The following is a 144179-nucleotide window of genomic DNA, read 5'->3' as shown; positions in this document are numbered from 1 at the left end:
CCAGACTACCTGCTACCGCATGGAGCTAACAACTGTGCAAGACAAAACAACTGCACAACTACACCTCTAGCCATCAACAAAGTTCCTGACAAGCTGTTAATGTCAAAGGTGCATCTGTTTGAAAGTCCAAACAACTCCTCTGCCGCTATAGCGGCAGGAGCCTCCTCCATCTCCGCCTTTGTATGCACCCTGGTGTCTCTTTATTTGTAAGTTTATTCCCATGTGGGGGTTGTTTGCAGTGCCCCCTGCATATTATTTATCACGCTGTTGTTTTTCTGTGCTGGTTTGCTATGTTGAAGCAGCAGGGAGCCTCCCAAAAAGTGGAACCATACTGCCATGTCAGATTGTGTTGATGTCTGTATTTGCAACATAGCACAGGTGTACCTGACAGGTAAAAATACTGTAGCCATATGTCATGATCATAAAGGTTATCTCTCTAAAATTAGAAATAAAAGCTGAGATGCAAGGTTCATGGGCAAAAGTAGAATCATCATTTCTGATCGTTTTAAAGGGTAGTGAATATTTTATAAAGTGATGTAATAGTTTTATAGTTCTATAGCTGCCAGCAGCTTGTTCTAAAGGCTTGATCTCCCTTGATTTTTAGTCTTGACCTAGGAATTAATAACAGTCCTCTGCCGCAGGATCTCAAGCTCGTTGGTTGTTGGTAAGTACATGTTATAATCAGCCACCCAGCATGCTTTTAAAGTAATCATTGAAATGTTACAATCATTTTCTAAAACGTACAGAAAATCTACAGTGATTCTAATATAGGCGTCATGTGGACTCGACATGCCTGCACTTATTTCTTTGTGGATAGGATGAAGGATGATAGGCCAACAAAGTGGCACATGTGGGTGCTTATGCTCAAGTTCTCATGTCAAGGTCAAAACACACACATACAAAAAATACATAGTTTAGTCACATTCACACTAGTGAAACAGAGTTAACATTTACAGAAGATCAAATTTTGATATTTACCACTGTTGAAGGTTAGCAGGGACTACATTCAAAATAATCTTTTTGACTTTTATTCAGCCTGAAGCAAGGTAAAATCTGCTCTGCCTCCAACTATCAACTATGAGAGAAAGGTTCCTGTTAGTACATAACCTAATTTTTTAGATTGTAAACACTTGTTAACAAACAATAAGCCATCTATTCAGCTTTGCACAGTATCAGTCTGGTGTCCTTGAGCATGATTTCAGCTAAAGGTGGGAACAAACAACAACGCCACTTCATTTATTGCTAATTTCTCTTGCTTGATAAGAATTGCAATCTCTTACTATGGATTCAAGTACACTAAATAGCAATGTTAATATTTCCTATTTAATAAAACGTGCACCAATTTTGCACACTGAATGATTCAGCTGAATTAAGAAAGGCAGCGGCATTGTATTTTAATTAATTCTAGCCAGCAGGGACACATTCACTTACTTGTTTATGATTGTGCCATAATTCTCAAAGGCCCTGTTCAACCCCCTCAATATGTCATGTTTAATCAGCAGTTCACGCCATGAAAAAGATGTAGGCTGGTGCTTACCTAAGACAAATGGTTCCTCTTTACATCCTTAACTTACATCCTCACAAGTTAGGCATATGTGGCTGCTGTTCCATGCTATTCCATGTTTTTCACTGCCGTAAACAAAATTATCCTAAGGCATTTGTTCCCTGCCATAAAGTGTCTGACAATCTGTCCGATATCATGTTTCACACAAACAGCAATTTCTTGACAGTGCTTGCTTACAATGACAGCCACGCCGCATAAAGATCGAAGCTACTGTCAGAATTTCAGTCCAAGGTAACTGTTCATGCTCCCTGCACAGCAGGGAAGAGAAAACAGCTTTTCATGTTGCGTGTTTCATTCAGAGTTGTTCATTACTTTTCAATGATAGAAAACAAATTGGAGCTTTATGACGACAACAAACCCGTCTCAAAGTATTGAGTTCAATAACTCACCAGCGTTGTTACTTGTCACAGCTCCATTGTAAATACTAGCTACTGTAAGTGTAATGCAGTTTAATGGAATCCAGTGAGTCAAGTGGGCTTAGATTTCAAGTCAAAAACTCTCTGGTTGTCCTTTTATTCCCTGTAGACAATTATCCCCAGCAGGACGACTTCAGGAACATTGGTTGAGTCCCTCCAGACAAATGTTTCATTGGTTCATCAAATCTGTCTCCTCTGCTAAACAGCTGCGTCATCCATATGCTGTGCAGGCAAACAGTATATTTTATAGATGCATTTAAGATGTAGACTGACTTTCAAAGATGCACATGTAGTGTTTTCATAATTTTTCTTTTATTAATATTTATGCCTATGTATGAAACAGATTTCTACAGATTGTCCATCCAGGTGACTAGGTCACAACCCCATTCTGCAGTTTCTCTAATTTCTCCATATGACTTCCTGTGATACGACTTTCTGATCTTGAAAGTCTCCCAGCAGGAAGAAAAGAGCCATGTGGCTCTCAGGTCACATTTATTTATATAGCACCTTTTATGAGCAGACATCAAAAAGTGCTATATCATTTTTTTTTAAAACAGAGTGAATAAAACAGATATGAGTGCCATGTGGCTCATCGCCATCCAAGCAATATTATACCTAAATTTATGGTCAAATTAATCTTCCTTGATATTGTCTCAATCTCACATCAGAGGTGGAAGAAGTATTAAAATCATTTACTTACATAAAGCTAGCAATGCCACAGTATAAAGGCACTTCATTACAAGAAAAAGTCAATTCAAAACACATGAGTAAAATTACATAAGCAGCAAAAAAAGGACTGCAGAGGGGCTACTGTCAGTGTTATACTATTTTATTACTGGCAATATTATTGATGTATTAATATGTAAGCAGAAGTTTAATGTTATGGTGAAGGTGAACCTAAACTTTTGCTTGTTTAATTTGTTTCATCTTTTAGAAACTGAAAATATTTAAACTAATAAAAGTAATTAGTAGAGGTCAGAGTTCTTCTCCAGCTCTGCTCCCACTTGGCCATGCCCCCAGCTCTTCTCCTGAGAGCTGCCAGCTGCAGTTCCAGCAGGCCCAAAGAACTTCAACTTCAACTCCACAAAGCAGCGTTGCAAGGTTCTGCTAGTGTTCTAGCTCAGTTACCACCAGTAGCTGCGACGCAAAGCTTGCCAGCTAACGCCACAATCCAAGGAACACGAAGCACATAAGCACCGAGCTGCTATCCCTTAAAAGGAAAGGAGCGACCAGTTTCCTCCATCCGCTTTCTTTCATCGGACAATGCACAGCAAGAACAGCACTGTTCAACATTGGGATTACAGTGTTCTCCAGCTTGGCTCATCAGCTAAGGAACCACCAGCACCTTTTCTTCAAAGACTGGTGACTTTGAACTGGGCCTAGATAGCACACAGCATAGCATAGCACAGCTAAGCACAGGACTTTTTAACTCCGGTTGATGTAATGCACATATGTTCAATCTATGTGTTTGTTCACTGTTTGGGTGTTATTCTGATCTCTGTGTAGTCAGGTTATTGGTTGTCTGCTTTGCTACATGGCTAATTTGATGTTAGTTGAATTATGCTTCATACAGACTCAGGGTCTTTGTATGCAACTAACCATCTTCTCTAGCCTGGTACCATGTCATACACACACACTCCTTCAGCCTGGACCATATCACACCTACGTGTGATATCAGTGAGCTAATGGTATGAGCACCAACATTTTTTGGTTGTTTCTTCCCTATCAAAGAAACAAGTAGTGATCCACCATCTTGGACCTCCAACCCTCGTCAGCCATCTTGTAGTCCCCTTTGGTCAGCCATTTTGTTTGTATTCTTTCTTTGTCCATGCAATGGAGGCGTGGCACTTTGAACCCCTGTTTTTGTTCTTCCAGACACACACACACACACACACACACACACACACACCTGTATATAATACATGTTAGTGTGTCTTCATTTTGTTATAAATAAAAGACTTTTTAACCTACATGCAGTCTATTTAATATTGTACAAGAGTGAATGTTGCCAAACTCTAATGTGACAATGACTCCAAAATCCTTCGACCATTACGAGCTGTTATGGTTATTTTGGTTGTAGTTATTAAGTTAATTATTAATCACAATTACAAACTGACAGTGTTGTACCTTTTTATGAGACTGAATTATTGAATTGGCTATCTTTTCCCTTCTTTAAGCGTGGTGCTCCCAAAGGTGATCTAATGTAAATTGGATCTTATTATTTATCATAATTAATAATTATCCCTGATAATCATCAATTATCATTGATAGACAAATTTATCCCAAATTCCCAATTAATGTTGCATGAAGCACATTTCAGTTGGCCGTGAACTCATACCAAAACAGGAAATGCACGCTTGAAGTTGTCAGTTGGATGGGCTTCAACTGAAGTGAACAGCAGGGAACAGGAGGAAGATTATTGTGACCATAGGTTTATGTGTAATATCGCTCTATATTTGCATGGTTCTGTCCAAATAATAATATTGTTTTCTTTTTAACCACAATGCATGACCTGTGTCTCTTAAAAATACTGTTTTTCTCTAGTGTATGAATGATTCTGAAGTGACAGAAAAAAAAATCCTAATTGTAAAATATAACACAGACTCATTGTAACAAGTGGTCATTAAGTAGTCTGCACAATTTTGTGCTTCGGGCAAACGAAGTTCACAATGAGATGATGCAATAAAGAGTAACAATGTTTTCATTATCAGTAACTGCTGATTTCTAATCTTCCGTATGAAGGTACTGTGATTTCCTCCATATAGTTTCCACACAAGAGTGCCTAATTAGTAATCAGTACAAGTGCTCAGTGCTGATAAAATACAAAACGATGATCTGCAAAATACCTTTCATTCTTTCTGGGTTTTTTTCATCCCACTTGCTGAAGCCGGGGCTTTCAACAAAGTGCTGCTATTTAAATCAATACATCCCTCATTACAGAATGATGAATATTTCATCACCAAGACTATTACTTCAAATGAATAATTTAACTGTGTTATATCAGTCAGGGTTGGGGGTTCAGTGGTACCGTGGTCCCTCAGCTTTTAAACCCAACCACTCATCATGAAGCTCTTTAAAACACTGCACAACCCTACCAAAAAGGTCCAGGATCAAGTTCAGAGATTGTTCTCTCTGAAAATGCCAGGGTCGCAGTTCAGACCACTGACAGTGAAGGTATCTTCAACTCCAATTAGCCAAGATATATACATTGTATTGAGAGCATTTTTCTTTATTATAATGAGCTCCATGAATGTCTAAATCCCACATGGATGTATGGCTTTTGTGCTCATTATAAGTAACCCCCCACCCCCACCCCCCGATGACATTAAACAGTAATCTATCTATCTAATATTCAAAGGACTGAAAGGAGAAAATGCGGGTAGCAGCGAAACCATTTCTGTGCAGGCGTAATGACTGTATAATGACTTTTTGTAATACCTTTTTCCTCCTGAAGATTTTTGTTCTTCATATATTTGTTGTTCAAGACAAGCAGACATTTTGTTAGGACTTTTGTGTAAACAGATTTAAAAAAAATGTTTTTTTGACTTGCTAATGAAACATACAGTGACTGTAACAAAGGTTGGTAGGTTATTCCAGAAGCATTTTTGTTATATTTGTGGAAAATCTCTTAACATCCTGACAGCTATCAATAAATCAAATGTTCTGACCAACTAGAATGGATCTCAGTAGAGTACCTCCACCAAGGCCCAACAATCCCCTTTTAATTCACTCAAGTCTAATCCAATATCAAATAAAACATATTTAGATCCAGCAGATCTGGATTTTTATTTGGATCTGCATTAAACCACCTAAATATGTTTTCAGTATCTGTGGCTGTTGCATGCCTCCTGTAAGCCCATTAAATTGTCACATTCTGCCCGTAAGGAAAGATTGGACAAGCTACCTGTCTGTCTACCTACATACCTGCCTGCCTGCTTGTACTCTGCCCCTGACTGAAGTCTTCCACAAGGCTAGGTGGATAATTTGCTAAAGCTATTAGCGAGCTAATGCCACAAGAATGGAAGAGAAAGTGCAGCTAAAATGTCCCAATGCTGACATACTAGCTTGACAGTAGTGCACACTAACAATAGTCATGGTGGTTATTCATATTCATTGTGATAATATTCAGTGTTCTCTTACATGTAAATGAGACAAGAGGTAGTTGGATACAGTAAGTGATGACAACAATGCAGTGCACTCACAGTACACAGTGTATAAGCTTGTTGGTCAACAGCTAGCTAACTCAGTAGCACAAAGCACACAGCCCCTGAGCCAAAAAACAAGTTAGCAGTGGCAGTGACAGACTGCTGTTCAGCTGCTAACTGAGTAGCATAAAGCCCACAGACCTGGAGACAAGACCCACAGCAGCACCAATAGACTTTTTCAGTGGCTAATCCAGTTAGCACAAAACACACAGTCCCTGAAGTCCATTCATTACAGCTATTTTGCTTGTGTTTATATGATTTTGGCAATTAACAGAGTTGTTTATTTATGGTTAATTAGACTAAAAAAGGCTAAGAGAGAACTACGGGGCTGCCATACCTGTGTCGTTGGGCAGTGCATGTTCACATTTAGATTATAATGAGACTTATTAGTCAAGTTATCAGATGAGTGTCAACCAGACAATATATACCTGTTTAGTTTAATCAAAGATGATTGGTTTCATTGTGAATAACAAATAATAAAATGTAAGTTTGCAGTTTGAAGTTGCAAAAGCCTTCTGGGGAGGAGAGGGATTTGAGGAGGTGGATGGTTCAACAAAATGTGTGACTTTGATACACTTTGTCTTTGAGGCGGCTGTTAGCATCCATTTCCCTCCCAGTCAACATTGTTTTCTTTTAATCATGACCACAATTGTTCCCTAACCATAGCTGTGGCGGATCAGCAAACAGTCAGATTAAATATTTTGCTTGTACCGTACATTTTGGAAAACACTGACAAATGATGCCCATGCGGCACCACATCAAAACAAAATGTGCATAAGGGTTGTTTTTGAAAGCAATAACAACCAAATGTGTCACTTAGACTTGTCGGTCAATGCTGTTCTACAGGCATAATGAAATTTATAAATGGCAAGGCACTCATGTTTCGCTGACAGAAGCACCAGCGCCACAGCCGCTTTCAAAACAAAATGCACCCAAGATTTGAAGATTGCCATGTGTTTTTTAATTTCTACTGGCTGTCTTTTCCTTTCACGCCTCCCCTTTTCACCCTCTCTCAATTTACAGCTTAGACAGTCACTACACTGTCAGCTCATGTGCTGTTGAACCGCTCCATGGTGGAATGAAGGTTTAAAGCAGTGAATTTAAATAGAAGATTTAAAATAAAATCGTTTGAGTAATCGTTTAAGCCCTGAAATATAATACCAATGTGGTACTGATGCAACACATTCTGGTACCCTAAACATGGTTCTACAAAAAGGATATACCTTTATTATCAGTGACATCAAATTCACTATCATACATTAAATATATCAAGTGAGTAGATTTTAACCTTATGGATTTCCACAGGGAAAAGGGATGAATCCACTTCTCCCCCTCTGAACTTCATCAAAATGGAGATAAGAGTTCTTTCAAGTGCTGAGCTGTGCTGGGTATTAAGTAACACAAGGTCAGATTCAGTGTTCATGTAAGATTATGGAAATGTCAGTCTTCTCCTTTCCCCTCAACTCTGTAGTTAAGAACACTGACACGAAGAGCATGGTGGTTAAGTATGTCATACACAGATAGACGTGTTGATTGTATGAGAAGCACCTATTTCAGTCACATGCCTGCTCATTTATAGTCTTTCACTCAGACAGGTTGTAATTTCTGTGTAATTACTTCCATTAGCATGAATTGCTCTTGTGAAGCTTGAGTATGTAATGACATATTGTGAACGCAGATAGTGGAGCATGGGCAGCGTAAGCTCTGCAATCTTCTCCTTCAAAAGGCTGCACTGCCTCTCTGCAAAATAAGGCATTTATCAAGTTAATTCGTCAGTATCATCGCACAAAAATCGAATATATCTGCAGATATGACTTAATCCTTTTGGGCGAAATGTCAGCTGAGGTGGATAAAACAGCTTCCTCTTCTACCAGCATGAAAAGACTCACATGCATGCCACATTTTAATCACTGATAAACAGCAGTGGCCATTTTATCTGCCCAGTGTCTGAACGCCGTTGGAGCTCACTCTATGCGTGGTTCCTCCTGAGGTTGGCCCTGTTTTTTGCCCTTGAGCGAGGATTTCCATGAGAAGGATTAAAACTTAAAGGTGCCATTCTGCTTTCTTTTATTTATTTATTTTTTTACATTACACTGAATTTTAAAGCAGCATTATGCAACTTATTTACCTTAAAATAACAAATTCAAATATCATTGTGATGCTACAGTGTCTTGTAATAACGTGAATGGTGTCTCTGTCTCAGCCACTCTGCCCCCATCACTTGTTTCTGCACTATAACTACAGTGAGAGGGTAGGATCATAGCGTTACATATATGTTTACTTCAGATTACAAGTTTTCAACACATAACAGGTTTTGTTTGTAGTCAGCACCTACATACATTACATCTGACATCGGACATCCGGGGGGCGCCAAATCACACAAAATGGCCATTTCTAATTCTCTAAACTTGACCTTTTTCTAAACCTAACCAAGTCATTTTGGTGGCAACTGTTTCACAAAATTCATGACAGTCCAGAAGTTATATTATAACATGATATGTGAAATCTTTGTCAGCAAGCATTATAGCGAAAGTCTAACTAGACATTGCATATTTAGTATTGCTAATTTGACCACAGAGCTTAGGGGCACTTACCAAGCTGTCGAGTGGGAGTGAAAACATGTTGGGTAAGGTGACAGTGTAGATGAATAGGGTGAAAATTTTAACTTATGGTTTTTCTGAAATTGTATTTTCAAATATGCAAATGAGGCATCATCTAATTAAAAATGCACTACTTTGCATAGATTTCCAGAAGCCATGGTATAATGCTCGGTTCAAAATTCTTGTTAACATATTAGAGTCAAAGGTTTTTTAACAGCCATAAAATAAAAAAACAAACATTTTTTGACATGTTTTTAGGAATAAAAAGTTATATAAATCGGGCTATGAATGATATGTAAAAACACTCTGTAAAAATCTTCTGAATATAGATAGTTTGGTGTAAAAAAAAATTACAATCTTGAGAAAACACAGTTGTGTTGAAAAAAAACATACATTTAAGACCAAAAATGGTAAATGGGGTCAAAAGTTTAACCAACAGATATCACCATGCCATCCCCTGTTAATTACCTATATTAAGACAAGTTTTGTGATATTTTATATTTAAATATGCAAATGGAGTATCTAATTAAAGATGCTGCAAACATTGTTTTGTTATCGTAATTTACGCTAACTTCCTGTCCATTTTGCAGTTAGCTGCCTCCTCTCTACGTCACCACATATAGGGGTAGCGGTATTCGCCCGACATAGCAGCAAACAGGAGGATCCTGCTCTCTGCGCGTTCACGAGCAGACAGGACCGCCTCTTTATGGAGTCCTCTCTCCTGATTGGATAAAGTGGGCAGGGATATTAGAACATGTCTTTTCTCATTTACTGCATGAGCAGGGCGAGGAGAGACATGGGTTACTGACCAAACACTCTATAACAGTGATTACAGTTACAGGAATATAAAGCTATTTAGCACGTATTTAAATAAAAACAAGATAAATTATTACAGCAGCTTTAAATGTGCACTTACAGAAATGAAATTATTGTGTATTTTGAACCTTATCTTTGCACTAGTCGGAAAAAAAACATTTTCTGGAAGTGAACTTGACCAGTTTTCACCTGTAGTATCTCAAAGCTGAAACAAATGTTTCTTTCTCAACAAATACGGACTTTAAAGGCTCAGAAGGTGGCTATAGAAAGTCAGTTGTTTCCACATTGTAAAGAACATTAACTGCGCTGAATAGATTTCTAAGTTTTCACTGTGGACGAAAAGTATCAAAAGGTCAGAGAAACATCTCAAACGTCCCCTGCAGCATTGTTCAGTCCTCTACTGTCCATCTGTACTTTCAGTATGTTTCAAACAACCGTGATCTCCCCAAGTGTGGCCCCTGTTGGCTGATATACAGTAAAGTGTTTCACATCAAACAAAATGTTCTCATATCTTTTAACAAAGTCGTTGTGATGACACAACTCTTTAATATTCATGGCTAAATAATCGTTAGTTCAGCAAGTGTGCAGAGGAGACTTTGAAATGACTTCATCTACATAACTAGTGAGCTTCAAAAGCTTCTCATAAAATTTACATCAGAAACATTTTCGTAATGCAACAGAGCTCCATAACATCTGATCCTCCAAGTCTGGTGCACGCATGTGAGAAAAAAAAATCGACCCAGTTTTTAAACATCCTAAATCGAGACAAATAAAAGTGCTTACAATAAAAAAAATAAAAAATAAATAAATAAATACTCGCGTCCCACACTGACCTCTGAGCATCTAAAGCAATGTACTTAGCATGGCTGGTAAATCTTTTTAGCAGCAAGCCATTCATATCCTCCCTAACAGTATCTCCTTCCAGACAGCGCTGATAGCGATGGCGGAAGTAACTTATCTGGATGTATCTCTCTCCCCGGACTCTCCCCTATCTCTGCATCCTCTGTCCGAGAGACCCACTGAATGACAAACTGTACTGTTCTCTGCGGATCAATGGCTCATAAGTATAAACCAATTTCCTTTACAAACTGCACCCTGGGAAATAAACAGACACGCTGCCTGAGGAGGCTGACACTGTGTGAGCTCCAACAGCCGATTAGTCATTTTAATGTTGTGGAACTTTGGCAGATACGCCAAACTTCAGAGATTAGGTTAAAAAGTAAATCTCGCAAAAGTAAAACTCAAGTCAAAATAATGTTTCATAACTCTGGGACATTAAATATTTTTAGGACAACTGCGTTTTACAGATTTACTCTCAAGACAATAGCCGTGGTTTTACAGTTTTACAGTTTCAATATTGATTAAGAATCACAGAATTTTTTTTCCCGCCCATTGAGCTCCATTCATTTCATTACAGCATGAAACTGAAGATTCGGAGATTTTTGTGATTTAGATGGGTGTTTTATTATTATTATTATTATTATTATTATTATTATTATTACCAGTTACAATAAACACAAAACGGGTTTTTTGTTAACTGAAAGTTGTATTATAATTTAAAAAAATGTTATGTCCTGACAGACATAAAACTTGAATTAAACTTAATATATATATATATATATATTGAAGAACACTAACACTATAGAATTCAATGCCCTAGATAAGCAAATGTACACAATACGTTAACCATCAATGTTCATATTGTGGTATATTGAAACCAGTATACCGCTGCAACCCTAGTCAGCTGCCGAACATAAATCTTCTACATATTGTGCCACTACAGTTTGCCTGGTCAGCCTTCTGAGTTGGGCTCTCTGAGACAATGACTCATCAGTGCAACGCTCTTCTGCTGTCAACAACTTGTTCAGGAGCACTGAAGGGACCTTGAATGCACTGCCAAAGAGAGTTTTGAGAAAAATAATTTAAAAAGTTGATCTTGATTGTTTTAGAAAAAGGAGATGACTCGTTGCTTTACGTAACACAATGTAGATGAAAAAAATGTGTTGGGTGCTCTTAAAAAAAAGGAAACAAACAAGTATCTCAAAAACCAGAGGCAATGCAGGCACTCCAAACAAGAAAAAAGTATCAAAACAAGGTAGGAAATATTAAAAAGTTTTATTCAAGTGGCTAAAACATAACAAAAAGCTTCATCAGGGCTCCAAACGATCTGACCGATCTGACTGGTATACATGTGTCAAAATATTGCTGGTATAGATATTTTGCTATGTCCCTGTTCCGAGAACCTTTTGAATCAATTGCAGCCCAATAACAAACACTGTTTAACAGCCATCTCTAACACTATAATATAGATTCAGCATTTCCCATTAACACTGAAAAGCTTAAGATTTACTAATGGTCTGGTAGGTATGGAAAAGCCTGGAAAAACAAGAAGATTGTCAGGTCTGCCTACAATAGAGTACTTACTGTATTTGACAATGAGATGGATTCATGAATAATTTCCTGTAAGTGGACACATACGATTAGCTGTACTGAATGGAAATATGTTCAGTGGCTATCGCTAATTGCTTTAAATGCAGGAGAGGAAAATGATCAGCTTTGGTAGTTCTTAAGCCAAAAAGATTTAGGATTGTACACTTTCTGATTAAAACATAAAAATCAAATAGACTTTCAAGCAGCATTATGTAGAAAATGACAATTTCTGAATGCAACAACACAAAAAAAAAATACAAATACAAATCCCAGGTCAGACGTAAGGGACTGAATACAAACAAAACTCATTATGTCATAACAATGTTGTGTGTTGAAAGCTTGTATGTTGAAGTAAACATGTATGTAGCGCTGTGATCCTCCCCTCTCACTGAAGTTACATAGTGCAGAAACAAGTGATAGGCTGAGACAGAGACACCATTCACCCTGTTACAAGACACTGTAGCATCAGAATGATTTTGAAGCTGTTAAGGTAAAAGAAATTGTTATGTAACATTACTTTAAATGTTGGCTGGTATAAAAAAAAGCTATTCAACACCTTTTGTCTTGTATATGGCATTGTTCTTTTTCTGAAATTGCCTCCACACTAATTAACACGAGCTCCGCGGTCTTCAACATCTACCCACGCACATCTTTTCTCTTCTTGAAGTTTTTCAGTGTTTCCTCTTCAGTGTGTTTTACAGCTTCTGTCAAACTTTCCTTTTTTGCTGATAATCAATACTGCAGCTGCTGATGCCAACTTTGGATGATTAAAACACAAGTACGCATTGAATAAATCTCTGATCTTTTACACTATGGATTTCTGGTAAGTGAATTGTGTGTGAGCGACGGAGGTTTTACCCCATTGATTGAAGTGACTCTTGATGGAGTTGCAGTTATGCACCGCATTGATCTCAAATGTTTGCCCTTCTTCCTGCTCATTTTAAAGTTCTCGTCTGAGTAATTGGGCTCATTGAATAATGAGAAAATGTTCGGTTGATGTCAACGGCCCTTAAAACTAAGAGTCAGATCAAGTCCCATATTTTAAAAATGTGTCTATCTTGATTTTTGTAATGATTTCATGCAGGAGTTTATGAATCTCAGCGCCTTTTTATTTACTAATAGCTGTATTATACCATCATCATTCAAAGGTCTTTAACAGTGGTGCCATTTGGACTCAGCACAGTTATTGTTGAACTCAAAGGACTATGTGTATCTGACCATATGGTCACTGGTTACTCTCTCAGTGCACCTGCCTGCTTCTATAGTTTTAACTCTGCGTCTGCCAGCTGAAGCTTTTCAAACCTTTTTTCTCTTCCAACACTTCTTCACTAATTCCACTCTGTTCTGAAGAGTTTGTTGATTGCTTTAACGACACTTGCTCGAGTTCTCTTGATGCTGTTGCTCCTTCCAACAGACAAAATTATCAACAACAAAAATCCCTGCCTTGACTAAATGAAACCACTTGAGCCATGTAAAGGAGGATGGCTCGATGTTATACTTTGAGGTGGCGTAATGTTTTCAATTACTCGTGAATGCTCATCTACAGCAGGCATTATTTTTAATGTCCCTTGAGTTCAAAATCATTCTGCGTATTTAACTTATACAGTACAATCACTGTCACTGTCGGGCACGGTTGCAGCTGCTTTTCCACAATTTTGACATAAATCAGAAAAACACTTCTTTTCATTTATCCAATGTTTCTACGAAAAACGGATGAGTAACTGAAACTGAAAACGCAAACCAAGCAGCAAAAATCATCCACATCACCCATTTTATACTAGTTACCTGCTCGAGAATCTTTTTTTTTTACCGATTTCATAGATTTGTATCATAACTCTACGATCACAAGGTGAGCCCTGTGGTGAAAATCTCCTCCTGAGCTCCTAAAAGTATGAAGAACTGAAATGACTCAGGACTTTAGCAACTCATCCCTGCATCTCCACAGTAAAGATTCTCTGTCTCACAGATCACAGGGTGTTCAAAGGATCAAAAAGTCTGCAGCAACTGGACTTTCAAGTCTGTTCGCTATCATTAAAAAAGGTTTTTTTTATTTCTACACCACTGGTTCCTGTAACTGACTGTCCAAACTGGGACAGCATGGGCAACAACATCATTTTTTATTAAAATTGCCACAACAAAAGACATGAAACCATAAGAAGCCACGTCGATATACTCCATGAAAGGATCAATTCTCCTTTAAATTAAACTTCTGTTGTTATCTGCTCGCTGATGGAAAGTCAGGTGAAGTTTCGAAGCTCCATAAAACATTTCTGGAGCTTCACGGCAAAACAACTTCGCAGCATTCTCCTAAACAACTGAAGTAGATGGATACTTGTTTTAAAACCGTCAAAAGATAACCAAAATAAATAATAAAATGGCTTACCTTCTGGTGTAATCCAAGTCTCTGGAAGCCCTGAACTACCAAACTGATGAAATTTTTATCCACTTGTCAGCAACCGTCTTTTTGAGACAGGTATTTACAGTACTGATGTATTTTATGTTGTAGAACAAAACATAAAAATATCTTAAGTTTGTCTTAACCACAGACCTTATTTGGCATTCAACCAAAAACCCATCGACTTAGAGACAAGGGAACCAGAAGTGCAAAAATGCTAACTTATTTCTGAGTTTTAAGACTCAATTCTGCAGCACTCTATTAGCCTTGTGTTCACAGCTTTTTCCATTTCCCCCAAAGTTGCCAAACATTTGTTATTGCAGATTTAAACATTTACATATATAAAAATAACATTAGGTAATATTTTTTAGCTGTAGTACACATTTTAATGTCATCCTCATAAAGCTACCATATCATGTTGTGGGTGTAAATGCTAGCTTACCAAACTATACTTTATTTTTCATAAATCCTGAAAGTACTGCCTGCATTCTTGTTTGCTTGATGTTGTTGTTTGTTGCAGTGAGTGACTCATACTAGTCATTAGATGGAAGGAAAAGAGGAAAAAAGTCAGATAAAAATAAAAAAAAATTAAAAAAACTCGGCACAAACTGTATTTTTATGAACAACATTTTCTAGGTTACAAAATGCATTTCTAGACTGCGACAGAGACATCAGGGGAAACCAATTCGCACAGAACACTGAAAGGTTTTGATCTCCTGCAAGAGCCATTTTCTCTGAACCTCCTACTTAATGTTTTGACACTGTTATCCATGTAAATGCTCAGCGCAGTGCTTATGAATACTGAAGGCTCTCTTTTGCACATGAATTGTCAGAGTGGTTGGAGATCATTTAATTCTTAGGAGACGGTGATTAACACATGCATTCATTTCAGGTTATGCACCTCTTTGATGCCAGCGGAGAGAGAGCGGGAGAGAGACCAGAGGAGGAAGCAGGGAAAGATGGAGTGGGAGCGAGATGAGGAGGAGGAGGAGAGAGGAAGAGAGGGAAAGGGAGGGAAAGACGAAAGAATGAAACACAAAGAGACAGACAGAAAGCCAGGCAGGGATGGGAGAGGCAAATCCCTCATAACCGTTTACTACTGATGTGTGGCAATGTGCAGGCAAGAGTCTTCATTAACACTGTTGATACTAAGCACAGCCTCATTCAGAAGCACAAAGAGCACTTTGCACTGGCAGACATTTATCAACATTGCTCTTAGCTCAACAAAGGCCAAAATGAAAAGAGGCCACCATGTATTGTACAATAAAAGCTGCCAGTAATTGTGTTCCAATTTCCTCTTTAGCAACAATGTCCTTCAATGACATCAAGTTCAATTAAAAGCGAAACATTTCTGCACATTTAATGCGTGCAGTGAAAAAGGTATTTGTGGCGGTGGTGGGTGTCTGTCTGAGTGGGGGAGGGTTTGTTTCTGAAAACTGAATAAACATAGCTGAATAAATTATGTGCTTATATACATCTGAGAGTGAGGGTACAGTGTCGTGCAATATGGGACGTTTGGACGAAGGATTAAAAAACAGGCAGATGAGACGTTTGATGGTGGCTTTGAAGTATAATTATAAGATTTAACCATTTAAAGGAGACGGTCATTATCCCTCCTCGTAATGCTTCCAGCCAATCTGAGACTGTACAGAGATATTTTCATCGCCTCACCACTCATAATATGCCAACACCTTCCTTTGGGTAAATACCTCATTGTTTTTAAAGGTCATGTCCCAAATACTGATTCATAGCTCATGCAAAAGGGCAGATGTTCTTGAATGAAACCTCAGCTAAGGTCATTTGCACGCAGTAATATCCATCTATATCTGTTATCTGTAATACCATCCATGCATCTTATCTGTTATCCATCCATACGTCATCATCTCTGTGGATCAGCGGTTAGGTCATGCTCTGATTCCAGTGAAGCCCTTGGAGTTATATTTTCACAGTAACGGCAACAGACAGAATATATATATATATATATATATATATATATATATATATATATATATATATATATATATATATATATATATATATATATATATATATATATATTCATTCTTCAGTTTCTTTCTCAAGATCTCTGCTGGTTGAATCCCATTTATTATGCCAGGGCATAATCCACGTCGAGGAAAATTACAGGAAATGTGTTTTTGTTTACTTCTCGATGTAAATTTAGAGCTCCAAAGCCTGTCATTCCACCATAGTGCGAAATCATCTGCAGCTCTGCCTAAAACCAACACAACTGAGACAACACAGGAAGGACTGACAGGGCTCCACTCAGACTGTCAAAACTCCAACTTCAATAGTGCCATTACTTCAAGTCAGTGCTGTCTCTGGTTGTGCCTTTGAAATGACACTTTGTGGGTGGCTCACATTCAGACTTCACAATTAGTCATTAGTTTATGTAAAAGGTCTGTGGGGGAGTTTTTAAAAAAAACTTGTTTATGAATAATGCAAAGATAAAAAGTAAGGCAGCAAGAGAGCAGTACTGTGTCACCTCAGTATAGATGCTCTTTTGATATTACACAGCAAATGATTTCGTCTTACAGTCTTGAAAAGTATTCATCATTACTTAATCACGAAAATGTAATTATTGGTGTGACTGTCAGTTCAACAGCTAAAATAACAGCTAGTTATCTCAGGGTTGCCATGAGGTTCAATTTGATGTTTCTAGGGACATTTTTTACTTTTTTAAATAAATCCTTACACTGTTTATGCCATTTTATTTTGTAAGAGCAAAAATGCTCTTTAAATATGTTGTGTACGGTGTGTGATGTGTCATTCTGCCTGTGTTCGTTTTGGTTTCCTGTTGATTTTGCCCTACCTGTTTCCCCCCTCCATTTCCCTCGCCTGCAGGGAACGTCTTTGTTGAACGCTGTTTGTGCTTGCCTCGTGTGCAGGTTTCTCCGGCGTCTCGCTGCTCAGCCTTCAGCTCCGTTGTCCTCTCCAGCTCACCTGTGAGCTGCCTGCTACGTCCCCGTAACCCAGTGAGACCACTCAACCCCGCAACTTGTCTCCTCCTGCTCACCTGCCCTCGTTTTCTGTCATTCCCCTTTATTGTTATAATAATAATAATAATAATAATACATTTTATTTGTACAGCGCTTTTAAAAACTCTCAAAGACACTTTACAAATATAAAGTATACCGCCAGTACCAAAAAATATGTAGGATAATTATTTATTATTTTTCGTAATCAGAGCATGACAGGAGGAGTGAAGCATCTTAACGGTAATATTCAATACAATTAATTAAGTTTCGGTTTTTGCTCTTTAAGGGAAGGGTTTGTGCACCCCTGCTAGCTGTCACAAGCTAGCCGACTGAGGCAATTTTTTGAAGATAAATAATAAGTGAATAAAAAATAAGGTTAGTAATGCGCAGGTAGCAAGCTAATCAGCAGGACATAAAAATTGCAGTTCACATTGTTAGAGCAAATTAACATATCATATCATTCAAATGACTCTCATTATAGCCCCATGCAAACAAATTCATATTGTTAGGAAATCCAAAGTTTGACAGGCAAGCTGTGCATAGTTACGATTGCTAAGCTATAATTGGACAATCACTGTTGCAGATCAAATAGTGCTGCTTCTAATGACTATTAAGATTACTGCATTATTATAAACAGAAGCCCTGTAAACGTTTATATCATAAGAAAATGACTTATTACTGGATGTTTGCTACTACATAGAATATTTAGTCGCAGTAAATTAAGTTCAAAGACTGAATGAATCGAAAATTGATTAGCTTCATTATCTTGAAGCATTTCAACAATGATTTAAACCAAAGGGTTAAAATCACACGACTACCGTAGTCGTAGTTCTCTACAGTAAAATTGTTTTCAAAGTTTGCTTATAAAAGTCCAAAAGAAGCAGGAATACAAAACTATAAGGGGCATCATAAAACCATGAAGCAGACACTGACTGTATAGACTCTGTGGTAGACCTATATTCTGTGGGTATACATGTTCTCCTCCTCCTTGTTGTGGGTGTTACGGCTCAGACTGCCAGTTCACAAAGTCAGCCTCACACGCCATAAAATGTTGTTTTATCATGACTTCAAAAAAGCTGCCCCTGGTCTTGTTTGGATTTTGGCTCTTGCAGCACAGCTTTTTGCCTTGAGTGAGTCACATAAAATAATTTACATTTATATATATTTTTGCTCATAGTTTTGCTGTCACAGTGGGAGCTTGGACAAATGATACTGTGAGTATTACTATAAAGCTCGGGCAGAGCCATGGCCAATTTCATGAGAAAAGTAAATAAAGGAAGGTATTCAACCTAGCATAGCACTTCCAACCTCGTCCGTTTTTGATTTGGATCAAGGATGAAATTGAGATATTTGTTCTGTTGATAAAATATTTTGGTTCTTGTCACATAAAGTTATTACCAATTGCTCAAATATTTCACATTCTCTGCTTTCTGTGTCCTCTCCCCCGTGTCTCCTGTCTGTCTGTCTCTCTGTGTGTGTGTGTCTGTCTGTCCGGAGTGTGGGCGTGTCCCTCTCCGACTCTCCAGGCTCCTGGCTCCCTGCTGCTTATGCACACCTGCTGAACCTTGCCCACCTGCTGTCTCCTCATCAACCCAGCGGTATTTCTACCACGGCTCTGCACCCACTTGGGGCCAGATCGTTTGCTCTGCTTCAGAAGTAGTCAGTGCTTGTATTTCTAGTGCAGTGTTCTTCTGAGTCATCGTGTTGATTACTTGTTTATATCTGTTGTCTTGCGTGTGCCATAGTGGATCATCTCCTGCCTGCTTACCAACGTGCCTGGGTGCAGATCCCGGTCAGGTCAGAGGGGACGGTTCCCTTCCAACTATAGATATACTGTACATGAATCATATAAAAGTCGTATAAACATAGGGAATCTGACAAATTGTTATCATTTTACTCATGTCTTTTGATTGATCGGCAACTGAGAAGATGATAATGGTGAGTGCAGTACTGCAGGAATGGCAGCACACACAAATTGGTTCCTGGATTCATCCGTAGAACAAGATACCGGATCCAAACATCAGTGCCTTTTCAGTTCAATGAGAACTGCTCGTCAGGTGCATACGCCAACAGTTTTCTAGCTTCCAGGTTTGCTTCCTGGCCCATTGGATACAGCCAGTCGTGTTTTGCATGTGGCCACTGGGCAAAATTGGAAGCAAGGCTGAGCGTCACCGGTGGTGGTCTAAATAATACATCCATGCGTCCAAATTCTGAAAAACATGAAGTTGTCGCCGTGCACCCCCAGCCTGCCCTCAGTCTCAGCTACAGTGGCTCATCTCATGCCTGCCTGCCTCCCTGCTTGTCCGCCTGCCTTTCTGTCTGCTAACCTCCGAGATAACTCCAACCTTCGCACGCCACTCACCCTCATCTGTTAGTCCAGCCTTGCCCGGCTCTGCCATCCACCATCGCCCCTCTGCCCTCTGTTTCTGCCAGCCAACTTCTCCTCGCCTCTCCACCTCCATTCCCCCATTTTGCTATAATAAATCTTCCTCTGCTCTCCTTACACCCATGTCTGAGCCCTGCGCATGGGTCCACTATAACATATCTCTACTCCAAGGGTACATTTACAGAAAAATTAATTCTAGTGCACCTTTTAGTGGGAAACATCTTTATATTTTACAAGAGCACTTGAACCAGCAGCGGTCTTTATAAAACGAATTACCAAATGTCCTTGAGTGTTGATAGTAGCTTTTACAGGGAGGGAGGAATGTTAAATAAATGCAAAAACTGCCAGCGTGTGTTAAGAGTGTAGCACTCATTTATGTGTTTGTTTTGCAAAACAAATCCACGCTGACTGTTATTACTTTTAGAAAAGAGAAAATACAATTTCCTTTCATCGGTTGCACTCTGCTGTGTCTGCATGGGGAGGTGTATGGAGGAAATAAGATCGTGATTGGGGATTTGGGGAGCAGGAGAAGGAGAAGGAGGTGATGCTACTAGTATCATCACGACTGGCCTGTCACTACGTGTGGACAAACTGCGCGGGGATGATGGGGGACAAAGGAGGCGATTAGTTGGACAGAGCACTCGTAATACACTCTCGGGGGACCAGTAAGTCAGGCAGCTCAATGCTGCAGCCAGGTTCACTGAGCAATTAAGAGAGCCGAGAGAGTCAAAGTGGCTTAGCCTGATGCTCCGCAGCTCTGTGCCAGTGCTGAGAGCAGAGGGTCACTTTCAACCCCTATCAGTCCACCTGTGTCTTAATGCACCCATCCACACTGGCTAGATGAGCCGAGAACAGAGCCAAAGGGACAAGTGGGGCCACAGCAGTACATGGGAGGAATTATTCTCCCCTTTCCCCATAATTGTGCCTGACATATCCTTTGGCTTCTCTCCCAGATCACTCGCAATACATATATTTTTTCTTTATACCCTTGTTATCCCTGGCTCCTTAATGAATTATTTATAGTAGGGAGAGTGAAAGGGGTAGAGAGCATTTCCCTCGGAGTAAACATACCAATAAAAGGAGAGATGACTGCAATAAAATTATATGGAAGGCATCATTTGCCCTTTTGCCAAAATGGGTTTCAAAGTATTATGGGCCACGCACCATTTTTGAACTTAGAAAAACAGCGAGAGTCTTTAGCAACCGGATTATCTGGAAAAACATTGAGGTCTGGGTGAAATTGTGCAAATTAGTATTGCAGGGGCCCTTCATTGTAATTCATTCTTGATGCGCAAACAATTGATCTTAACTGTAATAATCCTGGCTGCTGCATAAACGGAATCGATTAAATCCTCCTAAATATGGCATTTTCAAAGGCTGTCTGACGTCCATTTGAGAGTAAGTGCAAACATAGCAATCCAATTGCTACTCTCGTTGCAGGTGCCTCCCAATTTTAGAGTGTGTGTCAGATATTACCCATGACTACCTGGCAATCAGAAACACCAATAAAAAAAACCTTACTGTACCTTACTGGAAGCATTTTTAACACTAACGCCCCAGGACAATCATCAAAAGGTGTTTCTTTGATTTGCTTTTCTCTCTCTCTCCCCTACTCTCTGCAATACAAGCAGGATTACACGAATGAAGGCAGTGATGCCTTGAGGGGAACAATTTCCAACTTACCGGCAGCACATTCATGAGCACTCTCTCACCTAAAGGTCCTCGGAGAAATCTGTGCTTCAATTTACAGCTTCCACAAGAATGTGAGAAATAACTGTGCCGAAATGAGGAAATCAAGCTCTTTGTTACGTTTCATCGGAGGAGTAGCTGTCAGCTCTCAGGGTCGAAATTGAACAGCACTCCATGGCTCTCCCTCTCCCTCACCGTGCGTATGTTCTGAAGTCTTAATTTGCAGCAAGTCTCATTTATTCTTAAGTCCTTTCAATGATTTTTGACACATGTGAAAGTGAATTATTCTCCCACGTATGAGTCCATGTTGAAGATTTTGCTCAGTGAGTCATACTTGCCTGAAGAGTAGCAGTCTTTCAGAATTGCAGGAAAGGTCAGTGATAGGTCAAAGCAGAGAGCCAGTTAATTGAAGTTGTATATAATAAAAGAAGGGGGGGCAGTCTGTTCATTAAAAATTGATCAAAGAGCCGTTAAATTGAAATGTGTTTGCATCAATTAATCATACCCCCAGATGCCACTAATCAGCCTTTTCCATTGCAGCATCATAGCAGCCATGCAGACGACACCAGTTGTGCTGCAGCCGAGCCATCGTTCATCATGTCTTACTGTGCTCTTAAAGCTGGCCTCAAGTCTGTGACAGAGTGATTAAAACACTATTGCCATTGAGCGCTGCGGGCTTTACTCACAATCTCCTCTGAAAATTGGCTGCATTCTGTTCTGTGTACAGTGTGAAACTTGATTACCATGTTTCTACGAGATATTGATATTCTTTGAACTTTAGCAGGGCGGTGAGGCGTTCAGCTACAGTCTGCAGCGACAGTTTGAGTCCTTAAAATGTTCAGTTCAATCACTGTCAGGCCGTACAAAGTGCCTGTAGAGGGGGTGGACGCCCAGTTTGAGATCAGCACAAAACAGAATTTGAAACAACGACTTTAAGGATGACTTAATCATAGCTCATGGTTACAGTTTCTCAGCACAGGTAAAAAAAAAAAAAAGGGTAACATTAACTTAATTAATCTAAAATGCATCATCTGAAGAGCATGCTAGGTTATCCAGATCGAACGCACCCACAGTTGGATTTTTAACCTAACAGGGTTGTCTGATGTACAGAGAGTGACAGTCAACAGTGGGTCTATTTGACATCACCGTGTTGTTCCAGGACCATCATTTCAACTTGTCTAAGTAAAGTAGCAACAGAAACCATATTTGTAGCAAGCCATTTAGGTTGAGTGGCCTATTTATAGGCCTCTTAGTTTAGAGATTGGGGACCAAATCCAGCTTTGAATATATAATACAGTTCACTTTCGTGCCTTTAAAGTTTTCTGTTGCTGTTTTGTTAGGTCTAGGGAACAAAAATTCTTGGTTAGATTTAGGCAACTAAAACTCTTGGTTAGGTTTAGGGAACAAAAATTATTGGTTACATAAAGGCAACAAAAAATCTTGGTTAGGTTTAGGGAACTAAAATTATTGGTTAGGTTTAGGGAACTAAAATACTTGGATAGGTCTAGGGAACAAAAATTCTTGGTTAGATTTAGGCAACAAAAATTCTTGGTTAGATTTAGGGAACTAAAAATCTTGGTTAGGTTTAGGGAACTAAAACTCTTGGTTAGGTTTAGGGAACTAAAATTATTGGTTAGGTTTAGGCACCAAAAATACTTTATTTAGGGTTAAAATTCACAACTTTCACAATGTTAAACACATGCTTGAAAGGACAACTTCTCTTATGTACATATTTTTCCAGTACTAAGCATTAAGTAATGACATTACGAAGACATGATTGGTGAGTTCTGATGGTCCTTGAACAACAACAATACGATAATAGATCATGCATAAACAGTGAGGCTGCTATCAGTGAGGTAAAGTATTAGTTACTTTTTAACTGTTGATATTTAATGCAGTATCAATAGCAGGCATTTAGTCAGTGAAGGTTTCTGTTTCTCCAAATCAAATTAGTCCAAACTCAAGCAGTTCTGCTCAGTGGCCATGGTCACCTCTCCAAATCTGCACCTGCTGCCTTTTTCGATTGGCCCGTTTGCGATCTGATAGCCTTATTGGCCACAAAAATGCAGATGAAAGGTTTAGATATTAATTCAAATTGTACTCAGGACTTAATTAGTTGCCTCTACACCTGCTTTTCTGTGAATTTGTGCATGTAAAGGAAATTTTAATCCATTTCTGGAACAATACATAATTTGTGCAGTAATTACTGGATGTAAATGCCAACTAAAAATAGTGTACAAAAGTGCTTTGATTCAGTTTGAGGTTTTTAAGTTTATGACCTTACAGTGAAGGCCTCATCTGGCAAGCCTGCTAGCATGAATGTCTCAATGTACATGTAGTTTGAATAAAGACAGAAGTTGTACTCTGGGCAAACAGTGGAGACTTAGAGCTTTGTGGAGTGTGAGGCTCAAAAACCACTCATAAAATACTGTATGTGTATCTCCTACAGTTTACATTTCCTTGTCAGTGATGGGCTGCAGCCCACTCTTCATGAGAGAGCATCAACAGTCATTGCATTGTGTAGCAACAGAGCATTATGTGTACTACAAGCTGTGCAAAGAATGTGTGTGTTTGTAATCTGCACCTGCAGTGGTGTTCATGCTGTTGTCTGTCTTGGTGAAGCTCTTTATTGTTGTTTTGATCCATGTTGGGCAGGTTACCTGAAAACTGTAATCAATCTTGTAATATTACTAATTACTCAGCCATAAAAGTAAAGCGTTACATTGCACGTTACTTTATTTGGTTACTCAGTCTAGCTACACACACTGTGATTTAACTGGCAGCCCTGTATTTTGGAAGTATTTACTGCAGCTAGCTTCGCCCTGCTAACAGCTCTCCATAGAGCTATAAACAAAACTATAAGCCTGGATGTAGGCGTACCAATGCCTAACATTATCAAACCAGCTGAGAACACAAAACCCTGCAGGTGAATGTTTTAAATGTGAAGAAGCAGCAGGAGGAAATGTACTGTTTGTATCAGCGGTCACTTAATATGGCTCTAATGTAAAGAGAGTGACGGCACACAGTGAGGAAAAATATCATGCCTGAGCATTATGCTGCTTGTTTCCTGTGAATCCTTTGTGCACATGAAGGCCATTTGAATCCACTTCGGGAATGGCGGACTCCGCCACTAACAATGAAAACTACTAAATAGAGAGGTCATTACTGAATATAATGTCTGCTGCAAAAAAAGAAATGCAGACCACACAATATGTTTTTAAAAAAAGGGGCTTTGTTACGAGCAAATTTTAAGAATAACCTTCAGAGCGTTTCATTGCACAATACTTATGTGGTTACTCACACACATTGTGATTTAACTGCCAGCCCTGCAATTTGGAGGAATTTACTGCAGCTAGCTTAGCCCTGCATAAAGCTCTCCAGTAGAGCTATAAACAAAACTCATGGCTAACATTAGCAAGCCAGCTACAGTAATCCCTTACACCACTTGTTGCTGACAAAAGTATACACATTACTGTGACAATTGACCGCCCAATGCTGTTTTTGAATGTGTGTTATTTGATTAATGTAATAATGCATTTCAGACCCACTGCGGTGTCCATGGCCTCTTTTTGATTCAATGTAGTGAGGTTATATTGAAGTTGTTTGTAATAATTGTAAGTCTGTTGCATGCAGCTGCAAGGCGCCCATCTATGTAAAACAATGTATTATTCGGTTTGGGAAAATAGCCCTGTGGTGCAGTTATGTAAAAAATATTGTTCCACATAAAGAGAGACAAACACATCAAACAGCAGCAGCTATTGTTGTTTTTATTACGCAGGTATTTTTTATTATAAATACATTACATACACTCAATGCTGGTGATTGCTGTGTCTTAGTTTAGTCATCGGAGGATGATGTCATGACAAATGCCATGTGTCCCAAAGAGTCACCTCCATCTAATCGGTCTGAAATCAGAGCCCCCATCTTTAATTAAGATGAAAGCACAAACTGATGCCTTTTCATATTTACTACATCAGTGAACATCCAGGTTAATCCAAGAAGGGATTATCTGTGCTGACTGAGACTGACCACTCATGTAATAAACTCACAGGAAAGGTGACTCAGTGGAGCTCCAGAGTGGCCCGACCACAAGTCATGACAGTCGGTCCCACTAAGCCATGTTAGGAAACGTCCACATCATCTTTATTTAAAGTTTAATATCTCCGGGCTGTGTCTCTGGCCGATGCTGTTGACATGAACATGATCAATGACAGAAGATCAACCCCATGGGAAGTGCAAGATACACATCACATGATTAATGGCTTTGCCAGCTGTCATGAACTATAGTGGACCAATACAGTGAAGGCTTCATAAATCATAAGTGTTTTGACACAAGAAGTTTTTGTACACTTTATATAAAGCCAACATTTGGTGTGTTTTCGTTTTTCCTTTTTTATTTTATTTTTTATTTTTTTGCTGTTCTCTCAGGAATATAACACGATCAATTTTGCTTCCAATTTGGTGTTTAGAGTTAGTGTATTCCGTTGACAGTGGTGCTATGGCGTACTGCCTCCAGTCTAACGATGAATTAAACATGAAATTTAAGAGCACAAATAAGATGTCCCGCAGGAAAGTCTGTCATGCGCTGTCATGCGCTAATGAATGTCTCTTAAACATGCATTAAGTGTTTACCACTAGAGAGAAGAAAGCAAAGAAAATTCAAAGCAACAGAGCAACCTGATATACCACCATCTTATCAAGTGCTCAGGGCTCAAGTCTTAGTAGAAAATCGACTGCTTACACTTCCAACACACACGGAGCAACATGGCCATCGTATTGGAGTATTCTTTTTCCGCTTCTACCTGTCAGATGTGAGCCTGATATTCAACATTTCAGCCCTTGTTTGGACCGTGACAGCTTGAGGAAAATATCACCGGATTGCTTTGGTTTCCTAGACGCTTAGACGTGAATCAACTGCAGGCAACAGAGAGCTGCAAAGTAGTAAATAACATCAATAATCACTGCAACCGTGATCTCATTTCATTCCGCACATGGAGCGAGTAGTTTTCCACACAACGTCAGTGCACAGTAAAGTTGGTTACCTTGCTGAGGAGTCGGAGGCGTGCAGCTTGTCGCCTGCAGCTCTTCATCTTAAAGCTCACTGTGGCTGCTGCAACATGTTTCATTACTCCCTGCAACATTTTTGCAAGAAAACGGCCAAAAATGCCTGTTATCTATAGTTTTGGAGACACATTTATGATGAACAGTTGTGGTTAGTGCTTCCCCGCTGCTTCACCATAAGTTAGGGCCATTGCAGGTGAAGTTTTTTAATGTGCAACAGCTGCAGTAGAAAATGTACCGTTTGTATTAGCAGTGACTTAATAAAGCTTTAATGTAAAGAGAGTGAGAAAACACAGCTGTTGTGCAACTAACTGAATACTCCTCGTCTCTCCCAAGTGGTAACCTGTGGGGCTAAGAAAAGAAGCCAACAGGGAAGTACCAAAAACTGCTGTTCCTCAAACTGCCACTTGAGGCAATCCTCATAAGAGCCCATGTTAAAATGCCCAACTATACAGCAGAAATAAACATGTTTACAGCCTGGTACAGCAAACGGCTTTGCTCTCTGTCCCTCTTCACGGGAGGTGGATTTTTATATAACTCACTCATTGAATTATATTAAGGCTTAAAGTTATGCATAATTAGGGGCATAGCCGCTTTGAGTGACAGCTAGCCCTGAGCTGTCTGCTACGCTTTACCTCAGCTAATACTAGACTCTGATCTTCACTTCTCGGCCGTGTTTGTGGTGTTGATGCCTTGTGATGCCCCCGTGGTGTCATCTTAGAGCTGTCTCACTCCTGTTGTGTCATGTTGGAGGTGTGTCTCATCTAATCTGTGCTGCTCCCTTGCAGGTAGCTTAATTGCAGCAACTCAGTGCACCTGGTGTGCTGAAGTTACTTAAACTCCCGCAGATGACTCTCACTGTCTCTCTCTGCTCGCGTTCTTGTTTTGGTGATGTCATACTAAGTTCACCGTGTCCACACACATTCTTCACTCATGCACATCATACACAACTGACTTTACTGATTTCCACATGTTGTAGATATTCATTTGATCATTTAATGGTTTGAATTGGTTGGTTTGAAATGTGCCTCTCTTTATGTTTGACCACGGGAAGCTTGTTTGCTTTGGCTAGCTTGATAGCTTCCAGGTAGGTGTGTGTGCTTAAGTAACTAGGTTTGCTTCATCTCCACCAACGCTTCACCTATTTGCCCATTTTTGATGAGCCAGAAGTTTGGCGGAGTCGGGCTCTGCCAAGATGGGGAAGGTCTGACCCTCCCTCTCCTACGGTGGTCACAAAAAAAATGCTAAAAACATGAATGGCCCGCTCTAGTGCCAGTGTTTGGTTTGTCCATTCAGGGCTACGGCGGCGAAAAGGCTCATTCTAAAGTAACAAAAACACAACTGTCATTACAGCCAGGTGATTATCCACAAATGAAAATATAATTATGCATATTATATTCCATTTCTGCCTTTAAATCCGACACACTAGAGCTTTAAATGGTCTATAACATTTCATCAGCCATTATCTGTATTCCTTTAATGTGCATGGTGTTAATCGCCCAAATTTCACTGGCGATTATGAGTTTCTGCATTCAAACTTTCTGCAATTTTTCTGTTTATGGGAAACGATCTCATTCTCATTATAACAATAATAAACGTGAGATGCTTTTCTATGCAATTTTTCTGCATATGCATTCCACGCGAATCATTACGCTGCCATGTGGTCACAGTAACTCTCCTTAATGGCCGTATTAGTAAGACAGGTCACCAGGGGTACAACTTGGGAATGATTACATATCCACCCTCCATCCGCCCACACATATGTATGCACCAGTTCATTACTCAAACATGCACGTGTGCGCGCAAACTGCACAGACACCGCAGGGACGACAACAGAAGCAGTTGATGTAGAGAGAGGGAATGAGAGAGAGACGGAGAGAGATAGAGGTCAGAATTAATAGAACGCTGAACCTTTACTAACACTGTACAGTAGTGAGGACATTACAATTATAATTATACTCATTAGCCTAATATCTCCTCCTCCATCCTGTCCAGGATGATATGCAACTCTGCTGAGATCCATCAGCTTCATACCCGTTGGGACTCTGTGAACATATGGTGCGTTTAACGATGTGGGGAAATAATAAAATAAATTAAAAATAACCTCACATGAATCCAAAATAATTGTTTATCTGACCATGCCTTCGGGAATGCATGCCATTTCCATTAGCACCGAGAAATATTAAGTGAAAAGTTACTTTTCTTGTTTTTAATTGCTCGCATTTCTGCACAAGTCAGCAAGTCAACTTATCCCTTTCTTGTGTCTTAATTAAGCACATTAAATCCGTAGGTTATTGAATCAGAACGTTTCTTTATTAGCATCATGATAAAGAAACCTGTGGGTAATCGGATGTTTTCTTGGTTTTAGCCTTTAAATCCAAATTTGCCAATGTCTTAGCAGTGCAGAGTTACTGCTCAAACCACCTCTTCCACTCTCTACTCAGTCCAACAAACAGTTTGTGTGAATTTGCCAGGTCATTTTAATATAACATGGCAAGGTCAGCACACAGTGTAGAGCTGCTACAATCGCTGAGTGGATCTGCGGAAATATTTGCCAATGCCAAGAGGCAAAACAAAACAACATTGGAAATACATCACAACTTAAAAACAAGCATGTCAAAAGCTATAAATGCAGTTCTCTATGACCGGGTAAATCGAATGGGATATCTAAAAATCTCCATGTTTTAACATCAATGATCCGTGACTAAGATCCATGTTTCGTAACTTCATGCTTTCCCCTTTATATTTTTAGATCCTTGTGATTGTTTTGGGACCTGTCCGGGGGTATATGCGACTCTCTCGACCAGTGCATGCTGGGATAGGATCCAGCCCTACTGGGACCGTAAACAGGGTAAGCTGGTATACAAGAAGGATGGATGACTGGATGCAGTGGAGTCTCCCTGGAGAGAAGATGTATGTGTTATAAGAATGACAGGCAATCTGTTCTTACTAGTGTGTGAGGCACTAGTGAACTCAGGTGGGGGCACAGCCTCCACTTGGTCCCCGCATGTTTGAAAAAATGCTGAAGGAGATCCCTCATGGATGCCTCTATGGATAAAACATGATAAAGCCGCTTTAATGGTGCCCTTCCAAAGGTACAAATGTGATGCAGTGCACTAATGGCTGCATTTAAAATGGAGAACACTTGTTGCCCTTGTGGATTCCCTTATGGTAAATAAAATTATAATAATGCAATCTACTGTGGCTTTTTGTGCCCTTCCAGTTGAGAAAACACGATGCAGCGCCATTAAGCTGCTTTACATATCAGAACATTAGTTGGCCTCTTTGTGCCTCTTAATGGTAGAATAGTTAATTACTCCCTCAGTGTTAAGACATAGGTTTAAGAGTTATACTTTAAATTTAAGTCACACTATAAAACAACGTTAATCTTAAAGGTGCAATATGTAAGAATTGACCACCTTTCCAAATCAAAACAAAGTTGTTGTTAGCTCAGTTAGCTGTGCAGCTAGTGGTCAAGACTTGGAGTTCCCGTAAAACTGGGGCGAGTGTTGGTATTTACACCATCAGCACAGGAGCATTAAAACAGGATAGTTTGGGGCTAGTTGGTTAGCATGCTAACTTTAGTTTGTATCTTTGCAACACAATACAGAGAGCCGCACAATTAAATTATTTTATCCATATTCAAGTTAGGAACTAGGAATGCTAATGCTATAATGTTATGATATGGCCCAGTGTCCATCCGTATTTTCAATATTCATCATCTTTTTAGCCGCTGACCAATCAGGAAGTGGTTAAATTATAACGTTCTTTTCACTTACATGACTTGCAACCTGGAACACAGCAGCATTTGAGCTTACCACCCTGAGCACAATTTTTTGCCAGCAGACACATCGCCCAGGAGCACATCTATATATAACACACAGTTAGCAGAGTCACAGCCTTGTAGGTTCCTCCGTTTGCCATGAACACAAACATTACAACAGAGCCAAGACAATGACACGTGCCTGTTAGCACAACCAGGAAACAGTTTGGTGTTGCTAGTGTGCTTGCTGAATTGAAGCGGTGATCCCTGGCATCCCAGCAGAAAACAATGTGGTAGTTGCATTGACCTCAAATTGCCACAGTACACAGAGGCGAAACTGTCTTCTGGCTTGGAGGCTGAGAGCTCATATAAAGAACAACCAACAAATTGAGTCGAGGAACTCCGTTCCTCAGCGACGGCAAGCGATGTGCAAGCACAATTATCTCGCCCACAAAGCCTCTCTAAAGTGAACTGATTAGACTCTTAGCAGGTAAGTTTCCCTATGAAAAGCAAGATGAGCAGCAGTGGTAGCAGCAAGTCTTACAGCAGACGTAGCTAATGAGCAGGGCAGCAGCTGATAGCTTACAGAGACCACACTGTAGCAAAGGGTGCATTAATGTATATTTCAGCCAGCAGAGTACTTCATGTGGGAGTGTAGCAGTGCAATTTAAGTTGCCTGCCTGAACTTGCTCGCAGGCTTCTCTGCTGATATAAAAAAAAAACAGAAAAAGAAACGGTTCCAATTTGGAAAAAGACCAATTTGCTGCGGCTATAGGCATATTTATTCCCCATGAGTCACAGCCATGTCTTGCGTTCTGTTAGTTACTGTAGCTTTCATCTGTCAACATCCACGAAACATACTCCTAACAGGAAACGGATATATCAATGATTCTGAATGACTTTTATTGCTAAAATTATCAGTTTATCCATCATAAGGTTGATATTTTGGATGTTGATTTTACTCTTGTGCTCGAGTAACAATAATTTGGAAATGCCGGCTCCTCACTGTGAGGAATAACCAGGTATTTAGACTATGAAGACTGAAAATAAAATGCTATAATCAGCCCTCTTATGTGTCTAGTGGCCGACACTGTTAGTGTGACTGAGAGAGCCAGGACACAACATCCTCGTTAAATGTCGCTTCTCGGGCTGCAAACAGCGAGGCCTGACCCTTTGATTACACCAGAGCCGGGGACAAAGGCAATCCAAAAGGAGACCTACCTCACCACTATGATTAATACTGCAGGAGCCGAGGCTTCCCCGTGCTTTTTTGATCCTATCAGATCATTTCTGTCAGAGTGGCTACCAAAATAAATAAATCAATAAGACTGAAAATGAAAATAGAAAAACACTGCAAGCACCATTAGGCAACACGGGGGGGCGGAGAGACCACAATCTGGTGAGATGAAACAACTCTCATTGGACACTCGACTTTGTGGCATGTGTAGGCAATTGCCTTACAATATAACACTGACTCAATGAACATATTTCCTGTCATTAATTTATGCTAGAGGGGCCATGAATGTTCATCCATTCCATCAGGTATGTGTCAAAATGCCCTCAAAAATTCAGCATACTGCAAACATTACATTCATGTGTGTCATGTGCGCATACATCATCCATGGTTCGTTGATGGTACGAACTGCGGTGATGGAAGATAGTAAGCAAAAATGAACAGTACAAAAACACTAAAACTATTGCTCTCAGCGTGAACTATCAGGAAGAGAAGTGCGGAGCAGGAAAGGGACATTTCGAGTAGCAAAGTTTAAAGGTGCATTACGTAAGAATCAGCCATCTTGAATTTATACTCCCAACAAATAGGAGCAGCATATCACCAGAATAACTGCTAAGAGCTGCCAACTGTATTCTTTTTATACATCCATGACTGTTCTACTGTTAGCTTGTTAGCTCAGTTAGCTGTGCAGCTAGCTGGACTACCAGGGGAGGGTTGGTATTTGCACCGTTAGCACAGGAGCCTTTGGAGCGCTGGGAGAAAGAAGTTTTCAGCCCCGGGGCTGTAAATAATGTAATAATGACGGATCTGTGCGTCTTTGGGACCACAGAAAATTGCAGACATGTGAATCAACTGCTCCTTTCTCAGACTACACTTGAAAATCCAGATCAATTATTGAATATAGCAAAGAAAATCTAGTTATTCACAATATTATTAGAGTCATATATTCAAAGGGCGCAGATAGAGCAGCCCATGCTACTGTGTTTTCACAATGGTCATCATGGCAGTACTTGTAGATACAGATATTTTTTGAGGCGGTACACTGTGGAGAAAGTTTGAGAAAAACTGATCTAGATTTCTTTGACACGTCCCAAAAAATATATTATTCATGAATTGAATATTAGCTTCCGGAAAGCCACTGTTGGATTTGTTCTTGAAGGTACCTTTTTTTTTTTTTTTTTTGTCCCTGCATGACTCGGTTGCAAGGCAGATGAATGAATAAATTGATTTTCTCCACAAAAGAAAAGTAGGGATGGAGGTTCAGCTATGGGCAGAGATGAAAGCAGGCCGCGCTGCCTCTTCCTAAATTAAACACAGAAGACGAGATAACAGATGTCATAGGGGAACAACCATGAGCTGAATGCATTGTGAAGGAATGCACAAAATGGATGTTTTTAGGTATAACCGCAAGCAATAGAAAATATACAGTATAATGTGAAGTATACATGGATATATGGTATGATAAACAGCTGAGGAGCTCTCAGAATTACTCAAAGATATGTACCGCTCACATTTTCTCACAAATCCATAATTAAAAACTAAATGTATGCATAATTTCCCCCTTGGTTTATGTGCTCATGCTTGCTTTTTAGCTATAAATTATTGGCTTAATCCATTAAAAGCATAGGCTGATGTCATGAAGCCTGGCAGTTTAAGCTCTTCCTCATATTTTACAGCTCAATGCTAGAAAGCAAGTGACCAGAGCAGCCTATTGCAGAGATTATGAGCACTCAGTCAAGAGATAATGCTGGAGTGAGATGAGATTTGTGATTTTATTGAAAGAAGGGTTCTGGTGTATCAAGTGATATTGAGGAATGATTACATACGGTCCCTCAGGCCATTAAGAAACTCACAATAAAGTGAAGGATTCGGGTTGAAAACAAAACGGAAAACACTTCTGTCAGCAGAGTTTCATTTGTTTCTTGCATCCTGAGTTTTGTCCATAACATCTGAAGAAAAGGAACGAAAATGTCCAAAGAAACGAAAGTTAGTTATAAATAGTAAAAGCTTATGTTCAAGCACCTTCAGTCGGATGAAAATGTCTGTATAAGAACAGCCTCTTAGGCCTGAGGAGCCAGACATCAGAGAAAATTGTGGACCGTAATACTCCTCGAGACATAATGGTACCTGATCAGCAATCACATACAATTCACTTATCAATGTAATTCAAGTTTTTTCATCATTTTCCTCTGGGTAAAAGAAATATTTATTCAATATACACAGATATAAATGGCCACTCAGAGACAGAAAATTCTTTATTCTAAGTGACATTTACTACTAAATGTACATTTTCCACATTTCATGTGGTTTTCCTACCGAGCATAACATTTCAAGAGGACATCAATTCAGTGTCATTTCAGTGAAATCTTGTTCAACTTCAATTACAGACATCTAATGGACAGCTTCTCGTGGTTCAAAGTTTATATGATGTCTTTCTTGGACTCACGATGTCTAGATGTCGACAATGGCACCCCAATTTTACTCACATGTGGTGTATAGGGCTGCTTTCAGACATCTTCTCCACAAAAGGTGACATAACAGGATGCACAGCCATGAAAAGTGCAAGAAAGTACAGTATTGTTTTTGATTTTTTTGTGCCTAATTGCTATACTTAAATACTCATTCAAAAAATAATACACTAAAGGCCCTATTAGTAGTTCTATAAATATTAAATAAAGTAATAATGATGGATCTGTGGGACCACAGAAAATTGCAGACATGTGATTCAACTGCTCCTTTCTCAAACTACACATCAATTATTGAATATAACAAAGAACATATAGTTATTCCCAATATTATTAGAGTTTAATAACAGAGTAGCCAAGCCCGAAAACAAACCCTGCTTCATCATATATTTAACTTTAAATGGAACCAAAATGTACAACATGAACATCATGCCTGACACTAGTGATTGAGACCATAAACTCATAAGGAAACAAGAGTTAGGGTCATTTTCTCATAAGCTTGTATAAAATCAAGCTTCTTTGTGAAACCAGAAGAGTTGCCCCCTGCTGGCTGTTTAAGGCACTTCCATATTTTTCACTTTCTTGCCTCTGAAGCTCCATCCATATTTTATGCAGATAATGGTTGTTTATTTTGTGCATAAAGACAGAACATTAATTCTCGATTGGATTATTTGTATTTAATCATGAATTGGACTGCAGCAGTTGTCAGCATAATTGAAAAAGTTTTGAGTTTCTCGAAGATGTTTCACCTCTCGTTCAAGAAGTTCCTTCAGTTCTGATTAGAAAAAAAAACGTTGTAGGAGAATTTTAAATTATGTTCCTATAGGCTCTTATATTCAGTTCTGAGCTTTCACCATTGTTTGTGAAATGAGTGCAACTCTTTCATCATAATCTCAAATACAACAGCCTCAACACTTACCCCACTGTTGCCATTGATTAATGCTTTGCTGTCATGTGGTCAGACCACGTTGCATCCATACCTCCTTGATTATTCCATTTGTTGTCATCTCCGCTGTAAGGGGAGGCTAAATTGTGTTTGTCTGGTCTAGTCACCGCTGACTTACTGTGCAAAGTACAACCACAGGCACAGAGTACATGCGGGCAGCCCTGTGCGGATATGGTCCGGTAATTTGCGTCCACAGAGAGCGAGCCGCAGGAATGAAAAATTATCTGCAATCGTTCTCCTGAAAGCAGACAAACAAAGTGATGGAAAAGGTGTCGAGGCTAATGCTCGAGGTTGTTAACACTGCTGATTTTGGTGACCAGACTCTGCCCCCTGGTGCACATGTGGCTCTGATTACGGGAGGCCTTGTGGTTTTGAGGAGAAATGACCCTAAAATCTGTTCTGAATCAGGGACGAATGAAACATCTTTCCCAGAATGTTTGTTTTGCCTTTTTCTGTGCTGTCTGCTCTGAAATATGTTAATATGGTCATCAAGATGCTCTGAAAACCACACAGCAAATACAATTACTGAATACATTAGCGCACGACATCTGGAATCATTAAATTTAACTTTTTTCGGGGGCTGTAGTGAAAGAATCGTTAAAGTAACCGGTGCGGCATAAAACTTGAGATAAGTTGGCAGGCGGATGTGACATGATATGTATGCTAATCTCTCTTCCACTGCGAAACATGAATGAATGTGAAATATGAATATGGAGGAGTGCCACCCGCACCTGCTGTTTCAGGACACCTGGCCATTACGCTGCCACGTAGGCGCTACTTAGACAAGTTTCCTCAAGGTTGGGTCTGTGTTATACCTGCACATCTTCATTTGACAGTTATTATCCCTAAGGCTTTTATCTTATATGGTAAAGTACAGCCTGTCACCTACCTTCTAGGATGAAACGTAATGGTGAATGTTTCAACTCTAAAGAACATATCGTTCTCCGCGATCCATTTTCGGAGGTAAGTTCATTAGACAGGACATAAAGAAATGCACCTTCTTTCTTTGTGCATTGAAGCACAGAAGCCAGTAGCTGAAAATAATAATAATTATAGAAGGGGGAGAAAGAAAGACTTTTTATACTTTTGTGTTTGATTAGGAATCATCCCAGGGGAGCTGTGCAGCTTCTCACCGCCCATCATTAAACAGGCGCACAGTGAGAGGATCAGAAGAGATCCCATGAAAGCTAAAATCTCATCATTCTGTAACTTTAAAGTTTCCACAGCGGAGGCTCACACTTATCAGCATCTCTCCACACAAGGGCAGGTTAGTACGGAGGAAACAGCTGTACTGTGTACGACGCACACTATGGCCGCTTTGTTTCTTAATCGCTGTCTAAATACTCGAGGAGCGGGAGGAGGAGGAAAAAAATGTTTTCGATGATGTGCATTATTAAAGGGCCAGTTCATCCTAAAATCAAAAATACATATTTTCCTCTTACCTGTAGTGCTGTTAATCCATCTGGATTGTGTTGGTGTGACTTGCAGAGTGTTGGAGAGATGTCAGCCGTGTCGTGAATATAATGGGAATAGATGGCACTCGGTTTGTGGTGCTCAAAGCGCCCAAAAAATAGGCTACATTTGAAAAACTCAACATCAATGTCTCTTTACAGAATTCGTGACCCAGTTACTCAAGATAATCCACAGACTTTGTTGTGAGCGGTTTCACATAGGAACTATTTTTGTTCAGCCAAACTACGCCAGTGTTTCCCACACATAGACTTTACGTGTGCAGGTTCAAATCAAATCAAATCCGTTTTAGTGATATGGCCCAAAATCACAATCACATTGCCTCAGTGGGCTTTACAGACCGGACAGTGAACGACATCCTCTGTCCTTAGACCCTCGATTCGAGTGAGGAAAAACTTGCCATATTGAGAAAAAAATAAACTTTTAACAGGGGGAGAAAAGATGGAAGAAACCTCAGGAAGAGCCACAGAGGAGGGATCCCTCTCCCAGGACGGACAGACATGCTATAGATGTCGCATCGCAACAAAATCACAATATACAGAATGCACTGACAGAATATCTGATCCAGGAGGATGACTGAGCAGGCCGAGGCATCGCCAAGCGGTGCCCGAGCCACACGACCTCCTCTCCACCGTGGTGACCTGGAAGAGGGAAGGCCACACAAGATAATTAGCAATAAAAAAAATTAAAAAAGAAAGAAAACATCAGAATGAAGAGACATCAAATTTGACAGAAATACAGATATAAGGAGATAGTAAAACAGCGGAGAGCAATGATCCAGCGGTGAGGCAGCAGGAGCCAGGAGAGGTAGATGTGGTCCATCGATAGAGAAATGTGATGTTAATCAGAATAAACACATTGTTTCTTGTCGGCAGGACAATGTGAATTCTAACACTACTGGTAAGAGACTCACTGAGACTGAGACCGACCCACTGGAGAAGCAATCGAAGTCAAGGACTATTTAAAAGGTTAAGTCAAAAAAGTAAGTTTTGAGTTTAGATTTAAAGGCATCAATAGAGCCAGATTATCTGATGTCAGTTGGGAGGTTATTCCAGAGGAAGGGGGCACGATGGGAAAATGCCCTGCAGCCAGCTGACTCCTTTTTAACCCTGGGAACTGTCAGGAGCCCTGAATTCTGAGAGCATAATGCACGAGGTGGAATATATGGTATAATGAGATCTGACATGTACGACGGGGCAAGGCCGTGCAGTTTTGTATGTCATCAGCAGCACCTTAAATCTGATTTTATGTGAATTGGGAGCCAGTGCAGTGAGGCTAGGATTGGTGTAAATATGATCGAATTTTCTTGTATGTGTTAAGACTCTAGCTGCAGCATTCTGAACCATTTGGAGACTTTTAGTAATCTCACGCGGCAGACCTTCCCATTTACCGACATTCAATAGAGATAGAAAGACGTTCACTGTTATGACGTCCCTCCTCTAAACTCACTGATTGTGATGCGACCTCTCCTATTTATTGCAGGACTACTTATGCTGTTGTTTTGTGCAAGCTTGTAGGTGCACCTGGTTGTCGTGATGTCATTCGGTGTTGGTTTGTGTGGATAGGCTACATAATTAAGCAAGCTTCCTCCGCATGTGGCTCACCTGCTGTTGTGAAAGTTGAATCAGGGGTGAGAAAATCCAAAACATTAGGTGGCAACAGAAGAAGGTCAACAGAGCAGACACATACTGGGAGAAAGACAGAGAAAGGCTAGTTAACTAAGCTTACTATCTTAGCTGAGGAGGAAGCATGCCTTCGTCTGTGAGTGAATGCATGCTACCTGCGTTCTTCTTCCCTTTAATCTGTTGTGGGTGGCATTGTTCTCTCTGATGAAAAAAAAAATAAGTTAAAAAAAAGTTTTGAAAATACTAAAAACTCTGCTAAAATGAGTCGACCACCCTCCACAAGTAGAGTCTTGTGGGAAACACTGGTGTAGTTGAGTTGAACGAAAACAATTCCGACACAAAACAGCTTACAACAAGGTCTGTTTATTATCTTGAGGAACTGGGTCATGATTTCTGGAGAGTTTCAGTTTTATATATGTATTTTTTTGGCAGTTTAAGCACCACAAGCCAGGCGCCATCTAGTTCCATAATAATCCAGACATATAAGGCAGACATCTCTGTGACTGACATCTAGCACATATTGGCAACATACACCAAAACAATCTACATGGAATAAAAAAAAAAATGTATTTTGTATTTTGGGGTGACCTGGCCCTTTAATGTAGAAACGTACCATAGAAAAATAAAACTCTTTGGCTCTGGGTTTAGACAGAATTCACAGTCCCCTGGCCAGGATAATAAAAAGCACAGATGCACATGAATGCATTCAAAACAAATACCCAGATGCAGGAAACAAGGACCGTGAATGTGTCCAAACACCCCCCCCCCCTCTAATCCTGGTGGGATATTTTGTCATTACTGGCTCTTGTGTTTGAGCGAGGATGCAGGAATGCAGCATCCGGTGCCCTGAAGCCAGCGCTTGGAGAGCTAGCAAGAGATGTGTTCTGCTAGCAATCACAGCCCACTGAGTCACAGGCCAGTGGAAAATGTCAGATAAACATCACAGTGAGAACAGGGTTCCTCCCCCTCTCCCTCTCCCTCTCTGGCAGTATAAGTGGTTTAAGAATAGCACTAGAGATGGAGCTGCTTATTTTAAGTGACACCATGAGAGTCAAAAGGTCAAATGAAATATACAAGGTTAGAACAGGCCAATGCAGCGCTGAGTGGATCAGATGACCGAGGCAAATGCCAGGGTGTGTTGTGGGTTTTGCTCTAATTCAAACGCTATGCCGCATGTTATTCTGTCCCACCAACATCTCTGCTGTCATCCCCTATTATGTCCTGCGCAATAAAGGAGGAAAGTCTGTAAGGAAACGAGGAGGAACTGAAATCTGAGTCAGTGCTGAGAGCTGTGCTGCAGAAGCACCGCATTAGGACTAAGCCGAGAGCCTGCTTTACCAGCAACCGTCTCAATTCACACCTTCGCACAAGCATTCACAAAAGCTTGTCGTAATTTCCTGCGAGACCTTAAAAAACACAGCAAGGAACAGCTCTCACTGCAGGCTGCTATTGTAAATCACATGAGGGCAGCTCTGATATTTCATTTTCACTGAACATTTCTCTGCTCATCGACCGGTGGGGGGAAAGTAGCCTGGGAAACATCTCCTCCAGTTTCATGACGTATTACACAAACTCTGTGCTCGGCCTCAAGTGAGGCTCGCACTATGAAACATTTTTGTCAGATATAACAGCTTTTTACTTATTAAAGTCCTGGACACAAAGAAGAACACTGCATTTCATGAGGGAATACTTTAATATATTACGTATATTGTATACACACAAAAGCAATATCAGCTTATTGAATAAGATGCACTGCTGTAGAATAAACTGCCAAAAGTATATAAGGAAATTTAAAGCAGCATCACCTCAACCATCTACAACGTTGTAGTAATAATAATTAAGTGTTAACTAGAATGGCACTCAGTCCCCTTTTGTACTCACTCATAGATACCAGCTGCCTCAAGATCCATGCATTATTCCCTGAGAAATTAACAAAATCGTCGGGGGAAAAAAAGGCCTATCTCACATTCTTTAAGAAAGCGAGAAAATATTCCTGGATCCGTCCCTTTATCCAGATCCGCACCAAGAGTTACGGGGGTCTATTCTGAGCCGAGACCCATCCTCCATCCAAGTTTCGTGGAAATCGGTTCAGTAGTTTTTGTGTAATCCTGCTGACAAACCAACCAACCGACCGACAAACAAAAAAACAGGCACAGGTGAAAACACACCCTCCTCGGCGGAGGTAATGATACAGTTATAATGATTTATCGATAAGATATATATAATATAACACTCGTGCGAGGCGTATATCCTCTGTCTGGTTTCATCAACTTCAAATCTACTGCTAACAGGGCTGCTGGAGGTGCAGCTAGGGGCGACTGCACAATCCCACTTAAAAAACTGCTTTTAGCCAAACAGTCTTCTCCTCCAGAGGAGTTTAATTTGAGAGGCCCCATCATATTATCCATTTAAGTGTAATGCCAAGCGATGGCTTGTTGACGTCCCAAAATCTGAGGACTGTTTTTTTTATTTTATTATTGTACATGTTTTATACTGTATATATTTTTAATCAACTAGCCCTTCAGCTATCCCCGGTGCCTTAACATTTGTTTGAATGTTGATGAATATGCACCATCCCTTTTCAAAATAAAAGAATTCAAGTTTTAAACATATAATATGTCACATTTCTGCTTTAAAATATCTAAAAACAACTAGACCTTTGTTATATATTTTGTTGAGCTGTGTAGTTATATTATCCTAAATGTTTCCGACAATGTTCAAGCCTGTAATTTTGTTTCTAATGGTACGTTTCATTTGGTCACGTCTTAGCGAGGAAGTAAGCAAGTTGGCGAACAAGAATAAACATAATAAAACTTTAAAACACAACCTTCACAGTGAACATTTCTGCCTGAGTCATGTGGACAGATCTTCATTAGTAATGGTGGTTGTTCAACGATGCAGAAACTCCCATGATCCCCCGCTACTTACAACTTTTGCTTTGTTTGATTGAGAGATCCCTAGTGGCACAAGTTAAATTATGTTTGTTTAATACTTTACTGTTTTTGTGTGTTATTTTCTTTACAGTATATATTCTGTATCACCCTAAACAAATAGGGGGCAATAAATCACCAGAGTAACCGCTAACTAGCTCAGTTAGCCGCACAGCTAGCGGTTTGGACTGGGAGCTTTAGGATGAGGTGGGTGCCAGTGTTTACAACGCCTGCACAGGAGCCTTGGGACGGGGATGGGCTAGCTGGTTAGCATGCTAACCTCATCAGATATCTTTGCAACACAATACACAGACCTCACAATGTCGAAACTGCTACGTATTCACATTCGGTTGATTCAGGCTGACATATTTGGTCATAAAATAAATGACTGTGGGTTTGGATAAGGTGTGGCGAGGTTCTGTTCATTTAACTTGGCCCCCTTTCCTAAAGTTTAAAACACTTGGCGAAGTTACAATATAGGTTCCTCAACCCCCATTCTGCCTTAAATCATTCTTTTCCGGTCTAAGAAGTAAAAGCAAAGTTTTCGCTCCATTTCCTCACGACTCCCTCATTGCTGTGCAGACTGAGTGCTGCCCAGCCGTCTACTTTATAGCGGCTGCACAGAGCAGGGGATGAGCTATAGGTGCCGTCCAGTTCCTCCTCCTCCTCCAACCTCCTCTTCCTCCCTGGCATTTGCTTGCTGTGGCAGCCGGTGATCATGGCAACGGCGGGTCTTTGGCGGGGGCCAGTCAGGTCTAGACTGGTCCAAGCTGCAGTAGTCTGCTGGCTGCAGTGCTGAGGCGCTGTGTTTAATTAGCCCCATCCTGCTGAGCTGCTGCTGTTTATTTCCCCTGTGACACTCGGCTGATCTCCGCTGAGCAGCCAGAGAGAGGAAGAGAATCATTATGCATACGCTTCTGCACAAAAGCACCTATAGTCTAACTGCTATACTGTACAGGCACATAAAGTTGCTCTCGAATACACACTCACATCCAAACACAGCCTGTTCTTTCTACTTTGCTTTCCTGTGCTGGTAAATTTCATTCTCTGCACACACACAACCACTTTTGAGAGAGACAGTATAGCAGCTCATAGTGCTCAGCCAGTGATCCTCTGGTCTTAGCCTGCACTCCCACATTATTACACTGCAGCAATCTCACATATCTCTAAAAAAAAAAGCACTTCAAGAGTCCTGGAAGCTTAGCTGAAGTGTGTACTTGATATTAGCTTTGTCATGATTTGGACAGGTGATCAAATGTCAATTGAATCAGCTGTTTGTCATGCTGAAAGAGCAGCTCAACATTTTGGGAAATTGGCGTCCTCTCTTTCGTGCCGAGTTAGTTGAGAAGATCAATACCACTCTCATGGCTGTACGGTAAATATGTAATATACCCAGCTGCCGTTTCGTTAAGCTTAGCACAAACGAAGGGATAACAGCCAGCCTGGCTCCATCCGAAGGTAACTGTTGGATGTAACTGCCACAAGACCAAGAAACTGTCCAGCAGAGAACCTCGAAGTAAAACCCACAATTTTATTTATTGATTAATTAAACAAGTTATAAATGTGTTAGTTATTGGGTATTAAACTACATTTACATCATAGAATGCTGTGTTCGTGTGAGTAAACGTTTCCATGACGTCTTGGTAAAAAAACTGCACTACTTAACTTTTCTTCCTCACCTTCCTATCACAGTTAACCACATCAGACTGGGGGGGATAAAGGAGTGGTGCGTTTGTGAGCAGGGCCCACAAATATACCAGAATGAATAGCCATGATTTATGGAGGAACTAATAGTGAATGCCTGCATACAGGGTCCAGACTTTGTGCTACGCCCATGCAGCTAACATCTGGGAAAGAGTTGGACAGACTGACCAAATCATTATTTCATGGTTGCCTGGCAAATACACATAAACACAGCTTAATGTGGATGTATTCTTAGAGGTGTTGGTCTGCAGATTTAGTTACCTCTGGACGGAGCCACGCTAGGCCGTTTCCAGCCTTGTGGCAACAGCATCCAGTAGCTGGTTCGAACTTTTTTCGTCCCTGGCTTTCTTGCTGAATAAGTATTACCTACTACAGAAATACATTCATCAGCATTGCAGGAGAAAGCATGGGGTTTTTTTTTCAACCATCCGTCCTGACCGGCAGGACCGCACCAGGAAGGAGAGGAAGTGAGCCGAGATAAGAATCATTGACTTAAGGCTGCTCCTGGTTAACATCAGGTCGCCGGAAAATGAAATGGACAAATGGGGATCAGGCTGCCCGAGCACCAGAAAATCAGAGACTGTTGGTCCGACATCTTTACTCCACCACAACATCCCAGATCAAGCTGTTGCACCGGACAAGGCGGACCGTGTTCTGTTCAGGAGAGGCGGACTCTGTGTTTACGACATTGATGCTTCATGTTCACACGCAGCCAGAGTTGATGTACAGTGTCGAACTGAAGATGCCGACCATAATATCATCACCATGTTGTTGCTGCTGTTCACGTTCGCATGCACTATGTGTTTTTTATATATATGTACACAAACAACTGTGAAAGAGTTGAAAGAGTTGACCTCACCTAAGCATAGAGTCTTTCTCCATCGCCGCGTAGCTACATGAGTACATTGTGTGAGTGTAAGGAACATGGTATGAATGGGGAGATGTTTTTGTCGCTGTAAAAGTGAGAAACATTAACACACACACACACACACACATACCACTGTCCATCTCTCACACACTGCTTTAAAATAGACCACATGTGAAATGGGGGAGAGGGCAGCAGCCATGTCTCCCTGGTCCAAAAATCAATGCAACGAAAAAACAAAAAAAGGAAAGGCTCTGACAGAAGTTAAGTTGTGCCTGTGAGTCTCTCAGGATCCCTGCAGGGCAGAAACAACTTTAAAACATTAGCTGTTTAATTTGAGTGCAGGTCCAGTGAACTGGAGGAGAATTACTGTTCATCTCTGCCGGGTTCCCTATGCGGCGGAGGAGAAGCATCAGGTCAGCACAACGCTGCAGCCAGAATGGACAGAGATGGATGGATTGTCAGAAAAGCTCGCCACCAAACAGCTCATAATATAGGACACGTTTTCCCTATGTGCAACTTAAGCCGCTTAGCTAACAAATCTGGAGTGGAGCGAAGATAGACGAACAGGATAATGTGCTGTCCTCACATTTTTTCCCCACCTTTTTACTTTCCTCGTTGTGTTTCCGTGGCTGCAAATTGAGAACAATTGGAACACATGGCATGTTAGAAATCAGTTTGACTACTCTGGCACCTCCCAAACTGTGAAAGTAGGACTGGCAGAGCAACCATATGCTGTGTGCCAGATCCTTCTTGCTGCACAAACACTTACTCACACGCACACACACCATAATGCCGGGGAAATATGATTGATTTCCTGCTTTTAAATATCCACTGATTTAAACCTGCAGCTTAATGTGGAATCAAAAACATATAGATAATAGCGTCGAGGTTGCTTTTCTCTCAGTTATAGCGGCGTAATGTCAGTATCAAGGTCGTTTAATAGATGTTTATGTTCAAATGAGTAGCTTGCGAATCTATATTCCAGCTCCAGGTGTTCATTTTTTGTTTTATGGTCTCTCGCAGGCTCCCTCGCCTCGTAAGATAAGGAGGGGAATATTTTCCTTGTTAAATGGAACAATTTCTCCTCTTTAGGCAAAATATATGTGGAGAATAATTCATGAGACATACTTCTTTAGTATCCGCCTTGGCTTGTAATTCATTGGCCACATGGTGTCATTGTGTCTGGATGATAAAGTGAGTGAAAGCAGCGAAAAGGACATCCAGGAATTCTTTTGAAGTGCACAGCTGTGCTCGTATCAGTTGTGTATGAAGTATAATGAGGGACCTCCTTGTCACTGTCACCTGTGATAGACTCATCAGACTCCGAATCACAGGGCTAATGGAGAGATGGCCCAGTGGGATACGAAGGAGTAGATATTGTTGCGCGAGGTTACGGTGACACCTTTGCATTGAAATCGCAAATTTATTTATGGTGTTAATGTATCTGAGAGGCGCTCATTTGTCTGTCAGCGTGTATACTTGACTGGAGAGGATGGAGATTAGCCGTGGAGTCAATGTGACCTTTCTGTCTGTCAATCCTCTGTCCTCCTCGCTGTCTGTTGCGCCGAGCTTTGGTACGTTTTCTCTCAAAGGAAGTGACCGTGAACCCGTATTATGGAGGGTCCTTGGCAGAGGCGGCGTTTTTTTTTTTTTTTTCGGTGCGATGACAAAGAGCAATCTCCAAAGAGAGAGTGTTTCTTGATCCGGCGCCTTGGACTAGAACATTTCGCAGAGCGCTTCTAGGAAGGAGCTGATTGCTGCCGGTGTTTACTTAACATGATTAAAAAAATACACTTATCACCGCACAGGCGTATGAGAGCAATTACGATGTGGGGAAAAAAACGTGAACCTTGTCGCGTTTGTTTGCTTCAGCCTGTCAAGGCAAAAATTGTAATAAATAGAGCAGATAAGAAAATATTAGATTCGTGCAAAAAATGGTTTTCTGGAAAGTCTCACAGCTTTAAATGATCAGAAACAACAAATGATAAATAATGTAATACCCACGCTAGTATAATGATACTCAGACTGTTTTATTAAACCCAATTTATCTATGTTTACATAATGTTTGGGAAGACAAACATTTGTTCAGTGCCCTGACAGGCATCAGAATCTGGAGCCAAAACAGACTCATAGCACAAAAACCGTCTTGCCAAATGTTTGTAAAGATTAGCCACTGTCAAACTGGCAGTTTAATTATTTTTGATTGCACGTTATTAGCGGCGCTCTCGGTACACATTTCTGTGTCTCTCGTTTGGCAAATGAGGCCCATTGTTGATTTCCTTTTTCTCCATGTCACCAGAGTTCAGGACAGCACTGCTGGCATTGGGAATGATTGGACGGGAAAAAGAGAGCGGCGACAGGCTCCAGCAAACAATCTCAGCGTGATCAAAGCTGCTGAGTGGAAGAGAACACTGTGTACAATGATCGGAGCGGGGCGGGAGGAGGGCACTGTAGTGAAAAAGATCGCCTCAACACAAAGTTTCTCTGACACTGCAGTTCATGGAATGGAATCGGGGGGTTGCAGTTACATGCCATTAATCATAACTACCATACTGGTGTCAAGCATTATCTTTGCGGCCTATTGTGTGACTTGCACAGCGAGCCAGGAAGTGATAGCTGTAACTGGAGCATCATTAAACAGGAGCCTTTATTTCTCAAGTTATCCTATCATTACCTGAGGCGTGACTACGATAACAAGAAAACAGATGCAAGGCTAACAATGTGAGGGCCGGTCATCACTGCACATTGTAATCAAACTGACAGGGTAACAACCTTCATTTTGTTCACAATCTGCCTACTTGTACATAATTATCACATTTCTCCCCTGCAGTGAGCATCCCCGTGGAGGGAGACAGACATGTGACACCCATACCCACCAAGCACCGTCATTAGACACTGATTGGAGGCAAAGTTCAGAAGACGACTCCCGCGTAAGGCCTAATGGTTGCACATTGGGAAGGGGAGCTGATGGGGACGGAGCAAGTAAAAACACATAATGGGGGTGGCGGAATTAAATGGAGGCAGTTAGCTGGGTGTGATTTAGAGCAAAGCTGTAAATAAAGCTCACTGATTTACAGTATGAAGTCATCGTTTCCCTCTTAATGCAGCAGCTGCAGGCTTTTCTTACAATTAACACGAGCCACAGAGTTGAGTTTGGTGTTAGAGTTTAACGAAAAGGGTTTATATTTTCTTACATCGGTTACTTTTATTTAAAAATTAGACCTAAAATAGGTTTTTATTTTCTTTTGTGATCTGCTGAAAAACAGAAAATTAATATTTTTAATCTACGAGTCAACTTTGCAATTATATACGTGAATACAAATTCTGAATTGAAGAAAAGATTCTGTATTGGGCGTTCAAAGCAATTATTTTCACTTAAAATATCGTCGATAACAGCCTCAAAATCATTTTCTGAAGCTGTTATCCCCCCCATCTTTTGTTTCAGTGCAGTGTAACTTCGATGAGCGGGCGGGATCACAGTGTATATCGCTTTAAGGCAGCACATCACACACAGCACTGACTACCAGTGAGTTTGGTGAAACTGGATCATATTTTATGGAGAAAACCTTTTCTGGCTTTCCCTCTGATGTCCCTCTTCTGCTCTGCCTGGACTCTCTATGATTTAAGGAGTTCCCTGAAAGCAATCTGTAACTGTGAGGTACTGAAGCTACACCACAAAAATGGCTGAGCAGCCATGTTCACTTCAAGACATAAGTTCTCAAGACATAAAACTGTTATGACGTGCCAAGTTTTGTTTATCTGTAGCACGTAATGTTACATTACATCTGACAAATTGTTACAGAAACCTGTTGCACTCCCTGTTGTGGCGCCAAATCACACAAAATAAAAATCACTACATAATGGTGCTTTAAGATAGAAGCTCAACCATTTTGGCGTTTAAAAGTTGATATTTTTGGCTCTTGTTTGTTGTTTATTTGACAATTTCATGCTAAACTAGAATGGCACTCAGGAGAGGGCATGCCTCCGCCAAGGCCCGTTTAATTCAATCAAGCCTAATCCAATATCAAACTCTATAGCCCTGTGTCACTCTGAATTATAAACCATCACTGCTTAACCATATTTTAAGCTCAGCAGATCTGTGACAGCCAACAAGGACAACAAAAACGACAAAGATTTTTATTAGGATCAACATCAAATTGCGCTCACTCATACCGTAGATACCTGCCGTTTTAATACGCCTGGTATTTTTCATCAAGATCCATGCATTATAACCTGAGAAATTAAAGAAAATGTATCAAAATAAATAGATTATTAATTAGAAATAAAAACAAAATGCCCCAGCTCACAATGTTACAGAAAAATTCTGGGTCTGACTCTTTATCCTGATCCACACCGAAAGTTAACAGGGTCTATTCTGGGCCGGGACCCATCCTCCATCCAAGTTTTGTGGAAATGCATTCAGTAGTTTTTGTGCAATCCTGCTCACAAACCAACTATAAAACAGACACAGTCAAAACATAACCTCCTTGGCAAAGGTGAAAATATAAGAAAATATCTGACGAGAGTCGAGGGTGCAGTATGTTTACCAGAATGAGTCGAGGCAAAGTTGAGAAAACTTTAAAGCCGATACACATGGGACTCTAACACTCCCTTGAAACTTCAAGTAATATCAACAACACTAACAGGAAAAACATGCAATAAACACTGAAATAAACATACATCAAGATACAACATCGTATCCATTTTATCAGGGATGACACTGGAAAAATGATCCAGTGAATGTTCTGAATGTGAAGTTTAAAGCATAAAGATTAAACATGTTTGTCCTCCTCGTCTTTATTCAGCGAATCCTCGATTCATCTGAGGATTACTGCCTTCAGTGTACAGTGTGCTTGCTTTTGTGCAGATGGGTGTGTGTGTGTGTGTGCGTGTATACATCATGTATACCAGTCCTGACGCATATGCATATAAGCTTGTATCCAGCGGACACTTCTGGGTCAGCTCCTCTGCAAGATTCTAATCCAATCCGTTCCCTCTATGTACAATTAAAACACCACTCAGGAATACCACAGTGTGTCCCAATTATATTCCTCCAAATGTTCCCGGCAACATTTCTGCAGCGTGCGCTCCTTCTCCTTCTCCTCCCACTTCTAAGTTTGGGTGACAGGCCTCTGAAATACCTGCCGTGTCTGTAGAGCTTTTCACAATGCCCCAGATCCATCATTGCAGGGCCATTGAGGCTCATTGTGTGCATCCATTAACTGTATCTATGGTGGAACCTTACAAAGGGCCAGCTTGAAGAGGGTCACTGGTGCGTAGGCCCCCGCCATCATAAATCTGGAGCAGTCCAGAGCTGAACCTCCCCTGCGCTCAACTAATGGCGCTCTAATCGCTGGTACCACTCCTTGGGTGGGACGGAGGGGTGCGCGTATGAGTGTGTGCGGTGGGGGATGGGGGCTTTGCGAGCGGACGGGGGTGTATAAAGCGTTACTCATTTGTTTCCAAGCTCCGAGGCCAATGAGCCCTAACTAATCACTCGGCTTTTTGTCTTTTCCGTAAAAGTGTTTCTGAAGCCACAAATTAGCCAACCGTTTTAGAGACACTTCCTTTGTCAAGATATTGATATTAATCAATGTCTTTATCCCCCACTCCAGCACAGTGTTAATATCCATATGAATAAAATATAGACTGCGCACAAGGGATGGTCAAACCTCCTTCCCTCGCTTGCTTTCGGATGGATCTCATTGTTCCTCATTATTGAAGTGGGTCAGTGCCTCTTCACCTCTCTCTCTCACCTGTGGAAAAACATATGGGTTTAGAGAGGCCTGAAATATTAATGCTCACATAAAGCAGGCATGACCTTCCCTGTAACCATATCCTGCCATCAACCAGCTCAATAAACACTATAGTTAATAATTTGTTCCCCTATGCCTGTAGACAAGGTTTTAAAGGTGGTACCTGATTGTTTGCAACACCCTGTGAACTTACATGTTGGTATAAGCATTGATTACAGTCTGTAGCGATTGCTCCTAATCATCACAGCAATGAATTATAAAACATTATTACAAAGCGTGATTTGTGTATACTATAGTATACTGCATATCATATCCTGAGAATGTGTAAATATATGTATATAGGAGACAGATTTTGAGAGAAAATAGGCTAATCATGAATGTTTCTCTCTCTCTTTCAGTTGTTATGAAGAAAGCAGTGTCAAAGTGTGAAATCTGGCGCTCGTACCAAAGTCGCAAATTGTTGACTTGTTCGGTGTGTTTCCCTGCGCTCTGAATGCTGAGCAGTATCCCCTGTGAGCGTTGCCATGCAGGTACAAGTGTCCCACTAATTTGCCTGCAGGTTCCTGGGAACGGCTAATTCCCTCGTGCTGTATTACACCGACTAAATTGGGCTATTTTGAGACAGCTAAGCGGGATATGAAGAGATTCTTTAACACGCGGCATCCCACAGTTTGTCCTCTCTAGATTGGGCAAATAATTTACATTTTTTTCCCTTCCCTCTCCTCTCTCCGCCTCCAGCTTTGTAGGCAGCTCAGTCAGAACATCTCCCGCTAGAGTCTGTGGGTGTCCTCTCAAGAAGAAGGAGCTCCTATTGGTTTTCCTACTGCATCCTACCCACACACATCCAAAGGTTCCCCCCTCTCTTTGCCAGTCAGTCCCTGCGAGTCCTGGCAGCCATCACTGTGTCTGAAACACAAAGGAATCGTGTCCACCTTAATACCATCCCTGGGTGCAGAGAGATGCAGAAAGCCGGTACTGGCAAAAAGGAGAAGAGAGCCTCTGCTTGAGGGGCCCCCAGTCCTCCTCTTTCGCTCATATGGTGGATGATCAAACCTCAGAGGAAGATTCAAGTCAAGTGCTTAGAAGACAATGGCTTTTTTTCCTGCCAAACACAGCAGGATTACTGGTGGAGTGTAGCCAGTCATATTCTCACATCAATTACACCATTTAGATAATAGACCAGCGCTTGATGTCCAATCATAGTATTTACTTATGAAGCCCCAGAGTATGGAGGACCGTAAGAGCCATGGAAATAGTAATACGACATTTACAAGGTACAAGGTATGAGGTAATAGTTTGTCATTTTTTTAGACAAGGGTTTAAAAAACTAAATAATAATTGAGTCCTTGAGGCCTGCTGAGTGTTGAGGATGAGCTCAGGAGTCTCACGGCCTGGGGAATGAAGCTGCTCTGTAGTCGTCTGGTGTAACAGCTCATACTTCAATTAAACATGTCATTAATTAAAAAAATAATTCAATATTGGTTCAATAAATATGAAATAATCTAATGGATAAACTGAATACACACACACTGTAATCAATGATGTGTGAGTTTTTTGTGTTTAATTGTAGATTTTGTTTTTGTTTCCAAACTTTTCATTATGTCACTTTTTATTTCATAATGTTACATTTGATGACAGTTTACCACCAAATTTAGCCAGTTAGCTCCTGTTAGCTACGGCTAACAACACCTCCAAAGTAATTCTGAATCAGCTAGCTGGTAACTGCGGCTATATGGCCTGAATAAACAGGTTACACTGACACAGTGACAACTCGCAGCTTAACCCGGCTACACATGCTACATAGCTAGTCAGCTGACTGGCTAGCTAAAGATGCTCCTCAGATAATGACACGCGACTCTGTGAAGAGCAGAAATACCGACCATGTTTTTTTCTTTAGTTGTTTTAGCTAACAGGAGCTAGCTAACTTTGATGCTCAGTAATAAATCAAGGCAACCAAGCCTAGCTAGTTAGCCTGTGCTGTCTTGTTAAGGTAATTGTGTTTGTGGTTAATTACAACAGCAGCCTATTTAGTTGGTTTATTCAGAATTACTTCGGCTTTGTTGTGGCTCTGATCTTGCTAACAGAAGCTAACTGGCTAAAGTTGGTAGCAGCTGTTTATGTTTCAAAACAATATTTCACGTGCGTAAAAAAGCATTTGATCGTATAATTCACATGTGATAATGTTATTATCTCTATGAAGAAATTTTCATTCCTTATGTAAAAAAACAAAACAAAAACAAAAAAATACTCATTGGTGAAAATGCCAAGTACACATGTGTCATTATCTTATTTTCACATGTTAAATTTTAGCTCACATGTGAAAACAGCTAATTGTACGGTGGCCCTGAAGTTCAAAACTCAACACTATTCGAAAAAAAGACAAAAGCATTTCAGGAAACAAATGTGTGTTTTCTGTAATATTGTGTATTGTAAAACGTTATTGTGTTTTGCGACATGTTGTCGTCTTCTCTTTAATGTCGTTGTGTTTTGACCTTCACGGCCACCGTACAACAGCATGTGACAATGTGCGTAAAGGGAGATTCTCATCTTCGAGTTAAAAAAGGGCAGTCACGTGTGAATGTATGTAATTCACATCAGGAAATTTTCCTTCATGCGTGAAAAAAACAACAATTACTTGAAAAAAAAGACATGTGATATTCACATGTTCACATGCAACATTTTCACAAGGATGTTTACACACTTAAGAAGAAAGGGTCACTCTAATCAGCTTCAACACCATCATTAGCATCAGTCAGTGTCCTATCAATGGTGGCTTTATGCAAGAGTGTGGGTGTCTCCATATGGTTAACTTTGAACCGTAGCCCTAACACCAGCACCTTCTTTGAAATACACACATACAATGCATCTAAATGATTCGTTCTGTTTCATGTCATTACATGCAATCATAGCAAAGATCACTTTTAATGATGCACTGTGTTCGTTTCTCCGCGTGACATTTTGTCACGGGGGCAAAAAAAATGTTTTTTTCTGATGTAATCTATAGCAGTAACACTTTATTATCAGTGAAGCGTGTGGAGTAATACACTAGAGAAAAGCTATATCAGATATTCATCTGAGGTAATTTCCAATGTGTAAACATGGATGTCGTCCTTGATAAGGTTGTGCCCAATAGTCCAGCAATGATGATAGATGACCACTGATCCACCCGTGTGTTATTCAGCGCTCCTCCGAACGTGCTCATCAGCCGCTGGAGATTACCATTCAGCTCAGGTCCTTTTCTTCTCCTCTGTGTGTGCCAGGACAGAAAATATGAAAAACATATGCAAAACAAGCAAATAAATAAATAAAGGGAAATATATTTGTGCCTACCTGTTGGATGCTGCTTGGGTATAATGATTTCAGGATCGCTCATGCATAAAGTGTGCTTTATTAAATCGAATTCTTTCAGCGCACTTAAAGGAATCTCACTGTGTGTATTCAGTTGGAGATCAGATTATCTGCGGTGTTGTACAATGGCTCATTTTAGAGCTGGTAGCGATTTTGTCAAAAGAGATTATATGATTATATGGGTAAATCCTTTTTTGTCTCTCTTCTCGTGTAAAAATACAGTGAATATACCTAATATAAACATATCTGTCTGCGTGCTAAAAAACAGACCCACGCAATCGTTTCTCCACAGAAAAACTCAAGTCAGACACCCTCATTTGAATTTTTATCACAAATTCTTGTTTGGAGATGAACGCAAGACATTCACACTCCACTGCACAGGTAAGTTAAAAAGATATATTGATGTTTTATATTATATTTGAACATCACTCTTTCTTTCTTTCTTTCTTTGTCATCTACCCATTTTTTTCTCTACAATGTTTATGTCTTCTTTCATTCCAAGCTCTCATCAGCTCAAAAAAAAAAAATAATATGTGACCTGCCACTGCAGCTCACAGCAGGTCTGAAGAGCTGTGACAGGTTCCTCCAGGTCTCAAACTGACACCGGCATCTCCATAAGAAGAAAAATCCACGATAAACTCAGAGACGCGGGGTAAGAAATATCGACTCATTGCTGGTGTAATGAAACTATAAAAACCAGGCGTATGTGTCAGAAAGCAGACAGAAAGACGAGAACAGAGAGGCAGGTAAAAGAGGGAATCAGGTGAAGGACTGAGACAAGGTTCACCTCTTTCTTATTATAAGGTGTGATTGATCACAGTATCATGCCATTAATGGTGTTGGAGCTCACATCGAGACGCTGGGATAACAAGGTCATGCTACCACATTATTGTGCAGTGCTGTTCCTCGACAGGGTGGCAATATCCTCCACTTCTGGCTCTCACTCCAAAGCCTTTTCACCCAGACTGACTCAGGCTAATATTAGACATTTTGGCTCCTTTCTTTACTTTATAAAAATGGTTAGAAATCTTTTGAAAGCCTATTTAATATATGAATGTTTCATGACTCGCCCCGTCCAACTACAACTAAGGAATTACTGGCTTTGCATAGTCATTTCACGACTAGTGTGTCTTAATGACATCTCTGTGGCTCCTATTTAAGACACTAATGGGCAGTAACGGATCTCAAGCTGCGGTGTGTTATATTAAATTAATTATTGATCTCAGCCTCATACGCAATTGATGTCTCAGTCCTTGGATACCTTGTTATTGATGGATCTTCTCTGAGGTTGTAAAGCGTGTCTGAAGCCAAAAATGCATCAGGCTGTGGAGCCTGAAGCGGTAACACAACATGCGCAGACTGGCTGCAATGATGCAATTTGTAGTCCATATTGAAATAAGGGAAATCGATGGGACATACACGTGGAGTCGCATTCACAAGCTGCGGCGTCGATGTATGAGGATAATAAGCCCAAATTGTTACGTTCTGTATAAATGGTGGGCATCGCTTCCGCCATATTTTACACTTAATTAGAATGAATTTGTGTTATTGTTACAAAGCGGGCCGTGTAATTGAACAAGGGTTCGTGGACGTGGAGGGATTCGTGAGGTCGTGACACATGATCACAAATATGAATTACGAAGGCAGGGAATTAAATTAATTAACGGATGAGTAAATGGAGTTTATTTAAAGGGAAATTCCACCAATTTTTACACATTAAAGTGTGTTTCAAGGTCTTGGGGAGGGCTACCGCGTTTGTGAAAAGTAGCATTAAGTCTATTATGGCTCCGAAGAAGCTGCATGCAATCTGGCAAATTGCCTCCAGTGATGTCACTCATTGGCTAAGTGGCATCGTGGGTAATGTAGGCCCCAGGTTTTTGAAAAAGAAAGAAGAATGTGTGGAAGAAAAAACAGTCATATGTCTGGTTCTGCTGAATGGATTATCATTTGTTTATAAACTGTCCATAATGAGTCCAACGGTGTTACAGGAGCACAATGATAGACCAGTGGGCCTACATTACCCACAATGCAACATAGCCGCACTGGAGGTTATTTATCGGATTACATGCAGCTTCCTCTGGAGCCACAAAAGGCTTCATGCGACCTGTAAAAACACTTTAATGTGTAAAAACACGTGGAGTTACCCTTAAACCATCCATTTAATGTGTGGACACCTACAGTATCTCTGGAGTTCACATTGTGTTGTATGTCTTTACTGCTTATTTATATTTCTTGGCTGTCTCGCGCTGCACACTGCAGCCAGAAACAACAATATCAAGCAGCAAAATGAAAAGGCGCACTGGAATTGTTGTTTCTTTGTCTCGTGCATTGTTATTGTGTGTGCACCTGACCAAAACCACTTCCAGTTTGTTTTACATACTGATAATAAAGTGGCCTCGGAGTTCTGGGTTCTGTGTTTGAGGCTTTAAAGCCGTGAAGATGATTTATCCATCTTGGCAGGCGTGCATTTCTTCTTGTTTATAAACTGAAGAGTTTATGGACTTCTTAGCGTTGGCACTGCTGTCTTTATCTGTCTTTTGGCACTTCTTTGCTTTGACAGAGGAAACAGCTTCTGCCGAACAAAAAAAAACAAACTTTGGTATTTTCAAGTATGTTAACATACAGCCTGACTGAGCTGGCAGCAGTTTTGGAGAACACTGTACGAAACAGCTCTGACCAATAGATATTGCAAACGCAGAAAAAAAACCAGAGTTTAAAGGTTAATCTTTACAGTAAACCGGGCGGACGTCATGCTAACCTGAATTTTCCAGGGCTCACGCTGCACACCTGCCTCAGCACTGTGGAATTGGGCCACATCTGGCTCCAGTCTGTGTATTTGTTTCTCTATAATACAATCCCTCCCTGCTATAAACAAGTCGAGCGAGGCAGTCCTCTCGCTGCTTTTCTTTGGTTTAGGATCCGTCTTTGTGCTGCTAGTCAATCCTGCTCTTTTTTTTTCGGGGAGGGGTGCTAAAAATACTTGCGTGGACAAACAGAAAACAAAAGAGAAAGGAGGGGAAAGAAATACATATTGTGTTGTGCTGCGACACATGAAGCATCCAAGAAATGTTCTGAAATATTCAAAACCGTGGCGCAGCTGCGGTTTTATTTCCACTCTCTCTCCAGTGTAGGAGTTATTAAGGCAGTATTGTAGATGTATATTTCATGGATGCACCCTTAAAAGTCATAACGTGCAGACTGTATACCAACATAAATCAAGCTCTCTGAAGATTTCATCTCGCGCAGCAATAACTGGGTGTGTTTTTTTATTATTATTATTATTTTCTCACACGAGACATGCAGATGAGCCAAGGACTCCGTGGCAATAAGGCCCAATGTGACTCCTTCTGAAATCGCCTTTGAGTAAGAATCCCAGGCTTGGACCTTGGACTTCTAAAGGACGCAGCTTGTGAAAACTTCCTGTGACAGAGCGCGGAGACACTCCCGGTGTAAGCCACCCTGCTTTTGAAGCTCCTCTCCACTTAGAATTGAGGTTAAAGGGTCAAATCAAGAGAGGAAGAAAAAAAAAAACCCACGGCCTGAAGAGAGATTAGTCAGCTCAGGGCGAAAACTCATTTAACATCAACCAGTCGCCGTGAAAATGTGTTCTTACACCTTTTCACAGTAGCTGGGGCAACGTCGTATTAGCATGAAATACCGATGTGAGCTATTTATTATAGGATGGGGAATTTCTCAATTGAATTCAAAGTGTAAAAAAGGATTAAGGGGCTGCTTATAATCACTGTGTTTATCACTACTTAGCCGAGCGGATGGTTTGACATATGTGTCAGAGTTGACTAATGATTTTTCACTCTCTAATTCATTGCTGTGTTACAGTAAATGAGCTGTAATTCATGTATTGTGTGCGTTTTACACATGTCAAACTAATAATGGGCCGATTAAAATATACTTGAACGGATGTGCGGCCTCTTGTTACATCTAGCGCTCTTTGACAATCGGTGAATGAAAGCTGATGTTCTCCAGACCGACTGTGGCCCGGAGTTTTTGTCCCCGCCCGGCTGACGGCTTGTCACTTCAGCCCCTCGGCTATCCATACGAGTGGGTGACTACAATAGAGTCAGTAGACGGGAAAGACCGGCCTACCCAGTGGCCTCTTTTCTCCTCCATATAGACAACAATATAACGACCCAGTTGTACGATCAGCAGCACATTGATCTCAGGGCACGTCTAGCCTTCGGCACATTTATTAGCCGCTGATCGTGGAAGCCTCTCGCCAGTCGGCAGCCAGGCCACACGATAACAGCGACGTATTTGTTCTCGTCGGGGGGAATTATCCAGTCATTTTGTGGACGTGGGCCGAGGGACGTAAAGCCTTAATGACAAGAGGGTGACAGAATGTCAAGTGTTTAAAAGCATGAATAAATCTAAAGGCTCTCAAGGGATCTTTTGTTTCCTCTCGTTTTTTCCTTTTCCATCGTTCTATTTTTGCATATTTTATTTCACAGGAGAATTTAAAAAAAAAAAGTATTTCTCTAGAGTGCACAGTGGCTATTTTCTGTCCTTTTTTCTTTGTTAGTCATCTTCAGGTCGTGTTAAAGAAGGAAAGTGTTAGAAGGAGATGGCCTAGGTGTCTGTAAATGTGCGTGCATGGTTTATGATTACATGTCCTTTGTGGAGCACATCAACCATTCATGCAAGAGGAACCACGGCGAGATGAGAAATCCCTTCCGCGCGCTCGCAGGCGGCAGAAAGTGACATTGAACGTTTGTATACAAGCCGAAAAATCTCACGCTCAGCCGATATGCATCTCATGAAAGAAGCGGCGTTCATCATTTCTCGTCTCGGCACGCGGGCCCCAACCCTTCCCCCGTCCCCGCCGCCACCTCCTCCCCCAACTGTGTGACCACGGTGTCATGGCTGTGCGCGTGGACTGAGAATAATGGCAGGATGGGGCCTGATAAATGAGAGCTGATAAATCAGTATCGCGAACAGAGGCAGAACAATATCTGCTGAAACAGAGGGAAAGCCAGCGGAGAGATATCTGCCCGCAGCCAGTGAGAACACAGGGAGTCGTAGATCAAGGCTGGATGTTGGTGTGATTGCGAGGCGAGAACCCTGGACTGAGGGAACCGGTCCCCAACACTCTCCGTGGCTCAAGAAATCCAAACAAATTGATCCGGCGTCACACTTAGAGGGCAACAGTATAGAAATGAAATTGATTGATTCTTCACAAATGACTAGGTCCATACACAAATACATTAAAGACTGCAAGTGCCCCTGTGCGCGCACACTCTGTCATCCTGCCTGCTTACTTATTCATTCGAAGGTAGCATGCAGGGGCTGGGAAACCGTAAGAAATATGCTCTCGCTGCTGCGGGCCAGAAATTTCTATCGATAGCCTGGGTAGCATCCATCTTCTCAAAGTCCACCAAAGGTCAGGAGCAGCATAACTTAGAAGCTGGTTTGCATTGGATTCTAGTCTGTATTCTGCATGTTTACTGACAGTCCCCCCACGGAGGCTGGGTGGCTCTGTGACACTTGCTCAGCCATCCACACACACACTCAGAGGAGCTGAGGATGGCTGTCTTGTAAATCTGCGATGGTGAGGGGGTGTTGGTGAAAGCATTGTTTCACAGTCAATAAAAGGGGGCCCTGGGGGGCTTGTAAGAACAGCAATCTGCAGCCATTTTCCAAAAGAGAACATCTAGGGAGTACTCGAGGGTCGTAAGTCGAGTTCCTGCTCGTACTTCGGAGTTAATATTTCGGATAAAGACTAAAACAATAATGCAGGCCAGCACATATTGCAGAATCTAATGGGAAAAAAAGATATGGAGTCACTGGAATCCAATGTGCACATCAGAGCCAGAACTCACTCCAGGATTGACAACAAAGCCCGCAATGCTAGCCAGCGAATGATGGCACATTCATTATTAATCTATCTATCGTTTTGTATTCCTGAGGTGTTTGCTTTTTCTTTTTTGTTTTTTGCTCTGTGCATTTTGTACGTCAAAGACGTTCGCAAAAAACTGGCAGATGAAACCAATGTCATTCCCATCCAACTTAATTAGCTTTGCAAATAATTTCCCTGCATATTTTAAATTCCCCTCGCATTACTATTTTTATCCGTTTGTCAGCTAGCTAAAATGTGCAAATGAGATACTATTCTGAGCAGTTATTTCAACCCTCCTTGCTGCGCCATATGACAAATAAGTGATGAAAATATGCTTCTCACACAATAGACATTCTAATTACCGCTCAGTCAGTCAATGTCAACGATTATAATCCTCAAAATACATTGTCCTTTAATTTCCCATATAATATATTCCCCAATCCACCATCACTCTGGCTGGAGCAGACTCTTCTCCCTGCATTGTTAAACAGCCTCTAACACCACATGTCTATAAATGGTACAGTGTTGTATGTTTTGGGTGTGGATAGTGAAGGAGCTGAGTAGCGGCTGCCTTTATGTCCCGGGCTCTCTTAGATTGCCAGCTTTCCTTCGGGGATAATCCATGTTGTGAAATTGAAGTGCAGTGCTGGAATATCAATTCTATTTCTTTCTTTTTTTTTTTTTTTTTTCCCCTGCTGAGGGTTAAAAAATGAAACAGGAATTGACTGCTTGGTGGATATGAACCCGTTGGAGCAATCTGAACATCAAGATGACAATACTGCAGGGTGGGAGTGCCTGGAGAGGAGTTAAAGCTGGGGAAGAGGCTGCATTAAGAAGTGGACGGCTGTACACCTGCAACTATAAAGCTGCTCATCTGTTATGTGTGATTTAAAGGAGTAGTTTGACATTTTGGGGAAATGCGCTTTCTGGAGGAGAGTTAGACGGAAAAGCCGCTTTCAGATCTGTCTGTTAAATATAAGGCTAAAGCCAGCCGGCCCGGTTGTGTCCGACACAGAGCAAAATCCACCTTCCAGCACTTCTTAAGGCTCGCTAATTAGCACATTGAATCTTTTGTTTACTTCCAACAAAAAAAACTTGTAAGGGCAACAAAGCTAGGTGAAATGATCAATACCAATCTCAAATCTGTCTGTTAAATGTAAGGCTAATGCCAGCAGAACGTTAGCTTGCTGGTTGTAGCTGTCACTGGGGTGAAACAGTCGGGCTGACTGCGGCCAAAACATCACAAAATCCACCTACCGGCACTTCTGAAGCTCACTGATTAAAACCGTGTATTTCTTGTTTACCAAGTACAAGAAACGTGTAACAACAAGATGAAAAGACCAATACACAGACTCAAATCTGTCTGTTCGATGTAGGGCTAAAGCCAGCAGACCGTTAGCTTGCTGGCTGTAGCTGCGCCAGCCCTTGTGAAGCTCACTAATTAACACGTTGTATCTGTTTGTTTACTTTGTGCAACAACCATTGTAAGGACAATGACAGTAAGTTAGATGACAAGAGACACTCTCAAATCGACCGTTAAATGTAAGGCTAAAGCTAGCAGAACGTTAGCGTGCAGGCTGTACCATAAATGTGTGAACGTGTGAACTTATTAGCTCATTTATCCTGGTAGCATTTGACGGGATTTGTATCTTCGTACTGATCCACGCTAGCTGTTTCTCAGTGGTCCCCGCTAGAAAGCAAAAAAAGTCTGAACTATTCCTTTAATGGTGATCTTCCTCTGAAAGTATGTCCTGCTTGGCTGCACAGTTGTTAGCTTTGGGCATGTTTAAGAAGTAAAAAGGATTTGATGAAGCCCTTTTGAGATCCTGAGTCATGAGCCACATCTGTGCCTGCCCAAGATCAAAGCAACAAGTAGTTAGGCGAAGGTTTAAGTGGCGTATTAAGGAAAGTAGAAACAAAAGGAAGTACATGAAAACCAGCCGTCTTGGCTTGGAAACCTCAAAGTCTAAGGAAGTGATTTTTTGCAAAACAAATCTGACTCAGTTGCACTTGAAACAACACCTCGAGGTCAGACGGTTTGTTGTTTAAGATTTCATCTGACTGGGCATGTAAAATTTCATGTTGCCTCTGGCGAGTGGAGTGCATAGCTGTGCATAGCCTGATAAGTGATATGCACCAGACAAGGTCATTTAAGAACAGCTCTGTAAGAAAAACTCCTCGCCTAGTGCAGGATGTATGAAAACTACCGGTGTTCTTCAGCAGTACAGGATGTGGAACTGATTAACAGGGAGCAGCTACACTGATTACACCAGCTGAAAAACAAAAGGCAGGTACGGTTCACTGCTTATTCTCTAATAGACATTCATTGCGTTTTGCGTGAGGCGTAGAAAACCAAACTCCTGTCTAATTTGGTTGAATTAATAAGCCGTGTCCACGTCGACTCGACTGGGTGCAAGCGGTGGCTCTGTGAATTCCAGGTCCCACAGTAATCGCAGCGAGGGGAAAGGAAGGGCAGGTGAAGGCTGAACGGCCAACGTCCCGTGACTTTCATCATCCAAATTCACTGTGCACGTGACGGATGAGCGGATCGTTACCGCTGCTATACCACCATGTGCAGTACACACACACACACACACACACACAAACACACACATTCTCATCTCCATCCGTCCACATGTCCGGGGAGTACATGCAGGATCCCTCGGGGCAGTTTTTTTGGAGGCATTCTTCACTTTGAGGTCAAGGCCGATCTGACCTACAGTACTTTGCAGTACAAATCCCTGATAGCTGACAGGTGCTGGATGGAATTGGCATTTTACATGATGCTTTTGACCTTGACTTGGCTTAGGAACACACAGATAGTGTTATATAATGAGCGTATTGTTTACTTTTCAGCCTGCAACACACAACTTATCTAGAAACTCGTACGAGCCCGAGGCACTTTGCTCATACACAATGTGTGTAAACAATAAATAAATAAGGATATGAATGATTTATTCTCCCCTCTGGTAAAACACTATACTGTGAACTTTTTTTTGTTTTGTTTTAAAAGCTATTGTCTTTTTGAGATAGATTGCACAAGTCGCAATCTAATTAAGCCTCTGCAACAATGCTGCGTTTGAGTAAAAACAAATAAATAGAGAGGCAGATTTTAGCTCCAAAATTAGCATTTTATTTGGATGGTTGGGGTCAGAGATGTATAATTTGTTTTCCAGTACACATGGTTATCCAACAAGGCTTAAGTCCAAAACCTTTTCCAGTCTTAAAGCTGATTCAGTAATTAGTGCCTAACATGTCATCCCACCCCACCCCACCCTTTTTGGTACAAATTCAACAGTTGTGCTGACAAGATCACTACTTTTCAATTTTTTTATCGATGTGTTTTCACGTTTTATACAAAAAACTCTCTTAACTTCTACACATTTAATGTCACCCAGATTTTTATTTTTTTTTTCACTTTGTAAATAAATTTGGGAAACAACATTTTTCATTTTTGTTGTCAAGAAAAGATAAAAACATGCAAAAAACTTTGAATTTTGTAGTCCAAATCAAACATTTACAAGTTTGGAACTTTTTGCACTTTTTCATATACTACATCAAAAGAAAAAAGATAAAGAAAAAAAAAAACAAAACATTATGTACACACATCTTTTTACAGTGAAGTAAAACTTGAAAATATCAGATGATGACTAAGGCAAATGAAGTGTACATAGATTAGACCAAAACAGTTTTTTTGTTGTTTTTGTAAAATACTACATCACTTCAGAAAAAAAAGAAAAAAAAAAATCTGCTACAAAAGTATGATTCATAACTCCCTTTATTTGCAACCAGCTGCATAATTTTAATTTTTTAGTGAAAAAGTCTAGAAGTCTAGCGTACTGTACAGTGCTGCTCTCAATTGTGTTTTTCCTTCCCGACCAACCTAACAGATGATCCTTCATTTCTCCGTCTTTGTAGTTTATTTAAATAATCTTCAACAAACAGGAGCATTGTGGAACCAAAGAAAAAAAGCATGTAGAAGCATACCAGAGTGTAACATACTTTGTTTTTGAAATCACTCCAAAAGTCAGTACCATTAAAGCCTTGAACATAAAACTAATCATTTAGATCCAAAAAAATGTACAAAAAGGCACATTATATCCCAGTGCTTCTGTACTGTGAAATTCAAGTGTAACTGAGCGCATTCAATACCAACAATCCAAATGGTGACAGTCCACCAGTGTTCCCTCCCACATCCTCCATAACTGGACCACAGCCTATGCCTAAGCTTTCAACAAGCATATGTATGCGTAGACTACAACAATAAGCCTAGGTTGGTTGTTTTGGAAAAAAATTTCTGAATCAATGTTTATTTTTTGTTTCTTTTCTGTCACAGTTCCATCTTTCAGGGAATATCAGAAGCTGTCCGTGTCCATCAACAGGAAATCTTTCCTTTTTCTTCATTTTTTTTTTCTTCATCTCTTCATCTTTTTCGAGGAGTGGCTGTGTGTCCTAGTCATCACTTCCACCGTACATGTCTGCCAGTTTTCTGAAGCGTGGGCCCCAGTCGTTGAGGTAATCGTAGTCCTGGTCACCCCCGCTGCTGGAGGAGTTGAGGGAGCTTAGGGAGCCAGCTGTGGAGCCGCTGCCCTCGTAGTCAAACACTAGCAGGGAGTCGTACGGAGGAGCGGTGGGGTCATTGTCTGCTGCCTTCAGTCCCTGTACAGAATGAAATAAAAAAAACACGGTTAGATGAGAAGATTAAGTCACGTCTGCAAAGAGGCGGGAGCCTCGCGACCCCCTCCCCTCCTACTGCTGAACACAAACAGGCTAATCTATCCAAAAACCAGTCAGTTGTTCAACCTCCACTCGTTCAGGAAATAAGATTAATCAGGCTCTGGTGTTCCCTCCTCTGTGTTTTAGTCGGAACTCTCCTGATGTTTCTGGGATGTGGGATTATCTGCTGCTTGATCAAAAGCCAAGAGTGAGCATGACCAGCAGCCTCAGATGACTGGAATTATTTCTGCTTCTCCAGTGACCCTTGTGCAAGCCCCCCTCAGTCTTCAAGGGCTTTCAACAGGCAAAACAACTCCAGCACTGATACTTTTTCATCTATAATTTAGACAGTAATATCTTGTATGTATGTAATATCTAATATATCGTATTTATCTAACATCTGCCTAAACATTAGCAGTAAGCACTGAGCTCAGCTGAGGCAGAGATGAGAGGAACATGAGTGTCTCTGCCACGCATGCGTGTCTCTCCGTGTTATCTCGAGGCTCGTGGTGCTTGGTGGGGGTGCTTCTATTTTGAAGATTGTGCTCGACATTCCTAGAAATCCTCATCGCGTCATGAGAGGTCCTTATGGATTGTTATTGATTTCCAGCCCCATCCCCTAACGGGACTCTAGAGACTTGATGGATTGCTAATCTAGGAGTTGAGATGTGCTTTGGCCATCTACCACGTTGGATCCAAGCCTGGTTTCTCCCTCTTATCGCCACAACTGAGGCACCCAACAAATAATAAATGAATTAACAGAAGTGGAGCAACATAACAGTGAGAAACGAGACCTCAGCTCATTGGGAACTTGTCGAAGATTTATAGTTTCCTCTACGCTGCCATTATAGCGCTGAAATGCTCTCAAATAAAAAGATGGATTGAATTAAAGTGCCTGGGCACTTAGCGATTATTTTCCACTTGTTAGCTTTCGTTAAGTGTTTGCTCAGGGCTGTGGTGCTGATAATTTGGTGGGAAATATGACAGATGGATCGTTCATTACAATTACAACCATAATCGCTCTGCTGGTTATAGCCCCCTTCCATCTACAACCAAAACCCCACTGGCAGTTTCATAAGGTTAGTCAATCACAGAACTCAGACTCGTAATTTCATTTTAACTGAGTCATCCACCGTGCGGGAGACAATCACGACTTTTTCAGTGAAATGGTGAACCACTCTCCCCACTTTTTTGGAGTCACTCTGTCCCAGATAACAAAAGAGACGTGTAATAAAACCCACTGGTATTTCTATTCAGAGACAACCTTGCCGGAGCTGAAACGAGGCACCGTGAAAAACAATGAACACAATCACTTCGGCTTTGCGGCGCTGTGTCCACCTGTGACCAACAGAGGTCATGTCAAGTTAGTGCTAATGTATCTAATATGCACCTCCCCCTCCCCACTGTGAGAACAGACTAATAGACGTTTGTTTGTCCGACTGTGACTTAAAGTCTTTACGCTAAACCTAAAATTTCTTGTCCCTCTAATTTAATTAAGAGCCACAAGCTCCCGGGGCGTGTGCACATTACAGGATGGAGATCAGACCCCTTTTTTCCCCTCCCCCACCCGTCTCTGTCTCCCTACTCCTCTGGCAGCTCGCCCTTATCAGTTGGGTCAGATTCCAGCTCCGTGTGAGCGCTGGAGCTACCATGACTGAGCTTTAGCGACAGTCAAATCTGGGGCTAAAAACAGATCAACATTGCCTGGCTGCAGTGAGCGTTTTCTGGGTCAGGATGCTCAGACTTGAAAACGTCTCAGAGGTCTTGTGAGAATATTAAAATGACAAGTCCAGTGAAGGATGGGGCGCATTGTGAGACTGCTCTTCATTGAGCGGCGCGAAACATTAAATTCCACTCAATATCAGCTGTTACGACAAGTGTATTAGGTGTATTCATGAGACATGGCGAGAGTGAAAATGAGTGGTGCCTGGGTTAAGGGATCTGAGAGATAGATGGTCGGGGAGCGGAGCTGAAAGAGCGAGTTCTAATCTAAAAACATGGGCGCCATCCAAAAACTCGGAGAGAACTCCATTTGTAATGCTGTGAAACTCTTGTCTGTTGGAGCTTGTGAAAAATACATGACTGCTCTTTTCATTTTACATTCTCCCTTCATGCTGGAGTCAATGATGGCCTCAGGCAAACGAGGGCACTCTGAACAGTGCACTCCGATAGAAAGCCAATGTATTGCTTCTCTCATCTTCCATTTCTATGCTGACACGTCTGTAACTCTACGTTGGCGGAGGGTGAGGAGAAAAACAATTATATCCAACTTAGTTAGCATCATGTGCTTTTTGGGCTTTATGTATGTCTGAGCGGATATACTGTGTGAGATGAGAAAAGTTTCTGCTGGGAAAAGATGAAAACAATTCAAATAATAATTTATTCAATTTAAAGTTTTTTTTTCTCCCAAGAGAAGGCTGTGCACAACTGCTTGATATGAAGTCATATGAGCCAAATTGTTTATTTAGATACAAGTTGATTATAAGAAAGTCATTCAGCTTGAAAATGAAATTCAAGCTTTTTGGGGCAGCACTGATCCTTTCATTTCAGCTCCTCTCCGAGGGATTTGATTTCACCACGCAGCACAACAATCTCATTTTTTGCAATAACTGTTGCTGGACGGTGCGCTTACCTCATTGATGAAGTCTCCGATGTCTCCAGGGTGGGGTGCTGCTGACCTCATTGGATACTGTGGCTCAGGGTGGAGGGGTCTCTCGTCTAGACGGCGGATTCCCACCGGCTTGATGGCATCAGGCTCTATCGTGTCCGGCTGCTGGAGCTGACTCAGGTCGTAATCCTGGTGAGCACATAGACAGATGGGAGTTAGCTCAGCGGCGTGACGAGACCCTAAACCGAGTGTGATTATTTAAATTGATAAACACATCCTGTGCCGTGCGGAGGAAGAGGAGTTCAACTGAGTGGAGGAGATTTTAAAGTTAGAATGCAGCGGGAAGAGTTGAGGGAACACAAGAGAAACTTTAATCTTCTTGTCTGTGAAGCACGAGCCCAGGGACAATTTGACACATTAAAAGAGTCAGCACTGAGGGGGTCCAAGCTGAGGACCACATCATACGCTGCAGAGTGTTTGTACTTGTGCAGGCGTGCTGTAGGAAGGATGTGCAGGCGACTGTTTTGCTCTAATCAATGCCCAGACACGGGATGGTGGATATGCATAAGCCATTCCTAATCCTATTAACATTACCAAGGCAACCTGAATGGCTCGCAGTTTGTGCAAAGTCATGGGCAGGGAAGAAGGAGGAGGAAGAGTGGGGAGAAAGAGAGGCCGAGCTGGGCTGAATGACTGGATGGTATCACGGTGACAGCAGATATGATAGAGAAAATGCCATTTGAGAATCAGGGTGTGTGCCTAATAAGCGTGCATGATGGATTGTCCCTCTTTAGAAGATTTTCGGTAATCCATCCATCTCTAATATCCCCCTTCAAAATTGTCTTTGCTCAGTTGCACATGTACCTACACACACAAACCTGCATGCACGCTCACTGCCAGGATAAAAAGGAAAGAAAAAAAAAAGGCTGGAGAGGCTCCAATGTAAAAATAAAGATGAGAATAAATATAAACCATGTGATGGTGCACAAACAACCCAGATATACAAACACAACACCTACTCAGCTCCACACTAATAAGTATCATCTCCAATCTAAAACAAACACATTGATTATTCATGTGTGATTTGATTTCACTGTGAATGACATTAACCCTCAAGGCTAGCTGGAGAAGTACGATGGTCATCACACATCACGCAATAACAACCATCCATCATCTTAGATGCATTTCAGTCTGACTCCTGTTCAACCTTCTCTGAGGTCACACACCGGAGGGGTCAGGAGTCGGTGACAGGAATTGCAACGGAGCCAAATAATGGCTGAACTAAGCAGGAAGGTCTAATGATATACCAGCTCCCTTCAGGGAATCGAATCCTCACACGTACTCTGGCCCGACGAAATGGCTGCCCCTGGCACTTATGATGACCCACATTCAAACATGCGAGGGTGAGCATCGCTTAGCCTTGCAAGTCGTGGCTGAGCAAGTTTAAACAGAACCCATTTTATTATTTTTAAAGCTCGTTCTATTGTTCCTACTGGTAATTATGGCTTTCTACACACTTATTTAATATGGAATCTGGGAATGCAGCAAAATCGCTATTCCTGCAGGGCAAAAAAACATGAGTAGTCAAATGATAACACAGAGTTAAACTCCAGGCAAGAAGAAGAAAGATAAGAAAAGCTAAATTGTTACCCAAATTGTCCTTTAGCCTTTAATTTGATTGTAAAGCCTTTTGGCAAACAAAGTGGTAAAGATAATCTGGCTAAAGTGCTGGCTTGTTTCCAACATTTCTTCAGTAGTTTGACATTCAATAGTTTGACTCATTTGCTTTCTTGCTGAGAAGCCATTGAAAAGACTGACACCACTCTAGTTTTGTCCGATCAATATAAGGCGGGGGCCGCCAGCAGGTTAGCTTAACTCAGCACAAAACACGGAACAGAGGTGCTGGTAAACAGATTTTGTTACGTTTAGACGGATTAGCCATTTCCCCCTTTTTCCAAGGAACTTATAACTGGTTATGAAGAAGTCTCAGTTTAATACTAATGCCTCTACAGGACAAATGAGACCATAAGCATGAACAGTGGCTGTTTCTGTGTAGTTTTTATGAACATTTTAATGCCTGTCTGATTCCAACTCATCTGGGTTGGATGAGTCAAAAGACTATTACTATTTTTATAGAATTTCTCAAAATTTTGAACTATTCCCTCCGATGACCGCTTGTGTTTCTTGCCCTGATGGACTTACAAGTGGAGGTGTTAATCCCAATTCTTACAATAACTTCCTAGTATATGTCAAATTGAAATAATGACCCCAAACCCAAGTTGCAATACACTGGAATTATCCTGATATAACATTAGAGATGTTGCAGTTCCTCTGAAATGTTGAACTTGTTTTTATCTCTGGTGACAAATACATGAGGCACTTATACGGTCTGTGAAAACAGGTCTGATTCGTTTTGTTTCACTTACTGCATGAGATTGAAAAACAAATCAAAAATTTTTGCAAAGCATGCCTCCAAAGCCACAATATCTATGGTTAATGTGCAGCAAATTATTCAGAGGAGGTCATTGGAGAAGAAGATGACTCATCTCTGTCTAACATTTTTATTTTTCTCACCGGCGTTTATGTGCACGACAACTACTCAATTTGCTATTATTTCTGCATTCTTTTTTTCATGTCCGGGGAGCGCAGCCTGATCAGCTGTCTGCCTTTGATGAAATGAGTGCTTCACAAACCAATAGAAACCAGGGCAACTGCAGCAACAACCAAAATCATATACTCTGAGAGCACCCAATAGTCTGACACTTCAATTTCCTCACCAGCGGGAGATAGGGAGAACAGAGGTGGGCATTATAAAGACCACATCTCAGAGAAAGGAAGGGTCATTTTTTACCCAACACTGACTCTCTCGATTCCACAGACAAGACCATTTTCTCCTGCTGCCCTACCCTCCTCTGCACCACTCAAAATGGAAGCTTGTTTTCCCCTCAACAAATTGCTGTACCCGCTCGTTTGCCTTTGAGGGGTGTTATATCACGATTCTTCCTCAACATGTTCCGCTCCACACGTTTGTGCATTCTGTGTGTGAAAGCGAGGAAGTGAATACACAAGTGGGTGCGTTCCCTCCTGCCTAATCACTGGCTCATGTGTAATGGCTTTCCAGTCATATTGTTACCTTAGACAGAGCTTCATTATTGTGCCACAGCAGATGTCTATCTCCAAATGACATCAGCTTACCAATTACAAGTCTCCGAGGCTAATTTGGCACAGTGCTGGGTCAGAACGGGGTCTCCTGCTCGTTTCTGCTATACCTAAGCCACTTCAGCCAGTAACAAAACAATAGCCCATTTGGTATATTACTGCCTTTTTTATGAAATGGTTCCGTTCTGCTAACAAGGGGTCGTTAGGACAATTGAATTTGTGTCTGTGTGTGCGTAATCAGTGCAGGGGGATAAAGAAATGTGACTTTATTGATGCCGGTGGCACTGCATTACTATTGTATGTGTGTGTTTGTGGGCGTTAGGGTTGTGAAGAGAGACCGGTTCCAGTTGAGCAAACAAACCGATATTTCCAGAACAGATAGGATCACTATATGTTTGTCTTATTGATTCCAGATTTCGATTCCCAGACCCTTTTTTTGTAAGAAAAAAGGTACTTTGCAGTTTACAATGAAAACCGTCTTATTCCGCGTTGTGAAGGACTGTGAAGTGTTGTGGAGCCTCACAATGAGCAGGACTGACACTCGAACGAGAGCATTGTTACTCTTTATATATTCGCAGAACGATCCTAGGTGGTCGTCTTTGTCAAGTTGCTTCAGTTATACAGAAAACTGCTGCTGCATACTGTAGATGTGACCTGAATGTTTCTCCCTAACAAAGACCACACACTCACCTCAGATGAAATGTCACCCTTTTCAAAAACAGTGTTGTTTGACATTTTTCTATACTAGTACCAATATAAGCACATTTCTCCGCTGGGACTAAGGGTGCACAATTAACAGATATATTACTAAAATCAAAGCAAATCTTAATATTAGTTGCAAAAAGCTAAAATTTTTTGATAGAGGTAAAATATGTGACCAAAACAAACATTATAATAACAGAATGTAGTGCCATGGCAACAAGTCTTGTTCTCTAGATATAAAAAAACATGCTTGTCACATCGAAATATCTGTCCAATTTATTGCAAGACGATTTCACAAGCACATGGACATATTTGAACAAGCTGAAGTCCTCAAGTGTTAAATGTTGTCTGAACACTAGCAGAACATCTATCCAAACAAAATTTAGTATGGAGGGCCAATTCACAGTTTCTTCGTCCATGGGAGCACAAGGATCCAGAGTGGAATTTTTAGTTGTTGCTACATAACTAAACATTCTTGTCTAATAAAGAAATACTGCTGCTCTGAGCGTCATCATTGTTTTATCTAACCTGTCCCATTTGCACTTGACAAGATCTCTGTTCTGATTGGATAAAGTGGGCAGTACTGGAAAATGTCTTTTCTCTTTTACTGCATGAGCAGGGGGAGGAGAGACATGGGTTACTGACTAAACAATCGACAACAGTGATTACTGTTGTGGTTTAACACTCATTTTAGAAAGAAAATAACACTTACAGCACCTTTAAAGTTAAAGTTTGTCAAGAAAGGTATTATTTATTCTGAATTTTCCTCTGCAAACAGCTCATCTTCCTCATCAGAATTGTATGGGTTTGACAGTGGTCAAGATAAGCAAACACCCCCACAGCTGTAGATCAGATTCTGATTTATATGACGCAAAATCCTGATTGGTGCTCAGACTTATGAGACATCTCACTCCAAACCAATCAGAGGAGCACAGACAAAGCAGCAAGGATTCGAAATTTGACACCATTGCTTATAGTAGGAAGCAGATTGAGCACACAGGTTAACAGGGCCTTCAAAATAAGAGTCTGTTTACCACATCATTCTTACCTGATCCTCCTCTCCGCCACCTTCCTCATCATACTTGAGAATGTTGTCTCTCACATCATCCTCTGGATCGATGAGCAGCTGCTTGGCCTGGCGCTCTTTATCGCGGCGCTTCATCCACACCACAAACAGCAGCACCAGGACTGATAGGCAGACAGAGAGAGATCTCACATTACTAAAAACATAATAACTTACATATTTTCATACAAGTGTAATCGGATCCGATGTTTTAGAGCTTGGATGGGGGCCTGATCAAAGCTATCTTTTTGGTAATCCTACAGTAATCTAGCGGTATCTCGGATCATGTTTATCTGTCTTTATAATCCCTGCGTGTGTTCGTGCGATGTGCTGTATGAGAGAGGCACTGAGACACTCACTGAGGAGGATGATGATGCACAGGAGGATGGCAATGATAGCACCGGTGCCCAGGCCCGCAGCCATGATGTGTTGCTGGTCAGTGCAGTCCCCATTGATGTCGCACTGGCACACTTTAATCCGCAGATAGGAGGTGTTGGACATGGGCAGGTTGCCCGAGTCTGTGATTATGATGGGGATCTCATAGATGCCACTTTCAAGGTAGCCAATTTTCAGGCTCACCTGAGCATAGTCACCTGAGAGATGAGAAGGAGAAAAGACAGAAAGACTGAGTGAGTGATCTAAGACGGCTCATCGTCAGAGCAGATACATATGAAGAAGTGAGAGCTGAAATCAAGTTGCTGAATGTGTTCAAAAATAAAATAGCATCATGTTTCTTCAACTGAGGAGCTTTCAGAGGGGATTAAATCAAAACTCTGAATACTTGTTTGTACAGACCGTGTTCACAGTGCGATTACATTCCCTATTACCACAAATATGCAGCATAAATTCATACCTGGAAGTTGCATCAGCATATCTAATCCAAAACATGGTCAGGATTTAGATTTGGAGCTTATAAACCTACTGAATACCTTTTGATAATGCTGCTTAGGCTGAATTCCCAGTAGCGATAATCCAAATGCCATTATCCTATTAAGATATATTCACTGCTTTTCAACTGTCACACTGTCTAATAGCTAACAAACAACAAATTAGTTCTTCCACACATGTTTTTTTCAAATTAGCATAAACAATTAATGACTGTTTAGTAATGTTAATATAATAACTTATTGTCTGTTCCAGCTCTGCCTGACCCCTCTGCAGTGTGCTATTTACACTTTTGCTAACTTGTTCAGAGGGATCAGAGATCAAGGATTCAAGCTTTAATTACCAGACAAAAGACTGCTGAACGTTACATATATATTTATATTTTTTTCAGTTTTATTTCTAATTATTAAATGCCACTAATTGAAAAATCTGAAATGGGTCATTCCCTCTTTTCAATTTCCAGTAACAGATACAAAAGCAGGCCAAAAAGCTGAATCAACATCACAAAGAAGATTACTGCATTAAACAGTACTATATAATATGAAACAGGGTTATTCATGGGAATCTGTTTCCTACCGCTGACTCTTGTGATGGTCCAGTTTCTCCTCACATCAGAGGGCCGGTGGGCTAACTCGAAGGCGAACGGCCCAGCGTTGGGGTTCAAATCTCCATCGAGTGCAGTGATGTTGATGGCATTTGGCTCGGGCTTTTCACATATCTCTGCCTCCTGAGGGAACACCTTCGGAGCGTTGTCGTTGATATCCAGCAGGAAGATCTGGAGAGTGCCTGTGCCACTTGCTGGAGGTATACCTACATGGGTTATAAAATGACACACATACACACTGAGCACATACATATGTATGGGAAAAGGGATTTTCATATGGATAGAAATGTATACTGTTGAAAAGCCATTTCTCATTTTGCAGTCATTATGCAGTAAACAGAGAAAAGTAAAGTACGGAGTTTATTCTTTGGGTCTCATGCTGTAATAAGACACTCTAAACAGCTATTTACTCTAGTGGGAGAAGGCCCATCCAAACTGCATACTGATCTGAGATCTAATCTCAAGTGAGGAGGTAGACAGAAAGAAAGAGAGAGATATCAGAACATTTGGGTAGTGTGTGTGTGTGTGTGTGTGCCTGGAGAACGTCTTCCTGACGAAGGACACGGGATGGGAATACTAAAGCAGACAAACAGAGCCCACTGTCGCTCCTCTCAGGCTCCTCTATGTATTCACTCAGCTAAGAGGCTTTTTTACCATTCAGGCCACGCTCAAAGGAGCTAGTCATCCAATCCTGACCCATTAATGCTGAGAAACCTCTTTATTGGTAGAGTTTTTAAGCCTATTGGCCTAAGCTATGCTCCGCAGAACAGGGTAAACCTGAACAGAGGTAAATCCCACCAGTGCAGGGAAGAGGTGAATACATCCACATGCTGCATGGTTCTGGGACTGCTAGCACATTAACCTTCAACTAAGGTGGTCAGCGTTCCAGACAAACCAAGTGCCTGGTACAAGGTTGACCTTCAGGCATGGAGGATGTCTTTGCGGCTGTAACTGAGATAGTTTTTCTTTTCAACAGATACGGTACATTTGTGCACTGACTTCAGGTGAAAAACATCACAGAGGGAGTCAAAGTGATGCTAGGTGGAAGATTGACCTTTGAGAGGTAGGCTACATTAGACATACGCTAGGCTTCCTTTTGAAAACGCAGCATTATCTCCTCCTGACTGCTCCAACAATAATGGCCTCAAAGAGAGTGCTTGTGTAACAGCCTGGCTAAAACACCTAGACCATGTAACCGGTGCATCACAGGAGCTCGGCAAGGTATTTTTGGCAACTGCAGTACCACTTGACTGGTTACATACCGTTGTCAGTAGCCAGGAATGTTGCATTGTACAAACTGTTCTTCACAAAGGGCGACTCTCTGTCCAAAATGGCAATTGTTTTGATACGACCGGTGTTCGGGTCAATCCTTAACCAGTTGGCTGGATCTGAGAGTTTGGAGTATCTGAGAGGAGAAAAAGAAGAAGTTTACACAGTGATCCATAATCCTTATTATTTCTAAGTGCTGTATCGTAAGCAACTGGACGTGTTTCAGTTTCTTGTAGACGTTTCACCTCTCATCCAAGAGGCTTCTTCAGTTCTAACTAACTGGAGGGGAGTTTGCAGGCTTTTAAACTCTGTGTGGGAGTGTCTTTTACAGCGTTGTTAAGGACAGCACTGAAAACCTTCATGCTGTATTCTAAGTGACTAAGGAGTTATCTGCAAGTTCTTTTTAAGAGTAGTGAGAAAGTTTAAAAAGCTTTCATTTTGTTTTCTGCAGAAAGAAATGTTGTTGCTGAATTTAGTTTCCATTTCCAGCGAGGCATCTCTTTCTTCTAGAGATGCTTTTGTTTTTTATTTGTTTACACTGAATAAATATTTCAGACGTCATGCATTTTACATAATTATTCCAACTTTTGAGAGCAGCCTCGCAAGGGAGACCAAACTGGCTTGTTGTTATCAGTAGCTCAAACTAATTTGTAGGACAAACCGTGGAATTACAAAGCTAGCTTATTTCACATGGACTGTTTTCAGGCAGATAAACTCTTCCACGGCCAAACAGCTGTGAGGCAAGATGTCTGATGATGAAAAGGGAGAAACAAAAATAGGGCTTGTTCTACAAGAATGAGATGGAGACATGCTGGCTGTATCGTGTTATTTGAGCAGGAATGACACAGAAATTGGCCAGGATGGCAAGTTATCTCAACCTATTATGTTGCTCCTGCTCACACACAGAGTTCCGTGTAATCAACGATAAACCCACCAGCATTGTTTTTGCTTCTGTTGCGAATCATTCTAGCTACACGTACATGTTTGCTAAAACACACCTGTGGTTGATGTTTAAGGTAGAAAAGACATTCTAGGGAATGAAGCCAACTTTAAAGGCTGGAGGTAGTTCTTCTAATTTTCCAAGTCTGTGAACTGGACTTGAGTCACCTGAAGATGTGTAATGGTTCAGACAGTACTCAAAAATCTACCTGATGGTTTGTGGCATGAAGCGATCAGGGTCCTGTGCAGTGAAGGTGGTCAGAGTAGACTCTGGCATCATTCCCTCCTCCAGTCTAATGAGTTTCGGGTTGGGCTCAAAGTAGGGACTCTCGTTGACGTCGATCACCCTGATGGAGACGGTGGCGGTGGACTGACGAGGAGAGTGGATGCCTCTGGCCAGCGGTACCTCATTCCTCGCTTCCACTGTCAGTACATACGTCCTGCTGATTTCATAGTCAATAGGCTGGAAAACAGGTACAGAGAGTATACAGAGGGTGAGTCACTCAATTAAATTCAGGACAAATAAACAAAAGGAAATCACATTACATTTTTGGTAATCTGAGACTGGTGAGAGAGCACCTAAAAGAATTAAAGCTTTTTCTTCCTCCTGCCTGAAAAACCTTATTGTGTAAGCTCACAATAGACACTGAGATTATATAAAGAGACTCTTATTGTGGTCAGTTGAGGGATACACAACAAGGGAGCCGGCTGCAACCAACCAATGTCATTCGAAATGTCCTCTGAATTTTACAACTATTTTGATTACGTGTTACATTTTTGAATTCACACTTAATTAAAGCGAAAATTTGTTCTATTCGAAAATCTGTTAAAGTCAGACATATTTAGTCTCTCTGGTCAAAATATCCATGGGAAATAATTCCCTCCGGGCACAATTTGAATTGTATTAAAGGTGGAGTCAGCAATTCAGGGGAAAGATAGCTGATTGCTGACTGAGTCTCATTCCCAGGTCAACAAATACTGATGCTTTGGGTCAGTGATGCACAGCATCAGTAGTCTCTGTGAACGGTGAACTCAGCAAAACACAGATAATATTTTTACTGGAATTTCTCCCATTTGTTCAGGACACTGAAATCTCCCAAGACATGTAAAACCTCAGTAAATTAGTACGTTTTTCTTTTTTTCGTTCGATAAATATGATAAATCTGCTGAAATCATCTTAAAATTCAACAGTAGTATTCTTCCATGAGTTGCTTCCATTCTTTAAACAAATGAACTGGACAGTTGGATTATCAACTGCGAGCAAATAACATTTAACCTTTATCTTCAGTTCCATCACATTCAGTGTGTGTTATAAACGGTCAGAATATCAAAACTGTCAGATATCAATCTAATTAATCGAAGAAATATGAATCTTAATATAACTGCCATCTCAGTATAGCATACATACATTCACTACACATCTCCAAGGGATAAGAGGGGCGGAGTTTGAAGAGGAGGCCTTACCTTAACGACCGTCACCAGACCCTCGTTAGTGGTCGGATCAGTGGGCACGGAGAACCTGCCCGTGGGATCGCCCCCGGTGATTTTGTAGACAGCGTTCCAGGCCGGCGTGTTGGGCTGGTCCTTGTCAGTCACCGTCAGGTTGGCCACAATGACATTCACACGGTTTTCAGGCACCTCGCCGAAAAACTGCATGAATAAACCATGAACGTACAGAGCAGCGAGCTGTTAGTGATACTGCTGTGGCAGCAGAAAATAGACCGAGCCCAGCCTGCCTCTCACAGCACAGCAGGACCAATCCGGGGTAAATAGACATCTAAGGTAACTTATCATGTCGTCATGGTCATCTCATTCCCTGTCCTCCCCTGATAGCACGACAGCAGCATTACAAATTTCAGTGATTCGCGAGCACAGTAAGTGCCTCTTTCACTTGGGCAGACACCCCCGTAGTTGCATGTGTCAACATTTGGAGGGGGATATAACACTTCATGCATGGCTGGCTACTTGTATATCTCTATGGCTTCAGAAACGCTGGGCAAGCAGAACTAGGCTAGCGAGCAGAACTGACGCTTGAGTGCATATATCCACAATGGGGTGAAATGTGGGTCCTTGTTGTGCTTTCCTCTTGCTAAGATTGCTGTGCTGATGTCCCAGATGTGAGTTTGTTTCTTACCGTCTCAGCAGTAAACTCTGGCGGATTGTCGTTAATGTCAGTGACTCTGATGACAGCGGTGGCTGTGTTGGAGAGGCCGTACATGGGGTTGCCCTCCATGTCAGTGGCCTGGATGATCAGCGTGTACTGAGGCACTTTCTGGAGGGAAAGAGAAGAGAGAAGCAACGGCAGGATTAAAACACAATTCTTTGATCTCTGAACAATACAAGCAATTCTGTAGCCATGTTTGGAGGATGAATTGTTTTTAAGGTAAAAATGTTAACTCAATGCAAGCTCATACAAAACCGCAGTAATAATTCCCATCTTATCTATCCTATCTCTAACTCTATGGTTGTTCTTGTAAGGATGTTGTTTTGAACTGCATTACATAAAAGGTGTCTGCCCCCATTATGTACAGTATGTAAATGAGAATTAGATTAGTAAAAATATTCAGCATACTGCTGTTGGACACAACACTGCCTCAAACTGTAGCCTCCACAACAACCAATCCTCAGCAAAAACTGAACGTTCTTAGATCCACAAAGATGGGATTTATTTCTGGACTGCTGTTTAAGGTTGAAATAGACTTCACAAGTGTCCCTAATAAGCTGATACCTCAGTGCACATCAGTATTAATGTGTTCACCTAAAATGAAACAAAACTGAACCGGCTAGCTTTTTAATTATGATGAGTAATGGTGGCTTTTTATATAAATCTGATTTATTCTCTATGGGGGGACATGAGTTGCACGCGTGTGTGTGTGAAACTCGCAACCTCTGCTATGTACACCATCATGAAGCTAACAAATGACTCTTTTCACATTAAAAGCCACTCAGGTGACGGACCAGTTGCTAGGTAATGAGAGTCGGGCAAATTACTTTCATGGTGGCAACTGGCGGACATAAAACGGCGGCCCCAGGGCGGAAGTGATTGAGCAGCCACCTAGCCAGATTGCCCTCACTAGAATTGCACCAACTGGCTCCAGCTTTCTATATTATTTTATTTATTTTTTCAAACAGCCATGAGATCCAATTAAATGACAGAGTGGTAGCATTTATAGCACCGGAAAAAAGAGAGAAAGAAAATGCGAGTAAAGCCTCTGCTTTAGAGAAAGGGAAGACGGAGAAGGCGAGAATGAGGGAAGGGAAACATTTAGCTGCTCGGTGATGCGCGTGGCCTCCTTGTAAGAGTAAATAAGTGTGAAACAGCCAAGTCCATTTCCACTTTCTCATTTAGTTGGTAATCAGAAAAATTCACTTTGGCTCATTAGTTCTCAGACAGTCTGGATATTAGCAAATATAGTCAAGCTGTGTTTTGTCATCATATTAAAAAAATGCACAGCCCCACTTATATGAACATAGAAAATAGATACGTTGTTATACATCTACAACAGGCGGCAAGTGCAAAATTACAACTAATTAACATAATGAATGGTCTTGCTAATGAAAGCCTCACTTAAATGTTGAGCCAATCATTTAATTTATTTATTTTATTTTATGTCTACATTTTCTAAATAGGAAGTGAAAAGACTACAACATTAAGGTGTAAGATATCAAAAGAAAGAACGGCAAGTAATAAACAAGACGATAGAGAAAATAAAGAGAATGAATCAAGGCTACATAAAGAAAGAAAGAAGGCGTGTCAGTCACCTCTCTGTCCAGGCCTGCAGCCACTGTGATGATGCCTCCTGTTTTATTGTTGATGGTGAACATATTGGAGGTCGGACTCTCCGGGTTCTGAGACAGGATCTTGTAACGCAGCATCCCGTTAGCTGTTTTGGGGTCATCTTTGTCCACAGATGTCACTGTCATAACAAATGTTCCTATGGGACAGAAACACAAAGACAAGATGCAAATACTTTTCAGTTATCTTTCTATTTATTTCTGCTTTTACTGGCAATCAAAAGACATTAGAAGTTGACTGGATGGTGCTATATTGAACACTACTAGATTTATAGCTTTGTACAGTATTATAGACATCCAGTGTTCTTTCTAGTGATCTTAAAATACCACTGCACACTTTAAAACAGCAGAAGCAAAGTTAACAAAGTGGCCTCCCCAGGAATGCCATCTATGCTGTTTGATCTACTAACATCATAGCAGCATGTGAAGCCGGAGGCTCAGACTACAGTCAATCGGTTGCTCATACAGTGTGAAGCTGTGCTTGGCTTTATGTGGTATATTACCTGGCTTGGAACCCTCCGGAACAGTGCCGTTCCAGATCTGATGAGTGAACTCAGGTCTGTTGTCGTTCATGTCGATCACATTGATCACGATATCAATGGGGTTTTCTACCTGGTTGCCATTCAGGTCCACTGCATGAGCTCTCAGCTGGAGGAAACACAAACACATCTGGACTGTGGAACTGTTCGAGTTAGGATGATTCTCCACTGTTTCAACCATATATTGGGAATAACTACTCACTCAATGTCACCCATTTAACTAAAAATATATTTGTACTGTATGTAGAAGAGCAAAGAGTTCCGAAAATCCTCTTTATTCAGACAAGCGTGACCAAGAGAGGAATTCTTTTTTTTTTTTATAAAGAACACGTTTTTCCCACAACTAACTCTGGCATGTGCAGGTCAAAAGGCAAACAGATGACTAGATTTAGTCAGATACCTGCCACAGTCGACAACAACACAAGCCTTTTAGCTGCATTTTTATTGTGGCCTGAAACAGATATACTCTGATTTTATTCAGTACTGTTGCCTACACTGGGTCAGCGCAAGTTCAGTTCTGTTTTACGAAAAACAACTCTGATCTACTGCATGTTTTTGCACTTCAAGTACATCTGTCCTGCTTACAGCAAGGTAGGTTGGTGCTTACACAGGATTTCAACTCAGTGGTACACCTATATTTTGATCATACACATCCATGCTCTAGAATAAATATAAGTAATACAGTAGCTATATATTGAAAATCTACAGGCTATGAACAGTATACATCATATGCCCTTGAAATATGAAATATTCAACATGTTACAGTGTCAAGTGCATACAGTTTACATTTCACACGCAGCATAAATTGAACCACTATGAACATACTTGAAGGTTTTTTCAGCTGTGAAAGTCTTTCACTGCCTTCAGAGATCATGTTGAATCTGTCATTGTATTTGAACTGCAGTCTTGAATGATGTCCAACATTTTGAGTTAAAGCACATGGATAAATAGTATTTATAAACTAAGCTATGTTATTTAAAGAGCACTGCAATATAATGGGTGAACCACTAATGAATAAAGCAGCTCTGAAGGAGCTGGAGGATATCATAATGTATCTAACACACACTAAGTCATTCAAAAACATCACGTTAAATCCTTTAAATTCTCAGACGGATCAGTCAGATTTCATGGGAGACCCCGGCCCTTATTGAGTCTGAGCAGAGCGTTTAGACTACACATGACCACTGAGCACATGCCAACTGGCGGGAATATACAGCGTCACCAGACAGAACACATTTCTCTTGATGCAGCAGGCTGGAAACACCATTTGCAAATTATACCACTAAGGGGGTTGATTTTTATATAAACTATTGTATCTGACTTACATGGAAGTTGGAGATGTGCTCTCGATCCAGGGGCTTGTTGACAGATAGCTCTCCAGAGATTGGGTCGATGATGAAGATGCCCGTGGGGGGCTGGTCAGCGCCGGGGCCTGTCACACTGTATCTGAGGGACCGGTTTTTGTCGTGGTCCGACCGGATCTGTTGGTATAAAGACTTGTTAGTAAAAGCTTCAATAAAATGCGGTCTATTAACTATACACTGACTATAACTGCATTTTTGAGGATGACATTCCCTTTTTTTCACTGACACATGAGACAATTTTTCTTTTTAATTTGGTGATTTGTTTATGTTGGTATGATGTTTTCCAATTGGCTATACATAGTTAGATATACACCTATGTTTATTTATTTGCAATTAGCTAATATAAGCTGCTATAGTGACCCAAATGGCCAATTTATCTAATCTAATTTATCAAAAATGACAATGCCTTTTACAAGTTTCTAGAAAAATCTAAACCCAAAAGTAAACAATTACTAATAAGACATGCAGTATAAATAAAATCACTATTAGAGGTGACCGATAAATTGTGTTTTTATCCTTATCAATAAGAAAAATATGTTTATTTTTATGGGCCATGCATTCAGAGTCAGCATGTGAACCTTTGACCTATCACATGGGCCATGAATTTACATCATCTGGCCAATGACATGAAGCCACAGCTAGCCGCTAGCTACTCTTAGATTAATTGGAGTCAATTTGGTGGCGAGGTTAGCTAGCACGATGACAGAGGAAGGAAAGAAGAGCTAATACGTTGTCCTTCAATATCTATTTATTTATTGCAAGTCATGTCATCATCCCAATATTGAGCGTTATAGCACATCGCAGATTTTCTTCATAATGTGCAGACATCATCGCTATACGCCTTCCTGTACACTGGCTGACGTATTGACTAATCTTTTCAGCACCAATCTCAGTATTAGTTTAAAAATAGGTTGCTGTGCAAGTAAAACTGTGCATATAAAGTGTATGTGTGTCCGTCTAGTATTGAAAATCTGTCTTGGCTGGTCCCTCTATTCTGTTTGCCATGTAAGCTGAGACCCTATGTGCCTACACCCTGAATCCATGCTGAGCAAACAGAGTATTTCCTCATCCTGATATCATCCACTAAAGCCCAGAAACATCCCTTCTAATATGGCCGGATTAAATATAATACATACAAATAGCATGTACAGGACTTAACAGCCGGTAAGGAAGTCAGCTTAATATGCTGAAAAAGGATCTACTTCTTAGCTGTCCTGAGTATTGCTTGTCCTCTGTCAGCCACCCACACTCAACCCTGACCAGAGAACTGATGCAAATGAATTGTGCTGTGTGTGTGTCCTTGAGAGCTAAGATATAAGGAGTGTAAAATCTCAACAGGCAACTGAGGAACAATTGCCATGGTGAGCACTTAAGATTTCTCTCAGCTTCTAAATAATGCCAGGTTACATTGGTACCGACCGCCCCCTGGAACAAAAGATAAATAATACAGTGGAAAAAAAGGACCCTGACCTTTAGCAAAGTACTGTAAATATAAAGCGTTTTGTTGAAGGCATGTGTCTCATGTCTGCGACCCTCTGAGTGGGAGCTCAGTGCAACCAGGACCTTCAAGGTTGTCATATCAAGAAAAAAGCATTTTCTTTGAAGTTGTGAGAGTGGTATGTGTGATTGTGTGTGTCCGTGCATGCATGTGTTTCAGTGAGCAACGTTACCCGGACAAGCTCTTGCGGGAATGGGCCTCGTGAGTTCTCCGGGACATTGATTGGGGGGATGACCCAGTCTCTCTTCATGCGTTTGAGCTGGCTGTCCACGTTTCGTGATGGAAATGCTATTTCCTTCAAATCCTTGGACATGACGGGAGGGACAGCACCTTCCTGGACCTGTGAAAAGGAAATTATTTAGTTCAAGAGTTGGGCAGTGATTGTATATTTTCATTAAAATATCAGCACATACATACTATTATGTATCCATACTACTGGATGGATTGACATTTAATTTTGTACAGACTTTCACAGTCTCTAGAGGATGAATTCTATGACCTCTCTGACTATGATCTCCTAAATTTTCCCTCGATAACTATTGAATGCATTACGACAAAAGCAGTTTCTTTAACTTCTTATCTAGCTTCATAATCAGATTTTCATTTGTCCATTACGTTTATTTATGACTAAATAGTTGGAAAACTAATGACATGTTGTGTCATTTATGTTTACTGCCAATTGGCTAACTAGCATGCTAATATGGTAAACTAAGATGGCGGCCATGGTAAACATGATGGCTGCATCCAAATGCGCAGACTTCACCACTCTTGCAGACAGTTTCGAAGGGAGTCTGCAAGTCTGCTTGTTGTTTTTTCCGATTTCTGACGGCTGACCAATAACCCTTCCATTTTGGTTACATGAAGAGGAAATTGATGTGGTTATAAAAGGAAACATCTAAAAAGCTTCTCCGAATGTCACTTAATATTTATTGAAAATCTGTGTTCAATCAAACAATCCACTGTTTTATGGCTTTCTTTGTAGCTTAAAATATCTACAGTACAACACGTGATGATATGCCTTGAAAGGCTTTGGTGTGGTGACAATTTGGCGACTGCAGTAGTCACACACTGCCAGAGCTGGTTTTTTTTTGCTTTAAATGGCAGACCTCTTCTTATGTCCTGATAAAATGCACCCACACAGACAGACCAGCTTCCATAATGGATCTGCCATCCTCCCTCGCCTGTAATGAATGAGATTTGAAACAAAGGAGGATGGTACCTGCAAGCCAGACACTAAACACACAGATGGCTCAAATTGCCTATGCTGCTCCAGAGACTGAGGAGACTGAAGTAGTGCCAGAGAAAGTTAAAATAACCTTGAACAAAACAAGGCAGGAAGGAAAACAGAAAAACAATATGTGAAATCTGTCAATGTCAATGAATGATAGCTGGGGTTTCAATGGAACTGTCATGTCCCTTGAAGTATTTTCCCTACTGTTGCCTTTAATCATCTGAATGTTGATTGGTTGTGAGGTAGTCAAGTCCTACAAACTACTACAAAGTGTCCTATGCAAACAGAAATTAATTACCACTTTGCCACCTTATAACGTGACCCATATCCCTCCTTCCCCCTCCTCTAACATCTGGGGAGCTGTCGGAGAGCTTCCACTAATCATGTTTGAAATCCGATTATACTGCTTTCACACATTGGAAATGCAGAGAGGCAAGCGGACAGATAGCGAAGGAGCATGCCTCAGAAATATCTATTACCCTATTAAAATGGGTGCGAGTGAGAGCAGTAATTATTTGCAACCTGTGTCTGGAATGATGAATGGCATGGTGGGTTTGTTCAGCCCAACACGCATCTATCTCTGGTGTGCTGGAGGTCTGCACCTATCCACACTCTCCGAATCCCCCTCCATCTTCTGAATAGAAGTCTACTTCAGAGTCCAGGAGAGTGTTAGGCTGAGTGATGGCCTGAATGTTTGTGAGTGTGTGGGAAGGATTAGATGTGTGTGTATTTGCCCTTTTTCGAAAAATTCTCTTTTTCAGACGCTGAAGTGTTTTCTCCTCATGGACTGCGGTTGTTCTAGGTGGAGATGGCGGGCAAGGACCCTCTCACGTTAACGAGGATATTGTTTGGTTGTCATTGATTAAAATGTTTCCCCAAGGCTGCCGCATTCATGGACTAATAAAAAATGTAATCGCTGATGTGATTAAGAGATGCGTGATGATTCATGACAATAATTATGCTGTGGGGAAGACAAACGCTCATGACCTCATAAATGTGCGTGATACGGGAAAGTCAATCCTTGATTTCATTACTGACAAATCAAGGCAAACCCAAGAGCTCTTTACAGATGCAGATCAGAATTTGGTTGCTGATGATACAGCTGATAATTTGTAAACGCATGTGTACCCAATGTGAGGCACTAACTTTTATTTAAAAACAAAAAATAACCTGCTGAAAGTCTATGTTTACCTGTTTGCGACAAGTATACATTTGCCTTTGACCAAGCGACAACAGTGACTGATGACATCATTAAAATCACATACCTGCAGGAGTCCATATAGTAAATGAGTGTCAGTGGCTAACGATGGTGTTTTGAAAAGCAGTGAAATCATTACCGGCTACAAGTTTAATTTCGGCCCAGCAGACCACTGTGCCCTCGGTACTGACAGTAACTACACATAACTGTCAGTATTAACTTTTAATCTACACCCACATAAAATACGACGCCAGCCTTTCCTGAGATTATCTGCTGTGCAGCACATGTAGAAACAGCCACTTGTGGCCATTCGCTTAAGTGTATTAGAAGGATAATAAAACAGGCACATTGGTCTTTGTAAAACAAACACGATTATTGCATTTGGGCGTGTTCATTAAGACACCAGACGGCTAATGATCTCAGATCTTACAGCAATGATTACTTTACAAATGCACATAAAGGCCCACTTATATCCCAGAGTGGGTAAGGATAGAGAGAAGCACAAAGAGTTGAAAACAACATGTGTACATTTGTGTGTGTGAGTGTGTGTGTGTGTGTGTGTGTGTGTGTGTGTGGCTTTACTCCTTTAAGTTTAAAGCAACAGATATTATCTAATTGAACAGGATCACATAATCCACTGGCACTGACGTTAAAACCTCTACAATAACACATCCTTCAGAGCTTCTTTTCATTTCCTGGTTACAAGGCAGACTGATGGGACATGTGCAGTGCTTTTTTTGTGCACTTCCTCTGATCCCCAGCCAACCACAATGTTGACATATGAGCACATGGTCATTCTAACTAATTGCAGATGACTGCACAACACGTCCAGCGGAACGAGTGGCGCTCTACAGCTCAGACAGATGCTTCCTGTCTTCCAAAGCAGTGAAAGAGGTGCGTCCCCTTTTGGATGATAAGGCAATAACCTCACAATCACAAGGCATGCTCACTGAAATCAACTTTATGAGGAGCTATTCTGCATCTGCTCTTGCTACCCACTGACCGTGTTGAGTATATGTTTGTGCCCCTAGTAAATTGACACATTAAGTTTTAATTAGCAAGCATCCATCCAGTCTCTCGGAACACCTGCTGCAATTTAGGGAACTAGTCATCTGTGAATGTGCAGTATGCCTAATGAGTGTAAATTTTTTGTTGTGAGGGTAGAATTGATCATTCCACCTTTCTATGGCAGTAACATCAGTCAGACAATCGTAAAACGAGTCAGAAACGTTATGGAAGTGGTTAAGGTATATTCACCTGCTGGCTGGAGAGTGTGGAGGGTGTCAACCTGACTTGAGTCACCCATTGCTGCTGAGTGGTGGTGTCACTGGCCTTGATCAACAGCGTTAACGCAGGGAGCGTAGAGTGCTGGATACTCCTGACAGCATAAACCACTCCGTCAGCTTCTATCCGGAAGTCAGATGGGTTACTGCATTCAAACCGCACCAGTCCACCTCGGCCACAGTCGACAAACCTCACTGCAAGAGACAGAAGCAGAAAATTAGCCCAACAGTACAAGAGAAACCTAGGGGAAAAAAACTAGATATAGAGTCAACTGAGCTGGAAGACATACAGACACACACCCAGACAGACAGAAGGTCCACAAAGGTTTTCTGATTCTCCTTCTCGCTCATACATTATTCACTTCAAGCTGTGCCCCAAAGGTATTGCTCAAAACAGGTGCAGTGGAGGAGAGAGTTGGAGGGGGAGAAAACTACAGAAAAAAGCAAAGTGTGCCCCTTAAGGGCTATTAAAAAAGAACCCTAAAACCCAAAACCATTACATTTAAAACCTGATGTGTAAATCAGACTGCCTCAATGCCCCGCTGTGTTTGGGTTTGAGAAAATATACACAGCACGTATAAAAATGTTTAATTCCGCAAGATAAGTCTCATTTTATATCCAGCTAAGGCCATCGCATGCTAGCTTTGTCCCCCATGACATACAGGGATGCCTTCTGCGGATGACTACCTATCCTCAGCTCCTCGAGAGACAGAGGTAAGTGCGTGTGATGTTTATTTCATCAGCGTGTTCACACAGAAAACACACCGAAACTCACACGCACGCATGCATACACTGCAGACAGGTGGCTCATGGGGGCTGGAGTCCCACCGGTGCCTCAGTGGCAGTGGTACAACACCAGTTCATGTTACAAGTGAGTGACAGTACAGCACAGACTCCACGGAGCTCCTACATGTACACACACACACACCTCAACACCTAAGAGCTTCATTGTCTGATCCTTTTGTGTGAATGTGTTTCCCTGGCAGCCCCCCCTCCCATGTTTGTACCACAAAAAACAACATAAAGGGAAAGATAAAATTCCTCCTGGCCACAGAGATCACAACGTTACCATACAGTGTTTGTGTGAAGGCCCTGCTGGTGCGGCGATGAATTATTAAAGGAGATGTGGAATTACTTAACAAAAGCCTTGAAGGAGGGTGCCTAATCTTCCTTTGTGCTGCTACCTTAGGGACCCACGAATGTCTTCAGAGTATCATCTGCACTCGCATATCTAGTTCCTCTGGGCTTTGGGAGAGGATGCAGTAAGATCATTCAGGGTCTAAAGGAAGTCAAGGAAGTTGAAAACCTCCATGCTTAATTTAATAGCATCGCCCAAACACATGCAATCAATTCTCCTAAAGTGCACCGCATCGTACAACTAATAAATCTCTCGGTGATGACATGGGAGAATTTAACACTTTTCTTGTTTCTTGTAACGGCAGACAAGGCAGATGTTTTCAGGTAGATGCCCTTGGTCTCAGCACTGACAAAGATTAGTTTTCTTAGTGAGCCACTAAAGGCACAAAGAGCAACACAGCAGCAAGAAAGGGAAAAGCAAATCTTCCTTTAAGAAAGAAAAACTATTATTGAAAAGTGAATGTGGTATTTGGATTTTCTCACTCTTTTCTTTAGCTGAAGCAAGCGTCCTATACAAACCAGCATGTTTTCGAATGTGAGAAGCTTGGAAACTGACATGCAGTGTAGTCACAATGTATTCATCCTGATGAATGGAAATGCAATCTTGCTCTACTTTATCAAAACCCAAACAGGGAGAACAAATCTTCTGCAATGCCCATGTGCTGCATTCTATTACAACCACTGGTAAAAGATTTAACATTGACATAACAAAAAAACTGCACTGCACACTGGACCTTTTTTTTACCTGAAGAATTGCAATTCATCTAAATATTGCTTAACAGCACACAAGGTGCAATTGCATTTGCAGGAGAGCCAGCAGTTTCAATAATGAAGATAGAAGATGACAAGATCTTTCTTCTATACTGGAATACACTTGATATTGACCATCTCCTTCTTTTCTGGCTGCCTTTGTTAAATTACCCTTGACCAATTAGTTTTTTCTCTTTGAACCTGGCAGAGCTGACATCAGATAGATGACCTTCTCTCTCTGAAGGTTTTGCCTTAAAGCCAGCCGCCTGTAAACTCAAAGCCTTCAGGCAATCACCAGCCAGCCCAAGTCAGCAGATCCTCAGACAGAGGTAGAATACAGAGTAAGGGACTGTCAAAATAACTCACAATGCAGCAGAAGACAGTCCATAGATTTAAGAACTTATACTCAGAGGAGGGTAGTTCTCCAGTCACGCTATTCTGACTGAGGTGCTCATACTGCATGATTTTATTCGGCAAAGTTAAGTAGTATTATGATCTATTCGAAAATAAATTGCAACTATTTTGATAAATGAATCATCATCCAACTATTTGATGGTTCCAGCCTCTCAAATATGAAGATGTACTGCTTTTCTCTGGTATGTATCATAATCAATCAAATGTCTTTGCAATATTGATGGTTGGTTGGAGAAAATAAAAAGGGATAGACTGATTATCATCAGGGCCAATAATCAGCGTTTTTCTTGTTTTTTTTCTCTTTTTTAACAGTATCTGTGGTTTTTGCGTCCAACTGTCAATTAATCAAATTGATTTAAAAATGCCCTGCTTCGGCTCTGATGCAGGGTCCTCTCTCTGTCTGTAGTCACAACTCTGTAGTCTCATTCAATGTCTCGTTCCACAACACAACCAGATGGGTTACACGTCACAAGTAACACCCAATACTAAGTCATCTGAATCTGCAAACTAACTAGTAATTACAGTTGTCGTATAAATGTAGAGAGTGGAAATATAAAGTAATAGAAAATGGAAATACTTCAAAAGTGTATTTAAGTAGAGCACTTGAGTCTACTGTGCCTATATTGTCATTTTTACTGCAAATGTATATCAGTTCCAAATATTAGCTATTTGTCTCCTTCATTGCTAATACTCGGTATCAGTAGCAGGCCTGAAAAAAAATAACGGTCAGTCCCTACAAATTGCACAATTTTAAGACATCGCTTTTGGCTCTAGGCAATTTTGAAGGTCATCTTTCCCACCAAATGCCTGCAGGTCTAAGTTTGGTGGATGATTGTTAATTATTAAAAAGGAACTTCTGCATTGTTCCAGCGGGGCTACTTTAGTCAGTTCCTCTCCCCCTCATTGTATTTAGGGGGATTCCAGTCAGCATTATGTCTATAAGCAGTAACAGGAAACCAGTAATGTAACACGGATTTGTCTGACCTAAAAAAAAGTAATTTATAGAGTACAGATGTTAAAGTGACTCAGCTAGGTTTGATCCACATTTGTTTAAGTAATGCTATGTTATTAGGTCACTACTCATCACTACTTTAATCCATCACATAATACATTTAAGCCGCAGCTCATGTGTTTTCATTTTCTTAACATTTTCTTAACATTTTCTGTCTGGCACTTTACTTTGACAGCAGCATTTCCCCCTGTGAGTTATTTTAGCCCGGGCCTCTCATTCAGCTGAGCTTCAGCTCCTTAACGTCGACTGAAATTTGGCCATGAGGACACCTCTGAGAGGCCCTTCAACAGTCAGGCCCCCACGGCAATCACTGCACAAACTCCCAGCAGGCACGGCCATTTCCAATGATAATGAATGAGACTGTCCAGCATGTGTCTATTCATTTATCAGACACACTCTGGTGGCTTATAAAACCACAGAAATGTGGAGTGAGGCACCGCTTAAACCCTGGCTCCTGCAACTTATCTATATCTAGATGTATTGGCTCCCCAAGGTACAGGGGCTAAAGGAGATCTTGGCTGCCACGCCCTTTTCAGACATGTCGTCATGGGCACAACGATAAAGGCCTTTGGTTTGGATAGAAATGCCGATGCAGCAGAGGGGATTGGGGGTTGGGGGTTAAAAAAAAAGGAGGGGCAGAGAAAGAGAGGGAGAAACAGGCATGTCAGCAGAAAGGCCTGTCCAACTAATGCCCTGCACCGGGGCCCAAAATTACCTCCGGCTCAATGATCCTATTCACAGCTCAGATGCCCCCCCTCACTGACAAGCAACACAAAAACCCCAGCTAACCTCTCCGTAGTGCCAGAGTGCCTCTCTATTGTCTGCTCCATCACGTGATGAGTCTAACTCAGACAGACACAAATAGTTAGAGAGAGATAGGGAGAGGCAGCGAGAGATACATTTAATTTGGAACATGGAATGCAGACTCTGTGACTGCACGGAGGCAAAGAAAATGTTCCACAATCTCAGCTTTAATGCCTGCCTGCCAAATACACTGGCTGTGAGTGAGCAGGCTGCAAGTCCCTCTAATGTGCTGTAAATGTGACAAGACTCAAACCTCTCATGTGAGATCATCCCAATATACCATCACTCATTTCTGGAAAGTGAGGTCACTGACAGTTGAGAAATACTCAACATAGGTGTTTCATCAGTAGCCGTGGATAAATGCAGACCCAGGCAAATACCCTAGTGGCAACCCCCCCCCCACACACACACACAGATACCCAACCCTGGCAAATGGTACAACACCCCTGACAAAATGCATTATTCACAAATGAATGTGACCAGGTTTAGTAGAGTGGCCTGCACTGGCGATGAGACAATGCAATATGAAGCAGAGGCTCCAACTGAATGTGCTGTGTGAGACGTGCATGCCAGCACCACTGTTTATAAGATCCTGTTAAGCCCCGGTGGAGCTCGCACTCTGTTACCTCAATTCAAACTGCTGTGATATGAAATTCTAATCCAGTCTAAAATTGGGGAGAACATGCCAAATTAGGGTCAGCGTACAGACTTTGTGCCCGACAACAAAAACATCCTTCACAGCATAGTCTGTAATTGCCCAATGATTACACAAACTGCTAAAAGCACAATACAACTAAGATGACTGCTTGATATGCATAGTTGTGCATGCATATGTTACTTGGTCTCTCTAACTGGGCTTATTTTTTCTAATGCTACTATTATGAATGCATATTCTACAGCTTCAAGGCTAGTGAGCAAACAAACACCATTGTCCAACTTATTAAATCCTATTTTTCACAATTAGGGCCACTTTCATGCAGGAGTATTTTTTTTCAGGCAAGTGAATCTTCCATTTGCTCTCTCTCCTTAGTTGCAACCATTAAAGATGCATTTACATTTTATGGATAATTTAAAAACTACAATCAACTGTGTAGGGTTGCCACGGTGATGAAATTTTCCCATCAGTTAATAAACTTGTGCCAACACTGTTGATACATATTACAACAGACATTTTAAAAGGACACTCACCATCTGTTGAGCTCTGCATTAAGTTACTGCTAATGCAAATCCAGAATTTTCTTCTGCTGCACAAGTTGACTTTTATCATTAAGTATGCTTATCATAGGAAATGCAATATGTTCGGTACACATACCGCTATTTTTCATCAAAAATGAGAAACAGCACTGGTAGTCGGGTTGTTGTACTGAATCAAGACTAGGGTTACAACGGTATAAGATTTTCATGATGTGATAACCGTTTCAGAAAATATCATGGTATCACAGCATTACAAAATCATTATTATCAGTTAAAATGACCTTAAAGCAAAGAATGTGACATCCTGGAGACAGATAGTTGATTGTTGAGTCTCATTCCAAGATCGTCAAAATATTGATGCTTTGGGATGGCAGCTCAGGTTGGACGCCAGCCAAAGGTGTCAGGGATTGAGACTCAACAATCAACTATCTTTTTCCAGGATGTTACATTTTATTGCTGTACAGGAATGAAACAGAAGGGATTTATGGCTTATTATTTCAAGAAATATTATGTCTTCAGGGACATGAAACTTGAGATAAACTTTAAACTTTTTTAATAACACTGACACTGTTTAATTGAATACTGTAGCAACTGTACACGGTATGACAACCATCACTTTTCATACTTTGGCTGTGAAGTCAGTATATTGCTGCAACCCTTATTTAAAGAAGCTGAGATGAAGAGATGAGACTGAGGTATGTACTGTATATTTCTGGTTTCAGAAAAGAGGGTATTCTTCAGAGAAAGTAAACTGTTTGTAGCTGAAGCTTGGATCTGGGGATGATGATACTGCCTTTTGCCAGACTAAGCCCTCGAAGGCGTTTTACTAATGCACTGCACTTCAAACGCGCAAAGCATTCCATGCATTTATAGCTGGGCCTAAAATATGTAAGGGATTTGCATGAAAAAAACATGCTGTGTTTGTACTCTGTTCAGTGTCTCTAGCAATTAAGAAAACTAAAGAGGAATTGCATCAGAGCATAAACACATTTAGCAAGCAGCTGGCTTGTTTTCCTAGTTTGATTGCAGTGACCATTCCCAAAACACTTGGTTTGTGTAGTTTGCGCATATTGTTGGAGCCATTTTTTCTGCTGCCTCAATTAGACATTTATGAAGAGGCCCTCAAAAAACGTATTGATACTACCTTCTCTTATCACACACACTCACATTTGTGTACACACTGAGAAATTTAAGTAGCATGGACGTCTGAGCGGCTACAGGAGTATGAGCTTGCTCAATCTCAAACACAGAGGTTTTTAAGCTCCCTTGATGTAACCAACTGGCCCTTAGGAGAGGGAAACTATTTTCATTCGTTTTGATGTGCTCTCCAAGGGTACAGTAGCCACATTTGACAGCCATTATGTTTTAAGGACAATTACAAGGTAAGCAGGCCCCCCACCAGGCCGAGAGTCACCTCCATTTCCCTCAGAGTGCCAAAGCTTATCCCTGTTCCTGTTGGGTACAAAGGGTCTCTGTTGTGTGTCAGCAATGATTAGCCTTAAGAAAACTACATTTACCCTCACAACTGGCTGTCCCATGCCTACACATCAACTGCACTGCTTAGTAGATTCCTGCTGAGTTCTGACTGAGCAAAAAAGGTAGCCTAACATAACCAGGCCGCTGTGATCTTCCTGAACTGACATTAATAAAGAGCCTCTTATTCCAGTGGCAAAACAGGTTTCTGTGAAAAGAAAAAAAATGCATGATGACAGTTCGGCTCTTTTGAATAAGTAATATTTGACCTTTGAAAATTAGCGATCTCAATAGGTTAGCAGTGAAGGGGAAGCGCAGGGGGGACATCACAATTATTCTCCCGGCTTTGTTGGGTAAATGAAATGATTCTGTGTTTTCCAGCACAATGACAGCCACGCATTGTGTGGATTACTGTGTCACTAGAGCCAAGAGCTGATAAGACTAAGCTACATCCTTCTGCAGTTATCAGCGCATAGCTACTGGGATTTTGTTCTGCGAGTTATTGAGACGAGCGGCTTGATACAGAGGCTTTAGTGGGGTATTAAACTGACCACATTAGCAGGATGTCAAACTCTTAACTCTTTATGATGTCACTCAGAAAAGCTCTGTGACCCCTGCGAATGCTTACAGGTGATGCTCATTAGTAGAAACATAACATTAATATGCTGGTAATCAATCTGAAAAAGACGAAAGCTGATTGCTTTATAGATTGCCAGAAAACATGCTTTACAGTATGTTTCCTTCCTTTCTTTCTCCAAGTTCAAGGGACAATAATTGATACTTTTGAAGAATGAAACTTATAATTAGTGCAGACTGTGATGGGGTTAAGTGTTAGGTAAATGTGACACTATAATACCAACGTACCTCTAAATCTCCAAGCCTACACTTTAAAACGCCCAGTTGGCAGAACCTCTCAGATGTAAATCAGACCTCTATGAAATGCTGAACTTTCTGACCATAAACAGCTATTCTTTGTTTGCATTTCTGTCCTCTCATCAAAGGTCACAGTTTTTTTTTAATTGCTCTCTATACCTTAATTCACCTTGTAACTGCTGGCATTGGTCACTTTGTTCTATCTACAAAGGCATTAATGATTAGCGGAGAGAAGGAGAACAAAAGCAGGGAGTGGTCAAATAAAACAATCTGCGAGGGGTTGGAGGTCAGAGTCAGGCTGGGACACTGAGATGTCTTTTAGAAATCAGACTGTGAATAATAATCCATTTAAGATGTCCACATGCATCATTTTTTATTGTTCCTGTATTAGATAGGTCATTCTCTGGTGACCATACACCGCAGTAATACACATTTTAAGGGAATGCTCCGCTGCACTGTGCCATCCATCTCTGCTGTGCCACAGTGCTGCTGCATCTCAGGCATTTTTAGCTAGATGGAACGTTAACTCATCTCTGAGGGTGAGAAATAACCATAAATATTTAACATAGGATATTGATCGCTTTCATTTATTATACATCTACTGTGATGAAAACAAAGACACTACTTAAAAGAAAAACTCAAAGCATGCATGGCCTAATTCACTCAGAAACATTAATTTATTTATTCATTAAGTCAGAAAACCGCGTCCATTTCATCACTTTTATGCTTTGTTATGCAGTGAGTAATGAGGAGGTAAGTTGGAGGACAACTAGATTTAAGTGTTGAACAGCAGACACAGCCAATATAATCCAACTTTATATTTATGAATGAGGTTGTAGTTTGCAGTAGAATTAAATTGGGAGTGTATTATATTGAGAAATGTTTCTAATGTTTTGTCCAACCCATTTACAAGCCTGAGGTATGGCTAAGCATTATATAGATATTTCATTGTTAACGTGATATGAGAGAATATTGTCTTGGATTCGGATATAGTTGTATTGTAATATGGCATAAATGCTGTCTTTTCCTGGTTTTAAAAGGCTGCAGTACAGTCAAGTCATGTTATTTTTTAAACTTATCAGACTGCTCTACTTGTTCTAATACTTGCCTCTACCCACTTTGAGATTTTAAACATTGTAGGATATTTCATGTATTGTGATGAAGCCGAAAAAGATTGCAATATTATTTTAAGGCCATACTACTCATCCCGAGCATGAGGGAGCAAGAATATTAGAAACATTTTTAAACATAATGTACTAACTGCAAACTTAAATAATAAACATATAGTGGAATTAAGCCCTTTATAAAAAAGTGTAAACAAAAACTGAATATTATAATGTTCTTCAATGTAGAGTTTGTGGCAGATATAGTTGTACCTAATAAACTAGCTAGGGAGTGTATTCATACTGTAGATATACAAATATAGTGAATAATTGCTTAACTTAAATGAAATACCTGATTTTGTACATGTATTTTTTTCTTAAATATACTTGGGCGATTTATGGTCATAAGAAGTCCGAGAGAAAAGACAAGTATAAAAGCACGCAGCCAGTGGCTACATCAGCTGATCACTGTGATGCCTCCGTCTCCAAGCTGAGCTGATATTTTCTGAAAAGGCTGATCACGAGGGCCAGGCACTAAAACTGCCTCAGTGCAACCTGTAATGTGACATTATTAGGTCCTTTTGATCTCAGAGGCACAGAATCAAAGCTATTTAGTTCTCCCTCTTGATCATTTCGGTCAAAATACCATCATGAAATTCAAAGAGACAAAGAATGAGGCAGTGACCAGTGATGAGGTAACATCTGCTGGCATGCTTACTGGTTCTTGTAGGACTTTTTAATCATGGCAGCACAGAGGGTTCTGTCTCTGATTTGTTGCTGAGAGGAGAAACACAGAAGTATATCTCTCTGCACAGAACAGTAGCAGTCGTTGTTCCACTGGGACAATCATTATCCAGAGTTTCAGCTGGAAAACAGGATAGGTGACTTATGCAATAATGTCAATGTCTCGTTCTGCTTTCACTAAGTAGGGAACTAAAAGTGTTAAATCATGCATAGTTAGGGTGTAGGTTCCAGCTTCACTGTCTCTAGCTGTAGAAAATAGTTTATATGGCTCAGCATTGGTACAGTATGCCTACCATCTTAACTAAGTCAAGAGGGGCATGTTTATGGAAATTATATCAACAATCACTTCAAGGTAGTGCAACAAGATACCCGCTTATTACAGGGAGTAGAGCTGTTATCACTGTAGAAAACACACTATTGGTGTGTCTGTGGTTGAAGATGGCTGGTGCCAGACAGAAATGCACTAGTTTGTGTGCAAACATCGCATGCTTGAGTAAAGGGTGGACAGTTCCTGCATCAATCAAATCTTGACAACTCACTTGTCGTCGTTGCAGTGAACTAGTAACAAACGGAGGCTGTTTATTTCGCCACATCTTGTGATGTTATGCCATTTGATGGACAGCTAGGGACTGAAAAATGCTACAGAAGGCTTTTCAGTTTCAACACATATAGTTCTTTGTGAAGCATAAAAACTACCAGCCTTTATAAGCTACCTTTCAAGCCAACAACATTTAAATATGTGATACTAGAATATCAGGTGTATATGAGGAGTATCACTTTGAGTATCAGTAATCGAAAGTTACTTTTGATATTTACCTCTGAAAAATAAAAAACAAGGGATTTGTAATGAAAATTGAATTAGGAAAGAAGAATTTGATCTTAAATTAAAAAAATTATAATCATAAGAACATGTCTTTCTACAAATAGCCGACTCCTCATTGGATATGTTCTGAGACAGTTCAGAGACCCACAGGACCAACAAACCAAACAGTTCATTAAAACTTTGATTCTTACAAAGCTTGTGCAAATTATTGTTCAGAAGAAGAAGCCATTTCCCAGGAGATCAACTGCAGAGGAAGCCATTTGTACGTTATCAAATTTGATAAAATTAACACAGTTGTATATTAGGAAGTGATTACATTCCACGAATTGCCTAACCTTCTGTGTCATTACGCGACATGGAGTTAATTTAATGCTGAAAAGAGGCAGGTCCAGCCACCGTAAATAATGACCTTCATGCGTGACAGGAGCAGGCGCCCTCTCTTCATACATGACACGCCCCATGCATAGCTATACAGCAGCACGGTGTTCTTCAGGATTCGAAAGAGTTCAGGGGTTTTCCGTCTAGTAATAAATGTAATCATCTGATCGTTTCACTGTATTCAAGCACATTTAAACTTTCATTACACGGTGGTGAATAAGCCACAGGAATGACCAGCCAGAATAAACACAATGGCAAGGGCATCACGTGATATTCAAGGCAATGTAACATGAATAATAGTCCAATTTACATGCACTACTTCCCGCTATCTGTTGAAAGAGTCGTATTCATACATTCACAAATGACTAGAAGTCAAAGTTGCCTATACAATTAATGTAAAAAATAAAAAAAAACGATATTGGATGTCATATATTACAAGTACGTAGAGAAAGTAAAGTACAAGGTGAAATAGCAGGGCAGATTTTTTTCTATGTTGAAAGGCTCTACATATAACAACAACAAAAGCAGTTTTCAGCATTTTAAGTTTTATCTGGATGTCTTTAATCTGTCCTGACCCGATGTTCTCTTTTAAAAGCTTTGCTACCCTTGTAACCTTTGAGGCTCTTCACTATTTCAAGTTTGATGATTTCAAAAAAATGTATAAAAACCTCCCACTATGTTTAACTTGAGGCGAGTTAGAATCTGCCGAAATAAACTCAAACACTCAAGTAGATGGACTGTGACTGGATAGAGTTGATATGTCTTTATGCAAATTAAATTTGAACCATTTTCTTTGCAATAATGACTCAATACTAATTAACAAGAAAGTGATAGCTCATGAAAAAGGCATGGTTTGTGCATCCTCTCTACCTACATAGGGAATAAAACTTGCGCCTGCTTTGCATAGCTCTGTTGTCAATCAAACCTATGCAAATGACTGGCTCAGGTAAAGACTGATGCGGTCCACTGCATCCAATTACAAACCTAACCACACACACAAACATGCCGTTTCTGTTCACTTTTTTCCCTCTTTCTTTTTAACGCGCACACGTAGACTGCGACGCGCGCACACACACATATACGGTTTTCCTTTATCCTTCTGAGTGCTCAAAACAGAACAGCAAAGCAATTTGAACCAGATTCAGAAAGTGAGGGATTTTATACAAAGAAGAGTGTCTGTAAAAAAAAGAAAAGACACGGAAGGATGTGATGCACTCACCTACAGCATAAGATGTAAAATAAAAGCTGAATAGAAATGCATGGGGATCTGGGACCAGTTCTTGGGGCCATTATGTCATGTGTTGCACAGTCACAAGTTCACGCCGAGTTTTTGAGAACAAAGCTAATGGAATTCCTGCTTCTCCGTTTTTTCCTTTGGAGAAGTCGGGGCACGGGGAGAAACAAGAAGAAGGCATGTGAATCCTCTTTGGCTGGGAAACAAAGCGGCAGACAAAGGGAGATGAGGCTGACAGCCTCTGGAGAAGACTATTATACTGTAGGATAGGGGCTGCTTCTGCGTCTCTCTCCAACTAAAGAAAAATGATTTACCGAGTAATTTTCACACACACAAAAATAATACTGTATATTCTTCCTTACTATAAACACCAACCTCTAAATTGTGCAAATGTACATGCATGTGGTAATCAGTTTCCCTATAGGGATGGAGTGTATTTTTTATTTCAAAACAAAGATATTAAAGAAAGAGAAGGAGGACGAGGAAAAAAACATTATTTTGTCGAAGCAGCCATATGAACATTTAAATGCTTCTTTTTCGAGCTAAACAAAGCAAATGAGTCATCGTGGTGGGCAGACCATTACAGCTACAGCTACCAACCATTATCCTCATTTTACTCACTTGCCCTATGCCACACATCACGAGACACTTGAAAAATCTGCCTCTCTCTTATTCCCTTCCTAAGAGCAAAACAAACCAACATATGGAAAGACCCAAGGCTGTAGAGTCACTGGGTTTAGAAAACCTGCCTCCTATGAAAGGCTGGGGAGGGGAGAAAATGTAAAAAAAAAAAAAATCCATCCTCAAAACAATGACAGCAAGGAAAAAGCTTCTTCTTCAAAGAGAGGGATTAGGGCAGCTGCCAATACACAGGGTGTGTGCATTTGCCATTGCACGTTTGAATCAATACGTGTCAAATTCCGCTTGAAACACAATTAGCCCGTGCTTAAAGAAAAAGACGAAAAATACACACAGAGAAGATTAAAGACAAGCCCAATGTTGCTCTCGAAAGCTTTCGCATTCAACACATACACAGCCTTTCAGACGCATGACAGCTTGTTATGTGCTGCTCCAGTCGGAGAAAGCAAACAGAGAGGGAAGCATGCATTTGTATGAATTTACAAGTGCTGTCTTAATGTGTCAACCGAGCTTATCCCTTTGTACTGTGTTGGTTCCTCGAGATATCAAGCTACAACTGAGATGCTAAGCGCAGCTCGCTAACAACCCGCTTTGACGGGCTTGACCCTCCCCCACACATATTTTGTGATCAAAAGGGGGGAGGGCAGGTTATGCTATAGATTGATGGTAGTTTAAGATCCATCTGTGCACAGCAAATAATGTTTATCTCAAAGCTGAATGCATCAGATTCTCAAATTGATGGGACAAACTTGTATACTTAAAGCAGACAAAAAAATCAATTTAAAAAGCATTTTTCGATTGCGAGCAGATTGTAGACTTTGAAAACTTGAGTTGTTTGTCTGAGTTGGATATAAAGTTGGTATGTTGTGTAATACAGACAGCTTGAGCTGTTATTGATCCCTGCTTTTTGTTTTTGTTTTTCGTTTTGCAGAAGTTAAAGCTCAATGCAGCATCAATTTGTACGAGAGAGACATTTTTGTATTAGCTGCTCACTTTCATATGCATGACTTTTTTTTTTTATTTCTGAGTAGAAGCAATTTAACACAATCCAACCCAACAAATTGACATACTGCATTGGAGTCTCACCGTCACATAATGCAGTCTGAGCAGCATTAAAACCACATAAACTAAGTTTTCCATTTAAAAATGCCTATAGACTGAAAAATATGTGTACAATTCAGTCGTCTGCAAAGCTGAAATATGGATTTTAAAAGATCATAAAGATAAAGAATGAACCTGGTTTTCCTTGTGTGAGCAAAATCTGTGTTAGACATTACAAATAGCAACGGATGTAACGGTCCCTGAAGTGTAACAGTTGCAAATGCAACATCAGGTGTGAGCAATTAGTCTTGGCATCGGTCCAGCACAAGGAAGTGTCTCGTCTCACATGCGTTATCTGTGCTAAGGGACCAGTAGAGCATTACCATGTGGGGAGCATGGCTGTGTGACTGGACTGTGTGAGAGGAGAGCCCTCTTACTCCCATGTAATCAGCTGAACTGAGTGGGTTCAGAGAAGGATCTGTGCAGCTGTGCTTTATTACAGACACAATGAGTCCCAGATTAGGGGAACTGGAAGGAGGGAGGGAATAGAGGATCATGAGGGAGGCGGAGGAGGCGGGAGGGGGGTGAAAATGACTCCAAACACATCTGTCCTCAGTTTGTCTGCAGCTATAACACCAAACCACAAGCATGGCCATGTACAAATCTGTCTCCGCTTGGAAAGGCCGCCTGCGGAAATGTTTCAGACCTTGGGGTTTTTAACGCGAGGACTCGTGGGAATAGTCTGTCGCCTGGTGGTGATAGCAATGTTCGTCAGGGTCACACGAACATCGACGGTGGTGGCATGAACAAGCAGGTGGCACAAACATGTGAATCAATGTGGACAGCTTCTGGTGCTGTCGGGTAGTCTCAAGGAAACAATCAGTGTTATAGTGAATGACATGTGCTGTTTTCCTGCTGTTTTCCTTTTGTGTCTTTGCTTTAAAATGTCAAAATAAGAGCCTGATCTGTCTTAAAGCAGTGTAATTGTTGTCCAATTATACAGTGCTTTCAGGGCAGGCCTGGCAGTCAGTTTACAGAAACGCAAGCGATCATAGAGCCTCCACCTGAGTCACCCTATCCGACACAGAGAGAGACACACAGATGAGAGGGAGAGAAGTAAGATGCTATGTTTGGTTGGGGCTGCCCTATCATTCTGCCTCAGTGGAACCTCTCAGGCAAACAAAAAATGCAGGTTCACAGCGTGTTATGCCAACAGAGGCAATATTCACCAGGAAGACATCCCACTACCATTAGGGCTTACTGGAAAGCCTCTCTAACCCCCTTAGAACAGCTTACGCATAAGGAGTGATTAAACATCAAACCACACTGTTGCACCCTAATCCACCACCCAGTTCCTGACGTGCCTCCTTGTTTGTCTTGCTGTCTTCTTTCGCATATACATAGGCAGACGCAAGCTGATATCCCCACACTATTTAGAAGTAATCCCAAAATAAGATTTTGTGTTTGAAAAGTGGCAGTCACACTTAGATTTTCCTTTGTTACAGTTTACTTACTAACAGCTAACTTAATGATGAAATTAAGATCTGGATTGGATGCAAAGCTTTTTCATAACTGAGAAAAGGCAAAAGCTGGGGGGGGGATTTTTAAGTTGGCAACAGGCACATGACACAGGCAGGGTGCAGCGCTGCTTCTTTGTTGGTCAGGCTGGAGTGTTAAATTGTTTCAGGTGGGCTACTATTTTCTTTAAAACTCCTCTGCTCGGCCTGTGGGTATAAGAATAGCAATTCCCTAGACTGGAATTGATCCTATTTTTTAAAGCGCATGAACAGAGCAACAGGAATGATGGGGGCCGCATCACTTGGTCTGTGGCTGGTTTTATTACTTACATGGCTTCTCATCTAAGGCTGTTCTCTCCACTTATCTACATGCCTCTGAATTACTGCAGTGGGCACAAGAATATGTTTTTTTTTCACTAGTTTAATCTCATTACTTTCATTGGCTGATAAAACCCTGTGCAAAAAGTGAGCTTATTATTTATTGCTTTCAACAAAGTCTATCTGCACCAGGTGTGTGAGCATGCTCAGATGGATGCAGAGATTCAAACAAGCAGTCCGGGGGTGATAATAATAATAACGACCTTTTATTTTTTGTTCATATCTTCTGTGGTCTGGTATGGCACAGCTGCTTAATAACCAATATGATGTCCTCTGCTACTCTATTTCCTCTAGGACCACACCGGACAGATCCAGCAATATAAATGGACATTCAAGATGTACGGCCTAATAACTCACATTATATGAATTCAATAACACATGTCTATAGCCCTGCATGGTTGTTGATGGGAGCAGTAAAACAAACTTTAATATCCCAGTGTGTTAGAAGTGTTAATGATCAGCACTGAGAGGTGTTCAGGCTGTAACTCACTGTCCACGGCCACCTCCCTGCCAATGGAGACAGTAATTCTCATGCTAACACTACATGTGAACACTGACCCATAAACAACATCCAATTTTTTACAAGCTTACCAGCTCTCTGACGTCAGTGTTGAACTTGCAGATTCCTCAAACTCACCACACTGTCTGATTCATCGCCCCAATTGTTTTCACATGTAAGCGTGACGCTGTCCACATTTCAAGGTCATTCGTCAACATGTGATTTGGCAATCTGAGGGTAAATAATTAGTTTGCAGAGGTAGGGCTTTAGCAAAGCTGACGAGTGCAGCAAAATATGGCAAACATGGCATGCTATGAGATCACAGACTGCTGGCCAGCTGTGTCTGTTGATGCTGTAGAAACTCTTTCAAGCCCCTTCAACATATGGTTTGAATCAAGTACATCAGAGTCATACTGAGTTTTAAAAACAAGCTAAGGTTCCATGTATTTGCCAATGTTGGATTAATTAAAACACTGAGAAACGCATCATAAAATTTATCTTGACATGTAGAAATGCTGACACTGTACTTAAGCGGCCACATATTTCAAAAGCACAATTCAAGAAGAGAAAAAAAATACTTGGCTGACTGTTTCACTGAAATCCCGCAACTGTTTTAAATTAAAATCTAAACAGCGTTTAAAGTGAGGTTCACTGTAACTACACGGTCCCATGCATTTAAAATCAAGGACTTGACTGTATAATGTGGTGCTGACGTACCTTGGCAAATTCTTACACCTCTAAAAATACTGTTTAGGTGGGAAATATTCAAGAAATCCAAGTACTTTAAATTAAATACAGCTACCGCAGCCCATTTTCATCTCTCTCCACCAGAACTCCCCTCCGCCTCTTGCACATGTTCAGATGTAGACATACATTAACCACCAGCTACTGAAGAACTGAACTGCATCTTTAGTTTATTGAGTTTGTAGGCCATCCCTTCTTCAACTGCATTATCCTGTTACCAAGGAAATCACTACACTACGCAGAATCAACATAAAAGCAGAGAAAAGGTGTGGGGGAAAGAGACAAAGACAATAGTGAAGACTGAGAGCCATTAAGTCCAGCTGTGCAACTTTTGTTAGTAAAGTGTCAAACAGGGTGCTGTTATATTCATTAACCCTGCAGGGGAAGGCTGTTTTCCTGTCTCCGGTAGGAGCAAACACAGCAAAATGGTGTTTAATTGTTAACTTGTTTTCTTAGGTGCATGTTAAAAAGTTGTTGATTGGAGACCGGAGTCTGTTTGACCAAAACATAGAGCGAATACTGAACACAGGCTCAGCCCACATTTAATCCAAATCAGTCATGTGGTACTTTAGCAGTACTGGGGTTGGCTATGACCTCAGAACTCTTCTAAACCATGTACAACACCTGTCCGCTTATGTGTTATACCTATTCACATCAGTTAAAATGGTCGAGGTTTGCAGATAATCTGTTGTGACTTGGGATGTGTGATATAGATTTAACCAATAATTGCCTGCTTCTCGAGTCCAATACCAATAACATAACCTATCGTTTTACCTTCTCTATTTTGAGAAGAAGTTAATAACCTGTATTTTGCACCCCAGGGGTGAGACAGGCTAAAATGGAGTAGACAAAGATGGATGAGCTCTAACAAGATTAGTTATTTGTTTGATTAGTTTGGTCAGCAGAATTGCACAAAAACTGCCAAACAGCAATGCAAACAAGGGACGGATGCAGGGATTTTTTCTCACTTTCTTTAACATTGTGAGATAGGGCATCTTTCAAAATTTCTTCTTAAAATAAAATGCATGTATCTTGCTGAAACTATTTACGTGGCTGGTATGTATGAGTGAGTACAATTTTATGCAGATCCTAGATTTGGTTAAATAAAATATGGTAAAGCTGAGTGATACCTGAGGCCTTGGCGGAGACCAGAGTATACATTTCTCATTGTCAGGCTGATGATGTATCAGTCCGATATATATCGTGCATCTGTAGCTCAGTTTAACATTTAGAAGAACTAAAAAATAGAAGTCATCACCACTATAAGCCTATAATGCAATAAGTCTGTAGTAAGTAGAGGCTTAATATATTAAGCATGTTGCAACAGTATAGTTGCATGATCATGAATCAGTATAGCACCCGTTTAACCCAAAGCAGGCCGAACCCAGCATATGAACCCAGGTCAGAAAACTCACATTGACCCCATTCACGCTGATGACAACCTGTATTTTTCTGGATTGCTTCGCTGGTGTGAAATTTTAAATTTCTATGACCAGAAATAGGCAGTTGATATACTCGGATACAGTCTGGGAAAGGGCGTTGTCCATGAACCTCAGCGTGTTGCTCCATCTTGTGTTACACATCACCCCCCGTCCTTTGTGCAGAGGGACAATAACAGCGTTTGGGAGGGGGGGCGGGCAGGGCTGATGGGGGGATCTGGTTGCCTTCCCAACCACTGCCATAACAACATATGGAGGAAGCTCAGTTACATGACAACAGGTCCATCTTCCTATAATTCTCTCTATGCTGTTTAGACGCCTCAGGCCACTGACTGTTAAGCAGTAAACACAAACACACATACAGCAGAGAGAAGGCGGTAGCATAGGAGAGACACAACAGAAATTGCGCATGTTTACAAAGACATGTTATCCACTTTAAGACAAGTGTCGCATTGGCTTCAATCAAACTCACAGAAATGAACACACACATACACAAAAGAAACTGTGTGTGTGTGCAGGAAAACAATTGTATCATCCCTCACTTTTGTACACTCATTTACATATTGTGGGCGTAAGGGGGTCAAAGATCATCCCCATCGCAAATCCCTTTGAGTGAGGACTCACAATGGGCAGGAGCTGAATGCTTTTAGCCTAGCGGCAAAGGGGAGAGCAGCTCCTCCCTTGGTGCTTCGTTCCTCCATCCCTATACCCGAACCTCTGCTACACCCCCTTATTCACCAAGTTTATCGTTTGAAAAGAATCTGCACTGTAACCTGAAGCAGTCTCCGTATCAGTTTTCAAATGAGAGTAAGACGAGCTGTGAAAAAGAGGAGAGGAAACAGAATAAGGCAGAAAAAAACATTATTAACAAAGAGAAAAGGGTGGGGTAAAAGCTGAACTCGACTGTGTTATTGTGTCCCGGTCCATGGCAGAAACTGTGGGGCTTCTTTCAGTTGTCACACTAAAAGACCCATCCGTCAGAGACAGAGCTCAGTGTAGTCCCCCAAGACTGGCAAAAGAAGGGGACACTTTCCACTGTGCTGGCCAACACTCTTAAACCCAGCTAGTGTAAATAAGATTTCCATTGGCGCTCATTATGACCAGCATACAAACAAGGCCATAACATTCCAGAGGAAAGACAACAATGAAATTAAAGACATGGTGGTGAGAGGATTTTTGCACACTCACCACACGTAGCTAAGCAGAGTTTACTACTTTTTACCCTGAACAGCATCCAGTGTGTACATCATCTAAAAATATGTAGTTCACGTAAAGTTCATGCAGCATTAATAGGAGAGCATGGCATTATGAGGGCATTAAATCAGATCCCTTTCTTGAAAACTACAGTTGTTGTTTTCCAGTCGGAACTTGGGCCTCAAAGAAGGCTACTGTGCCGGAAGCCTTAATGATTTAATATGCAGGCTTCTGTAAAAATAACAACAGATATCTTAAAGAGTCTGCAGCTGGGATGCTAGCAGATATTGTGTTGCATTCTGAGCTGGGAGGCTCGCGTAGGACGAGGATAACATGACAGCTGTAGCGACCCGGGGTACCAGGAAGACCTGGAAGCACAAACATTTGCCTTTCTGCCTCACTGGAATCCACATTAGGAGGTCATCGGCATTACAGCAACCCCCCCAGACGTGACCCGGTGGCAGCTGTGCATGGGAGTTTACAGCCCAAACACAAACAAGAGATAGGATGTTCAAGAGGGAAGGGTGCTGCCATGCATGTACAGTATGACACTGGCGTATATCCCTGACAGTGTGCCTGGAGTCAATTAAATTACCATTTTATGACAGCGACTGCACATTAATGTATTACAATGCAAGACGTAGGACTGGGCAATAAATCTCCAGTCAATTATATTGTTAGTGTGATCAGAGAGACTATATACAGTCTGATATTGTTATCTGTGATACGGCATAAGCATTACAGTTAAGTGATGTAATTTTCTAAACTTACCAGACTGTTCCAGAGTCCAACACCAACTTGATTATGGGAGCCGATGATGATATTATTAAGTAAAAAAATTCGATATTGATATATTGGCTGATAAACACACATTTTTTGCAATGTCCCTCAAATGTGGTTATAACACTTGTGTATAGATATGTATATAGAGGCAGGATATTTCACAGTTAAACAATAAACTTCATCTTAAATGATACTAATGTACTGAAACAGTAAGCTTACTTTTTTTTTGCATCATTATCTCTAAAAAAAAGATTTTTCATATAGGCACATACGCACATACTAGGCAACAGTTCTACTTATCCATTGATCTATGGATTATTGTTATCATGATATGAGACTATATCTTCTTGGATTTTTGATATTGTTATATTGTGATAAACTGATGTAATTTTCTGAACTTCCCAGACTGTTCGACTTGTTCTGATACTTGCCTTTACTCACTTTGTCATTATATCAGCATTCCTGATGATTGTTTATCACCAGTGGAAAGTACCAGTGGTCATTAAAATATCGAGATATACTGAGTATTGCCACAGTATCGATAAGGGTATTTGGTCCAAAATATTGTGGAATTTGATTTGGCAGTGCTTTTGAAGAGATTTCAAAATTTCGACCTATATTGCGAGTCACAATAGAGCCTAAAAATATCCCAATATTATTTTGGGGCCATATCACCCAGCCCAAGCATGAGGGGATACGGATGAGTGATGAGGCGAGTGGTAACATGAGAAGCCCCATTTGCATCATAAATCAATCAGAATAACATCACCAGGGTCATGTGATCTTAAACCAAACACTGAAATGTTTGATGTTGTCCTTGCATATGTCCCACTCAATCATGCTAAGGTCTTCTTCTCAAGTAGACCAGTGGGAGCCGAGCTTCTAAGATCAATGTAACATATGGAACAAACCAAACTGAGAGGGAGTGGCGCCCAAGGGTTAGATTTTAACACGGATAGACAGCTGGTGCCGTGAGCAATGACAGCATAGAATTCATATGGAATTCAATTCCCTTTTTTTAACGGCTCTGGAATTGTGGGCAAATTGTGGAGCTTCTCTGGTAAGAACATTAAAGGGTTTTTTTATAGGTCTGCTAGAAGAGAGCAGGTCATTTTAATGAGTGGCAATGTCCAGCCCGTGCTCCTCCTCACTTTAACTGCCTCAAAGCCCACGTTGGACCCCTCAGCCACATCAGGGACATCTGGCCCCGACATCTACAAACATGGCCCTTAATGGGCAATTACAAAGTCCAGGGGCCTGGGAATATGCTGCGATTTATAGTTCCAGTGTATCCAAACCCAGAATCTTCTGTCTATCATGGCCACATTAGGTTATATGAGACAGGAGGCCCATCAGACCTAATAAGCCTTATCCTTTCCAGAGGATGGCCATTAAACTCCCCCCCTACCATGCCAACCCAGCCATCAGCTCCCAGTCTAGTAAATTAAACAAATGAATGGCGTCCTCAGTATTACAATTAAAGCATAGAATAACATCAAACTATGAAGCTCATTAAAGCTCGACTCCATCTACACTCGAAGCCTAGCCCGGGAAAACTCAATTATAAATCATTTATAAGGCAGACATCCACTGTGTGTATTTTGTTTCACCCTTTCAATGTCAGGCTCATATTCAGTCCGACTACATGCCGGCAACTGAAGAAAGCTTGAGGGGGAGGCAGGTTTCCACAGAGCCATTTTAGTTGCCCCTGACAACCCGTGGCTTTTGCCAAGTTGAGCCCTCTTCATTTAAGTTCCCCTCGTCTTCATTTCACTGTTCCTCCCTCTTTTTTCATTTGGGGTCTCCTGCTTTTATTAAGCCCCCTCCCCCTTTCGTTACAAACACACCCGCGTTATCCATGTCAAATCCATTGGAGACAGCCCGGGGAAGTCAATATGGAGCCAATAGATTCTCTGCTTTCACTGTGGAACTCCTGAGGCAGGCAAGGCAAACACAGCTGAAACTATCACGGACAGCTCAAAACAACTGTAACCGTTTTTTGTTTTTTTCTTAATCTAAAGCGAGAATATATTTTTATGGAAAAACAATTCAACTGCTATTTCTTTACACATTCAGTCAAGATTTATCCAGGTATGACAGAGATGTTCCACTAAGCTGTTTTTCTTCCGCGCAATGTAAAAGTAAATGAAAAAATTAAAAAGCCCCCATGCTGAAATGAAAAGCTGGACATGTGAGAGAAAGGAATGAAACTCTTTTCAGAGTGTTGGTAAGCTCACAGCCACAGAAAAGAGGATTTTTGTACAAACACATTAATCTGTGTACTTTATTGAAGTGCTTGAGCAAAGAGAAAATTCAAATGTGAGGCAGACAAAGAACAGAACAATTGGTTGTGAAACACTTTATTCCTCCCGTTGGATGCAAAAATACCGTTCAGAAATTATTCTTAGCAGTGTGTGAAATATCAGCGCAGGAGAGAGCAAAAAAGTACTGTACAAATACACACAGTATCATGCCTTGTTGTCTTTCTGCTGTCTTTTTTGGCAATTAACACCTGCCAACAGCCTTTCACCTCCTGTCCTGAGCCGCAGGTGTGAGAAGACCAATGTGTGACCTGATGAAAGACACACTGCCAGTTTGGTGCCAAACAGTCATTTCCCCTCACTGATAGGCCATTCTTTATTTAGCGTAGCCTAAGGAGGTATGCTTAGCCGTTGCGCAGACCAACACACACCGGCACCGATGCTAAAAATAAACTCTTACCACCAGCACAGTCTACTGGTCACACATTAACCACAGAAATCTAGCTACTCCCTGCCTGATATGATAGCGAGTCTTGAAATTAAACACATCAGACAGAAAACAGGAGAGGGAAATGACGGAACGTGGCATTAAAGTATGAATCACCACCTGTACAGCAACATTTCTCCCACTCTTCCTTCTGCTCACCCAATGGACAGAACTCTAGAAGTGACAGTGAATACTAACAACGCAAGTTAGTGTCTCCTGGGCTTCTGTACAGCAAGCGCGACGCAGAATCATAAATGAGCGACTTTGACAGAAAACACATCGGCTTATAGAAAAAAAAGGAGGTGAAGGATGAGCAGCAGAGGAGGCAATGAATTTAGAGGTTGGGGGATTTTCAATATGACAGGGGGTAGTTATTTGCTGGCAGCAGCAAGCCCTTTACCAACAAAGGGCCTTTCATATTTCCTGTGAACAGAGACAGAGACTCCCATTAATCCCGGAGGGAGGGCTCATCTCAGGCTTCTCCTCCGCACATAAATTACTCTTCTTATGCCCTTCCTCCCATTACTGCTCAGTGTTTACAGCATAAAGAGTAAAGAAAGAAAGTGGAGGAGCCAGCCACACATCTTTAATGTGTTAGGCCACTCTTAAAAACAGTTATGTCGGCGCTAACTCATAACACATGTGCCAACATTTGCTTTGCTCCAAGCCACAGTCAGGAAGCTGTGGCAACCCCACTCTCTGTGTCCCTCCTCTCATTCTGTCTCTCTATGTCTCATTTCTGTCCGTCTTTCTCATATGGGAGGAGTGAAAAAGCTCTGCCCAGCTGTCGCATTTTTGAGCAGATGAAACCCGCTCTGACGGGCAGAGAACATGCCAATCCCCACTTATCCCACACAGAATGGAGTTTAACAGTGGTGCACAGCTGCCTGTGTGCACATGCTTAGACCCCTCGGTGGTCTGGTGGAAGGCATGATAAGCGGCTAAGGAACCATCGTCGCCCCGTGCGGCATGCTGAGAATGGATTTAAAGGAAGTGGAGGACAGAGAAAGACATGGAAATGGAGAGAGAAAGGGGGTGAAGAGGAAAAAACCGTATCCAGTATCTGGGCCGCCTTATTTCAAACAGACACAAATCAATGGTAGTGCAATTGCATTTTCCAAGCGCACTGTAGACGGACCAATAAATGAAGGCCGAGGATCAGAGGATAGTTTGAGGAGAGGCTAGACTCTGCATTGGCTCATTCATACAACACTGTTCCAACTGTGAGCAGGGTCCAACACCTACTGCTGCATTCACGCAAACCATTTAATGCCTGCAACAGCCCTGTTCATAAGGTGCTCAGCATGAGAGCTGTTAGTTTGACTACTATTAAAAGCAACAACAGCAACACTGTTTTCCTGTGAGACTGTACTGATTATACTTGTTCGTGGCGGAAAATGTGGATGAATCATCACATGATGATCTGTCGAACGCATTACTCAGGATATTAGTTTACATAGTTGTGCTTTAGTTCCGAGCCCATGGATTCAACACTATGAATAATTGGTAATGTTCAAGTCTGAAGTCATAAAAATGTGGCACCATTGGTATGCTTGGATGTATTATATCCAGTGCACAATGTCTCAAACACAAAAGTGGATTTCATCGTACTCCATCTTGTACCATCAAATATCTATTACTGAAAAGACACAGATCACAACCAAACATCAACATGTAGGCTCCTGTGGGTCATAAATCTTTTCTCTTTAGATTGTTTTCATGTTTGAGAAAAAACACCAACAAGCACAGCTTCAATTATTCCAATTCAGAGGACAAGATGTGTGACTATCTTTGCAGTCAAAAAGAAAAAATGTAATATACATCATCATAGCTCATGAATAAATATTATCTTTCAATCAACTGTCGGATCTTTCAACAGATTTATAAAAGAACAATGTGTGCCAGTGTTGTCCACTACAGTCATTGCACAGATTAAGCCTCATAAATGCAGAACAAAGCCTCGTATGTGTCTTTTGACCTCAGCTCTTCTCGACAACACATTCTTGCTAGGACAGAGGGGAAACATTCAAACGGGTTCGCCAGAGTTGTTTTTCCGCTATTTATCCAATGAGATCCCCTTTAGAAGACAAGCTGTGTGCGTGTGTGTGTTTGTGTACTGGGGGGTGGGGGAGTTGCTTTAAACAAACACCAAACACTAAAGTAATAATGCCACGTCAACCTGATGGTTTATGTTCTTGGCAAGGCATCCACAGCATACTTTATTCAGGACTGAAGAGGTTCTTTGTTGTTCCTCTAAGTTTATCTATTAGTTGATTTAACTGCAATATCTTTCAAATTTCTAACACATTACTGTCCCTAAAAGGTTTCTCTAGGTTCCAGGAATGAATAATGGCTAATGGCTTATCCTCCATCCATTTTTGACTAAAAATGTCTAATGAATCACTAATGGACTACAGGGGGCAGCCACATTGGCCATACTCAAACTTTCTGATTGACAGCTTTATCAACCACAGACAGTGATTTTAAATTACATCCTACATCAGTGAAAAATAGTATAAACATGTAAAATGGAAGTCATGTCATTTTTCCGTCACTAGCGCCTGTAACCACAGCAACACTTGTGCAGAAATTGTGCCAACACAAGCTTTCTGAAGTGTTTTTTCAGCTTGCCTTGATTGCTCAAACAACCAAAGGTGTGATTTTATCCATCACGTTGTACTAAACCGACAGTGACTTCATGTGCTTTTCCTCCTGACAAATTTAGTGCCTTTAAGGAAAGTGCTGTGTAAAGTGCAGCATTTGGTCCCAGACCACAAAATGGCCCACAATGGGAGCAGCACCAGTGGAAAGGCAGCGCCTGGGTTGAAAATGTGAGGATGTTACATCTCATCTCCGTCTCTATGAGTAACTGCCATCTTGCAGGGAAAAGGGCAGCTCACACCTCAAAAAAGAGGAAGTGCAAAAAAAGGCGAGCTGTACTGTTATGTTTGCCAGCTTCCAGTTGTCCAGTGAGTTTACAGTACATACTGCTTGATTCAAATATATACACCCTTAAATTCAGCTGAAAATGCTTTAATTGTCACCAAAGGTTATGATACTGGAATTTTAAACTTCAGTACAATGCTAGCATAAAAAAGCGATACTTTCAATACCATGGCAAAAAAAAAGAAATAAGATATATTTTCTTTCTTTTTTTTTATAAACAACCTTCACATGGTGCTGGTACAGAAAACGTCACTGAACATATACCAACACATTTGCAAGAATGTTTTTAAAAGCTCCGGTACTTTCGATACTATCAAATGTGGATAACGCATTGTTATTAAAAACCCGATACTGAAAAAGTATTATAGCCTTACATTTACCTTGCTTTTTTCAGTATTTCATGGTCACCCTCAAACTGAACTGTGTGTGAACCTAAGCTTTATATTGACATCCATATTTGGCTCCACTGTGATCATACCCTGACTGCATGTTTCCCCCCATCAGCTGGCACCCACTTGTCCACGGTCCCTGCTCGAGGTAAGCTTTTGCGATACGGAGCTTTTCAGGTTCAAAATAACCCTCCTACTCATACGTACCGCTGTTGCCCACAGGCAGAGATAATGTTTTTTTCTCATTTTGCACACACTGTACATTTTAATAAGTAGTCCACCTGAACACACAAATAAGTCCCCTTAACACACAAGTATGCATCGCATTTACAAACAGCACTTTCATGCATGCAAAATTCCTTTTACCTAATCCTCTGGCTATCTCATTGCAAATAAACAAACACTTGAAATATTCAACAAGCTCCTCTAAATTAATACTGCAGAGGATGGCTGAAGCAGCATCAGTGATTCTGTCTCTTTTCTTGCTCTCTAAATGAGGTTATAGCGAAGCCTACTTGGAATATCTGAGGGGTACGTACGAATGGTACAAATGTACAATATTAAAAATGTCCTTTAAGTTGGACCTCATCGGGGACGTCCTCTAATAACAAAAACACATTCATGGTACAAGTTCTCTGTTTTCATCTATTGCTTATTTCCACAGGGATGTGATTGTGGTCCTATGTACAAACAATGCATCAGGCGGAGATAAGCTTCTCCAGAGTCAATAAAAATGGTTTTAGTTGAACCCCATAAGGGACCGGGTATGATTATAAACACAAGTGGTGGAGCTGGAAAAATAACATCATAGCATGTTGATCCAATATAAATGCATGCCTCCCCTGCCTCCCACCAGGTTTTACAGACTGGGAGCTCTGAGGGAGGACTGGGCTGGAATAACATGCGCTCAATCTTCTCTGTCCACGGCTCTGTTTCTCCGCAGTCCACACAGCATTCTTTGCATGCTTCGTTTTATTCAAATGCTTTTCTGCCTGTTCGGCTTTCCTCCTTTGTCTCACAGCCACAAATGTACAAGTAAATCACAAGCAAAGACCCACAAAGACAAAAAGATTTGTGAGAGAAATAAAACTGCGAAAGTCTTGTCAAGCAGTTTAAATCGCCTTTGCAGAAAAAAACTTTGATTAGGGATTCTGAGTCCACAAAATCCTTCATCTGATAATAATGACCTCAGTTCAAGATGTGCTGCTGTAATGTGTTTTGTGCTCCAAGTGTTAATCCTTCAGGCATTTCACGCACTGCACCCTGATCTCTTCCAGACACATTCAGGGGAGCATTACGATTCTGTGTAAGTCCTGCTGTATGTGCTCTCAATTTCTACTTTGGCAGCAGACAATTGGTCAAACAGTGTAAAAAAAAGAGTAATGATTTAAATAAAAAGGGAAAAACTGGAGGATAAAGTTGCCCCGTAGGTTTGATTCAAAGCCGAGCTCTTTAATAAGCCCAATTCATTTTCCTCCTGGATCTGGCTCCCTCTATCACTAGTGACAGGCGTGAAAGGTCAATAACCTTGGCTCATACCCCTCATATGGTTAGCAATGCCATAAATTAATGGTTGAGGCCCGTTATTCCAAACTCTTCAAGTCAGCCGAAGGAAGCTTATCTTCTACAAAGGTCACAGTGCTTAGAACACTTAGTGAGAGAGTGAAGGGCTGACACAGGACCTATATAAGATTGAATGTATTGCACTCTGGTGGAATCAGATGGACGGTAGGTGGGATGCTGGTAAGCTTTTGAAAACCTCTGTTACTGTTGTCAATCTTACAGTGTCCACTGTGTTATTATGAGATGAAACATAAAACTCATTAGATGGGGCTTTGGCATTCCTGTCAGTTTACATAATTTTGTTATGGTTTTATTCATCACTATCCTTGATATTTACACTGAATCAAATAGCTCTCAGGAATGAGGGAAGTGGACACTTAATTTGCTTTATTTATTATGGTTAAGAAAATAGGAACACCTCTGCACTGTAATGTAGCCCTGCAAAAAGTTTTACCTTGAAAGTTTTTGTTGAGACTACTTTTCTCCTCTAAACACCAGGAGATTAGACCCTCTAGGCATCAGGGATTTTCTGGTAGTTTTTACGGCCTTGACAGCTTCATCACATTAGACAAACTTGTGGTGTTCCCTTCCAATACTGCAACCAAGACTGTGTTTGCAATGTGCTTTTGACAGTCTCCCTCATCTTCTAATCTCAAAGTTTTCAAAGGAATTTGACCATATTTTGTTAAGTCAGAACTGGATTTGATTGAATAAATGTACTTCCTCTTCTTTTCTCTTCTCCCAATTTGCAATTTAGGCAGAAATTTAGCAGTGTTTGGATTAATGCAACTGATCTCCTGCTAATCCAAACACAGCAAAATCATTGTCAAGTGCGAATGAGATTTCAGTTATGAATGTAAATATTGATTTTAATACAATTAATCATGCAGCTCTAATGGACAGCGGCTGCCAGCTCACAACCTCACACAAGCACACTCTACCTGCCAAGAATAAAATGGCAGAAGGCCAAAAAAAGAAGAAACTAGTGAAGAAATTTAAACGATAAGGAAGGTTAAGAGACCAAGATATTTTATTTGGGACTTGGATAAAACTATAGATTTAAAAAATGTGATTATCTGACTAACATTTGTCAGAGTACGAGAAGCAGAACTCCACTGGGATGGCCGTGCTGCTCTAACTTTTGATTGATTTATTTTAAAAAATGTTTGCTAAGATGTAAGTTACAAGAGCTGAAAAGTATAACGATTTAAAAAGTTTGTGATGGAGTCTTGCTGACAGTTGCTCAGACACTGTTCATAATCTCTTGATTTAGTGCAACTTGATTAATGAACGCAGCCACTTCTACCAACTGATTTTCATTTCATTTTGCTTACAACTTCAGGCAAGTAATTTACAACAACAGAGATACAAATCAAAAAAACCACTCAAACTGTTATGCAATATGCATTTGTATTAGCTGCCCCATTGGTGCTGATTTTGTCTAACACATAAGGTTATTTTATGCAAGCTAGGTTCAAAATGTTTGGAGAAATTAGCAGATCTTCATCTTGTAGCAGCAGTTATACCCTTCAGTGAGACTCTACCCCCCTGCAGCCCCTGTCCTGCTGAGCAGGCAGTGCTACAGGAAATAAAGTGGCGACATGCTGCACGCTCTTTAATGCCTCGGTAAATATTGACAGACGCAGAGATAATATAAACTCAGACAACGCAGGCCGCAGAGCGATATGTTGCTCACTGCCACAGTGTGCGCTCAAATGGAGGCAAGAAATTGCTGCAGGTCAATCATAATATCCGCGTGGTGATGGCAGACATTGGAGTCAGCAAGGTTTGGTGACAGTAGATCACTTGAGACAACTAATATGGTGGACGACATATGCTTATCTGATGAGCCAACAGTTTGGACAGGGGAGGGGGGATGGGAGGCAATGTTCCCAACCACCAATCCAATCAAGATTAAAGTAACAGATTTATTAACTACAAATAAAAGTAATGATGTTCTTTTTTTTGTAAGACAAGCAAGAAAAAAACAGAAAGAACTCTCAGCCTGCAAGGTCCTGAAATGATGTGATCAATCAGCAGTGAATGCAACTTTACTCATTTCCTGTCTCTTGATGGGCATGAACACACTGAGCACACGTTAGAGTCCAACAGACTTCACAAACTCCACAAAACCTCAGCCATCTATCAAATATATTACCAATACCACTAAAATCCCACATCACACTCATGACTTAAGCCATTGAGCAACCAAGGTCACTCCGAGAAACAAACTCAGTCGGAGAATAAAAGACTAAATGCTACACTACTGTCCTTGCGTTACTCAATTAAGTCACATCAATCATTGTATAGAGCCAAGGGAGCTCCTCCATCTTAAAGCTCACGTGCGGAAGCGGGGGAAGGGAGGAAAAGGGAAGGGAGTGGTGGAGGTGGTGGTGTCTTGGATAAAAGGAGAGTGTCACGGGATACAGGATACGACCTAGCGACTCATCAGAGGCTAGTGTCCAGAGAGGCGCTGGTGCGTTGAAATTGAAGCTGGAACACAATAGTTGGCGTGGCCCGTAGGAGGTAGACGTCTCTTCCCAGGCAGGATATTGGCCTTTGTGAACATGGTTACAGTATCTGGGTCAATTAACGTGTCCCTGCTTCAAATTTCTCTTTTGTTGTCAGAGGAATAATAGTGTGCCAATTCATGTAGCCTCTTGAACACAGCATGGGGTCTGAGTATGCGAGCAATGTGTGTCACTTGCATACAGGAAAAGGCTAAACACGAGGCTAGTACTGTTTCTATTTTCTACATTTGCTCATACTGTCTCATTAATATATTCATTTGAGTATTAGCTTCCCAGTTTGACCCTGCGCACAAAGACGCTGTGTCTGCCTGCCTGCCTGCCTGTCGTTCAGTGATGTATCTACATCCGGGCAGTCAGTGAATGCACTCCTGTCTCAAAGCAAAAAAAACTAAATGTATCTACGTACGAACAAAAGATTTAACTAGAGAGAGAGACAGTAGTGGGGACTGGGAGTGGCCTCCCTTCACATGCCTGCTGATTGAAACATGCTAAGCTGAGGCTCTCTATACTCTCATCTACCTTAACATTATGAGAAAAACAAGCACGGCAGAGAGAAAAACTGAGGGCAAAATCGAACTGTGCTATTGCAAAATAAACAGCTGGGGCAACACTGCAAACAGAGCTTTCTTTGTAGAGACAGGATCTGTGAGAGAGATATGGAGTTGTTTGCTCTGCCAGCCAAAAAAGGCTGTCCCACTGAAGAAAAATGGCACTGAAATCCACAAATCAGTCCCTAGAACAGTAAACAGTCCACTCCATAGTGCTGATGTATTGTCTTCTAGGTGCAAGCTGGCATTTTCTTTTCCACACTGGTTCTAGCATTTCACTTGTGAAAAATAACACTAGCCTAGTTATAAGAAGGCATATATGCAGAAAGTCAGGTCAATACAGCTATTTATATACGGCCTCATTAAATAGCGGGGTCATCTAATGCACTTCCTGGGTGTTCTTCACATTAAATAAAACACATCAGAACTAGTGTGCGCACCACAATTGCTAAGAAAGATCCCAGCTTCCTCTCATGTTAGAACAAACAGGAAATAATTGTTTTAGAAGGAAAAATAAATCTTTTCTCTTTTGACAGTCTTTTAGATGGAAGCACACACATCAATTTTAAAACCTTAGTAATACCGCATCATGGATGGAGGGGCCCAGGTGTGATCTAGAACCAAATAACCTATAAAACCCTTCTAACCTTCACATGACTGTGTGACAGGTGCAGTACAATGAAAAGGTCTGCTGTTCAGATCTGTATTCAATCCCAGTAGATCATGACAAACAATAAAATTTTGATTTAGCAAATCTAGTTACCCGCAACCTTGTGAAAAACAGATGACAGTGTGCATTTAACACTGTCAGATTATACTGCATGACAGTCATATCTTGCACTGAAAGAGGTAGTCTAGGTCAATTGGCCTTTACCAACAGCTCGTTATAGAAGCCTCTTTTACCAGGAGCCGCCTGTACGTTTCTAAAAGCCGTCTGCGTTGAAGAAGCTAATTATATGCCAAGGACAAACCCCCCACACGCTCACACAGGCAAGAGAGAGGGACACCTTAACTACTGCCCAATGTCAGAGCCACACACTGTTAGGTGCCAATATCAAAGGGCAGGGCCTGTAGCTGATAAGAGCGATATGAACAGAGGTGATGAGAAACCATCAGGACAGTGTCAGTCCTACTTTATCTACATTTAGGCACTGTTCAAGTACCTGTCTGACTCCAAATATGTAGAGATTATTTTCAGTCTGCCCTTTGTTCAGATTAAGAACTTGCAGCCTAAAAAAGGTCAGACATAAATAAAATATGCTCTATCCTGCCGTGCCACCCAGTAGGCTCAGAAAGCACACCCACAAATTAGCCACAGATGGGCGCACTAGCTTTAATATGCCAACATTGTTTTTTATTTTTACGATATAGCCTTAGGACTGCAACAGAGCTGTGAGCTTCTGACAAATGGCTACCACTAGCCCTCGACCAACTCTGCTTCCTTGTTATACTGTAGGCGAACCATACACCGCCAAGATTCAATCTGCCGTCACAATATGTGGTGGTTATCTAGGCCGTAGCGCTCCCAGGAAGAAAATAAAGGACAGTGACAGGGAGATGAAAATAAATTTATGCAGGACTGATAACAATAAAGAATAAAACAAATTCATGCCCAACCCGCCAGTGATGCTTTAGCTGGGAATTGGAGCGCAGCCTTCATTACAACATATTGATCAGTGCAAACAAAGACCCTGGATTTATTGATCCACTTCCAGAAAAAAAGAGGGGGTTGGAGGCAATGAACTGCTCTTTCGGACAAACTTACAGTGAAACTGCTGCCTTAGCTTATAAAAATGGAGGACAGCTGGAGTTTGATCCTGCACAAAAAGAAAAAGATGGTCATGGGGTATCTTGATGTCCCACAATGACAAAGAGAATATGTAAAACACACAGCAGGCGCTATACAATTAAAGAGGAGGAGCTTCACATGGTCTCAATTTGCTCTATATTTTTTTCTCATCTGCTGCATGATGGCTTCTCTGTGCTAACGGATCTCAGCTTGAACAGGGATTTGAATAGTAAGAAAGTCATGTCTGGCTATTGAATTATTCAGCATTGGCACAGACATCAATGCGGACCTCATACACCTCAAACATAAAGATCTGAATGGCGGACGCTTCTTTTCTGACACCATGGGCTTCAGCAAAGATTCTGTTCCCGCCGATTTCATCAACCTATACTGAATATTTCAATAAAACAGAGCTATATAAAAACTAAAATTCTGCCATATTCCAGAGACAGTCCCTTACAGTCCTTGAGTGCACCACAAGGGCCATAATCGTTATTTACTGTACATCATGCTGTTGGAGGAAAAATACTAACAAACTTCCTATACAGACTGCGAGGAAACCTGGGGTTTAGAAATTTGTCTTTCTCAACTGATGAACAATCAACATCGTAGGTCAAAAAAACAAGAGGCGGGGGTGTTGTGCATTTGCTGCCTCCCTGGTGACGGGTCAGGACCTCTTTGGCTGGTTTTTCATTCATCTACACCTCACCAGGAAACCCCCACCAGCCTCAACCCCAATCTGTGGTCAGGAAAACGAGTATGTTGCTGAGTACTTCGTCCAGTTTACAGGAGAGGGTCGAGCGGGGTCACGTCTCACCAAACACGGGGGCCCCTTAAACACATCTGAGTGGCCCCAGCTGTACCCAGGGCCATCAGAGTCTTAACAGAGCGCAGAGAACCAGAACAACATAAAAATGGGTTCAGCCGACGCAAAATTCAGGATTTGTGAAAACAATGTTTTTCTTGTAAAAAGGGTGAAATTTTGTTTGTTTAAAAGGTTTGCCTTACACAAACACAGAAAGGAGAGATAATTACACTTGATGATAGATTAAGTGAAAATTCTAAGATATATTTAGAGCCCAAGAGAGCTATCCAGTTCGTGTTCTCATAGCTGACGTTGACATTAATTGCTTCAATCACATTATTAAACTGGTCAACTGTAAATCCCTCCCCCTAACTCATCCCTGGAGCCGCCTCACTGGACCCTCTTGACACGCTCACATTTAAAGCACTTGAACCGAAGCTAAAGCAGACTATATACATAACTTCTCTTTCATCAGCAGAGCTCGCATAATTGTCAAGAAAAAAAAGAATTAAAACACAAGGCTGTGGGGTGGAGGAAAGAAAAATGAAAGCAGAATAGATGGTTGGGGGTAGGGATGGCAGAACAGCAGCATAAGAGACTGTATTAAGCTCAATTAGGCTTTTGGGCTTTTCATTAACCCAGTTTTTAGGGAGGGAAACCTCTGCTGAATAATGCTGCGACTGACTCACTTTGCAACCCTGCTTTAAAGGCCTCATCTGGAGAAAACTGCACAATGTGTGTCAGCTCTCCAAAGCCACCAGAATTCCATTAGACACCCAGGGGCAAACCACCCGCAGCCGCAGCCTACCTGAAATTAAATGCAATTTAGTAAAACAAGTCAGCTTATCAAGAAACTAAACAAGATAAGAAGAAACACTCCGCAAATGTTTAAAGACTCCAGCTGCATTCATCTCGAAGATAGTCTGATAATAAATAACCATGTTTGGTCATTTCTCTCCACTCAGGCCAGAGCAAATATTCCGACGTTAAAAGCAAGGTCATATGGGCCCCAGAGGGTAGACAGTGGGTAACCTCCTAAGCCCTGTGTGGTTTTGCATCTGCAAACAATGAGCGTAACCTCCCTTGAATGGATCATTGGAGAAGAGTTCTTGTAGACGAATAATTGTCCTTCCTGGCGTTTCTCTGTGCTGCTCTGCCAAGCAACTTTGACGTAATGCATTTTAACAAATCTATTGAAAATCAATGGGGCATCACTTGGCCAGCTAACAGTTAAAGTCTAAGTTTACGCCCCCATAATGTGATTAAATCTTACAATCAAATCGCTGTGTTAACTGGTTGGCCACAAATGCCGTCATCAAATCCACAGGATGTCTTCAATTTGGCGCACACAATGTTGTCTGTTTACATGTCAACAACCACCATTTCCAGGTTTTACAGACCTAAGGATGTGTATTCTCTTGATCAGTAACAAAGAACAGACTGCAATTACATGAGACAAGATAGCTAACAGCTCACCCCCGCTGCATCTCTTGAACATGCTGGGGTTGAAAGCAATACAATATGAGCAAAGGACTCATATTACTGACACCTTACAAAATGTAGCGATAGAATTACACAGACATTCAAGCAGATCTACCAACCAATAACTTAACGTGAGGTTACTGGAATTAGCCGACTGGTTTATTTATAGCATGACAAAACCTGTGTTCAGACTTCCAGGTAAAGTTAATAAAATGACTCATCATGATTCACTCAATGCCTTTCTATTATCTCTGGCCTTTCTGGGCTCAATTGGCTAAGTTAATGGAATGCATGGAAACGTAAAGCATTATTCAGCTACATGCAGCTATGGAAACATCAATTTGAAAAGAAGAAAAAAAACTCAGCTTCTGGTCAAAAACAATATCCCAAACAGCATGGTGAAAGCAAAGTTGAAAAACTTGGGGCATACTCTCCACACTGTGGGGGCTTTGTCTTTCAAAACATGCCACAGGAGCTTTTCATTAGAGAATGCAGTTTCATTAACATCATCCCACGCTGCTGAGCCCTGCTGCATTACAATGACACAGGAGTGCCCCTCTCCGTCAAGGAAATCTCCACAGAGCAACAGCTCGCTGGGGGAAGGGAAGGTAGAGAAAAGAGGAGAGGGGGTAGTGCAGGGAGGGGAGGGGGGCAAACAAAAGGGAACCTGATTACCCCCGGTCACGGCTCATCCACGAGCCAACAGAGGGAAATCCATCACCTGCAGGATCAAACGGAAACTTGTGCACAAGGTAAAGCCCAGTGAAAGCTGTACCCACCCATCTAAACACTCTCTTCCTTTTCGCCTTTCTTCTCTCGTCATTGCTACCACCCCACCACCACCACCACCACCTCTCTGACTCACTCCAACGGCAGTGTGCAAGTTTTAGGCACACACTGTGAAATCCAACACAAGTGAGAATGTTTTCTGGTCCAAATGACCTCAAGGCTCTCACCTCTCTAATGGCACACTGGTGATATATTCCAGTTTTTATTACCGTCTGTGGGCCTGCTCACTGCTTCACAGTAGCTGCATCCTCACTTTGCCTATATTAAACTCCATAGAGGCCATATTGGTCATGCCTTCTGCAATATAATGGACTGCTGGGGAAAAAAATCATTATTTCTCACTTTCTTGTTTGCACCAGGTTATATGTTGGAAAAAATACAAACCTAACAAAAGCTGGGTTTCTCACACAAGGACAATTGCTGTGATAAACATTTTGAAAGACATTGCTGTTATTACCGCAATTGAGGGGACAGAATACCATTTAATTCTTGCAGGAACCTTTAGGCATGTGTTGAAAAGTAGCAGAAATCCTTCCTGCATATGGTTTAAATCTGTACTGAAGTGATATTAAATAAAGACAAGACAAATGCAAAATAATGGCAAATAACGGTGGAAACAATTCAATTTACCAGCAGAAGGCATTGAATGTTTAACAGCAAGGCTATTTGCTTGATTAAAGTTGCAAGTATTCAAATCTGTGTGTAATTGATTTTTATTCATTGCAACAAGAAGTGCCCCCAGTGCAATCAACAAAGTTTTCCTATTTCTAATGACAAAGCCAGCTAGTTATTATTCGTCTCAACAAAATACAAATTACAAAAACACTAACTGTTTCGCCGCAATATATGACCAAGCACTTAAGGAACAATCTGCTTATATTTGCGTCTCCTTTGAAGGAAAACAGCATGCACACCAAATGGACAGGAGCTACATAAAACTGAACCACATTTGAGTTGGTTTACAAGACAAACTACACGACTTGCAATACCACACAGCTACACTGAAGCTAATTGTTTAAATATGTCAGGCTTATTCTGATCCACCCTGAAAAGTAACACATGGAGGCAAGCTTGCACAACTGATATGCATGCCGACAAGCGCGCGCGCACACACACACACACACAAACAAACACAGACAAACAAGCATCCAGCACGGAACAGAACGAGAAATATTTCACCACTCACCGTTGAAAAGGGGCTGTCCTTTCTCTGTGATATCTGGCACCACAACCTTGTATACATCTTCAGAGAAGCCAGGCCTGCATGGTGGGGTGCCCCTGCCCTCTGCTGCAATCTGTAATGGTGGGGGGAGGGACAATGAGTCATAAATCAACCTTCAAAAATGCACTCTGTTGCCTCTAAAAACCTCTTGGTCACGTTCTGAAGTCCCCACAGTTGTACAAAAGCATCTGTTGTTTTTATAGCAGGGACCGCAATTAGGATAATGAGGCCAAAAGGGTTAAGCATTAGCCAAAAAGCATGGCTAGGCAAGAACAAGCTCCATTTGTCCCCCTGGAGGGGCCCAGGCACAGGGACGGGTTATGACCAACTCTCTATGTCGGCCCCTCTGATCAACACACTACTCTGGACAAACACTCCACTTTGAAGTACACGGACAAGGGAATAAAAAGTAAATGCCAACGATCCACTTTTTGGATGAATAAACATTGCTGTGAAAATGTCTGTGAGAAGAAAGAAATAACAACCGCTGATTTCTAAAGAAACTGCGAGGCTAGGACTGTGATCAATATTGTGCTTTTTTTTCTTTTTTTTTATTTGCCTCTTTTTGAAAAACTAAAACTGCGCTTTGGGGTGTCAACACAAAAGATTTGGGGAATAAATGGGGATGTTACAAAGAAAAGAAAAATCTGTGAATCACTGGAGCTGGCGTTTCCGCCGAGCCAGAAAGAAAATCACTAACAGTGAGAAATCACAAACAGAGCATAACAGAGGAAAACGCTCTGGTGTCCAGGCATGTCCAAAATATACTCCATCACAGACACACACACACACACACACAACACCCAGCATTGATTCAGCTCCCAGGAACAGGAGGCCTGGCTGGCCCTATTTCTTTGCATGCACTCTCAAAAGAATGTAAAACGAGAGGAGTGCTGCTGAAAAAGAGCATTGTGGGTATCCGTGCCACTTGCCATTCTTAATCAGAGGAATTTAAATGGAAAAATGCTTGCAGACTGGAGGGGAGGAGGAGGAGGAGCAGAGCCTGAATCTAGCACGTTACAGCACCAGGATGTACATTTATAGAAATAAGTGTTAACAAGGGACGCCAGTGCTTCACAACAATTATTTCAGCCGTGAACGTGTGGCTGGCTTATTCTCTCACAGTTTGAAGAAATGAAACCACTTCCACAGAAAACAATCAGTCTTCACAATCTGACAGATTATTCACTGTTACATGTGGTTGAGCGCTGCACATCATATTTTACAGTAAGCTACTTCCAGGCTTTTTTTTTCTTCTTTTTTTTTAAAACCAGAGAGGCAATTAGCACGCAGGGTGGACAGGGACACGCTGCAGTAATCTACATAAATATTAAACCTAAACTAAATATAACCAAGTGAAAAAAAAAACTGGGTTAATGTGGGCCTGCGTCTCCCAACTTTCAGACAATAAAATATTCAGCCATATGAACTCTTAAGCGAGGCTACGTCACTGTATTTTTTTGAATTCTCTCATCTGAAATAATTAACGGTTAAATTCGAACGTCCGCACGCAGTTAGCTAGCATCTCCGGAGAACCGTTAGCCCGTCACCTTAAATGGCGTAACTAGTCTAGCTAGTTGGGAGTCCGTGCTAGACCTACTTTATGGTGAATTTATGCGGCATTCACGCCACTGTTTTTCATGTAAAGTGCCCCCGGGGAAGCCTACCCGACTCGACCCGGCTCGTAACTCAACAAACATCATCTCCACACCGCGACATGTCACCGTAAAAGTGTCCGGTGTAACTCCCGAGCACCCCCCAAAAATTACATTACCTGCAGTCCTACCAAGACCGCCAGCAGGAACAGACCGCTGCCCTCGTGTAGTGAGTACATTTGTACGCCTCGGCTGCTTAATTCCTCCCCTTGTCGGAATCCGTGTACAGAGAAAAAAGAAATAAAGGAGGGAAAAAAAAAAATGTGGAACAAAAAAAAAAAAGAATATCCGTCTGGCTCAAGTGTGGCCGCGGTGAGAAAAAAGGTCCCTCTCTACGACAAAGGCAGGAGCAGCAGCAGGAGCGGTGGCGGCGGCGGCAGCATGTAGCAGCCTCCTCCTCTATCTATCCAGTCAGTACTGAGGGAGAGCGGTGCCTGGTACTGAGGCTGCTGCTGCTCCCTCCCATCCAGTCCGACACAAAAACAAAAAGAGCCCCGGCCACTAGTCTATAAACCGCCCATCTCACTGTCTCTCCCTACTGGTCACACTGCCAATTTCACTGCTGGGACGGAAGCGGGGCTCCCCTCATGTTAACCAGCATCCCAAATGACAAGAGCATTGTAATGTTCACACATGATTATCCTCAGTCACAGTGTGTGGTAGTCAGTGGTGGCCTTATCTTACATTGTGGGGTGTTTATTATTGTGTGTTTCTATTTTTAAGTAGTAGCCTACTCAAATCTTTTGCAAGTATTTACGTCAAAATACAATTAAAGTGACAAAAATACTCATTGCGCTGGGTGGCCCATTTTAAAATGATGTGTTTTATATTGCACTGCTCAAAATTACTCAGGGATATTGGGATATTTGAGTGTTTCAGTTGATTGTTTATTCTGTGACTTATCTTAAGCATCACTTTAATGTTGCAGCAGGCAAAAGTGAGGCTGCTTTATATGCCGCTGGGTAGATTACAGTGATCTATTACAGTAATTCATAATACATCATGATTTATTAGTCGATTAGCACATTTTGTATAAATACTAGAGCCCGATACGCGTTTTTTTTTGGGGGGGGGGCGATGCTGATATTAGGAAGGAAATGTACGTATATTTTTGTAATGATTTCTCAAATGTCACACTTTTGATAAAGATATGTAATGGAGGCAGGATATTTACAGTTAATTATATAGATAATAATTATTAACAATAAGGTTTATTGTTAACATTATTGTCTAAAATGACACCACTGCACTGAAACAGTAAACTTACTGAGTAATTGGTAATTATAAATTATCCCAAGCATCTTTTTAAGCCAATACGATATATCTGCGAAAGTCCGATATCAGCCGATAACATAGGCCAAACGCTAATTGAAAATACTCAACTAAAGTAAGAATACCTCAAAAATCGTACTTAAAGGTCCGGTGAGTATGTTTTGAGGGGATTTAAAGACAAAAATGTAATATATATCATGGCCACAAAGGGAATCATGCCTAATATTCATAATTATGTTTTCATTAGCGTAATGTAACGTCCTTGGTTGCGTGCCGTGTTTCTACGGTAGCCCAGAACGGACAAACCAAACAGTGGCTCTACAGAGGGCCGTTGGTATTTTTCACTATTTTAGTGACCACCCTAGGGCAGGGTGAGACTGAAGGGTATACAGTTGGTTGTAATCTGCAACCTCACTGCGAGATGCTACAAAATCCTAAACACTGGACCTTTAAGCACAGTAGGCTACTTGAGTGAATGTGGTTAGTTACCTTCCACCACTGTCTTTTATCTTGGGTCTGTCATGTATTTCAAATGCAGCTGTGATGCATGAAAACATATATGTAATTTACACTGTGGGCGCTGGGGACACGTCGCCACCATAATTTGAAATGGGATATTTCGCCCCGATCACTTTATACAAGCATAATTTGTTTAAAACGATCTGAAAAATAGCTCGCACCAAGTAATGTTAACTAAGGAATGAGAACGCTGTTGATGCTGAGAAATGATGACACGATCTTAACCCAGACCCTAATATGTTCAGCACACAATGAACTAAGGTTAAGTAACAGCCTACAACTGTTAATGTTCCTTGTGATCAGCAATACTGTAAAATCAAAATGTAGTCGATCAGCTGGACTGTTTAGCTGGATAAAAAAGTTTGCAAACACAGATCATTGCATCTTATTTGCCTGATTTTGTGGTACATAATAAGACAGACTTAAAGTACAGTGCTGCTCACTAAAGAGTGCCTCCTCCCTTTTTCATACAACCCTCCCATCACATTGCCTAAAAGTGGATATGTTGAGTACCATTAAAAATGTTTATCTGTCCGAGCTCTCATGTCCCCACCACTTTTCAGCAAAAGTGACACGCTTTCTTGGAAACATTATTATTACTGTAGTTTAATCTATCTAGAACCATCATCCTAAAAAATGCAGACCTGCTGATAAGACGAGATTAGACTGGGCTTCCAGTGAATTAACACTCACGAGGCAATGTGTCACCATTTCAGATTACAACACCCACCAGTAGTTTTAAGGGTCAGTGAGCATTTATTTGCTTATTGTCTGGTTTCAGTTACTCATTCACATAACATTTAAAGGCGACACTCAACTAAGCCTGGGAAAGACAAATGGCCAAACCAGACATGCTGTATGTACTGGGGACTGTCAGTGTTTGAAGTTTGAAGTTCTCAGGAGGTGGTGTGTTGTTTCTGATCAGTGTAAACTGGGTTGTATGTATATGTATATGTATTTCTTTTGTTTTCATTTGAATTCTGTGGCCATTAGCTCCAGACCCCTCTGAGAAAAATGCTTGTTGAATGTCATGGACATCAGTCATTCAAGTTTCAATCAGTTGTCTCTCGGCCTGCATAAAGAGTAGCCCGCACTATTGATCATTAGGTAGGGAGTGTTGATCACTTTGCCCTTAGATAATTGCTGTTTACTGCATGTTTGATCCTGAGGATTATTAATTGTCAATGCTTTGTGGCTAAACCTGTGTGTGTGTTACCATCAATATCTTACTCACAGATACACTACGCTGCACTGTCGAGACAGCTCGCTGTTTCGCAAATGACTATCACTGTGGAATTTGGGATTTTGCGTTGTATCCATTCATCTTCACTTAGGTCCAGAGTCCGTAAGTAAAGCTTTTTTCATGTTCCACTAAAGTATGCAATGAATAATTCCCTTAAATTATCTTCTCATGTGATACAGCCTGATGAAGGTTAAATTACCTCGGTTGTGCCGCTGACACCTAATTAAGTGTCAAGAGATGGCTGTGCGGAGCAGATTGCATCTGTGACACAGATATATTTCAGAGTGGTGGACGAGAAAAATAGTTATTCTATCTCCAAATAATAAACAAGGACTGACTTTTGCTTCACCTCCTCCTGGGCAATCTGTTGTTTTCCGAGTTATTGGCGTTTTGAGTGTGCGATGGGAGCGATGTTGCTCCCCTCCTACTACAAATCAAACCATCCGCTCCGGAGAGTGTGCTGTAATCCTAAACAAACAGTAAGCACTATCACATCCCACTTATAGTCGGCACGCACACACATGCAGGACTAAGGGGCTGAACAGTTTTTGAAAGCTCCTTGTAATAAGTCACTTCACACTCTTGTCATTGATTAGCACGCCTGATCGTGCATGTTTTAAAATAATTACTGTCCCTTTGGTGGAAATGAGTGCAATCAAGAGAAGAAAGGAAGTGCAACAAAATTAAGATAATGCACTCAGCCCAGTAAAGAAAGACTGCTGTGGTCATGGTTTCCCGCAGACAGTTTTTCCCCACAGCTATTAAGAAATACAACAAAATCATGTTGTCACCAAAAGGCAGCTTTATTCGATGTGCGCTTCTCTCATTCGCTGTGGCAGAAATGGGCAAGAGATCAAACTGAATGACCTGTTGATAATTGATATCACGTTTTGTACAAATTGTTAAATTTATGTAATCTAATCTAATTGAGAGTGGGATCAAAATGCCCCATCTCTTTGATTAATGCAGGGGCGGTTATCTTTCATCAGTGCTTGTCTAGGCAGGGAGGGGAGGAGGCGTTGGTGGGAATCCAATTTGGACTTGGTGCATTCAATCAAACAATATCATGTTGCATGATTCATAAGACCAATCTGAGACCCCCAGAGAACCCTGTGTGCAGCATATACCTGGACTTGGCACGGTTAAAGGAGAAGTTTGCCATCAAGGTCACTGTGCAGCCTATGGTTAATGTATTCTCTGGCTCGGGCTGTCTGTGTGTAGACAGATAACATTGTTTTGCAGGCATGTGTGAGGCAGCTGTATGATGCATGTTTTGGTCGTGGTGCTGACACCGCGGTTGACTCTCATAAACGCAGGTGTCCGAAGGCTGGTGGCCTGCAGGAGCCCTTGATTCCGCACCTTTTACTCTGCACAATTGGATGCAGCGTGGAGCATCGCAGCGCGGTGGCCTTGATGGCACTGGAAGAAAAATGGACGAGGTCAGCAGCACTTTCACATCTGCGGCACTTCCTCATGCTGACTTTGTGTTGCTTCGGGAATATCACGCGGCTCATACTATAGAACTCAGAGCTCAGCCGTCATTTCTGCCGAAAGCCAAATATAGATGAAGATATTCAGTGACACACATACGTGCAGCCTCCTCGATTTGAATTTATCGCCTGCTTATGTAAACTGACGGAGACACAGTTGCAGTGTTTTGAAATGACACTGAGCCTCAGTGTTCAATCAGTAAGGAAGGAGTGTGTTCTCTTCTGGTTTAAAGCCACGTATTTCAACCCCTTGTAACTATTGGCGTATATTACCTTGTCATTGGCAATCCCATGCATGTCAGGCATTGCTTTGGAACAAATTAGTGGGTGGAAAGGAGCAACCTAGTCCTCAAAAGCCATTATCAATTCCAATCAAGCTTCATTGTTATGCATTCAATAAAGGATCTCTAAGGGCCACAGTAATGCTCTGATTATATTCCTCTTGTGCCAAATCGGCTCATTCAATCTTTTATGCCATTTGAACAATGGAGCGAAATAGAGTCGGGCATGTATTAGGCTGCACATACACGCATATGTGTAAGTGTATGGTATGCATATTTGATGTGCATGCAAAAATGATGTCATCCAAGCTGTGTTTTGTTTTTACCCTTTCCCTTTTATGGCAGGGTCACAGCATGTCACTCTCCACAAAAACAGCGCGTGACAGGTGTTTTCCTCAAAAAATAAAATTCGTCATTACATTGCTGAAAATGTATAAACTTACAAAAGATCTGATTGTATTGTATTGTAAGCAAAGTGACAAACAGTGACAGAGACATGCAGGAACATTTCCGCCGAGCGTTTTCTCTGTAATTTCTTGTGAAAAGACGTGTCAGTAAAGCAGCTTGGTGCCACCCCCTTGTCGACAAATAAAGGGAAACTGCTGCTCTGCGATCTCTGGCAGCGGTTCTGGCAACATCTACTGAGTCACAGGGCTCGCACAAGTGTGTGTCTGCCCCAATTTAGGGATGGTAGTTTTTGCTGGGGGCCACATCTGCCTGCTGCGTGCTGGTGTGGCACACAGATCTAATAGTGATTGATTGCCTGATTAAGGCAAATTGTGTTGAACTCCACAGCAACCCAAGGAGAGAAGAAGGCATCTTTAGTTAGCGACGCAATAAAAGTATGGCTATTGATTTGTGATGACGCATGTGTGCCGAAAGGCAGTTGTCTCAATTATTTATTGCTCACTTGTTAACCTGTGTTTTCTTTCAAACAAACCATGTCTGAAAGGTTATTTTGCATGTAAATTGTTTCTTGCTCTTCGGTTCACAATTTCAATTCAAAACTGTATGAATAAGTATTAAAACAGCACATTATTATTCATCCAGTTTGCCAATGATAAAATGGAGCAGTTATACAACAGTCTGCAATAGAGAAAATAATATTGCTGTCTTTTAACACAAAAAAAACCTTAAAACTTTGGCACTACAGTCATGCTAGCAGTTCTGTGAGGCCGTACTGAGGCACAATGGTGCTTTGTGCAAAATGCTAACATTAGCATGCTAACATGCTGCTTGCAATTACAATGCAAACATGTTGGTATTTAGCAGGTATGATATTGACCATGTTCAGCATCTTAGGTAAGCAAAATGGCATTTTAAGATTTGCCAATTAAAAGTAAAACCAAATTTGGCTCATCAAATGTCATTATATTTGCAGGTATTTGTTCATAAAAACGTATAAATACTTGGTTGGGTGATTACAATTAACACTTAGAGAATGGCGGCACCAACGTTTATGGCAATCCATTTGATACATTTTAAATGGTGGCTTTAGAGGAAAAGGAAAAACAATCACCAAAGTCTTTGTCTTCAAAGTTGCCATCGTCTGGGAACCACAAATGTATGTACAAGCTTCCATTGCGATTTATCCAATAGTCATTGAGATATTTCAGTCTGAGCTAAAGTGGTGAATCAAGCGACAGCCTAATATTGCCATCCATTAAACCAAGCCACCAGCTTAAAATGTTAAGACACAAGGAAACAAGACAAAGGCAACTAAACAAGATTCTTTTCCTCTCCTCAGCACGGGATGAGAAAATAACAAATGGCTGTGGTGTTGTTATCTGAGTGTTCAGGGTGAAACTGGAAAAGTTTTGCTTTAATAAACTGCCTTATCTTCTACACATGACAGGTCAGTCGGTCAAGTGCTTGCACACACATACACTGACTTACACTTACAAGTAAGCCCACCGAGAAACAATTTAGAGATTTTTAGAATGGCTTTTTTTTTTTAAATCGCCAGCCACATGTTGAATCAGTGCACAGTCCACATTAGTGGTGCAGCAGTGCAGCAAAATCTAGCCCAGTCTCTTCAACTTGCCTAGACCAGAAAGTCCAAGTCGGAGGTGGAGGTTGATGGATGGGTCAGCAAACACTGGACTTTCACCCAAGAGACCAGTGTTTGTGTCCTGCGTGAAACCAAAAGTCAGTGCTAACTTGTAAAATAATGGGCGTAATGTATGTAATGTCATCTTTTCCTATGTGTAACCAAGTAGTTTTGTTGCCTTAAAGGTGCTTTAGCGTCTATGTTGTGGTGGCCGTTTTTATGGATGGCCGTTTTTATGTTAGCCAACTCCATTTCTAAGCTAACGTAAACTATGGTGAGAGAGGCTCTGAGATGAGGCACTCGAATTAGCAAAAAGTCACATCCTGTCATGGAAAATCCTTGACTAGGAAGCCGAGCTAGACAGGGATGGTCTCATTTTTCACATCACATTACAATCCACTCACATATGGCAGATAAAAAGGTGATTAATACACGTAAATTGCCGCTTTAAACTAACCAAACTACGACCACTATGTGTTTATATTTGTTACCATGACTACAAAGGTCACCTGGCTATGGATGATGAAAAAGCGCGCCTCACTTTGATTGGCTCTCCGCAGAAACTAATGGGAAAGATTGGTGTAGCACCTACACTCAAAATTGGACTTTAACGTGTGTGTGTGTGTGTGTGTGTGCATAATAGGACAACAGCTCAGCTCAGTGTGCAGTTTTCCCACCATGACATTAAAAAATCCGGTTTACATGCCTATGGAGCTCCCGGCGACCTAAGAGCCTCTTCGGTGTCTTCGGTATTTGCAGTTGGAAATTTATTTCCCCTTATCACTATTGATCTGCAAGAAGACAAGGTCTCGGGTCGTGACAGCCTGGCCTCTCTGATTTAGGAGCGGACCAACAGCCTGTCTCAGCACAGGGACCTGGATGGATTTATACAAGGGCTGCTGCTGCCGCTGATCCACCCGTGTGCCGTCCTCCGCCTCACACCGGGCTTTCCCATCAAGAGCTTAATTTTGGAGGCAGTCGGGGAAATGAGACAGTGTTTTTCCGTAATCGCAGAGGTAATGAGATTAGAGGTTACTTCTATAAATGCTTGACTTTTTTTTTTGTTTTGTAGTTATCTTAATGTGTTCAGCAGGGAGAGTTTAGTTTTCACATTTATTAGATTGCTTTCATGCAAATGGCGGAGACGCCTGATTACAAAAATGTGTTAATAATTACTGTGGGCTTAAGAAGGTGGCAAAGGGCTGGCTTGCACGCTCGCTGAGTCTGTCAGATTGCATAAAGAGGTACAGTGTGTTCATTAAAAGAATTAAAATCATGATGGAAAGTATGATAAAAGGCATGCTAGTTAATGAATGAAAGCATTATTTTCATTAGTCTCCTTTTATCGCGGTGGCATATAGCAATTTACCTGAAACACATTAAAACACTGTAGATGAAAAACCTTTCTAATAGGCAGCGACTAAATTAAGAACATTATGTTTTTTTTTTTTTTACAGTATTGTTGATCTGAGACAATATACTGTGTCTTAATGAGATTAAAGTATGATCCTAATTCATGGTAATTGCCATAGTACCTATTCCAAAACACTCGCCTGTGGGTATTAGTATCTATTTTTTCCTTGTCAATGCGAACAGGATTATTATCTGGCGCATTATGCTATCTCCACAGCTCATTAGCAGTCAGCAGGTTATCAAATGCTTAACATTCTTCCCCCAGTTCAGAAAATAATGCTGCACTCTCATCTGAATCAGATAATGTGGAAAAATAAAACAATATGGAACATTTTAAGTGCATTATGATGGACTTACTGTTGTCTTGCTTCTCTTTCAGTAAAACAGGATCCTGCCAGCTACAGTACTAATCATTTAAATTAAGCAAAGATGGATTATTTTAAAAGTAATATATGTTTTTATCTGAGGGTTTTCATCCTTGTGGCAAAGACAATGGCTCGGACCGATAACGTGGACTGGATTCATACAACTTACAAGGGCATTTGCAGCCAAAAGCAGCAGATGTTAGTGGCAGGTTGCTCAGAGCGAAGGGTGCCTCATTTGGCTCGCTCAGGAGGTGATCATGAGACATATTGCCTTTACTCTCGCCCTCCAAGCAGACACATGACTGCCCTCCGCACTCACCGGGGAATTCGGCAAGACTAACACCAAAGGGTCAGTGGGACGCAGCAGAAGGTCTGAAGTGGACTGTTTTCAGTTCAAGTGTTTCTGGTGTGTTTGCTGTTGTATCAAAAGCTCGACATAGTCATTGCTGAGCTTTATTTTGCTTTTAGGTGAGGCAGAATGATGCATCAATGTGACTCACACAATCCACACAATGCATGTCCCACACAGTGCTTTTGAAACGCCCACAAATCATGAGTGAGGCCGTCCTCAGAAATGTCGTTTTTATTATCAGCTCCGGCGCCGTTAAGCACAAAGAGTGCTCTTGCATGTCTCACTGCAGCAAAGATGTTTGATTTGCACTCCGGTATGTTCACAAAAGAAAAAAAAAGTCTCACTTTTTGTCTCAGTCGGTGCTTTTTTAGCTACTCAATTCCTCTCTCACCTTTCGTGGTGTCTAATTGGGTTTCATTGATTTACCCCTCCATGATGCTGGCTTGGCCAAGTCTCTGCTGACCCTGCAGAAAAATATCAGCCGGGCTGTCTAACAGGCACTGTTCCGGCTGCGCACACACACACACACACACGCCCAGCACTCCCAATATAAGCAGTGAATGATTGTGTCAGTGAGCTGGAAGTGAGTCAAACTGCCGCTCCTGTGGCCCTCACAGCAGAACCATAGATTAGCGTCGCACTGAAACAACAAAAGGCTCTAGGGGGGGCGTTTGTACCCGCTGCATGGACTCCAGTGCGGTTGTAGAGGGGAAAAAGTGAAGGGGCCAACTGGCGGTCGTCAAGAGGCCCGGGGACACAGCCACTCATCTGTGCCTGAGCAACCATGTGTCACCTTGAGCTCTCTGGAGGAGGTGTCCGGACACGAACCTGCTGGGCCAGACGGAGTGTGAAGAAGGAGGCAGGAGGAAGGAAGGCAGAGAGGAAGCAGAGCTGGCTATCCAGCGTTCCGTATGCGACAAAATGGGAGAGAGCGCAAAGAGGAAACCTGAACAGAGAGGGAGAATTTGACCCAAAAAAAAAGAATGAATACCTTCACCCTTTCAATTCTGCATGCAGCAATAGAGAGGATAAGAAGAAAAGGATATAACACAGACAGAGCTTTGATACCAACTGTGTCCTCGTTTCCTCCTCTCGACTCCCGTCCCCCTTCTGCCATGCATTATAAACGGCTGATTATGACAGTGACAGCTCCTCAGGTGTGCAGTATGCTAGATTTGTTATTCAGCTCACAGGCAGTGCTGTCCCTCCCTCTTACCACCTGCACAGGCACACTGACACGCACACACAGCGACACACACACACACACACACGCCCACACGCATACGCACTGCTCACAGCTGCTGTGTCAGCGGGACTCTGGAGCCAGAGAGAGGGGGATATTACATGAATCAGCCTCACACAACTGTTGTATTCACAGCGCTATGATCCAAACTCGCAATTTGAATTGAGCTTGTATTGTTTGATTTAGGTTTTCATGGGCCACTGGTGTTTTCATGAACCTGGTTTTGTTTACTTTTACGAGATATTGTTACATTTTAGTGGACAGAAAGGGAGGATTGGCATTCCTGGAGTAGAGTGTAAAGGCAACCTAAAACCAGGACTTACAGGAAAATGACTTTGTCCTTCAGGGCACTATGGGGTCACAAGGCCTGTCAAATTAAAATAGACACTTCAGTATGATTTGCAAAAATGCCTTATATTGGTAAATTCTACTTTTGTGGTGATCTGTGAATGTGGGTTCTACTGACAGATATTGTAAAAAAAAATGTTGAACGCATCCCAAACTAGACATATTTCAATGTTTAAAGCTAAACCAATTAATATTCTTATATCAGCAAGTGATTATGTGATGTGCTTAAACTCTCTATGGAGAGTTCAAGTGTCTTTCAGCTCATTGTCATGGATTAACGCCCCCATATTTACTGTTTTAGCTCGGTCTCACCACTCTCATCACCCTCATTTCCAGTCGCAGCAGGGAGCTACTTTCAGCAAAGGTCTGATAAACCCACTACACCACCTGCCCAGCACCAAACGGCTGACAGAAAAAGTTACTGTCTAGCTGGTGAACGTAATGAAGCATTTAGCAGCTAAAGAGCCGGTTATTTCCCTCAGGAGTTGGTGAAGACAAAACTGAGCGAAATGGAGAGTGAATATTGGAGGATTGGGAATTTTGCTGGTAGCCAGAAACACAACTCCCAATGAATGCTAATGTTGCTCTGGCTCTGCTGGATGTGTAAATAAGCAAATGTTGCCAACATGTTAGTCACATTACTGCTAGTTAATGACTATATATGGTAATTACAGTGTATTTCAATGTCACGTTTACAGTTGCTGCCCCTAAGTGGCCAATAAAATGGCTGAAATGTTCTGTTTAAAGGGAAAATCCGCCCTGAAACACAGTCAAAAAGTAGATCAGATTCCTTTCAAGGCAAGTCTTGCCACTCCGCAGCCATTTTGGCAAATCTGATTTAAGAAAACAGAAACAAATGCAAGTTTGGTGGCTTTGCCCCAAAATGAAGTTTAAATCATTTTATTCCCCACAGGTTATACTACTCCTATACATGCGCACAGTTTCAAGGCACCAACTTCTTTTACGGCTCAGTCAGGAGTGCCGCCATCAGCTCATCCCACCAGCACCAGTTTAATTTTGAATGTTTGAATAACCTCACTTCTCTATTGATGCCCATTTCTGCCAAAAAAAATCTTGATGAACACTTAGCCTTGAAAAAAAAAAAATATTCCCATGATAAGCCTTAATTATAAGGCACAAGGTAGTTAATTAGTTTCTTACAGAACATACTGTATTTACAAATGTACAAAAAACACAAAGTGCATCTTCTGAATCTGCATCAGGGTGTTTGTGAACAGCTGCAACAAGATGGTGATGATAATGTGGACAGCATCTTCATATCAAAAGTTCAATATGTGGGAAACACTGTCCATCAACTTTGACTGTGTGTGAGCACCAAGCATCAATGTTATAAACACAGAGTCCACCTCTCCTCATCCAGCTTTAGTCCGGCCATTGAGTGCAACAACTTGATCTGAGATGTTGTGGTGGAGACAGGTCTCTGATTTCATGTGGTTTGGCCAGCCAGAGTCCCATTTTGTCTATGTCCTTTTCCTGCAACCAGCCGTTAGCCAGGAGCAGCCAATCCAAGCTGGATTAGCATGACTCTTATTCCAACTCTCTTCCTCCCTGGAGTGATCCAGCCAGTCGACTGGATGGCCGAAAGAAGCTGTGGGCTGTGATGGTCTCAAAGTCCACCGCTCTTAATCCACAACACCCACTTTATTCTCCAATAATGATGACAGTTGGAGGAACTACTGGTTGCATCTTCATGCGCTTGCCATAGCAATGTGATGAGATAATTTTGACTTCTTATCCCATAATTATAACTTCTTAACTCAAAGTTTTGACTATTCATCATAATTATGACTTTTTATCTCAATTTAAATGTTTTAATCTCGTAATTTTCATGATATTTCATGATCATGATTTTTCTTTTTTTTTTTTCTTTCTTTAACTGGCAGAAATGGGCTTCCATACCTTTCTGGGTCCATCTGCATCAACACAAAATTGCTTGAATCTCTTGTGAATCTCAGCTGTGCCCTTACAGTTCGGCTTTCATCAAGCAGATGACTGACTTTTGGGGGGAAGGTGCAGGATATGTGTCATATGATCGGCATCTCTGGCGTTACAGACTTGTCTATTCAAACTGCCCTCAGTGGTTTGTCTCCTCTCTTATAACGCCTCAGATTGTATGACCTTTCTGAGCCTGTAGCTTCGTGGTGAGTTTATGTTTTTGTGGAGAATCGCTCAGATATAAACTATGTAAAGTGAAGTGAGGTCACCTTGAGACTTCTTCAGAGCTGCCGCATATTTAATCGTGGAAATGCATCCTAGCGAAAATGCTTCATTAAAGGCATCAATCAAATCAGAAAGTAAGGACGTTTTCATAGCCTCTCAGGCGAGGCTGCAGCACTGAACCTGTATTCACACTACTTCTAAATCACAAAGCATAAAACAATGCCTGAACATCACCATTGAATATTGAATGCATAAAAGTATCCAACGGGGGAATTTTCCCTCGAAGATTTAGTTGATAATACGGAGCATCTGCTGCTGTATGCAGTTCTTATCACCCTGTAGTTTTCTCCTGTTACAGTATTTTTCAGAATAGAAAATGAGTATGACACAATCTCCGGGCAAAGATGGTGAAGAGATTGTGTGTAAAACAAACATGGTGAGCTGTAATAATTTCAGGGCATGTTAAGAAAAAACAATACGTTCCCGCGGTGTTGATTTTGAGAAGTCTCCTCACATGGCATTTCTTGAAGTGCCTGTTATTTCAGCAGTGCCCATGGCTTAGCTCTCTAATTTGCTTCAGCTTTGGCTTCACTCTACCATGTAAATGCAATCAAGTTGCTGACAAAGTATTTCTGTTGGCAGAGCTGCCGTCTGCCTTCTACATTAACAAAATAAAGAAATAAATACACAGGAAACTGATCTAAAAATAGAAAAAAAAAATTAATCACTTTGCCAGGCCTCACTGTAGGAAGCAGTAACTTACAGAGGGTTACGGCTTCACCTTTTAAAGTCACATCAATTTCATTAGAGTTGCGTTATATTTGTGTCTGTATTTGCCACAAGTATTTTTTCCCTAATCCAACTTGACAGGGTTAATTTTGCGAGGTCCAGTTTGCAGCAAGACAGATTGCTGACCTTTTGACAGTCAACTTTTAATTAGGTTCCATGTTCACTTCAGTGCTTTGCTTTTCTAATGCAGGCAGATTGCAAACGGTAGATATATTAGATGTGATGTAACCTGAGTAGGTTAACCGAGCATTGCACCCTCTGCATTAAGACTGATTGTCCAACCTTACACATGAAAAGGTTACATCAACCTTCAATTAAAACCTTCTTCACATTTCTCACACTGTGCAGAGAATGGTAATGTAAATGTTAGCGTAATGGAGGCTGGGTCAAGAGCTGAAATGTTAATGCCCTGGTGCCTAATTTACTTTGTTTCCTTGAGGGTCACAAATTAACTCTCATAAACGCATCATTACGCCTGTATTTCATTTCTGCCTTTAGGGCCAAATTAGACAGACGTTACCTTGATTGGAGGTTGCTTTTACAAAGTTTCAGTTTCACAGGTCAGCTGTCAGTACTGAGGTAACACAGAGGGAATCAATGTACAATTATAATTGCATGTGATGATGTATATGAATTATTCTAATCCCTTAAGCACCACTCTGGACAAAAGGTGCAAAAGAAACAAAAGAGGGTTTTTTGCTCCGTTCGTTTGTTTGTTTCAAAATGACTGTTTCAATTACAGAATAAAATGTCGGCATTTTATGTTTCTGCAAACCACGGATATGTTCAAATTTGTACGTGTCATACATGTTGTATCAACATTTCTACAATACCTGTCATATCACGGTCACATCCTGCGTACATAAGCTGTTTTTCATGCTGGGAGGTGAAGCGGACGTTGATGGCGTGACAGACAGCTGCCATGCCAGAGACAGTGTTTGGAAGCACAAAACCACAGGACGTTTTTGTACAAGATGTCAAGACATTTTCCAAACTTGTGAGTGGCAACACAACCAGATATATATGACGAGATGTGGTGACATTTTCAAGACGGTTTTAGTGACAACAAAATTAGATACTTATGACGAGATGTTTGCACATTTTCCGGACGTGTAAGCGGCAACATAACCGAATATTTATGACTAGATGTCAGGACCTTTTCAAGCTGTGTTCGTGCCAACAAAAAACTGATATTTATAACAAGACGTCGGGAAATCTTCCTAGTGGCAACAAAACCAGATATTTATGACGAGATGTCAGGACATTTTCTAGCTGTGTTAGTGGCAACAACACTGGATATCTATGATGAGAAGTCAGGACATTTCAAGCTGTGTTAGTGGCAACAGAAACTAATATTTAAAAGGGGATGTCCGGAAATCTTCCAGTCGTGCTAGTGGCAACATAACCAGATATTTATATTGAGACTTCAGGACATTTGCCAGCTGTGCTAGCAGCAACTAAACAGGATATTTATGATGAGATGTCAGGCCATTTTCTATCTGTATTAGTGGCAACAAAAGCAGGTAAGCCAAATAATTGATGTTTTCCGAAACTGTGCCTAAACCAGACCTCAAACCCGTTGGTGCAGGAAATGTAGATATTATATTACTGATATAACCAGCTGTTAGTCAGGGCTGTGGGTACTCTTGGCCTACTCAAAGGAAATGAACCTTGGGGACACTGTTTGAGCATCTGTTAGTGAGAGTGCCAGGGCTCAGACCCCCTTAAAATAAGACTGAAATTGATACTGACAGAGAAGCTCTTATGAATGTCACGGGCTCCTGAATGCGATGACAAATTGCATTGTGGCTAGAGTTTAGGATTCTGGTGACAAAGTGTCATCTTGCATTAGCTCGCTGGAGATTGGCGGACCAGGCCAAACAAGGTGGCAGTGAGGTGGAGAGAGGCAGTCAGCACATGAGACCGTTCACTCCTGACAAGCTTACTGTACGCCACTCAAGCACTGAGAGGAAGAGCTGCTGTAGCCAAACGATTTTTCAGAGTTTCTGGCTTTCACACTGCTCACTCTGAACCACATGATTTAGCACTTCACCAGTGCCATTTTTAGTTTTTAGGGTTTTTTTGTTTTTTTTGTAAATCTTTGTGCCATATGCTTTTGAAGACATATTTTCAAACCAACTCGGAGCCCCTTTTGTCACACAGAAACAATCTGTTAAAAGCTGAAAGCTCCTGTGCGTATCAAACGTCCCCATCCACCATACAAACTTGGAACGAGGCAACATTCAGTCTCCCCACGGCATCGTGTTGGAATAAAAAAATAGGGTGGTAGAATAGAGGACGAACCCAGCAGAGATTCACCACTTACCATTACCTGCATTTTATTTTTAGCTGTTCTTTGAGCCATTTCTGAATTGAGGAAACTAACTAAAGGCGACTGTGCTTTCATATCCCCCCCCCATGTGGAACTTGCAAGAAACTCGAACGAAAATGTCCTTGTAACATTTGTACTTTTTGAAAAATCTGTTCGCTTCTTCTTCTGTGTTTTTCATGAAGGAGCCCTCAGTGTTGTTGTCCTTTACTCATATTTTTTTTAAAATGTTGGCTGTTATGCTGCAATTTACCATCTGAATTTAATTAACTACAGTTAATTAAATCTATTTTTAGCTGCTTTTATGCTCTTCAATTATATTCCATTAAAGTGCTGCTCTTGTTACAACCTGTATTATTACTCATAGGATTAAAATGATTGATTGCAAAGGCATGTTATTTCTGATGCTTAATCCCCTGAAAACATTTTGATGCCTGTTTCTCTTTTTTAATTATTATTACGATTTACTGATGAGTTAGATGCCTCTTAGTCACGCGGGCAGAGAAGCAACTTTGTGGCTTCCAATCATCATCATCATCATCATCATCTGGCTACTGCCAAGGCTCTGAACTGAAAAGCTGGACATCTTTTCTGTCCTTTCCCAACCGTCGCTGGAGAAAAATATGCCAAAAATGCAGCTGAAGATTTTGCAAAAATCGAACGGCGAAAACCTCCTTATATTAATGTGTCTTGTCCGCTTCTCACACAACACATCAGGCATCTCATTCTGTGCTGCTCCGCCATTGAGTAAAAATACCACATGCTATGAATAGGATGCTGGAAATTGTCCTTGTGATATTATGATGTTAATTTAATTTGCATTCCCACTTTACAATTCAAAAGGACAATGTGACACCTCTCTGCATGCAAAGTAGGGTGAAAACGTGTTATCTTATAATAGTTAATTAGATTTCTTATGTGAATACTGACATGTTAAACAGGCTTCTCCTACCAGTGTCCTTCATGGACCATACTCATGTTTATGATTACCATTAATCCTGCCAACAGAGTGGAAACAACTTGCTGTCTGTGTATTGGCACGGAGCTCTTCAATTATATCAAAAATAATTTGTGTTGATCTATTGATGTTGAGCTTTAGTGCAGAAGTTGTTTCCCAATGAGGAAAGCTTCCTTTTGCCAGTATTAAAAGAAGCTGCTTGTTAAACCAGCTGGGTTGAACAGGCTGTTAATGAATATGCAGTGATATTAACATCTGTAATTGCTGTAAAGGCCGATTCCAGCAGCACATTCTTAATTATTAAATGATATTTGATGTTAGTTCAACGCCATCCTCTCAATGCCTTCCATTGAAATGCATAGATCTGTACCCAATTCTTGCTTCTAATCTCCATTTGGCAGCATTTCATCCAAAAAATAAATCTTCTGTAGTGACTACATCCACACATCGGCGCACAGGGTGACAGGACATATGAGGCAAATTGAAAAATTAGTTGTCAGCGGTATTGATTGTCAGCATCTCTGGAATCGACCCATGCACGCCCAAGTCCATGCACTTCCTCTTATCTTGTGAAATGAATGTTTTTCAGGGTTGCAGCAGGAATAACAAGGTTTCCCAGCAAATTAATGCATCCTTGTTAGCAGGACTATGGCTGAGATGCTGTCAGCACCATGCTGATCTGCTGATGATTGTCCAGTTGGAGCATGCAGCGGTCTGTCGTTGTTTTTTTTTGTTTTTGTTTTGCTCTTCCCTGCCGCTCTGTTAAATGGATTTTCTCTAATGCGGCCACAATAACAAATTACCTGGCAAATTTGCATATTATTGTTGTAGCTAACACCATTTCTTCCAGTAAATACCCCTAATCTGTTCATGGGCCTCTATTATAGCACCTCTCCATATTTTTTGCAATTATATGTGGTCATCGGATGGAGACATAACAGAATAATTGAAATGCGTACAAGCCACTTGCTTGATTTGCTATTTAATTGATGAAAATGTGCCTGGTACATGTGTGTAGCCTTCAATATAGCAGTTTATAGCTGAGAAATCAGACAAATGTTTCTTCTTGAATCAGAGTGCTTAACCTGTGCTGTGTAAAAACTCACATTTGTTCTGCAAGCTTTCTTCTATAAAACATGCCACAAATAGAGAAGTTAGGTGTTATAGCCTAAAGAGCTGCCAGAAGAAGGACTGCTGCAGTTTCACAGAAAACGTCCAGGGGATTATTTCCTAGTTGGAAAATAATCAAAATAGTGAGGACTCAGAATTTAGAGGCCTATTGGAAATCAGACAATTCAACAGTGCAATAACACAGCATCATTTTCCATTCAGCTTTGTTCAAATCAGGCCAAAGACCCCTCAGCTGATAGAGAGACAGAGCAGGACCCCTTTTTACATATATTACACAAAATTCTGCATATTAAACTGGGCCCACAATAACGTGTAGTGAGGTGGAGGGTTTATCAGAGTTGCAACGATCTAATGTGGCTCACAAAAATGTCCGTACACTCTAATAATACAGATAATGGCCCAAATGTTCAATAATATGTAGCTGGTTGACTATTTCACCATTACAGATAGGTGCCCGAGGGGATTTAGTGTATGATATGGATAGCTTGCTCCGCCATCAATGTTGTGTGAATTAAATGTTTTTTCTAATCTTTGCTTTATTATGTTTTACTTCATGTTAATGTGCAAATTCAGACTCAATTTTGTTGAAAAAACCAAAACGTAGAAAACGTACCAATTTGAGGTACTTGTACTTTACTTCAGTATTTCCAATTTGTACAGATGTGTACTTCTACTCCATAACATCTCAGTGGCAGATAATTTTCCATCCTTTAAAGATGCAATATTCAATAATTTTAGTTTAAAATGTTAAACAATTTATATAATAATATACCAACAGAATGTGAAGAAACAACAATGTTGACGTTGTGTTAAAAAACATCGAAGTATTGTGTTGCAGAGATATCTTCTGGAGTTAGCATGCTAACAAGCTAGCCCTGGCCCATCTTGTCTCGTAATACCACTTTGTACATAAAGAGAACTAATAGAACTGCTAGCTGCATGGCCAAACAAATGAGCTAACTAATTAGCTGATGACTGCTACAGTTAGCAGCAGTTAGTGGTGACTCAAGTTATATGCTGCCCTATATGTGCTTGGAATAGGATTTCCACAGGTGGTTAATTCTTACATATTGCACCTTTAACTTAAATAAGGTTTTGAAAGCAGGACTTTGACTCGTTCATGGAGCATTTTCACAGTGCATTATTAGTACTTTTACTGAAATGAAAGATCTGAATACGTTGATGAAGGTTCTCAGTCATCCAGGTCATGGTGATTCTACGTGCTCGTATGCAACTGGACTTGTTTCAGTTCCTTGAAGACGTTTCAGAACTTCAAGGAACTGAAACAAGTCCAGTTGCCTACGATACAGCATTTACAAACATCTGAATACTTCTTCCACTACTGTTAGTGAGAAAGTTGAAATGACCAATTGCACCGCAAAGGAGTAGAAGTTAGATAAAAGCATATAAATAGAGATACTGTACGCACATTCCTTGGCAACGTGTATTTACTATTCATTATGACTCACAATCTCCAAATGTCAATAGCAGTCTCACATCACCCTGTGGTGGACATTTTAGGGGTATGTAATAAAACAAAAAGGTCTGAGGTAATCTCGATCAGATAGGCTAAATAAATAGTTGACCTAACCGGCTCGACTTTGAGTTTTCAGTTTCGCTGGAAACTACTTCAGTGACTGTGAGATTTAACTGCAGTGCTGGCAGTACTTCAGTTTCACCCAGAGATATCCCTGCAGGCCTTGGCCTTTACTGAAAGCGCCTTGGACCGAGCAGTGACATGTCCTCCCTGACCTGGCACTAGCCCTGCTAACATTCACATGTGTTTTAACTCAGTGTGATGACAGTAGGGGAGTGCAAAAGAGATAAATAAGCAGTCAAAGTACAGTAATACAACCCAGAATACACTCTTCAGAGGCAAAGAGTCTTCTTATCTTTAAATGTTGGATTAATGCAACAAAAAGTGACAGTTTATTTGGATACGTCATACTCCAACAGCTAGTGACAACTAACAGATGTTTAAACTAGCGCACACCTCCACCAAGGCCCACTCCACTTGAATTCAATCAAGCCTAATCCAATATGAAACCCGATAGCCTTGTATCACTTTAAATTTTAAACCATCCTTAACTGCTCAACCATAATTAAGGCCATTGTACTTACTCATAGATACCAGGCACCGAAATATGGCTGAGGTTTTTTCATCGTGATCCATTCATTTTCCCCGAGATAATGTGAAAAATCAC

General features: G+C 41.1%; 1 protein-coding gene across 1 annotated transcript; it reads right to left on the bottom strand.

Annotated features, from left to right (window-relative positions):
• Positions 1-62278: 62278 nt before the first annotated feature.
• cdh2 (cadherin 2, type 1, N-cadherin (neuronal)) lies at positions 62279-124494 on the bottom strand. Its single transcript, XM_073491084.1, has 16 exons — positions 124131-124494; positions 122321-122429; positions 85346-85566; positions 81832-81999; positions 80123-80278; positions 78762-78906; positions 78226-78398; positions 76598-76735; positions 75928-76113; positions 74673-74926; positions 73518-73660; positions 72228-72461; positions 71126-71359; positions 70752-70891; positions 65867-66031; positions 62279-63177 (listed from the first exon to the last, which is right to left on the bottom strand). Exons 1-16 carry the CDS (start codon positions 124188-124190, stop codon positions 62971-62973), a joined length of 2733 nt encoding a protein of 910 aa, XP_073347185.1. The 5' UTR covers positions 124191-124494; the 3' UTR covers positions 62279-62970.
• Positions 124495-144179: the final 19685 nt, after the last annotated feature.

This window comes from Pagrus major, chromosome 21 (genome assembly GCF_040436345.1).
Source record: "Pagrus major chromosome 21, Pma_NU_1.0".
NCBI classification, from domain to species: Eukaryota; Metazoa; Chordata; class Actinopteri; order Spariformes; family Sparidae; genus Pagrus; species Pagrus major.
The sequence above is the reverse complement of the archived record's forward strand: the minus strand, read 5'-3'. Positions and strand labels throughout refer to the sequence as shown.

Bases quoted from the DNA above. Each gene is read 5' to 3' on its own strand.
- cdh2 (XM_073491084.1), bottom strand. From the start codon at position 124,190: ATGTACTCACTACACGAGGGCAGCGGTCTGTTCCTGCTGGCGGTCTTG. The intron at 82,000-85,345 runs GTGAATATACCT...TCCTTTTCACAG, and splicing joins CCACACTCTCCAGCCAGCAG to GTCCAGGAAGGTGCTGTCCC. The intron at 78,907-80,122 runs GTAAGTCAGATA...TGTTTCCTCCAG, and splicing joins AGCACATCTCCAACTTCCAT to CTGAGAGCTCATGCAGTGGA.